The sequence below is a fragment of the Muscardinus avellanarius genome (assembly GCF_963383645.1).
Source record: "Muscardinus avellanarius genome assembly, chromosome: 2".
Classification (NCBI taxonomy): Eukaryota; Metazoa; Chordata; class Mammalia; order Rodentia; family Gliridae; genus Muscardinus; species Muscardinus avellanarius.
In genome coordinates, this window is record NC_137787.1 from 171,895,397 (window position 1) to 172,039,575 (window position 144,179).

General features: G+C 39.4%; 2 protein-coding genes across 5 annotated transcripts; one reads left to right on the top strand and one right to left on the bottom strand.

Moving 5' to 3' along the window:
• Nucleotides 1-1,329: 1,329 nt before the first annotated feature.
• SLAIN1 (SLAIN motif family member 1) lies at nucleotides 1,330-61,591 on the top strand (the record flags this gene model as incomplete). 4 transcript variants are annotated; one of them, XM_080690211.1, is made up of 8 exons in its annotated part: nucleotides 1,330-1,913; nucleotides 22,013-22,173; nucleotides 44,987-45,169; nucleotides 46,389-46,538; nucleotides 48,588-48,929; nucleotides 55,331-55,486; nucleotides 59,571-59,853; nucleotides 61,516-61,591. In XM_080690211.1, the coding sequence occupies 8 exons, from the start codon at nucleotides 1,330-1,332 to the stop codon at nucleotides 61,589-61,591; spliced, it is 1,935 nt and encodes a 644-aa protein (XP_080546337.1). The 4 variants fall into 4 exon arrangements, with proteins under 4 accessions (XP_080546337.1, XP_080546338.1, XP_080546339.1 ...); XM_080690212.1 differs by having other exon boundaries at nucleotides 22,013-22,152; nucleotides 45,020-45,169; XM_080690213.1 differs by lacking the exon at nucleotides 44,987-45,169 and having other exon boundaries at nucleotides 22,013-22,152.
• A 70,401-nt stretch (nucleotides 61,592-131,992) lies between these two features.
• On the bottom strand, nucleotides 131,993-135,961 carry ERCC6L (ERCC excision repair 6 like, spindle assembly checkpoint helicase; the record flags this gene model as incomplete). Its single annotated transcript, XM_080689490.1, is given in 13 exon segments — nucleotides 131,993-132,029; nucleotides 132,031-132,214; nucleotides 132,217-132,404; nucleotides 132,406-132,907; nucleotides 132,910-133,057; nucleotides 133,059-133,490; nucleotides 133,494-133,742; nucleotides 133,745-134,095; nucleotides 134,325-134,891; nucleotides 134,893-135,177; nucleotides 135,179-135,590; nucleotides 135,592-135,706; nucleotides 135,709-135,961. Coding segments are annotated over 13 exon segments (3,723 nt in total).
• Between the last annotated feature and the right edge of the window lie 8,218 nt (nucleotides 135,962-144,179).

A 144,179-nucleotide genomic window follows, 5' to 3' on the forward strand; every position in this document is an offset into this window, starting at 1 on the left:
AAAGTCAACACTATTCCACTGCTTGAAAGCCTTTTGTCAAAAACAACAACAAAACAAATTTGTCCATAATTTCCAAAAGATTAGAAATAGGTGTGGGGGTGAGACTAGAGTGGGATTCTGAGGATTGTCCGCCGCCCCTAACAAGCCTGACTTTAATAATTGTAAATTATTTAACAGATGGAGCACTGCACAATTTTGCGCCTATTTCTTTCTCTAACGATGTTAGCCTGTTTTGTTCACCGCTTGGGTGGCCGGCTCTTAGAATGGTGTCTTGCACACAGTAGCTGCTTAAAGATGTTTGGTCTAATGCTTGTAGGAAAAAAGGAGCTCTCGCTTTATGGTGACAAACGGTGGCATTAGTTCAAAACTTGCCTCTGTTGGAATAAACTGAACATCTGACTCTTTGTGTGTGTGTGGTGGGGGTGGAACCTAGGGGCTTTCTACCTCCAGGCTACACTCCCAGACCTATTTTCTATTTTATTTGGAAACAGGGTCTCACTAAGTTGCTGAGAGCCTCACTAAGTAGCTGTGGCTGGCTTCGAACCTGTGCGATCCTCCTGTCTCAGTCTCCCAATCGCGGGGATTACAAGCCTGAGCCAGGTCTTCTCCCTTGGAGGTTTCTTTTTCTCCCTGGCCTGCTCTCGCCCACTCTTTTGTGTTTTACCAAACCCTGCATTACTAGCATCCTCTCAAATCTTTTGGCTCCAGGTGTCTGCTTTTTGGTCCTGGGTCTGTTTCCCACCTTTTCTGGTTTTCTATAGGTTTCATTAATTAGTGGATAATCAATACTGTTGTGGGAAGGGCGGAAAACCTGAGGCCCCGCCAGGGCTACTTTCCTGTAGGTCAGGTCCCAGCAGTGGCTTTTGGGAGCCCGCCCCTGAGATCTGCAGGGGGAGCTTTCTCTGCAGCTGCGGAAGTGTCCGTGGCGGGAAAGTTCCGGCCAAGTCCAATCAGGCACCTGCGGTCAGGTGGGCGGCGGGGTGGGGGCTCCGGGCGGGGGTCCCCCTGCAGGCCCCGCCCCTCGGGAGGCCCCAGGCCCCCGCCCGTCCTCCGCCGGCCCCGCCCCGCCCGGGGGCCGCGGCTAAAACCCGGAGCCCGCGCGCCCAGGGGAGCGGAGGGGCGCACTGAGCATGTGCGGCTCGGCTCGGCGGCGGCGGCCGCGGCCCGGGGCTGGGCCCGGGTGCTGATGCGAGCGGCGGGCTCGGCCTCAGAGCCGGCGTGCGGGGCTCCCGGGGCGGGGGCCGCGGCAGGGGACCCGTAGCATCCTCGCAGCCTCCGGAGCCCGGGCGGCGCCTCGCCTCCCCGGCGCCCATCCCGGGGCCCACCAGGATGATGGCGGAGCAGGTGAAATGCGCCTCGGCGGGCGGCGGCTCGGCGGCGGGCGCGGGGCCGGTGGTGAACGCCGAGCTGGAGGTGAAGAAGCTGCAGGAGCTGGTGCGCAAGCTGGAGAAGCAGAACGAGCAGCTGCGCAGCCGAGCGGCCAGCGCGGCCGCCGCCCCGCACCTGCTGCTGCTGCCGCCGCCGCCGCCGTCCGCGCCGCCCCCCGCCGGGGCCTGCAGCCCCCTGGGGCCGCGCAGCCCCCCGGCCGCCGCCCCCGCCTCGGGGGGCCTGGGGCTCGGGCTGGCGCTGGGTGGCGCCCCGGGCCCCGCATTCCCGGGCCCCTACTGCCTGCCCAGCCCCGCGCCCTCCCTGCTCTGCAGCCTGGCGCAGCCCCCCGAGGCGCCCTTCGTCTACTTCAAGCCCGCCACGGGCTTCTTCGGCCCTGGCAGCGGCGGGTCGGAGTCTGGGGGCGCAGGGACCCCGCCGGGGGATGCCACCGCGCCGCCCTCGCCGCCCCCCACGCTGTTGGACGAGGTGGAGCCCTTGGATCTGGACAGCTTGGCCGCCTGGCGGGACGAGGACGACTACACCTGGTACTGAGGCGCTCCGCTCCCCCAAACCTGGGCCCCCGGCCCCGAAACCCAGCGGGAGGGGGAGTGGGAAGTGGGAGGAAGGGCGACCTCGCGGGGCGGGCACCCCGCCCGCAGCCCCCGGACCTGGAGGCCTAGCAGGTGCCCAGCCGGGCCGTGAGGAGGAGGGGGCTTGCCACGAGGGCAGAGACCTGTGTTCTGATAGCTCAGATCGGTCCCCAGAGGGATGGGGCTGGTCCCCTCCATCTGCCTGCCTTCAGCTATTTGCTAATTATTAGGTCTCAGGCTCCTTGTTAGGATTAACTGCAAAAAAAAAAAAAAGTCATCTTGTCCATCCCCATATCTCGTGTGTGTGTGTGTGTGTGTGTGTGTGTGTGTGTGAGAGAGAGAGAGAGAGAGAGAGAGAAGAGAGAAGAGAGAAGAGAGAAGAGAGAAGAGAGAAGAGAGAAGAGAGAGAGAGATAGAGATAGATAGATATGGGGAGTGGGCAGGGGTTGGCTGTGTCTGCTACTGTTGTAATTTTTTCCTTCTGAACCCACACTGGACGGGATCTGCGGGCTGTCCCGCCTCTCCTGGCACCCGGAGCCACCTAGTGATGGGTCTCTTCTTGGAGATTCCTTCTTGCAGATAAGTTCTGCAGCCCTCTTCCGTTGTGTTTTCATTGATGATCATTTCAGAGACCGACTTGTTTTAAATATTCTGACCTTATTGGCTTTTGCATCAGAAATGTGTTAAAAAAAAAAAGCTTTCTAGGGAATGGAGCGAGCGGCGAGCGAGCAGGTTGAAGGCATTTTTCTTTTTCTTAACGAAGGAACTTTCTTTTAAAAGTCAAACTGTACATTGAAAAATACTTTTCTGATTTATTTTTGAAACGTTTGCATTGGTTCTCAGAAGCCTTGAGGGCTACCAACTTTTATTCAGTTAGCCTGGTCAGCTGTGTCTACTTTGCATGAATGAGTAGTTTTGGAGGCAGGTATCTACATACTTTTACGTTTTTTTTTTTGTTTTTCTCTTGCTGCTTGCTTACAGAGTAGTAGTTATTCAGTGACTTGACTTCTGGTTCGTTTTCTATGGTTTTTTTGGGGTGGGTCAGTAGACATAAGTAGACCATAGAATATGGCCAGAGAAGGTGGAATTAGCACACAACATTCCACTCTCCAAGGCAGTAGCATGAAGAATAATTGTAGTCCTTTTATCTTGGTTTCTTCTATTTAGTTCCTCTTATCTAGAATCTTTCCTATTTTTCCAAACTGGATTTTCCTCACTTCACCTTCCTGTTGCATGATTGCGCAGGAGGAAAATTAGAGGTGGAGAACCTTACTGGTTTCCAGTTAGGAACTGATGTGTGACAACTAACTGTAAAATACATTAATTGGTTTGATTCAAAAACTAAAATACAGAGAGCTATAATAAGCCTTTCAGAGGGAGATTCGTCCTCCGCCTTAGCACTTTGCTTTTGGCAGCTGTGTGGATAGGCTCAACTTGTAAGAAGCAAACAGCTCAACACTTTCTGGGACTTTGCGTCATTCAGATTTTTTTTTTTTTTAACCCCAGACTTTATTGTAAGGAGCGAGGGAAGGAGAAATGATGGTTCTTAGGTTTTTACTAATAAATCCTTAGGACACTTTCAAATGATTTCAGAGTGGGTGGGTTAGTCCTTGCTTGGCCTTTTTTTGAAGATGTACATAAATAGTGGAAGGGAACTTGTGTTTTTGACAGAACAATCTCATACTTAAAAATCTTAGCTTGTTTTTGCCGGGCGTGGTGGCGCACGCTTGTAATCCCCTCGCTTGGGAGGCCAAGACAGGAGGATCTCGCAGGTTCGAAGCCAGCCGCGCTGGCTTAGGAGACCCTGTTTCCAAATAAAAAGTATAAAATAGGTCTGCGAGGTAGAAGGGCTTCCAGGAACCCCAGTACCACGAAAAATAAATAAATAAATAAATAAAATATATAAATCAATAAATATAAAATCTTAGCATGTTTTAAAAAACTTAAGGATATTTGGTTAGTAATAATGTATATGTAACTAATATAATTTTAATATTTTCTTCCTTTTGAATGGATTTATACCATATTTAGTAATCTATTACCAACACATTGGTATTTAGCCTTTTGTTATTTTTGTCCAAATAGCATTAAAGTAACTATTTTAAAAACTGAGGGAGATTAGTGTAGTCATCCTTCAGATGGTTTAAAACAAATTTAAGTTAAAACCGGTTCTATTAATTTTATTTAAGTATGTAGGTGAAGCCAGACATGGTGGTGCACACCTGTAATCAAAATACTTGGAAGGCTGAGACAGGAGGATTGCAGGTTTGAGGTCTGTATCTTCAACATAGTGGGATCCTGTTTCAAAACAAACAGGAAAAAAAGAAAAAAAAAGGTGGGGGGAGGGTAGTATGTAACTTGGAGATAGAATGCCCCTGGGCTCAGTCCCCAGTAACACCACACAAAGTGTATGGGTGAATAGAAAAAATTAATGGCCTGATGGTTTTCAAACGTTTCTGTAGACAACATGGCACACTATTTATAGAGCAGCTTCCTTAAGCAGGAATAGAGCCCAGGTGGAGAAACAGGAGGGATAATTTATCTTAGTGGGATGGACTTAAAATATTAAGGTCTTCTGACTTAAATAATTTTTTTGTATTATAACATTTTATATATTGTTTTGCATTGCATCATTTTGACATATTGGTGGAAATGTACTCACAGTTCAAGCCACTTGTTAATGTCTGCAGAGCACTCCAAAGTTCCTTTATTACGGTAAACTATACTCATTCGTATCTTGAGGTTTCATAATAGAGTGTTTTTCATTTGGATTCCTTGGTATGTTTACAGAATTGCAACTTAGCTTTACTTTCTGTGCAATTATGAAACAACTGGAGTGGGCATATAATACCTATTTTAAAAATATTTACAGCCAGGCGTGGTGGCACACACTTGTAATCCCAGCATATAGGAGGCTATGACAGGATCACAGATTGTGGACAGCCTCAATTACTTAGGCCTTCTGCAATTTAGTGAGACCTCATTTCAAAATAAAGAATAAAAAAAAAATAGGGCTGGGGATATAGCTCAGAAGTAGAATGCCAAAAAAAAAAAAAAAAGTAGAATGCCCCTGGTTTTCATCTCCAGTATGCCAACACACACACACACACACACACACACACACACACACCCCAAAACAATGGGAAGGAGATATAGTCACAAGTAAAAGTCCATTTACTTATCCCCGATCTATTCCCCTGACTCAGGATTATTCTAGTTTACACTCTGTAGATCCTTCAAGATAAACATAATTGTACAAATTAGTATACAGATCTATGCATGCCATATACTTTTCGGTGAACGTGTCTTGTCCGTGTTTGTAAACGCAGCTCTGCCTTAACAGTTGCATCATTGTTACAGTAACAGTATTAGGGAATATGTTTCTGCTAGCTGCATCACCTAATTTTCATGCCCTTATAAAGTCACGTAAATGAGTGAAATAAATTGGTATTTGATTATTTAGAACAATTACCTAAAAATACCACGTCTCAGGAAAGTTTACAAATGTAGATTATTCACTGAATATTTTGAACCTTTCACTTAAGTGTATCTTCTCTATCAAAATCTTATAATAGGCCGGGCGTGGTGGCGCACGCTTGTAATCCCCGCGCTTGGGAGGCAGAGACAGGAGGATCGCGCAGGTTCGAAGCCAGCCGCGTGCGCTGGCTTAGGAGACCCTGTTTCCAAATAAAAATGTAAAAAATAGGTCTGGGAGTGTAGCCCGGAGGTAGAAGGGCTTCCAGGAACCAAAAAAAAAAAAAAAAAAAAAAAAATCTTATAATAAAACTATTCTTTTATTGACAATTTGAACAAAATTCAGCTTTAGAATTATATGTACAAGGAAAATCGTAACAGAACCTTTATTTATGTAATGATAGTTCATCAGCTAACAAATGAGCAACCAGGTCTTGTAGGTCCTTTTTATACTTTAAAAAATGTATAAGAATGGTATGCTGTGCTTCATTTTAAAAGCATTAAAACAAAAATTTCCTTATGTTTTTTAATTGAGCTTGTATTTAACTTAGTCTTGATACAACCTGGTCACCTTAGAATGATACTGCTAGAATGAAGTGTCTCTGAAAAAGTTTACAAGAGTTCTAGAACCTTAATTTCCAAGTCCAATTCCTGTGTCCCTGTAGTATAAGTTCATATCTTTCTGCACTGGTTCCCTAAATGGCTTACCACTAATTTAACAGCTTATGTCTTCAGAAGACAGTAGGCTCGAAAGTAAAAGGGGGAAATTCTGAGAATCAGAAGCAAATAATTTTTTCTCAAGGACTAAAATTTGGTTGTGTAAATGGCACATGGTATGACTGGATGACGTTCTAGTGCTCATGGACTATTCAAGATCTGTATCTCTGCCCCAGTTTCACCAGGCTGAGACGTACTAGGATGTAAGCAAAGAAAGTGGGATTGGTATATAGGGTGGCAGGGGGAGCCCCTAACTGCTTTCCAGACCTTCCTGGGCCACTTTCACCTCCCTTACTTCATGGTTGAAGGACAGAAGCTGTGAGTTAAAGTGACTTAGGTCAGCCCTTCCAGTTGGTTGCTGGGAGAATCCAGACTGAAGTTCAGGCTATGGACATAGATTCACAAGTCTTTTCCCCATTGGTAGGTTTTTTACAAAGCAAGGTTATGAGCTACTAGTGGGTTATAAGGTTGATTTAGTGCATTTACCAGCATTTTTTAGGTGGAACTCAGTAGAATGAGAAGCTTATCACATCTTATACGATACTTGTCTTGATTAAACTTGTTTTTTATATGTGTGTGTCTTGATGAAATTTAAGTGCATATATGTGTTATGGTCAACGTTGGTGTACGTAGTCATGTTTCTATTTGAAAGCACAGTGGATTTGGAGAAATGGCTAGAAAAACACAGTTATCTGAAGGTAGCACCTGGGTGTAATGCCCATCTCGCACACCTCAGTCAAGACAGACATTTTCCTATGTAAGAAAATGCCAGGATAAAAATATGCTAACCAACAAAAAATACAGCCTTATAAGGGGGCTTTGTTTTAGTGGAGTGACAGTTAAGCAGTATATTGAAAATATCATGTAAAGTGGATGTGGCAGGAATACTGAAATTTGGCCATCTGAAAGGGACAGAGAAAAGTTAATTATACAAGGCAAAATGGTGATATATACAAATTAAGGGAAATTTAATGAATGAGATATTCATTTTCTGTGTGTAATACCAAGACCCCAAACAGCTGGCTAAAATCACTGCCAATTCTTCATCAAAGTCGTTGAACACCTTGTACTATACATATGGCACAGCAAAATTAGCTCACCTAAAGTCTTTCTTGCATAATTGATTTTCAGTGAAGAGACCAGAGGGTGCTTCACTTTCTGATGATGCTAATTGAAAATGTGCAGTGTCTTCTAGGAGCAGACTGAGCTGATGGAAGTAGACGGTGTATTTTAAAAGAGCAACTTTGAGGCTGGGTGTGGCGGTGCTCCCAGCATTCGGGAGGCGGAGACCAGAGGATAGCGGTTTGCGGACAGCCTCAGCTAATTAGCGAGGCTCTTCGCAACTTAGTGAGACCCTGTTTCAAAAAATTAAAAAAGAGCCGGGTGTGGTGGCACACTCTTGTAATCCCCGCGCTTGGGAGGAGACAGAAGGATCGTGCAGGTTCAAAGCCAGCTGTGCTGGCTTTAAGAGACCCTGTTTCCAAATATAATATAAAATAGGTCTGGGAGTGTAGCCCTAAGGTAGAAGGGCTTCCAGGAACCCCAGTACCACAAAAAATAAATAAATAAATAAATAAAAATAAAATAAAATAAAAATAATAATAAAAAAATAAAAAGACTAAAAAATAGGGGGTGTAGCTCAGAGGTACAGTGCTCCTGGGTTCCATCCCCAGTATGGCAAAAAAAAAAAAAAAAAAAAGTAACTTTGAAACACTGTGTGAAACACTGTAAAAGTTGTTTAGGTCCCTCTGGGTGGGGTAGGATGGGGATGGAGGGAAAGCTTACTATACTATAGTTCAGTAATTAACATTTGGATATCATATATCCTTTTAATAACAGTGTTAAGTTTTGCAGTGCCTGCTCAGTTTTATCCCAGCAGGAGTTAGGGAGCCAAATACTAGTGAAAGGAGGACTGATTGAGGTGGACTGTGCTTATCAGTGCTGGTGTCTTGGCTCTTCTTAAAATAAAACTTGGGGTGGTTGAAGGCACCTAAAACTTCTTGTCTGAAAATTACCACAGAATAAAAAAGAATAAAAAAGATCTATAGATTTTTTTTTTCCCCCTCTGTACTATTGGTATTTGCAAAAAGATGGCTTTGGAGCCAAACCTTTTTAGGAGTAACTAAAGTTTTGCTGTTGCTTTTGTAGACAGTTTTATTATTTCATTTGGAGACATTCAGGGTTACTAGACTAGGCTTCCTATTAGTTTGGATTTCCCTGTGTTAACATATGTATCAAGTTAGGCAGTCTGGAATGGGAAAACTGTGTAAAAGTTTTTTGAGCAGGATAATTTCTAGTTATATGCTTTTGAAGCTTTTGAAGGAAAGTTTAAGAACATTAGCCTGTGATATTTTAAGTAGTAGTTTTTGTATTATGTGAAGAATCCTGAAGTGTTAGGTTAAGGCTTTTCAAATAGTCGTGTCAGATTTCAGGCCAACATAAGGGACCTGTTGATGTTGAAGAAGTAGTTTGTAAGTTGCTAGGAGGTATGTTGCTCTAGTGATGGCAAAATATGGTATCTTAAAAGTTAATACTAGAGCCGGATGTGGTGGCACACGCTTGTAATACCAGCGCTTGTGAGGTCAAGACAGGAGGATCACACAGGTTCGAAGCCAGCCTCAGCTACTTAGTGAGGCTCTTGGCAACTTAGACCCTGTTTCCAAAAGACTATTAAAAAATAGCCTGGAGGTGGAAAAGCCCCTGAGTTCCACCCCAGTGCCACACACAAAAAAAGTTAATACTAGCTCTGTAATGGCAATGAATAAAGTGATTTTTATGATTTTTAAGAAGATTAGTATCACTTAGGAGAAATACGGGTTTGGCTTTTGATTTGCGTCTCTAATCTTATCTATATCTAATCTATACTATCTATATAGAAAGTTCCTTAAGTAGAATATATAATCTCTTAAAGTAGCTGCATTTTTGTGTTTGGTGGTGCACACCTATAATCACAGTATTTGAGAAGCCAAGACAGGGGGATTGCTGCTTTGAGAAAAACCTCAGCAAGGAGTAAGACTCAGCGACTCAACAAAGACCTCGTTTCAAAACAAAAAATAAGTAGGGCTGGTCTGTAGCTTGGAGGTAGAATGCCCCTGGGTTCAATTCCCAGTAAAACACACAAGCCATCCTGGATATGTTAGGAGACTGACTCTGAAAATAATTTATTCAAGTAATAAATAATATATAAGTTAAAAAACCCTCATCTTTAGCAAAGTTTATTTCAGAGGCCAGCAGTCTTGTATTTCTTCTTTTAAGGCATCTTAAAAGCTAGAAAATGAAGACTTTAGTTTTTTTCCCTTCACTCCCCAACACCATTACTATTTTTGCTTTTTTCATAATGTTTTTTTTTTTTTTTTTTTTTTTTTTTTTTTGGTGGTACTGGGGTTCCTGGAAGCCCTTCTACCTCCGGGCTACACTCCCAGACCTATTTTATATATTTTTGAAACAGGGTCTCTTACACCAGCGGGGCTGGCTTCGAACCTGCACGATCCTCCTGTCTCCACCTCCCAAGCGCAGGGATTACAAGCGTGTGCCACCATGCCAGGCTATAATTTTTGTTTTTTTTATAGTTTTAAGTCATGTAATGTCTGCATTATAACTGATATTAGCCGTGTCCGGTTAATTGTATGTTACATTTGTTTTCTCACATTCTTTTGTTCCTCTCCTTCCATTTACTTTTTAAAATTTCTTATCACAAATAATTTCCCTAAACATGCTAATGGAATAAAAAAATTTCATTAATAAAGTCATGTACATTTGGTAATCTAAAATCTGTTTTCAAAATTTATTTAATAGTATCCCTTCTGGAACTCTTCACCCTTGCTCCAGTCTTTATTGTTTGCATCTCAGGACCAAAGTGCTCTTGTCATAGACTTTCTTTAGTTTTTTTCCATTGTTGGGTTCCCTACTTTTTAACTCTTGTATCTTCATGTGTCATCTGTTTCAGATGGGACCTGGACTTCAGTAGTTTTCTGAGAAGATATACATGGCTGGTATACTTTGAGGCTCCATGAATTTGAAAGTATCTTTATCCTCAAAGAAGTTTCATAGTTGGGCTGGGTGTAAAAGTCTAGTCAGCCATTTTCCTTCAACTTTTCTATTTTGTAGTAGCTTTTATTATAGTTTAGCTGTTGAAGTACACTGTAATTTGAGTATCTAGTCCTTTAACTTTTTCTTCAGCTTTATCTCTGGTGCCTAATATATCATGTTATACCTTAGTATAGGGGTTTCTGTGCATTTGTTATGCTGGCTATTTGTCCATGCATTCACTTTGTAATTCCATGGCTTGCCTTTAACTCAGCTTTCTTTTTTCTTTTTCTTTTTGTTTCTGAAGTACTGGGGATGGAGCCCAGGGGCTTTCTATTTCTGAGCTATACCCCCACCCCTATTTTTCATTCTTTATTTTGAAACAGGATTTGACTGAGTTGCAAAGGGCCTCACTAAGTAGCCGCGGCTGTCCAAGAACTGCGATCCTCCTGTCTCAGCCTCCCAAATGCTGGGACTACAGGCATGCATTTAACTCAGTTTAAAAAAATTGTTTTAATTTCTTTTTAAGAACTTTTAACCATCTGATACAGAGCTTATTTATCTTGTATAGTTTGATTTTATTGTTTGTTGTCTTTTATTGCTAATCCATGTATTTTGCTTCTGGGAGCTTTCTTCAGCTTGATATTCCAAACTCATTGACACCTTTTGTTTCTGCTATAGTAGCTTTCTAGAATGCAGAAACTGCTTCTTTTAAAATACCTGTGCAAATGCAACATTTTATCTTAGATGATGTCAATTATAGTTATCTTGTATTTTCGTCAGTCCCCTGCATTATTTTTCTGTGTTCTTTTTTTCTTTGCGTTCAGTCTGAGCTTATGTAAGAGGAATATTTCCTATATTAGGTGTTATTGGTTGTCTATTTATAATCAGATGTATTGATGCTGGTCTGAAGCTCTATGTGGGTGGAACTATATGGTACAGTGTGTGGATTATTGGGTAGCTGTTCCCAAGTTTTATTACCTTTAGGTCTTCTCTTATGTTCATCTCTTTCTCCAGATACAAATGTCCTGTTCTCCTGGGAAATATAGGCAAGGAATTAAGTTTTAGGAATGCAAATGGAAGAATGAAATCAGTGTTCTAATTAGTCTATGGGCTTTTTAGTCTCTGATGCAGTAAGGTGCCTCATCCTGCGTCCAGGTGAGTTTGGTGTTCCTCAAGTCAGGGCTTCTCCGGATCAGCCTATTCAAAGACTGTCTGAAAGGGTGGTGGGGACATGGGACAGAGGAGGGAATCTGGGAGTCCATTTGTTTTTATGCAGTTTGTGAACTGAATTATCTACTCTCAGTGCCCTGATCATACCCACGTTCTGTGATGTGTAGGTTGGAGTGGAGACACAGCAGCACCAGGTGGCAGGAGTGGATGACAGAGAACGGACTAGTGAAGTCCCCTTAAGTGGATGGGGCATAGTAGGTCTCTCGGCAGCCCAGCTCTTGACGATGCTGTGTGTCTGTGTTGTTCAACCAAGGGACTGGCTGTATTACTTAATAGGCCCAAAGAGATCATGGACATCTTCATGTGGTAGACTACTATAGACTAGAAACAGACTATCAGACAAGTTGGTGGAAGTATCTGAAAATCAAAGGCAAGGTGGCTGGCAGGAGCTTCTTAACAGCAGAAGATACTGATGTTTATCTGGTAGGATGCTGGAGGTCACGGGTAGAGCAGTGCCTCAGACAGTAGCTTCAGGTCCCAGCAGAAAGGAATTTGAGAATAAGCAACAGCATGCATTTGTGTGGGTAACAGTGAGGAAAAGTGATTAGGTCTGGAGATGAGGAAGTCCCACAGTGGACTGACGGAGCCCTGTTTCTGTTAGGACCGTGGCCTCTCTACTCTTCACACTCTTTTCCCATGCCCCCCTTTTTATATATATCTCATTCTCTTAAGAGTTTTCAAAACGCAGAGTTACTATTTTTATGAAGTCTAACAAAACTTTTTCACTTATGGATCATGGTTTTAGCCTTTTAGCCTTAGAAATTGTACCTAAGATGCCGGGCGTGGTGGCGCACGCTTGTAATCCCCGCGCTTGGGAGGCAGAGACAGGAGGATCGCGCAGGTTCGAAGCCAGCCGCACGCGCTGGCTTACGAGACCCTGTTTCCAAATATAAAAAATGTAAAAAGAGGTCTGGGAGTGTAGTCCGGAGGTAGAGGGCTTCCAGGAACCCCAGTACCACCAAAAAAAAAAAAAAAAAAAAAAGAAGAAGAAAAAAAAAAAGAAATTGTACCTAAGAAATATTTGCTCACCCAAGGTTAACAAAACCCACAACAGGTGTTTTGCCTACCACAGTTTCCCACAAAGCCTTTTTATAGTTTCAGATATTACATTTTTGTTCTGTTTTGAGTTAACTTTGGATACTGTATGAAGTAGGGATTAAAGTTCACTTTTTTCCCCCTTTATGTGGATATCCATTTGATTTCAGTACCATTTACTCAAAAGATGATCCCTTCTTCGAATTCTCTTTGTACTGTATTAATAACATTAAGTTTCTAATTTATGGTTCTACTTCTGGATACATTTTATTCATTGTTCTCTTTATACCATACTAAGCTGTCTTAATTACTATAGCTTTGTCATATGTCTTACTGATAGCTTTCCAACTTTGTTTTTAAATCATTTGACTATTTTAGGAATTTTGCTTTTCCATATAAATTTTAGGATTATCTTTTAATTAAAATACAAATTGCAAAATTTGTATCTTGTATTAAATTTTACAATTCAAAGAGAATCAATGCCGTAATAGTATTTAGTCTCTGACCCTTAAGCCCAGCATCTCTCTCCATTTGTTTAGGCCTCCTTTAACTTATGTTAGAATGTTTTGTAGTTTTCAGTATATAGGACCTACATATCTTTGGTCAGACTTATCTTTAGCTGTCATATGTTTTTATGCTGTTGTAAATGGAAAGTGAAATTTAATAAGTATCATTTTTTGCTAATCTACATATGAGTATACCACAAACCTTTCTACACCAATCTGATACCTCCAATATTGCTGCTAAACTCACTGGTTTTAATGTCTTTTTTTTGTAAATTCTTCAGGTTTTTTGTGTAGATGATCGTGTCATCTATGAAAGAAGATAGGTTTATCTTCTTTCCATTGTTTGATTTCACTGTTTGGAACCTCTGTATAGCGTTGAAGAGATGTGACGAGAGCCTCTATCCTTTTTTGTTCAGTGTTAGGCATACCTTTCAGCGTGCTGTCTTGTAACATCTTTAGTGAATCTTTAAGTCGTTAGGTCACTACTTTTCAATTCTGAAAATATTCTAATGAAATCGACAGTTATATTAAAACAGGTTGCAGATCACATTATTATCATTAAGAATGAAAATATAAATTGTTCCATAAATAGACACTGGGATAATACATATCTTTGTCTAATACCCTAAGGACATTAGGCAAATAAGATATTTTTTCATACATAGTTTTCAAAGAAGTGACTTTCATGACTTATTCACCAATTATTTTTGGTGGGAAGGAGCAAAACACTTGAAACAAAGCGTCTCATTCTGCCTTGGACAGTGTGCCTTGGGTTTCGCACAGCACTGCTTGTTGTAACATCATTATTCTTGCCATGTGAGGAGAATACGGCTTCTTTGTGAAGCCTGATGTCATCTTGGACAGGAGTAAAATGTCTTTTTCCTCCTCATGGTTTCTCATGGCATCGTTTTAAGTATTTCAAGCAGATGTCTCTTTTCAAAATCCAACAAATTTATGGGATCGTTCTTTGTTCAGAGTTGTGAATAATCCATGCATTTGACACATAGCAATTGAGTGGACAGAGCCAGTACCTTCTTTTTTTTTTTTTTTTTTTTTACCCTGTAATAGAAATAGAATATTTTGAAACCAGCCAACTGTGTTTATCCACACCGCCATTGAATTATTACAGGTACCAAATACCTTTGGTGGAGGCACACTGGCTCTATTCTGTTTCTTTTTTCCATTACTGAATGCGAGCGACCCTCTTGCTTGTTTTTCATCAATGTCAGTTTCAGAGACCACTTGTTTAATCTTTTTTCCCTTATGGTGTCTATAGCTTGGAATCCAGTATTTCCAAGGCGTGCCAATAAGTTATAACCAGTGACTAGATTGTCAAAGCAGTAACAACCAAAAATACCCCCCAAACGGTGTGATTGTGGATTATCTGCCACTTCAAGCATTTACCTTACTCTCACGCAAAAGATCATTATTGTGTCTTTCTTGATCATTTTCCCCATAATACAAGTCAGTTATAACAGTATTCTGCTACAACAAATAGTGCCCAGAATTTATGTCCAAACCAATGGATTTTTCTCCTATAAGCAACATAAGAAGTGAAAAATTTGTTTAGAAAATCACAGGTCAGCTAGGCATGGTGGCGCATGCTTGTAATCCCAGCATTTGCGTGGTTGAGACAGGAGGATCACAGTTCGCAGACAGCCTCCGCAACTTAGTGAAACCCTGTTTCAAAATAAAGAATAAAAAATAGGGCAGGTGGTGTAGCTTGGAGGTAGAATGCCTCTGGGTTCCATTCCCAGACCCGCCAACAAACAAACAAACAAACAAACAAACAGGAATACAGGTCACAACTTGTCAACAAATAACCCCAAGCTAGCAACATGTGAGTGTTTCAGGCCATAATTCAGTGCCCTGAATACCATGCTGTTTATGTTCTCCCAGAGCCCTTTTATAGGATAGCTGTTTTACACCATTTATAATTTAAAATATAGTGCATTCCTTGAAAAAATTGACAACTTAGTTCTAGAAAACACTTCCATGAATGTATATAATCTTTCTCAGTTGAGCATTTAGTAGAAGCAACTTTTGCAGAAAACCTTATACTATTTTTTTACAGTGAATTTAAAAATATTTTGAAATGCTCTAATAAATTGCATATTACATTTTCAAGAGTAGACCTCTAAAAACAATAATTTCAATCATAACTAGAATATAATATTGCCCAATATAGGTTTTTATAGGTGCTTCACATCCTGGATGATGAGGCAAAATGAATTGGATTGAGGATGTTTCTTTTTGTGCCCAGTTAGGTTACTGGGAAATTTTATTAGGAATGGATGTCAAATGCTGTTTTCTTTGTTGAGATTATGGTTTTCTCCATTTTACTTTATATGGTAAGTTACATGGATGTTTAAGTGTTAAATCACCTTTTCATTTCTGGAGTAAATCTCACTTGGTAATGATGAAGTATCCCTCTCATTTCATTAGACAAAACTTGCTAAAATATTTAGACTTTTTGAGAAAAGCGGGGCTTAAGAGTCCCGCTAACAACCAATCTCCATTACCACAAAAAGAGCGCCTTTCATAGCCAGAAAACACCATCACCAGAAAAACAAAAAAACCACCAGGCTCCAGAGAGAAAGCGGACTGAGAACAGAGCTCAGGGCCACAGAGGAGACACACGCGCCCGAGGACGCGGCAGCAGCGCCATACTGCCGGCGGCAGCGGCGAACTCAGTGGACGGCTACAGCAAGCCGAGGTGAGCCGATGCGGAACAGCCAGGCGGGATCTTTCGGCGCAGACAGCATTTAAAGCTCCCAGTGGCTGAGCTCAGCACACGCTGCAGGGATTCAGAGTGGAAATCAAAACCAGAGAAGAAAAAATACGCCAGCCTCATGGCCGAGGGCGTGGCAGAGGCGCCATATTGCCACCGGCGGCGGCAGCAGCAGTGAATTCACCGAGTCCAGTACAGCTACATCTACGTACTCAAGAACAGTGAGTCAAATTGCGGGCCACAGAGGAGAAATCCCAGTATTGTGCCTCCTGGGACTTGACCCAGTGAGGGAGTGGTGGTGGCAGAGATATCACACCATAGGAGAACGTGCAACCTGGCACCCCCCATAGTTTAAAGCAGCCTCTATCGACTCCCTGGGTCGGAGACTCTGTGATACAACCCAGTAAAGGAGTAGTAGGGTCTGAGATAATACAGACTCGAGATCCAGAGCACCTTAAGTGAAGCCATAGTGACCCAAGGGAAGAACCCAGAGAAGGCACAAACCTCCGAAATCATGGGAAAGAGGAATAACACTGAAGTAATGAATGTGCACAACCCCACAACATCAGAACCTGATAAAACAGAAAATCAGAGATTTCTAGAAGATCAAATCAGGAAAATAACTGTAGAAATAATAGAGGTGCTTCGAAAAGAACTCAGAGAGAGCCAAAAAGAGATAAAGGATGCAATTAATGAAGTAAAGGCCTCAATTCAAAGCACAAACAACCGATTAGACCACATGGAGAACAGAATCTCACTCTTAGAAGATGAGCAATCCAAAAATGAATGCATAGTTTCTAATCTAGAAAAAGATATCCAACAGCAGGAATCTGACATTGAAGAAATATGGGCCCATCTTAAGAGAGCTAACCTAAGAATAATTGGAATAGAGGAGGGAAAAGAAAGTGATACCAAAGGGATCAACAATCTCTTCAAGGAAGTAATAGCAGAAAATTTTCCAAACATAGAGCAAGAGGTTGATACACAGATCCAGGAAACTTATAGAACTCCCTTTAGACAGGATCCGAGAAGAGGATCCCCACGCCATATAATTGTCAAAATGACCAATGTGGAAGCCAAGCAGAGAATCTTAAAGGCAACAAAAACAAAGGGCCAAGTGACATTCAGAGGCAAACCAATTAGAATCACTCCAGACTTCCCAAACCAAGTCATGAGAGCCAGAAGGGCTTGGAGTAACATATTCCAAACTCTGAAAGAAAACAACTTCCAGCCAAAAATTTCCTATCCAGCAAAACTTTCTATCAAATTAGATGGAGAAATAAGAAGCTTCCATGACAAACAGAAACTGAAGGAATTTATGTCTTCAAAACCAGCGCTAGAGAAAATACTCAAAGAGATTAACTACAAAGAAGAAATAGGTAACACTCACCAGAACCAGAGAAACAAGAGTTTCCATCCAACAGACAACTAAGATTGGTTATCTGTGGAGATTCATTATTTATGTTAGTCTTTTACCTATCTCTAAATTGTATTGTTTGCCTTTATTGTTGTTAATTTTTAGGATTTCTAGTTGGAATATTAATATACCTTCAGATATAGCATTTGGAAATATTTTATCCAATTCTATTAGTAACTTTTAACTCTGTTTACATTGTCTTTGGATATACAATATTTTCTTTTATTTTTTAGGGAGTTTGTATATTCTTCTGTTGCCTGTGCCATTGAAATCATATCCAAGAAATCACTGTCAATTTCAATGTTGTGAGGTTTTATGACCCAGATTTTCTCCTAAAAGTTTATAGTCTTAAGATTTGTATTTAGGTCTATTATCTATTTTGAGTTAATATTTGTATATGGGATTAGGTAAGGGTCCAATTTTATTCTTTTCCATGTAATTATTATTTTTTAACAATATTTAGTTAAAAGATTATCATTTCCACCACCAAATGTTCGTGGAAACCTTGTCAAAAATAACTTGACAATATAGGGAAGAATTTAGCTCTAGGCTTTTATTTAACTCCAATGGTTTATATATCTGCCTTTAGAATAGTACTACACTGTTTCAATTATTGTAGCTTTATATGGTTTGAAATCAGAAAATATATATCTTCTAGCTTTGTTCTTTTTCAAGATCGTTTTGGGTACCTAGACTCCATATTCCATATTAGGATAGATTTTTTTCTGAAAAATAAATATATAAATATATGATAGTTTCACCTAAAAAACAGAAAAAAATATTCTCTGGTAAGAAAGAAAGCAAAAAGAAATATTGAAATGTTATCTTTAAGTCATCAAAAGCTTGGTATCAGACAAATGAAACTGTTATGTGAGATTATCATTTTTAATTTTAGATAAATTGCCATAATACTAGATGTCAACTACTAAGCCAAACATTGGTGGGAGGTATAGGGAGAGAATGGGGTGGGTTGGGTGGGGGCTGACTGGGAAAAGTGTGCATGTATGTCTACAAAAGTATGTATCCTACTATGATGTATGAATACAGTGCACCAATAAAAAAAAAAGGAAAAAAAATATTTAGACTTTTTACATCAGTTCATGAGTGATACTAGTCTTTAGTGTTTGGTGTGTTTTTCTTCCTTGTAATGTATGTGTCTGGCTATGATTTCAAGGTAATAGTGGTTTCAGAATTTGTTAGATTGTATTCCCTTCACTTCTGTTTTTTTTTGGGGGGGGGAGGAAGAGTTTGTGAAGAATTGATATTTTCTTTAAATTTTTATTAGAATTCAATGGTGGGACTTCCAAGCTTGGGCTTTTCTTTGTAGTTTTCTTTTTTCCAATCCTTTTTAAAATTTTTTTCTACATTTAAAATGTATTTTCTGGCCAGGCGTGGTGGCGCATGGTTGTAATCCCCGCGCTTGGGAGACTGAGACAGGAGGATCGCACGGGTTCAAAGCCAGCCTCAGCACTTAGTGAGGCTCTCAGCAACCTAGTGAGACCCTGTTTCTAAGTAAAATATAAAAAAGGTCTGGGAGTATAGCCTGGAGGTAGAAAGCCTCTGGGTTCCACCCCCAGCACCACCAAAAAAAAAAAAAAAAGTATTTTCTGTAAGCAGCATTTAATTGGGTCTTTTGTAACAAACATGAGAAAAACTTGTTCCTAGGCCCATTAGATGATTTCTTTTGAGTTTTTATCCACTTGGAATGTATTCAGGGCTTACGAAAAGGGAAAGAATGGAATTAGCATAATTGGCTTTACCCAGAGCATCTCAAGGTGTGGTCTCCAGACTGGTAATATCAATGTCACCTGGGAACTTGTTAGATAATTCAGGTTCTTTAGCTGGGCTTGGTGGCACACACTGGCAATCCCAGCATTCGGGAGGCTGAGACAGGAGGATGGCAGTTCACGGACAGCCTCAGCTATTACTTAGTGAGACATTCCGTAACTTAGTGAGGACCTTTTTTCAAAATAATGAATACAAAATACGGCAGGGGGTGTAGCTCAGAGGTCACATGCCCCTGGGTTCCATCCCCAGACCTGAAAAAAAAAAAAAAAAAAGAAGAAGAAGAAAAAAAAAAAAAGAAATTCAGGTTCCTTGATTCTATCCCAGAACTCCGGAATCAGAAACCCAGGGCAGGGCATGGTCTAGTAATATATATTGGAAGCTTCAAAGTTTGAAAATTACCCTAGAGTGACCTGTACTTGGACCCAGGAGAGGCAACTCAGTACTAGACAGATCAGGAGTTTGTTAGCAAGGAAAGGTGGCAGGGATTATGACCTACATGTGTCCTAGTAGGGGTGAGGGGGCCCAGGAATATGAATTTATAACGATTACACTTAGTGGTGACAGGACTGTGGCTCATACTCTTAAGAATGATATATTGCAATTACTATTTAATCATGTCTTAAGAGAGCTATCTTTTACAAATTCATCCGTAACAAGAGTCAACAAATTCTGTCCCCAGAGCAAATCAGTTATTTTGCCCTGTTTTGCATGCCTGGAAAGATGGGAGTTTTACATTTTAAATGATGGGGGATGTGCCTATAATCCCAGTATTTGGGGAGCTGAAACAAGAGAATCACAGGTTCAAGACCAGCCTTAGGGACTTAGCAAGGCCGTCAGCAACTTAGACCCTCTTTCAAAATAAAAAATAGGGCTGGGATTGTGGTTCAGTGATAGACGACCTTGGGTTCAACCGCAAGCACTATATACACACACAAATCATCTAAAAATGATGGGAAATAAGTAAGACTTACAGAAACATAGCTATTATTTAATTTACATATTGTTTTGATGGTTTGGGGGTCAAACAGTAGAGATGAGTAGTTGAAAGAGGGATTGTGGCCACAAATATGAAAATACTTAGTTGTTGGTCTTTTATAGGAAGTTCTGATCTGTAAGAATAAATTACTGTAGAATAATTCACTTCCCATCTATGTGCAATTGATGAGTTACTCTAATAAGTAGAAGTCCTTCCTAGAATAGTAAAAAAGTATAAATAATGAAGTATTTTATTTCAAGAATATGTGCTCATTAGAATTATAGTTACTTTTGAAAGAAATATTACTTTAATGAGGCGTATAAGTAGAATAAGCTTAGATATAACATGGTTGGTTACTTAGAGCTAGCGATTGTGGGGAGGTAATTCTCCTGCCATTCTTGTTAACTGCTTGGTATCCGTCAAACCTTTTTATGTAACCTAATCATTGGAAAATATTGTTTTCCACTTACCATTGCATAGTTATACAAGTGAGAGAAAACCCTCATTGTATTTATATTTTTTATTTTTGTGGTACTGGGAATTGAAATCAAGAGTGCTTTTTCAGTGAGTTGCACCCTGAGCCCTATGTATGTATGTATGTTTGTTTATTTATTTATTTATTTATTTATTTATTTATTTATTTTTTGGTGGTACTGGGGATGGAACCCTTCTACCTCTGGGCTACACTCCCAGACCTATTTTATATTTTATTTTGAAACAGGGTCTCATAAGTCAGGGAGGCTGGCTTCGAACCTGTGTGATCCTTCTGTCTCTACAGCCTCCCAAGCGCGGGGATTACAAGAGTGCTTATTTTTTATTTTGAAACAGGGTTTTGCTAAGTTACCATGTGTGGACATTGATATCCTCCTGCCTCAGCCTCCCTTTGATTATTACTTATTACTAGGTAATGAAATAACATCCTTTTTTAAAATTTATTTTGGTTGTTGAACAACCAGAGGCATTCTACCTCTGAGCTACACTTCCAGCCCTTTTTTTATTTTTTTATTTTGAAATAGAGTCTTGTTAGGTTGCTGAAAGTCTCACTAAATTGTTGAGGCTAGCTTTGAGCCTGCGGTCCTCCCGTCTCACCCACCCAAGTACTAGGTGTGCACCATCATGTCTTAGTCTAAAATATATCTTTAAAATCTATTCCTTTGGTTTTAATGAAAAATCACATACTACCTTTAGCATGGATTTGTGATGGTAGAATATTAAGAGTTCAGAGAATTGACAAGCAATTGACTATGTGTAAGCTTATTCTTAAAAAGTAGACATCAGATGTACCTTGTTGGTGGGGTCCTGTTTGCCTCCATTAGCCCACCCCCATACACGGTTCTGGTGCAGATGTTTATTTTTAGACATATAAAAGTGAGATCATAAGATCCTCACGTTGCCTGCTCATTAACAAAAGCCCTTTTATTAAACCCCGATTCTCTGAAACAGTTAAGAAGGAAATGGTTAGACATGTTTTTAAAGTAGTTCTCACTTGAAAAACTTCGGAAAGAGTCACATTTCTATTTGTGGATATGTGCCTTTTTTTTTTTTTTGGGTGGTACTGGGGTTCCTGGAAGCCCTTCTACCTCCGGGCTACACTCCCAGACCTATTTTATATTTTTGAAACAGGGTCTCTTATGCCAGCGCGGCTGGCTTCGAACTTGCATGATCCTCCTGTCTCCGCCTCCCAAGCGTGGGGATTACAAGTGTGCGCCACCACGCCCGGCCTTGGATATGTGCCTTTAAAAAATGAATTTGAGCTGGACATGGTGGCGCACGCTTGTAATCCCCGCACTTGGGAAGCTGATACAGGAGGATCGCAAAGGTTCGAAGCCAGCCTCAGCTACTTAGTGAGACTTTCAGCAACTTAGTGAGACCCTGTTTCCAAATAAAATATAAAAAAGGTCTGGGAGTATAGCCCAGAGGTAGAAAGCCTCTGGGTTCCACCCCCAGTACCACCAAAAAAAAAAAAAAAAAAAAATAATAATAATAAGTAAAAATAAAAATAAATAAATAAAAATGAATTTGAGTACTTTGAAGTATTCAAAAGTTAGTACTATTTCTATAGACACTGTTAACTACCTGTCATTTTCCCCAGAAGGGAGGTACTCTCTCCGTACCTTTATCATACCTATAATGTAGATTTCTTTTTTTAAGGTTATACGTTGGCTCTTCAAAGACATTCACGTCATCAGAGAAATCCCTGAATCCTTTGCAGTGGTGTAGACACGTCCTAGATAACCCGACTCCTGAGATGGAAGCTGCCAGACGTTCCCTGTGCTTTAGACTGGAGCAAGGTATTGTGACCGCGCACCTTTGTGTTCTCCTCTGGCCACTCGAAGCTCTGCTTCTCTTGCTGGTTTTGGACCGGACACCCTCTGAGACCTAACCTGAGGTGTCCGTGCTGCATGCAACACCCTCCACATGTGCTGCTCATCAGGGCTTCTTAGTATAGGCTGTATGCAGTTTGGTGCTTGATGTTAGATTTTTAGCCTGCTTCAGTTTGTATTGTAATGTGGGAACACATCTTTTTTTTTTTTTTTTTTTCTGTTTGCAAACATGCTCATAAGTGAAATGGATTAGTCTTTAATTGATAAGATTGTGTAGGTGAATTATAAAGTAGAAAACATCCATTGGGAGCCAAGTACTGACCTTACTAAACTTCTTTGATATTTAATTGGATATATAACTGAAAGTCCTAATCCTTACAAACTCAGAAATCATCTTTGGGCTGTGTTACAGTAGTTAACTTATGGAGCCTAATAGAAGTTTTAAGGAAAAGAAGAGAAAGGGAAGGAAAAGACAGGTAAAATTGTAGAAGTTGTCGAAAATCAGCACTGGAGTGAATAGTACTCATCTTACTGTTTGGATACTTAAAGCTGTGCTTACTCAGGCCTTGGATTCTCTTAACTTTTCTTATCTGTTTCATTACCTAGGAGCACTGTTTCTAGTTCATGGACCACCTGCATTCAAATCATACATGAGCTTGAAAAGTCTAGGTTTCTGCCCCCTCCAGACTGAAGAATCGGAGCATCTGAGGGTTGGGGCCAAGACACTCCATGTTTAGTTCACCAGTGTGATCCTACGCACACTGAAGCTTGAGGATACTGCCCCTGCAGTTGAAGGATAACGAGTGGTTCTGGAATATTTGTGCATGGCATACAAATATTTGTAGAGAAAATTACTTGAGCTCTCAGTTCGGTGACGCTGGGTACTTTGAGTTCTTGGCAGTCCTTCCTCTTACCCGGGCTAACCACATTCACCTGTAGTAGTACTGCTCTCTGTAGAGCGAGGGGAGTCAAGTTTAGACAGCCAGGATTGCGAGGCCTGAGTGGCCCACGGGGACAGAGTTAGAGCTGGGGTTTCCTGACATCAGGGACCCTGTCCTTAGTCAGGGTCCCTGATGTCCTCTGTACTGCTGTATTGGCATAGTAGTAAGTAAACCTTAATGGCACTCTCATAAATATTTGGGGGAGGTTGAAACTATAGAGCTGAAGAGTGGTGTAGGAACACAGTTGTGCTAGGGTTCAAACTTTGGCTGAGATTCTTACCTAACAGGGCAGCATCTCATATAGAAGACTCTAGCATTGGTTCCGTTTGCCCCAGTGACCCGAAACAAACCATTATATCCCTCTGGACTTTTCTGAGAGTTGTATAGATCACCCCTAAGGTCAAACTCAAGCAGTCCTCGATTCATGGACTTACTATATTGACACTTTTGTTTTGGTACTAGGGATTGATCCCAGAGACATTCTATCTATGATCTACATCCTCAGCCTTTTTTTTTTTTTTTTAAACAAGGACTTGCTAAGTTGCTGAGGTTGGCTTTGAACCTGTGATCCTCCTGTTCCAGCCTCCCAAGTACTGGAATTACAGGCATACGCCAGTGTGACTGGCTTATATTCACATTTTTACGTGTGAATTGGGTTTAATAATTTGAAGTGTAAGTCAAATGAAATTCAGAATTATGGCCCTTTAGCTCAAGGATCAGTAATTATTTTTTTAAAGGGCAAAGATAGTGTTATGGATTTAGAGAGATTGTGGTTTGAGGAAACTATTACCCGGGGACCCCTGATAGGGTCCCGGACACAATTTCCCCCAACCCATAACAAAACCCAAAACGACCAAAAACAGAAAATTGCCTCGGGTTCTTGTCCTAAGCTAAGAATAAATATTCATAGCTTGGACAGTTGCTGAAGATTTAAAGAAGTTTATTAGAAAGATAGAAATACAGAAAATAGAAATACAGCCCCATGCCAAAATGGCATGGGGGGGGTGACTCAAAATGAATACACCATAGGGCTTACACGTGGACTCGGCCTTTTATACCCATGACCTCCATCTTGTTTGCGTGACTCTGACATAGTGAACGTTCCTGTAAGGTACCTCCCCTAGCAAGGTGTGGTGAGGTGTCTTCTTTCATGAAGGGCAAGGTCAAACCCTGCTCCATCCTCCCTAGATCATCATGTAGATCTGTCTTTAGATAAAAGCCTAGTTCTCCTCTCTTAAGATCTGTCTTTAGAGAAAGGCCTAGTTCTCCTCTCCTATTGACTGGTTAATTACTTTGAGCTAGGTTAATTTACATTGGAATAGCTGCCTGTTTTAGGCAGAAATCAAGTCCTTTCTTTACCCATGTCTGCCACCATTTTGACACAACTACTTTGAAGTATACCAATTATTTTCTTTTGAAATATATTAATAATCAGAGCTTTCCCAAATCTTCCTAGGCCATTTCAATACTGGTACAGATAGTCTTTATCTTAGGTTTTTGTAGGTACACAAAAAGTTTTGATTATTTAACTTAATCACCCCAGAAAGCAGCCATATATGCAAGAATTAATAATATTTTATTTGGAAACAGGGTCTCACTACTAAGTTGCTGAGAGCCTCACTAAGTAGCCAAGGCTGGCTTCGAACCTGTGCGATCTTCCTTGTCTCTGCCTCCCGAGCCTGGGGATTACAAGTGTGCGCCACTGTGCCTGGCTAGCAAGTAGGTATTCTAATAAACCTTAGTTTAGACAGAGATTTGATTTTTCTGTGATCTTTCACAGACCATGAAGTATATACACACGCACACACATGTACATATATATATTACCCCTACTACCACTGAATGTAAATATCATACTCTGCTGTAGACATTACAAGAATAGCAGACTGGATGTATACTACTTTAAATCATAGTTTGGTAACATCTGCATTCGCTTATTTGCACAAATAATTGACTTTGAAAAAGTAGAAGTTTTTGTTTAATGTAAATAATTCTAAACCACAGTTGCTTTTGATATTTGAGATTTAAAGTGGCTGATTATATAATTTTCCTTTTATTGACAAGGGCTAAAGCAGAACTGTGAGGTCATGAGGACATGAATTGACATGTACAATCTTATTCATACTTGGATATTTAAATTTCATATAAAAGTTTAGGTAGAAAGCCTGGTGCACAGGCGCAGGCTTTTATTCTCAGTACTTGGGAGATTGAGACGGGAGGATCGCACAGGTTCGAAGCCAGCCTCAGCTACTTAGTGAGGCCCTCTGCAACTTAGTGAGACCCTGTTACAAAACAAAGAATAAGAAATAGGTCTGAGGGTGTAGCTTGGAGGTAGAATGCCCCTGGGTTCAGTTTCCCAGTACCACAAAACAAGAGTTTAGGTAGAGAACTAGTTTTTCAAAACCAAAATTAGTCCTTCACTAAATCTGTATGTAAATCTAAAATTTCTTTTGTTCTGAGACCAAATGTTTTTTCTTAAAAGTAACTGATTAGACTGTTTATAGATGAAAATTATTTTTTTAAATTAAACTTGGGTTTTATAAGCTGGGTATGGTGATAACACGCCTATAATCCTCTTGTGAGGCTGAGACAAGAGGATTTTGTTCAAGGAGAGCCTCAGTAGGTAGTGAGACTCTCTTGTGTGGAGGCTGAGACAAGAGGATCTTGATTCTTGGACAGCCTCAGCTACTTAGGCCCTCCGCAATTTAGTGAGACTCTGTTTCAAAAATAAAGAATAAAAAATAGAGCAGGGGGTGTAGCTCAGAGGTCAAATGCCCCTGGGTTCCATTCCCAGACACACAGCCCCCCCCCCAAAAAAAAACCCAAACTAAAAAAGGACATTCTATAGAGCAAATAAGGCAACCTAACTGAGGGGATGGGAGGGAGGAAGAAGAAAACTCTCTAAAGCACATGCCGTACTTAAACATAGATGTCAGCCACGAAGCCAAGCATGGGAAGGAGGGTTGGGGAGGGAAAGGGGTGGGAATTGGGTAGGGGCTGACTGGGCAATGTATGCATGTATGTCTACACAAGTTGATTTTTTTTTTATCCCATTATGATGTATGAATACAACGCAACAAGAAATTTTTTAAAATATATTTGGTATGAATAGTCATTAAAAAAAAAATAGGGCTGGTGGTGTACTTTGGAGGTAGAATGCCCTAGGTTCAATCCCCAATACCACAAGCAGACAAACAAAAATTTCTGTTTTATAAAATAATGTTTACAGTCTAAAAATAATAATTTTATAAGTACTTTAAGAAGTATAGCAGACTTTCCCCCCCTATCCTCCTATGTCTATTTTATTTCCCACATTGTATTACTTAACAAAAGCTATTTGGGTGTTCTGTTTACCTTTTTTTAAGTTTTTTTTTTTGTGTGTGTGGTGCTTGGGATTGAACCTAGGAACCTTCTACCTTTGAGCTACACCACCAGCCCTATTTTTTATTCTTTATTTTGAAACAGGGTCTCACTGAGTTGCGAAGGGTCTCACTAAATAGCTGAGACTGTGCGCGAACCTTCAGTTCTCCTGTCTCAGCCTCCCAAATGCTGGGATTACAAGCGTGCACCACCATGCCCCGCTTCAAGTTGTTTTTCGATGGCAGTTGGCTTCAGTTCTCAATTTTAGACATTAGCTCTTGACTTTTAACTTTGAATCCTAAGGTTCAGTCTTTTTTAACCCCCTCCTTATACTTTATCTCTGTATATGATCTTCCTTATGTAGCTGTTTACCATTTTTAAGACACGCAAATATTATGATAGAAGTAATCATCTATCAGGCTTGCAATATTTGATCATTTCTTTTTTCCCTTTAATCATAAAATGACACTTAATTGCCTTTTTTGGTCATTGTTATTCAAGTGTCACCAGACCCTCCAGCTGGGGCCTCCTTAGTACAGTGAGCCATGTAAATGCTAGGGTTTGGTTAGTTCCTGTGTCCTCTAGCAGTGGTTCTCTGTATCCTCCCACTGCTGTGATGGTGGGATCTCCGTCAGCCCTATGCTGAGGATTCCCTTGGCCTCTCTTCAGTTTGTACCTCTCCATCTAGATGCGCAGATTTCCTTTTCCTTACATTCCCTTCTTTTCGTGGAGTGCATTCTCTACTGCTACTTAGGGGATGTAGGAAGGGAAGGAGAAGATGTAGGAGGTGAACACTGAGCCCGAGCAGGCCTGGAAGTGCCTTATTGTACCTTCACCTTTGTACTTGCTTGTTTGGGCTTGGCATAGAGTTCTCCATCAGAGACCTTTTCCCCCGAGATTCAGAGGGCAGTATCCCCTTCTGTCTTAGCTTTAGGATTGCTGTTGGTGTCTGTCCAGTACTGTTCTTGTTTCTGATTAATGTGTAATCACTGTACCTAAAATAATGTGGGTATTTTAGAATCTTGTCTTTTATTCCTGAATTTTGAAATTTTTGCAAGTTAGGTATTTAGTGTCACTATAGCCCTTAAATATGTATAATTATTTGCTAGTTTAAACATTTTTATCTTTTTTTTCTCTTAAATGTGAACTTAGGGCTTCAATGTTTAATTTCCATTTGGAGGCATTCATATGCGCCTTTCCCTAGTGGATTAAGACTCTGTGGATAAAGGCCTATATACCTTAATTTTCTTGTGAGTTACCAAATGCTTCATGCATTTTCTTTCCTAAAACCCAGCCATTTATTATTTATTTATTTATTTACTATGGTACTGAGGATGAAACTCAGGGGCTTTCTACCTCCGGGCTACTCTCCCAGACCTTTTTTTTTTTTTTTTTAAAGAAAATTCACATTGAGACGAAATAAACTATGCAAAATTGATAACCTTCACCAAAAAGAACAGCAATATCTTCTAGATAAACCACAAAACATTTATTTTGTATATTTTCCACATTTTGCTTATAAATCAAGATGAGGCTTTACACATAGTCATGGAAAGGGTCAGAAGAAAACAGTTCAGTCAGTTGCCCATATTGATGGCCTATGATTCTGTCTTGACCATGAAGCAGAACTGTGCCATATTTACCTGCTAAAAAGCATATGAATTAGTGAGGCCCTCTACAAGTCATTGAGAACCCGGTTTCAAAATAAAGAATAAAAAATAGGGCAGGAGGTGTAGCTTGGAGGTCGAATGCCCCTGGGTTCCAGAACCAAGAAAAAAAAGAAAAAAAAAGCATATGAAGATGTAGGCTCAGTAAAGGGGTGTTAACAGCAACAACCACATGCAGAACGTAGCATGGCTCTTCCACTGAAACGAACTATAACATGTTCCTTTAAATTCATTTGATAAAGATAAAATCTATACTGACATGTGGGATGAGCTCATAAATTTCTTCAGTCATTTCATAAAATGTCTATTACAGATTTTTTTTTTTTTTTTTTTTTTTGCGGTACTGGGAATGGAACCCAGGGGCATTGTATAGCCAAGCTATACTCCCAGCACTATTTTTTAGTCTTTTCTTTCTTTTTCTTCTTATTCTTCTTCTTTTTTTTTTTTTTTTTTTTTTTTTTTTTTTTTTTTTTTTTTTTTTTGGTGGTACTGGGGTTCCTGGAAGCCCTTCTACCTCCGGGCTACACTCCCAGACCTATTTTTACATTTTTATTTGGAAACAGGGTCTCCTAAGCCAGCGTGATCCTCCGGTCTCAGCCTCCCAAGTGCGGGATTTACAAGCGTGTGCCACCACGTCCAGCCTAGTCTTTTTAATTTTGAAACAGGGTCTGAGTTATGAAGGGCCTCACTAAGTAGCTGAGGCTGTCCACAAACCACGATCCTCGGGTCTGTCTCAGGTGCTGGAATTACAAGTGTGCGCCACTACGCCCAGCTCTATTACAGACTTTTAACAACACATCTAAAACTTCTACTAATCAAACGTGGCCTTCATTGTAATATTTTAAAATGATAAATTCCTTTCTCCCATATCACCTCAAAATTTCTTTGAGAACTGATAACTCAATAACTGACAACTGGTTCCACAGTGATAAAAAAATGTTCCATCTAAAATGACTTAGGTCACATAGAATTGAGGTGTGGCACTTCCTATCTTCTGGAAGAATAGACAGGTCCTTGAAGCAGGAGAGTTCAGAGAGGAGCCATTTAAATAGGCAAATTACCAATGGCTAATGTGCACTCTCCCAGACGTACTTTATATTTTATTTGAAAACAGGATCTCACTAAGTTGCTGAGAGCCTCACTAAGAACTGACACTTCGCTTGAACCCACGTGTTCTTCCTGTCTCAGACTCCCAAGTACTGGGATTATAAGCATGTGCTACCACGCCCAGCTGGATTTCCCATCAGGCCCTTTTGCTTCGGGTACTGTCATTTGGATCCCTTTCCCTGAGGTCCCCGTGGGGGTGAGTCATCCTCTGAATCTGACGAATCTTCCCAGTCTTTCAGCTGAGGAGTAGGCAGCTTGGTACCAGGATTTGAGGGTCAAGTTGTGAAGATCCTTTACTAGTGTTTCTGAGAACACTGGCTGGGAGTCCCTTGACTCACTCAGAAATTTTCTTCTTCCTCCGACATCACAAAAACCCACCAGGTCGAGTAGAAATCTTGTGAAGACTCCATTGTGAGTTGTTGCAGGTGGGCAGACCCTCAAAAACCTGTGAAAGATTCTAAAGTCCAAAAAGAGCTGACACCCAACACTCCAAACAATAGTGGTGAAAGGAGCTATCGCTTCATACATTTTGTAAACATGTTTTTAAGTGAATGTTGTTTGTAATCGACTAACTTGAGTACATTTAAATTTCCTAGCTGTCCAAATCAATTTTTATTGAATATTTGGTATTATAAATGGCATACTATCATCAAGCAAGCCAAAAAAAAAGTCATATGCTAACATTGAAATGTCAGCTCTGAGGGTGGGCATTTGAGTCTGTTTACTGCTGTAGCCCTCTCAGTGGCTAAAGTAGTTTTAGTGACATTGTAGGTGTCGAAAGCTAATCTCTGAAATCAGTGTGGTACCAGGAGCTTTAATCTCATAGTTTGACTTAACGCCTCTTCGTGACTGGGCCCTACTTAACTCTGTGATGGAGAGCATGCCCCTTGTTTTCAACGCCTTACCCACCGAGGAGAAATTTTGTGAGTTGCATAAAACAATTAGATTTCAGGAACGAATGAACATGAAATTACTTTGGAAAAATATGAAGGGCTGTACAAATATATGGAGACATATCTCCTATGCAATTCTTCTTTATCAGAAATTGAACCCACACATACCTTTTTGTTTGCCTTATACTTCATAGAAAATGAATGGCATTTTTCATTTTTTTTTTCCAGGGGGGTCCTGTTAACATTCTTATAGATAAAAATGCTTGATAGAAATAGAGATAGTAGAAAATTCAAACAACTTGCTTAGTCTGCTCCTTTTCTTCTCATTCTTCTTAGATCTGTATGCACCAGTTGGGCATCCCTACTCTGAAAATTTGAATAACAAATGTTACCAAATCTGAAACTGAGTGCCAAACATGAAACCACTAGTGGAAAATTCCATACTGTGCAATTTTGTTCCATGCACAAAATTAAAGTATAAAGATACTTTAAGCCAGATGTGTAAGGTAGATATAAAGCTAATCATTTTTGTGTTTAGATTGGATCGAATCCATCAAATATCTCATTATGCATATGCAACTATTCTAAAATTTGAAAAAAAAAATCCAAAAACTGAGTCACTTCAGATAAAGGCTATTCAACCTGTGCTTCATTTCTGATATGCCCATCTATAACTTTCCGTACTGTCCTTCACTCTTCTCAAATAAAAATAACAAAACCCATCAAACTGTCATGGATAGGATTAACTCACATGATATCCTAAATGGGCATAAGACTAATCTAGAGTTTTTGGTAAATCCATGTCATGAGGCTGGAATGTTAACCAAATAATGGTGATAAAGCTTATCTAAAGTAATCTGAAACACCCAATATGTGGCTCAGCTAATTTGGGCCAGTTAATAAAAGCTTATCTCGACTTCAGATACTCGAATGTGCATAAGTGTTGAATCAGGACAGGTCACATTTGCAGAGCGCTGGTGTAGTTTTCACAAATAGCGTAGTCCTACACAGTGAGGATCTTGGATCAAGTTTCACTGTGACCATCTCTCATTTCCTCTAGGATTATGTGCTAAAGAAATGTGAACAGATAACCAGCCTTTCATTGAGGTTTTCTTTCATCTTCCTATCATCCTTGTTCCTATTCTTGTTTCAGTTGTTATGATGGAATGTTAATTTCTAAATTTCTTAACGGGAAGGAAAGTGTAGACTGACCCAGTGTTCTGATGGTGGCCTGTTCATCTGTAAAAGCCACACAGATTGAACTAAGACATTAAGAAGCTTATCTAATGTTTCTCTCCTGGAACCTGTCCAGTCTCTCCTTACATGGCCCAAGATGCTATCCTTACCAGCTCATATTTCCAGTTTTGAGGTACTCTCTCAGTTTTGAAACACAAAATTAAAAGAGCCTACAGAGTTCATTTTAGGTTAACTTTGCAAAGATTCTGTTTTTCTTTGGAAAAATAACTTGGGATTATGCTAATTTTTTTTTTTTTTTTTATGCAGGGTATGGTGGCACATGCTTATAATCTAAATACTTGGGAGGCTGAAGCAGGAGGATCACAGGTTCCCGGCCAGGTTCAGCTACTTAGTGAGGCCCTGTGCAACTTAGTGAGACCCTGTTTCAAAATAAAGAATAAAAAATAGGGCTAGAGATGTAGCTTAGAGGTAGAATGCCCCCGGGTTCAATCCCTAGTACCCCCCATAAATAAATAAATAAATAAATAAATAAATAAGTAAATAAATAAATTGCAGAGACAGGGTCTCTTGACATTGTGCTTATTCCTGTGTGCTGAAAATTAAAGACACATTGTTACAGCCATGGGCTCCATCACTCTTTGCTTCACTGCTGTTTTCTGAGTAGCCTCAATTCATTAGCTTCAATGCAGTGCATTGGCAATGGTTTGGTACAGTAAGTTAGAAATAATTAGGGGTGTGCTTCTTGGACGTTTGCTGTTTCCCTCCATTATACCCAGCTGCCTGCATATGTGTTCACCATGTATCTTCAAACAACTCTTTTTTTTTTTATCATTTTGCCACTTGTGCATGTGTTTCTGTGTGGTTTATTGGTTTGCTTTGCATTTCTATTATGATTAGAAGTTGTTTATTAAGCCAAGCACAGGGGTATGTGCCTATAATTCCAGTACTTGGGAGACTGAGATAGAAGGGTAGCAGGTTCAAGGCCAGCCTCAGGAACTTAGCCAGACCCTGTTTCAGAAAAAAAAAAAAAGAAAAGAAAATTCAAAGAGCTAGTGGTATTGCTTGGAGATAGAATGCCCTTGTGTTCAATTGCTAATACCAAGAAAAAATGTTATTAAAATTACCAGTGACTAGCTGGGTGTGGTGGTACATGCTTGTAATCCCAGTTTGGGAGGCTGAGACAGGAGGATCACAGTTTGTGGACAGCCTCGGCTACTTAGGCCCTTTGCAACTCAGATCCTGTTTCAGAATAAAAAATAAAGAATAAAAAATAGTGCTGGGGTGTAGCTCAGAGGTAGAATACCCCTGGGTTCTATCCCCAGTACTGCAAAGAGAAAAGAAAAGGAAAGAAATTACCAGTGACTTGTTAGAGTGTATAATGATGGTTGCAAATAATTAATGGACATATGTTTTACTTTTTTGTACCCTATCAAGGGAAAAAAAGATTTTGCAAGGAACTTTTTTTGAGGGGGGGTGGATGTTTGGGATTGAACCCAGGACCACAGGCAAGTAGTTGTTTTTTTTTTTTTTTTTTTTTTTGCTGCTTTTATACTACCATGAGAGTTGATTAAATTTTATTACTCTATGGGAAATTAAATTAGTTTCATTTTGGTAGGTGTTCATACCTATTCTTTGGAACCTCTAAAAAGTGTAGTTATATTTTAAGCAAGGCTGTCTAGACTTCTTTTCTGAAACACTGGGGCTTGGTCAGAGATGATAAGGAAGCTAAGTTATGAATCAAGTACTTAGCTGCAGGCATGGTGCTAAGGGCTAAGGGTTCAGGCCAGCAAGACTAGCTCAGCTGGCCTGTGGAGCGGACGGTCTTTTTTTGGTGGTCCTGGGGGTAGAACCCAGAGGCTTTCTACCTCCCGGCTATACTCCCAGACCTATTTATATTTTATTCGGAAACTGGGTCTCACTAAGTTGCTGAGAGCCTCACTAAGTAGCTGAGGCTGGCTCCCAACTTGTGCAATCCTCCTGTGTCTGCCTCCCAAGCACGAGGATTACACGCATGCAGCACCTCGCTCAGCTAGGAGCGGACAGTCTAATGCAAGGAACAGATGACAAAGGCAGCAGCCTTATTCACTTTCTTCCTCTGCCTTGAAACCAGCATGATGATGCTAACAGGAGACCAGAGGCTGAGAGGTGTGGTCGGGAAGTAAACTCCTGAGGATGACCCGTGTCAACGGAAGAAGAGAGCCCTTCACTTGGGATGTGGGTCAAGGTGGAAGAGTGTCTTAGCCACAGGAACAGAGTGTGGGAAGCTTGCAGGGCGAGAAGACGAGTGAGTGAGGGACTGGCAAGCTACTACGGTGGGGGTTTAATGGCGAGATCCTGAGCTGGGGGATACTGCAGGGAGCTAGAGATGTAGGCGGGGTTTTCTGAGAAGTTTAGGATTCTGGATATTATCCTGAGGGTTGGGAGGCCTTTAATAGCTAAAGAAAGGAGCGACATAATCCTAGACAGGAAAGCTACACTGTGTTGTCTTCGAAGACAAGGTCTTTTTTTTGAAACTGACAAGATATGTTGAATAAAATAGTGATTTTAGAAATTCTTTGTAATTTTTTTTTTTTTTTTTTTGTGGTACTGGGGGTGGAACCCAGAGGCTTTCTATCTCCGGGCTATACTTCCAGACCTATTTTTATATTTTATTTGGAAACAGGGTCTCACTAAGTTGCTAAGAGCTTCACTAAGTAGCTGAGGCTGGCTTTGAACCTGTGTGATCCTCCTGTCTCAGCCTTCCAAGCGCGGGATTACAAGTGTGCGCCACCACGCCCGGCTTTCTTTGTAATGTTTAAAGGGGATTCTTTGAGTCAGATAAACTTGGATCTTTTCTTCTGCTTTCCTCCCTAGAGCCCTGAGTTTTTTGTTTGACTTCATATGAGAAGTAGTTGTTGAAAACATGGTCAGGCTCTTCACAACATTTAATTTACTTTGGAAAGATGAGGCTTTGGTTTAGGAACTTTAAAATGGAATGTAGTAATGTTTTGCATCTTTGAGATTTGATGCTTTTATCAATTTGCGAGTTTATTTTTTTTCTTCTGTCATAGTTGTAAAATTGCATTTCAAGGAGTGATGGTGTGTAAAAGTGCCAGTCTTGAAATCTGTGTGCATGCACACTCAGTTTGATCTTTTGTAGTGTTTTCATTTGAGTGAAGTTGAATCAGGAAAAGGATATTGCAGCAGCTAGAATTTCTCAGATGTGAGTAGTGAGTGCTAAAGAGGTGACTACCAGTCAGCAGGGAAGAAACAGACACCTGCTCTTAGGTAGAGAGATCCAAGTGTTGTAGGATTCCTAACTCTGATTAAGAGCGGAAGGTAACATCAGATGTTACTATTAGACTGAACAGAAGGTGGGAGGAGTGTTAGAGGAAATTCTAAAGCATTCCGCCTCCTTGTGCATTGGTGGTGTTTCAGCCACCCTGATTCTGTGCGTCCAGGTGTCTATGAGAAACCTGCTCGTGGAGTAATTCCCCTATTGATGTAATACCTGTTATTGATTTTCTCTTTCGGGTTAGAGGCAATACCTGTACCATTGAAGAAACTTACACTAGTTGCCTGTCCAGCTTAACTTCTTCTTTATTCATAAGTTTAAACCAATAACAAAGTTTTATTTGATTTGAGAAAAAGCTAATAGCATGAACAGAATTTTTAAAAAATCAATTAGCTTTGTAGGGAACTGTATCCGAGGGAATACTTAGTGTGTTTAGGTTTAAGAGAATAATGCACATTTAATCAAGGATAAACTGCTTATAAAAAGGGGGGAGAAGTAAGCAGTCAAATCATTGCTTTTTAGTAACTTTTAATTTCTTGGGAGTTATGTAATGAAAGGAATTAGAGAAAGCAAGAAAGAATGAATGAATATGAATGAAAGAATACATTTGGAGTTAGGGGAATAGAAGGTAGATCCAGAGCCTTTAGTGTTTAGTAGAAGTTCTAGAAGGAAGAGTAGACATTTGAGAAGGGGGGCAATGTCAGTGAACAATACAAGAACATTTTTCTGGAGCTAAAGAAAGACATCTTCAGGATGTATGACAGATGAAAAACCTACACATGATTTTCAGATTTTTCAAATTAATGATTGTAGAAATGTTTAAAGCAAGGAGGTTATCTGCAGTGTAATAGAATTTAGATATTTTATAAGTAGTGCTGGATGTTAGATAAAAAATGGATATTGTCTTTATAGGTTTGGGTGAAAGTTATTTTCAACTTATCTTTCTATATCCAAGAAAATTAAGTATAGAGGGAGAGAAGGAAGAGACTCTTGGTTTTGCAAAGATTTAGAAAGTTTTACTACCTTATGCACCCTACTTTAATGATGAAGAAAGAATAAACATAAAGATCGTCTGAGATCTAGAAAATAGTGCTGGGGAAATGACCTTAGTGAGAAGCTAAGAAAGGTGAAATAAGAGTGTGCTGACTCCCACGTCTGGTGACCTCTCGCATCTCGTGACCTGGTTAGGGTCTAGTGTCAGGCAGTTTTGTTCCTTGGCCCCATCACAACTAATGATTATCTTATAACTCTCTTAATTACAACTATAAAACAGAATGAAAATATAGTAAGCCTCAGCAGTGTAAAGACACAACTATCCTTGCCGGGAGTGGTGGTGCACGCTTGTAATCCCAGCATTTGGGAGGCTGAGACCTGGAGGATCGTGGTTCACAGCCAGCCTCAGCTACTTAGGCCCTCTGCAACTCAGTGAGACCATGTTTCAAAATAAAGAATAAAAAATTGGGCAGGGGGTGTAGCTTGCACGTCAAATGTCTCTGGGTTCCATCCCCAGACCTGGAAAAAAAAAAAAAAGACACAACTATCCAATCTGAACAAGGTAGGTGAAGGTCAGGAAGGGTGTGTGTGCACTAAGTGTCCAGCATGTTAGAACTAGGAGTCAGATCCCAACAAGCTGATATTGGTTTGCTTACTTATATACTAGTTGTCTTTGCCAAAAACATACTCTGAGTGTGTTGCAGGTGCCTGTAACTCCAGTTCTTGGGAGACTGAGACAGTGGTTTGAGGCCAGCATGCAGTAACTTAGTGAGACCTTGTTTTAAAATAAAGAGGTTAAGGTGGAGCTCAGTGGTAGACCCTCCCTTGTCTCCCCCAGGAGCACCTGGCTCAAGGTCGCAGGGCTGCCTAGACCCCACATGCTTCTTCTATCAGGTCCTGGAGCGCTGTGGAGAAATTAATACTACTCAAGTTTACCCAGTAAAAAAGAGTAAGATCAGATAAGCTGCAAACCATATGCTCCTACTCCAGGGGGTCTCTTGGGTTGCAATCAAGTCAGCAGTGTTTACACACCAGGGCCAACTTTTACCTCGGTCTAGGCAGTTTATAAGAGGGATACGTTTAAATACCACCTTCACCTTGGCCTTTAAGTTTTTCTGTTAAAAAATTTTCAGGCATCTGACTATATCCATGCACCAAGCATTTCAGTAAGCTCCAGGTAGGTAAAGATGGAACATGATCACCTGGGAAATTTATGCTTGAAAGTATGGCTCATGGAAATGTAGATCTTCCTGTGCCGGTGGTTTGTGGCTTAAATTGGGGGTGCTGTGGTCCTGAAAGAACTTCCTGCCAATGCACGAGAGAATTAAAAACATTAAAAAGGGGCTGTCTGTTTTACCTTCACTGATGTTAGACCACTCTGTAACTGGTATTAATGAAGGCCCAGGTAATTGAATTCCTCTGTGTGGCTTGGAATTCAGGCCTGCCTGATGCTTAAAGAAAGAAAAAAATAGGACAAAGTCTGGTGACCTGACCTGCCTTCCTGTTCCCTTCTTTTTCAGGACTCTGAGGTAATGAACATTTTAGAGTCAAGATCAGTTGGGCCTTAGCACCTTGTAGTTTGTTTTTCATTTTATTTTTCTTTTTGTGGTGCTGGAAATTGAACCAGGGACAATCTAACTCTGAGCTACACCACTAGCCTTACTTATTTTGAAACAGGATCTGGCTAGGTTGATAGTTTAACTACTTGTAGAGACTGCGATCCTACTGTCTCAGCCTCCCAAGTACTGGGATTACAGGCATACCACCACACCTGGATTAGAATCACGTGGTTTAAAAGAAATGGTATTTCTTAAAAATGTGGCATCCAGGACATTTATTTTGTCTGAGGTGATCTTTGGACAAATTAGATAACTATTGAGTATGCTGATCAAGTCGTTGAAGGTTCACAGTTCACTAATTTTAGTTGGTGACATTTGAGGAACCACAAAGTCTATGAGGTTATCTATATAAGATAGACTGTGCCCATAATTTTGAGAATTCTAGGTTGAGTGCCCTAAACATTAGGAAAACTAGGAAATTCTGTTAGATCTTCTTTCTCTTACCTACATTCTAGAACATTTCTTTTCTCTTCAGACTGTAGACTAAGTTTTTGCTATAACTTGCTAGAACTTTCCATTTAAATAATGCTTTATAGTTGGTGAATGCAGGCAGCAGACTTTGATCTTGTGCTCACCACAGAATATTCATCACAGTCCTCCCACAAACCGCTTGTTTTATTCAAATGAGAACACTGCAACATTAAGGTGTTACGTGGTTTTCTCTAACTATCAAAACTAACTTATGAAAGGACAGAAACTGGAACTCAGGTATCTGGATTCTTATACTGTTGTTTTAGACTTTTGTTGGCCTTTGTTAAAACATGTATGGAAAATAGCAGTAAAGAGTTATTCTTTCAGCTATCACTGTCTAAACACCTGCTGTACTGTGATAGAATTCTAGCCTTGTGTATTTTTCCAAGTGGATATTAAGCTGGTGTGTATGTTAGCTCAGGGTGTGGCAGACTCTGGTCATATCTGGCTTTTTTGCCTATCATCATATGGCCCATCAGCTAAGAAAACCTTTCATGTTTCTAACTGAAAAAAGAATAAAAATCTCATGACCCATGAAAATTATGTTAACTTCAACTCTGAGTGTATAGAATATTTTATTGACACATGGCTATATTCATTCTTGTGTTGTCAGTGGCTTCATGCTGTGATGTTAGAATTCAGTAGTTGTGACTGAGCCACCATGACCAGAAAAGCCCTAAATATCTGTTAGCTCTTTACAGGAGAGCTTTACTGACAATTGGGCCGCCTGTTGCTGTCATCTCTGACATTGAATAAAGTCTTCTGGACCCCTTTTAATTCATTCCCAAAATCTTACCCATCATCCCTAAAACTCACAGTGACAGGTTACCATTAAGCAGGGTTTGTTGTTTTGATTCATATAATAACAGTGAATTTAGTCTTTGACATCACTACGAGCAGTATGCCCACCACACATCAATCATCTAACCATGAACCCATAAAGACAAACACACCCTTTACAGAATCATAGCACAGACACTTGGTGATGTTTTCAGATGTTTCACTGAGACTTGAATGGTTGAGATTAGCCTCATCCTAGGGGTGTGCACTTGTATGGTGTGGTATAGTAGTGTCATATTCTCCAGTTTACTTGCTTCTCCTCTGCACTAGCTGCAGGAATTAGAGTGGGAAGAAAGGGAGAGCAATCGCTCTATTTTACTCATCTCAGTATCTATAGCATCTGGTACTTTATAGCCATGACAGTGCATGCCTACTCAAGAGAGAACCGAAGTTTGTGAAGCATGTGGGAGCATAGGGGCCTGCAGACTTTCCAGAAGGACTATGTCAGGGAGATGCAATGTATGTGTCTTGTATTTCTATGAAAGACATTTATGTAGCCACTAGAGATTGACTTGAGTGGTTTTTGGTATCTTCTATTATTAGATATCGAATGGCTCTGGATGTTGTTTGTAAATATCGGGTGTCTGAATCATTCTGTAGTATTTTCTCCTACTCTGGGTTACACATAGTCTTTGGTTATAGATTTAACTGATAACATCTTAAGGCAAAACCTGCATTAGGGAATGATAGAGAATATACATTTAGCTAGCCGAGAAGCAAGGTGTGAGTAAGGAGATACAAAATCATGACTTTATTAGAAAAGAATCTATAAAGATCAGTAAAACAGATCTAAAATTTGCCGTTGAGTTTTTATAATCAGAATTCTTAAAACCTGGAGAATGAAAACTTTTTTTTTTTTTTTTTTTTTTTTTTTTTCGAGTCTGGGGATGGAACACAGGGGCATTTGGCCTCTGAGCTACACCCCCTGCCCAATTTTTAGTCTTTATTTTGAAACAGCTGAGGCTATCTGCGAAACGTGATCCTCTGGTCTTGGCTTCCCAAATGCTGGGATTACAAGTGTGCGGCACCACGCCCGGCCAATGAAAACTCTTAGAGGCTGCTTTAGAAACTGATTTCTTCACACTGCCAAGACCATACCCTCTTCTGGAGTGATGGTGATTCAAGATCATCTGCTTTGATCGAAGGATATGTAAACAGAATGTGCCAAATCAGAGTTTAGCCTTTTAGGATCTTATTCTTTGTTAAGAAAGCAGAAAAAGAAGAGAAATAGATGAGGCCTGCAGAAAAAAAAAATAGAAATAGAAGATCAGGCCTGCTTTTCTAGAATAACTTCACTGATTAGAAATGTGGGCCTAGCCAGCCGGGGATGGTGGCACTTGCTTGTAATCCTAGCATTTGGGAGGCTGAGACAGGAGGATCACAGTTTGCAGACAGCCTCAGCTACTTAGTGAGGCCCTTCACAACTCAGACCCTATTTCAAAATTAAAAAGACTAGGCTGGACGTGGTGGCACACACTTGTAATCCCCGCGCTTGGGAGGCTGAGACAGGAGGATCGCGCAGGTTCGGAGCCAGCCTCGCTGGCTTAAGAGACTCTATTTGCAAATAAAAATATAAAAAAATAGGTCTGGGAGTGTAGCCCGGAGGTAGAAGGGTTTCCGGGCACCCCAGTACCACCAAAATAAACAAATAAATAAATAAATAAATAAATACATAGACTAAAAAAATAGAGCTGGGGGTATATCTTGGCGGTACAGTGCTCCTGGGTTTCATCTTCAGTACTGAAAAAAAGAAAAAAAGAAAGAAAGAAAGAAAGAAAGAAAGAAAGAAAGAAAGAAAGGTGGGCTTACTGTGAGAAGCCAGTAGAGAAACTTGGAGTACTGCCCTCCAGGACTTCCTCACTGATTCATACAACTCAGATGCTGAGTCATTGACCATGGAGTATGTAGTAGAAATTTTGCTAAACATAACTGCAGTTGTGAGCTATTTTATTTTTTTAAAATGGCAGCATCTCGGGATGTCACGGAAGCTTTGTTGCCCACTTGCTTGCTCAGCTGCCACCTGGCTTGCTTGGCACAGCCTTCATTTTATTTTCAGTATAGCATCGTGGGAGCCAGCATATCCTAGACAGTGACTCCTTTCTACTTTTGATGGCTTGGTTACCCCAGTCACAGGTCCTAGCTATTTGTAGTATAAAGTCATTTAGCTGTAAGCCACAAGATTGACATTGAGAAAGTCCAATAATTAAGTAATTATTAGGAAGTATTAATGAGGAATTCCTATGGTTTGTTTCTTCACCAAGCCTCTAATCTGGTTTGAAGTGTCTAATTAGAGTAACCATTGTTTTCAGAGTTGGTGTACTAGATTGTAGTTAACCTTATATTTAAACAATTTGTCAAAATAATTTAGATGTTCAAGGATGGTCTGAAGTAAGGTCTGAAGTAAGGAAGGATGGTCTCAAGTAAGGAAATAATAGTGAACTTACCAAAATTTGGAGCACATTTAGCATTATTAAGTACACACTGTGCCAAGGTGTATTAGAAACTAAACTATCTCTAATGAAAAAGTGTGAGAATGTTTATAGAATATACTATAGTGTTGCATTATTTCTGAACTCTTAATGTGGTATTGATGATCTAGGATTATTACTAAGATTTTAATTACAGCAGTTAACTTTTTATATGAATTAAGTATTATATAGCTTCTTAAATTTAATAATGTGCTGCAACACATTCAACAAAATTTGGGCATTTCCTTTATTTACTATTAGTCTACATAGAGATGATCAAGGAATTGTAGGAATGTCTTTGTTTCTGGGAACTTTGTTATTGTCAATAGAATAACTTCTGGTGGGAGAATTAAGGAACTTCAGTTTTTTTCTTAAATCTGTCCCATCACTTGTCTTTTTGTGGCTTCTTGATACTATCATCACTGGAGTATTGATTATTTCTTGTGAGATTTTTTAAAATCATAGTTTAGTGATACACCATGTTAAAAAAAATACACAGATAAGTTGTGATTATTTTTAAGTCAGGCAACTTTGAAAATGCACAAAAAATAATGAGTAGACCACTAAGCACTTTGAATATATTTTTTAATTTTTGGAAGAAAGATGTGGTATCAGTATGCAACTAGTACCATATTACATTCATCTCAATGGGGGAAGGCTTATTAGACAATGAGACAAAGTAGAAAGCTTAACCAGTAAGTGTATTTTTATTTTGTGGTGCTGAGGTTTGAACCCAGGGTCTTGTGTGTTAGGTAAATGGTTTAACAGTGAGCCACACCCCAGCCTAAGAGTGTATTCTTATCAAGGTGGTTTAAGAAACACTCTAGAGGCAGGCATGAGGTACACAGCAGTGGAAAAGGGTGATGATAGATGACACAAGTACTCTCAGGTTGATTCATATCTCCCCCCCCCTCTCTCACTCTCTCCCTTTCCCCCTTCTTCCCTTTCTCCCTCCCTTTCACCCTCCCTCCCTCCCTTTCTCTTTTTTTTTGTACTGGGTATTGAACCTAGGAGCATTCTACCTCTGAGTTACACCCCCACCCCTTTTTATTTTTGGTTTGGAGACATGGTCTCCTTAAGTTCCTGAAAGTCTAGCTAAGTTGTTGAGGATGGTCTCGAACCTGTGATCTTCCTGTCCCAGCCTTCCAAGTACTGGATTGTGGGTGTGTGCCACCATGCCCCGCTGCCCGCAAGATCTTATTCTGATGAAAAGCCACTGGGTATTTCAGTGGCGGAAAGCAGCAGCTACCGTAGGGACTGGCAGAGCCCTGCTCATGGTGCCAGAACTGCCTGCCAAGGGCCTTGTTGGTGACTGTGGGTGCAGTTTAAGAGCAGGTTGTGATAATGTGGAGAGAGGGGCGACAGAGGTCTTGTCCTAGAGCTCCAACAAGGCTGCCATCAGAAGCATTCTGGGAGTCAGTTTAAGCCATTTGGGAAAGACCCTTGCCAAGTATGATATATGTAATCAGTGCATCTGTTTTTTGGGCCCAACTGTGCTATTAGAGGAACTGGAGTTAAATGGGGAAAAAATACATAATCTATGCCATCTCTATTTTTTTCTCATAGATAGAACTTTGGAGGAATGTAGGAAAATTTCACACTGTTGTCTTTCAGAAGTTTATCACTCATTTTCTCCTTTGCAAAAATTCTACTTTGTAGGGTCATTTTGGTCACCTTTCGGTCTTTCAAATAATTTAACATCATTATATGGGAAAATTAAGTTAATTGAATGTAAAAGATAAAACTTGCCTTTTAAAAATTCTTTTCACTTATGCTTTATGAAATGATTTCTGGTCCAATTCCTTGACTACATAGTGAAGGAGGATATGATTGCTTCCGCTCCCCTCTCCTCTCCTCCTCCACGACAGCCTTGCGCACTAATAGAGCATCATTGTTTTGTGAGCTGCCTCTACAATAATTCTCCTCCCTCTTCTTAAAAGCCTCAATGCCGTAGAACAATGTAGAACATTCTCTCTCTCAATAGACGCTAATTGTGTTCTTAGTTGGGATCTTTCTGTCACAGCCACAATAACTGTGTCATTGTGCAGGGAGGCCAGGTCACAGTAGTTATTGTGCAGAATAATGAATGCTGTTTACTTGTGATGTGTCGTCCCCTGCATCTGTGGGTGAGAACACACAGTTACTGTAATTTGCCTGGCGCTCTATCAGACTGGTATAAAATAACATCATCTGTTAAGCAAGTTAGCAGCCACAAAGAACTATTGACCTTTCTTTTTAAGTAGAGAATTTTTAATGAGAGACTTCAAATAATAGAGATTGAGGAGGGGAGGACAGCCACCCAGTATGTCTTGCATGTTAACCCTTATATTGCAGTGTACTTCGGGATCAAGTTGACTGCAGAAGCAAGGAATTGGGGTGCATGTCTGCTCTGGCTCTGAGTGGGAGGAGTTGCTTAGGCATAGTAAATGACAGGTTGGGTAAATGATATACTGTACCAGTGTCAGTGGGAACTGGGCTGCATGGCTTTGTCTACTCTGTGAAACCTGTGGGTTTGGGAAGCATTATTGTGAATGTAGTTTCTCTGCCTTTTATTCCACCTACATAAGGAAAGTGCGTATTTATTTTTAAATGTAATTGTAATGAGATGGTACTTGAGAACTTTTGCTGAAGTAAGAGGAAATGTCTTTTAAGCAACTTTGATGGGGTTTTGCAAGGTCTAGAGAATCCCAGTTTTGGAGCCAGTTTTTTTTTATTGACTCTCCACATCCCATTGTCTCCCCATCCCACTGCCCATTTTTAAGTACTTTTCAGCTGTCTATTCATTAGCATTGCTTATTAGAGGGTATCTGTGGCATTTCAGAGCAGTCCATTTTACAGTTGTTTGTTCAAGTTTTGTCAAATTTTCCAATATAAAAACCAAGTTATTGCTTAAAGTGAAGTTTAACCTAATTCACACACACACACACTCACACACACACACACACACACACACACACACACTTTACTATAATTCTCTGGAATCCTACTTATGACTTAGTACGTGTCCACTTGTCTAAATGATTACTTTCCAGAAAAGATTTGTAAAGAGAGACAGTAAATGATGGTTGGTATGATTTTCTCAAAATTTTATGATTTGGGCTTTTTCATTATCCAATAATTTAAAGCTAACATGGTTATTTTGGAAGAATAACTAAACTAATTAGAACAGATGATGTAATTTAATAATTAGATCATCTGCTCATTGTAAGTACAATTCCTTTTTTGCTTATTTTAATTCCATATCAAAATAATATTAAAGTAATAATATGGGTAATTCTACCTTTAAAATTGTATACATAATATGTTCACTATAGATAACTTGAATAATGTATATATTTTTATATCTAAAAGGTCATTAATCGCCTTTACACTTGCCACCTAAAATAGCTGTCTTTATATTTTTGTGTAAATACCCTTCTGCTAGATTATAGACTATTTCCCATGAACCTTGCTTTGGGACTCGAGGCCATTTGGAAACATAAGAGTCATTTTAAGTTTCTTCCATAATCCAAGTAGAATCTTCCATAAAATATATTTTCATCAACATTTTCCAATATTAGCAACATTGAGAACTGACATAAAAACACAAGAGTCTATATAGATAATATTAACATTTTCCACAGTTTGTAAGGGCTGTGAGGTTTAATTTCTTCCTTTTTTTTTACACTAACCTTTTTATATCATTACAGAACACTTAAATGTATTCAGAAGTAGAAAATGTTTCTAATGTAGAAATTAAAAATAAGACAAAAAATAAGACATGTTGGATTCAATCAATGTGATACTGGTTCTTTTCTTTATTAGGATGTATAAATTGGGCCTTAATTTACAATTAGCTCATTTTTACATATTTGTCCCTTGGATAAATGGAAGTCAGTTAAGATACTCTTATGAAAAGTTGCTTTGTTTTTCTTTATCTTAAAGTCTCTTGCCTTTCTCCTTCTGACAAATCACCATCTGCTTCCCTCTAGCTAACTGCTGCTATTTTTCTGCTTCCGTGACAGCTAGCCGATGGCGGAGTCTCTTCTCTTCAACGACCTCCCTGGCTTTTCCTTACAGTCCTGTTGCAAGACTGAGCCCTTATAGCAATGGCATTAATACTCCCAGCTTCTCTAAAACCTCAAATAAAGCAATACTAACACCTGAAAGAACAGGTAACACTTCAACTTCCTTACCAGCTGCTTGCTTTGCAGTTTAGTCACTAAACACAACTCAGATGTCCAGCTTTCACTGGAAAGCTCAAGGGCAGTCTTATTATAATGAACAGCTTGCGCTGCACATGGATTTTGGGTGCAGAAAGACTAGAATTAGTGTGCATTCTAACACCACTGACCTCAGTCGTGAACAGTAGTGTTTCTTCATTTTTTAGCAAAAGGACACACACGTGTTTCTAAACGCCTAATGTACTTGACAATTAAATGTCAAACACACGTTAGGTTATTTTTATAATAATTCAGGATTGCAAGCCTTTATATCTTGTTTTATTTTTTATTTTTAAGGTGGGGCTATGTAGAAGGAAGCCATAGTGGCTTTTTTATGGGATGAGGGTTTCACCATTTTCTTATTTGTCTCATCTGTTTTGTCTTCTAATCTTACAACTTTCTCCTGTTAAGGTCCTTTCTTCAGTTATTTTTATCTTTTTTTTTTTTTTTTTTTTTTTTTTTTTTTTTTTTTGTGGTACTGGGCGCACGCTTGTAATCCCAGCATTCGGGAGGCTGAGACAGGAGGAGGATCGCGGTTTGAGTTCTTTTTATCTTAAGGCCATTGTTTTTTGTTTGTTTTATACTTTTGTGGGTAGATGCAAGTCTCCTGTGACTATTCACTAAATTATAATGGTTTTACATATGTTTTTATTATGTGTGATATTATCCATTTTACATCACTTTTGTATATACCTATTAGAGAATGGGCCAGATTAAATTTTATTTTAAAAAATATATCATTAGTTACTGCTAGAGAGAAGTATGTCTTATTAATTAAAAATATGCATAAGTACAAAATCTCATATAATACCTTAAAATATTAGAATCACTGAATTTTGTGTGTATGTAATAAAAAACTTGGCAACAGGTCTGGTCGTGTCTCAGTGATAGAGCACTACCCAACACCACAGGGAACAAAAAGCACATAACATCAAGTCTGCCCTCTTAAGTTCTTTAGGCAGTGCAGTGATTTTTTTTTGTTGAAACTTGAATATGAAAAAATAGTACATAAATGGTTTTATTACATATGAATTACAAACAGGCAATGTGCTTGTCTGACCATCAAATGATTATGTGTTGGTCATTTTTGGCTACGCTATGTATATGAATTGTGAAGCATATATAGATACTGGTTCTTTAAAATAATAAACACATTTGCTTTGTGTTTTAGGTTACACTTCCAGGGGCTCCCCGCTCAGTCCCCAGTCATCGATCGACAGTGAGCTGAGTACTTCGGAACTGGAGGATGATTCTATCTCCATGGGATATAAATTACAGGACCTCACTGATGTGCAGATCATGGCTCGTCTGCAAGAAGAAAGTATGTTCTTTTAAACTAAGAAAGTAAGGCTTCCACTTGAAATATAGGTGGCCGGGGAGGTGAAGCAGTTATGTGCATCTCATATTCTCAAGAGTACCGTAAGTGCTAGGTGTACTGTGATCAGAATACACTGCTAGGTGAACATTGCTGGTATGGCCACTGTGGAAACAGCTTGGCAGTTACCTAAGAAACAAAACATTGCTGACTGCACTCCTGAGCATTTAGCCCAGAGCACAAAAACCTGTACATGAATGTTCATAGCAGCCTTATTTGCAGTGGCCTAAACTGGAATTCACTTAAGTGTCCTTTAGTGGATGAATGGCTAAACAAATTTTGATAGATCGATACCGTGAAGTACTATTCAGTAATAAAAAGGAGCAAACTTCATTGTGGATGGGGCTTCAGGGAATAATACTAAGTGAAAAAAGATAATTGTAAGAGATTAAATACTGTATAATTCTCTTTATATAGCATTTTAAAATGGCAGGATTTAGAAATGGAAGAGAGACTAGCAGTTTGGGGGTTAGAAACAGGATCTTGGAATAAAGGAGGAGGTACATGTGGTTATAAAAGCAATACAAGGGATTTTTGTAGTATTGGAACTGTTCAGTAGTTTGATTAATGGGGGTATTCAGACCTATTGGTAATAAAAGTATAAAGAACCTAATACTAGCACACACATACATACATGAATAAACTGGGAAAATCTGAATAAGAGGGGTGGATTATCTCACTGCTGATATGCTGGTTTTTTTGTTCAGTAATTTTGCAAAATGTTATCACTGGGGGAACTGGGTGAAGTGCAGTTATTATATAGTTATTTTAAGAAACATCCAATTAAAAATGCATTGATATACCTCAGAGTAAACAGAGTAGATTATTGGAAATGGGACAGGTTATCACTGGTTCTGCAACACAGTTATAACATAGTCTGGGTGTGAATTGTTTCTGAGACACTGATAATATCAAAGGGCAGAAGAAGGTTGAGATCACAGTCCTGGCTAGGCTTAGCCCAGAATTCTGCTTTCAGAATTAGTCAAGGCTCTTAGGAGAAACATGGCGGTATTAAAGCAGGATTTAAATAAGCTCCCTTTTGAGAGAAAAGGTGACTTTTTTTCTATCATTTACTAAGTTTATTTAGGTATTGCTGAAAACATATGTGACTGAAACATTGAATGTCAGTTTCAGAAGTTAGTCAGGAATAAACTATTTTTTAAAATGTGGTCTTGGCAGAGTTAAGTAACGAACAACTTGCAGTTTGGCCAGTTTTAGATGGTTGCCATTTACGATGACCTGAAACTATTGAAGTGTTGAAGCATCATTGTGCTTTGAAAGGGATAATATTAGTAACAGAAAGACGAAAAGAGACATGAGCTTGTTAGGAAGTTTGTGTTTGTACCTCAGGCTTTAAACTTCCCCTCTGACTTTGAAAGTTTCAGGTAGGAGCAAACCGACTTCTTTCTTGGGCAGAGATTTGACTATCTTAATTCTTTTATAGTAAGCTGTAATGATGATGAGCAGTATTTCTTTCTGAATTTTATTTCCTAAATATCTCCAGAGTTGAAAAGGGATTGTTAGACACTGATTAGTGGAGATTATGTTTAATCTTCACTGGAATTGGGGCAATCTTTTTTTTTTCTTTAGTGTTAGAGATTGAACCCAGGGGTATTCTACCTTTGAGCTTTACTCCAAGCCCTTTTTATTTTTTTCTTTTGAAATAGGGCTCACTGTAGGTTGTTGTGAGTTCCCTAAGTTGCTGAGGCTAGTCTCCAACTTGCTGTCCTCCTGTCTCTGCCTCTCAAATTCTGGGATAACAGGTGTGTACCACCACACCTGGCTGGGGCAGTCTTCTTAAAAACGGAACTGTCTAAATTAGATACCTGTTTAGTAGGTAAATATGTTTGTTTTGGGGGCAGATTCAATGAACTAAGAGCAAGAGAGTGTATTTGAAGAAATTTTGGCACAAGTTCACCATATATTTGATTTGTTCATTTATTGTTAGCTAAGTTGAAATGGTCTCGTAAGACAATACTATTTGCTGTGTCATAGGTCTCAGGCAAGATTATGCTTCTACTTCCGCATCTGTGTCAAGAAACAGTTCCAGCGTGTCGCTGAGTTCAGGAAAAAAAGGGACATCTAGCGATCAAGAATATGATCGCTACAGTCTGGAGGATGAGGAAGAATTTGACCATTTGCCACCACCCCAGCCTCGTCTTCCAAGGTGTTCACCTTTCCAAAGAGGAATTCCCCACTCACAGACTTTCTCCAGTATCCGGGATTGTAGGAGAAGCCCCAGTTCCCAGTATTTTCCTTCCAATAGTTACCAGCAGCAACAGTATTACTCACCTCAAGCCCAAACTCCAGATCAGCAACCAAATAGGACCAATGGAGGTAGGTCGTCTTTTATGGTCAATATAAATAACTGGTAAATGTTTCCCAGATTTTAAGTTCATCCTTAAAAACCTTATCACTTAGCTCTAAAATTACATCTAAAACGGACCAGCTTCTGGTTATATATCCTGAATTGATAGGGTTATAGCTTTAAGAAAATGTCCATGTAGCTGGCTCTGAATGAGTTATAAACGTGGAATGTCTTTATGTCCCTGGTCCACAGCTGCAGGACGGGCAGGGTTGTGCCTCTGGGGAGTGCATGGTCCAGCCATGTGCAGCCAGAAGCCTTGGGTTAATCGCTCTCACCTTTCACGCAGCCCTCCATGTCTTACTGCCTGCCACAGAGTGATGGGAAGTGTGGGTGGCGATGCTTGGAGAGGTTGCTGCTTATGCATCCACATTTAGGGAAGTTTGGGATGTGTCTGTCTAATTTCCTGACATCTATGATTAAGATCTCGATAGCAGTAGGACTGTGGAGGCTGATGTTTGGCCTGGTAATGGGAAGTCGATCTATCCTAATGTGAACAAGGTGGGTTGGAGTATGTCGTCGTCTTTCTATTTTTTTCTTCATCATTGATTTTCTCCCATTCTCCGGAGTTATATTTCTTGACTTCCAAGAACTCTAGGGTGATAAGTCATGTGATACTCTAATCCTGGCATGTTTTTATACTAATGGTCAACCAGACCCTCACGTGCAAATTCCATATAATACCGAGAAACAGACCACTTGAAGATGTTTGTATTTATGTGACTCTAGGCTTTCATTAATTACATTGTACTTCTCAAAGTTAGGCTTAGAAGTCATCAAATGCTGATTTGATCAAATGATTTAAAAATACTGGCAGGGCAAATGTTAATTTTATTAGTGATGAACTGCCACCACAGTTTCAGTCTTTACTATTTTTCCTCTATATTAGTATCATTTCTGCTAATCAAGAGATCATTGAAAGTATTTAGCAGTTTTTATTCAGAATTTCTGTTAGTATATTCAGACTTCAAATTTAGAAGCATGTCAACTAAGCATTGTCATAGTGACTAAGATATTAAAACTCATAATTCTGAAAGATATACCTACCAGATGTCATGGCCCCACATTAGAATTGGGAGACGTGCGCCTGTGGCTGTTTCTCTGAGGTGTTTTCAGTCAGGTGTTTTAGAGCATGTGGTTATCGGACAGATGCTAGCTGTGCGTCTTGATTAGTGGTGTGAGTCAATGGGATCATCTTCCTGTATGCCACTGTTTGTTGCACCTTATAAAAGTGATATCCACTTTCACCAAACACCATTTTGAAAAGGATTAGGTTTCCTTGAAATACTCTTCTTGTAGGAAATTGGAGACATACTACAGTTCAAGCTCTGTTTGTGGTGTTTATTTTTCTTATGTGGTCTGGTTTCTGTATACAAAGGAAAATAGACTACAAAGGCAATTATTTTCTGGACACAGCTTGCAACTAATTAGCTTAATGGTTGAGAGCACAGGTCCTGAAGTGCAGTAGACCCTGGGTTCAGTCCTGCCTGCCTCTTAGCCCTTCTACACCCAGCTTTCTCAAGTCTCTGAGCTTTGGTTTCTTTAGCCATAAAAAGTGGACAAGATAATATCTCTCTTGGAAAACATAGCTGTAATTTCACATCAAACCATGTGGTTTGTGTTCTCCCAACCTAAATATGTTATAAGGAATAAATTAAATAATGAATGTTACATCGCCTGGAGTGTATGTGCTGAATTAAATTTGCCTCCCACTCCACCTACCCTTTTTAAACTTTTTAAAGCATATGGCTCAGATATCTAAGTCTTCATTTGTTATAACAGAATATTATTTTTACCAAATCATGAAATAAGAAGGATAACTTTGAAACTGATCCATCCAACATTTTTCTAAAATATTAAAATATGAATAGGAGAAAACGTTACTAGATCTTCAATAAATTGGAAGGAAGGTAGGAATATATATTTATGGTTTCTGTTTTCATTAGCATACACACGGCCTAGATTGAAAAAAGATAGCACAGAACAGTTCTTAGCATGTTTCTGGAGTCATAAAATTAAGAAGAACATATTTAGAATGGTTGTCAGATATCAAAAACAACTAAAATTTACAAGTTCTTTACCAACTTTCCTGTACTTTCTAGAGTCTAACAGGGTTGTCAGTGGCATGATACAGTCATTGGCAGTTCAGCGACCTCCCCTGGGCCCTGTATTGGCTGGAATGGTAGGGCGGGTTACTGTTGGGTGGGTAACTAAGTTTCTCCTTTATTCACTATAAAGATTCCTGAATCTTTGTTCCATGGACCCATGGAAGGTGAGTCTTGCTGCCTCTGGGCTGTGAACAAGCAAACTCATTTGATTTCTTTCCTTTGTCTGTTCTTTAAGTTTCCTGCTCCATCTCAGTCCTTGAAGATTAAGTTGATAATTTTTTTAGGAAGATAAAACAATTAGAGCATTGCTTTTGGTTTCTTGAACTCTAAAGTGTGTGTGCTTATTAATATGTTCCAAATTGTTTGACAAGGAAGTGAACCTCATTTCCAGATGGTCTGACAACTTAGATCACAGCTTGGATCCCGGAGGCATAGTGTCCTAAATATTTATATTTGGAAGGTTTTATTTTTAAGGGCATATTTCAAGATTAATAAGATTCTGAAATTAACTTCATGCTTATATTGTGAAATTGACTTGGTATTTAAATATGAAAAATTGTTTTTAAGACTGGTCTAAGATTTTGTCCTTTTTAAATTTCTCACTTTTACCATGTATCTTCTACCTAAACATGTATGCATTTTTATAATTGTCAAATGTATTAAATGCCTGTTGTATGGGGCTAGATACTTTAATAGGAATATGAGATCAAAGGCATTCATTTGATGATTAAAGATAGACCTCCAGGAGGGTTGGGATATATCTCAGTGGTAGAACGTTGTCTAGCATACGTGAGGTCCTAGATTTGATCTCCAGCACCACAAAAATAAAATAAAACCTCAAGAGGTGTATAATAAAGCTTCCCTGTATATGAGGTTTGGCTTTCTGGTTTGGTTACTCACAGTCAACCGAGGTCAGAAAATATTAAGTGGAAACTTAAGCAGTTCATAAGTTTAAAAAAATTTTTTTTTTTTTTTCAGGTGTGGGGATGGAACCCAGGGGCATTCAACCTCCGAGCTACACCCTTGGCCTATTTTTTTATTCTTTATTTTGAAACCGGGTCTCACTGAGTTGCAGAGGGCCTCACTAAGTAGCTGAGGCTGTCCGCGAACCGCGATCCTCTAGTCTCAGCCTCCCGAATGCTGGGATTACAAGCGTGCACCACCACGCCTAGCAGTTCATAAGGTTTAAATAATTTTTATTATAGTATATTTTATAAGGTAGTGCTAATTCTTACTGCACACAATTTATGAATTAAACTTTATTGTGGGCATGCATCTGCCAGGAAAAAACTTGGTATATATAGGTTTTGGTACTATCCACAGTTTAAGACATCTTCTGGAGTCTTGGGAAAGCTGCTCAGAGAATAAGAATAATCTACTAATTTCAGCATTTGGGAGGATGAGACAGAAGGATCGTGGTTCTGGACAGCCTCAGCTACTTAGTGAGGCCCATTGCAACTCAGTGAAACCCTGTTTCAAAATGAAGACTAAAAAATAGGATAGGGGGTGTAGGTCAGAGGTAGAATGGCCCTGGGTTCCATCTTCAGTACAAAAAAAAAAAAAACTATAATGAGAATAACCAGGAACCTGTCAGTGACAGAGCATTTGAGTGTTATTACTCTAATGATATTAACAGAAAATTAGGAAATGGGTGAGTGATATGTATCTCAGCCAGGAGGTATATAGAGAAGCTTCTCTAAGGAAGAAATAATTGTGCTAGTTTTTAAAGTATTGATAAGAGCTAACAAAGTTGATAAAATACTCTTCTGATTTCCTATCATAGCATTCTCCCAACTTTCTTATTGTACTTTCTTATTATGCTTTACTGTTTAAGTATGCTTATTATATTTCCTATACCACCCCAGGGGGTGAAAGTTGCTGGACAGAGGTATACTTACTGGGTATACATTATGTAGAGGGAGCAGTGTGTGAAGGGAGAAAAAGGTAAGTTTGGTTGTCCTTGGATGCATTTTAGTTTAGTGTTCAGGTGTTACATTTGTTTCCTGATTAAGCTGGGAAGAAAATTACTATATGCTAGAATTTTCTAATATGTGTATGTTAGTGTTTTGCAGTATATATTAATAAAGATCTTGTAGAGTTGAAGTAAAAACAAACAAACTTAGGTATTACAGTGCTTTGTGATTCTCCAAAAAGGAGAAACTAAGTTTAATCTTAAATTTAACTTTTAGTTTTTTTTCTTAGGATAGGTAATAGAAAAGAAACTGAGAAAAATTGGTCATTCAAAGAACTGGGAACTGTGCCTATTCCATATGTTGTGGTATCCCTAACATCTTTATAGCATGTCTTATATTATGTAGATACACAATAAGTGTTTCCTTCTTTATTTCTTCCTTCCACAGAGTGGGTGAGGGTGTGGAGTATAGGATCCATCACACTCACAGTTCCAGAGAACACTCCCGAGGGAGTCTGGAGCAGGCTGAGTTGTGGGGATGAGGTGACAAGGCTGGTGATGTAGACAGAGCCCAAACCTTGAAAGCCTTGTCTAGGCTGTGCTCGGGAGCCAGGGCTTTCAGATGGAGGTGGAAGAGGGGAATTAGAGGTGAGGAAGTGAAGCTAGGGGTCATCAGAATGAGTCTTGTACTCTGGGAAGAGTGGTTTGGGTAACAGGATAGTGCATGGAAGCCAGTTAAGAGATTCTGTGAGAATGCGGTTGATAAATAATGAGGTCTGAACGAGGTGGCCATGAAGACTCACTGATTTAGGCGGAATGGACAGGACTTGAGTCTGGGTCAGAAAGGGAAGGACCGTTTTGATAAACTCACGGCTCTTAGTAATGTAGAAAAAAACTAGGTGAAGGAGAGAAGAAAATGAATCCAGTTTTGTGCTTGAATGGATGTTGGCATAGAATTGTTTCTGAGATTGAGTGCCCTGATCTTGGCACTTTAATTTGGTAGAATTGTGTAAATTAATCAAGAAGCTGTCCTATGGAGTTGCTCTTACTGCTGATTTCAAATTTCAGCCATTTTGACATGCAAATATGACTCTCTGCTGCCTCTTGGTGGCAGAGATAGACTTAGCAAGGAGAAGGAAATGGAAGCATTCTCTAGGCCTTTTCCAGGTATGCAAACATGTGTTGGCATACTGAGAGCTAATAGTTTCGAGAAGTTAATGTGGTCTTGCTGATTTGATGCATGAATTATTTTTTTTTTTTTTTTTTTTTTTTTTTTTTGCGGGTCTGTGGATGGAACCCAGGGGCATCTCCAAGCTACACTCCCTGCCCTATTTTTTATTCTTTATTTTGAAACCGGGTCTCACGGAGTTGCAGAGGGCTTCACTAAGTCCATGAACTGCGATCCTCCAGTCTCAGCCTCCCGATTGCTGGGATTATAAGCGTGCGCCACCACACCCGGCTGCATGAATATCTTAAGACCTCTCATTTTGGAATTTTATTAATTTGTTTTATTTTGATTCATTAGCAGAAGAGTCAGTAAATGTTGGTTTGGGTTCCTAATAAATGATAGGTTTTTGTTTTGTTTTGTTTTGGTGGTACTGGGGTTCCTGGAAACCCTTCTACCTCTGGGCTACACTCCCAGACCTATTTTATATATTTTTTAAATTTGCAAACAGGGTCTCTTAAGCCAGCGAGGCTGGCTTCAAACCTGCATGATCCGCCTATCTCTGCCTCCCAAGTGCGGGGATTACATGCGTGCGCCACCATGCCCGGCTAAATGATAGGTTTTTTAAATAAATTTTCGCCAGGCGTGGTGGCGCACGCTTGTAATCCCCGCGCTTGGGAGGCGGAGACAGGAGGATCGCGCAGGTTCGAAGCCAGCCGCGGGTGCTGGCTTAGGAGACCCTGTTTCCAAATAAAAATGTAAAAATAGGTCTGGGAGTGTAGCCCGGAGGTAGAAGGGCTTTCAGGAACCCCAGTACCACCAAAAAAAATAAAAAAATAAAAAAAAATAAATAAATTTTCAACTTGATTTGTAGTGTCTTCTTAATGCTATAAGGTTAATTAACCCTTACTTGATAGTCTTACCTACTTGGTAAGTAGGAAAAACAGCTAATTGTTCAGCTGGATGCTATCTCGTTTTATAGGACACTTATTCCTTTTAACAAGTCTACTGGGTAGAATCCTTCAGGTTGCAGACTTTTTCTACACAGAGGTTAATTCTCTGTTAGCTTATTCATACTGTACATAATTTTGTTATTGAGCAAAGTATTTGTATTTACTTTTGAAAGCAGGTATTTCAGTTGCCGTAAGATTGTGATTTTTAAAGTAGTAAAATTCCTTTCCCTTCCAGATAAGCTCCGAAGAAGTATGCCCAATCTAGCCCGGATGCCAAGCACTACTGCTGTTAGTAGCAGTGTTAGCTCCCCAGTCACCGTGCGAAACAGTCAGAGTTTTGACTCAAGTTTGCATGGAGCTGGAAATGGAATTTCAAGAATACAATCTTGTAGTAAGTATCACAATTTGTGATTTGTTGTAACCTCATTAGGGGAAATAGCCTGCTGTTTTAAGAAAATTTTTCTTCATGTTAAATCGTTTTCTTTATTTCACCACGACACACAACAGTTGAGTTTTATTTTTATCAGTGCCTATCTTACTAACTAGGCATTGATAAAATGATAATGGTAAATTATATACAGGCTTTTATATCCCAGGATAGCAGGCAGACTAAATGGTCATTAGCTTACCCACTCATCATACAAAAATTACCTTTTTTTTTTTTTTTTTTTTGCAGATTCCTCTTTCTAGCTTTCAATCTGACCTTTGCTCAGAGGAAGCACACTGAGTTTTGTTTCACTGTTACTATTCTTGTTTTTCACCATTCTCTAGTATTTCCAGCCTTGCCCCATGAAGTTATGTTTTAATGTGTTGAAAACAGTTTTAATGCACTCCCGTTCCCCTTTCTGCTGTCTTCCCTGTCAGTGAGCAGTGTGGGAAGCTATACGTAGTGCTTGGGTGTTTATAGTGTGAGTGGGGATGTGGTGGTTTCAGATTCATTTTCCCCATTCCTCCACATGCACCCTGTCTGGATTACTGGGGCTAAGTCTTACACTGACTTTGGGTGTCATAGTCTCAGTATTTACACACCCAAACTTGGGAGGCCTAAGTTTTGCTCGGAATGTACTGGTCAGGCAACATCAACTAGATGTCTATTCTGCACCCAAGGTAGCATTGAACCCTCTCTTCCTCAAACCTGCCCCCCCCTCCCAGTACTGGGAATGGAAGGAACCCAGTGTATTCTACCTCTGAGCTAGACCCCCAGCCCTATTTTTTTATTTTTTATTTTGAATTGGGGTCTCACTAAGTTGTGAAGGGAGTCACTAAGTAGCTGTGGCTGGCCATGAACTCATGATCCTCCTGTCTTAGCTTCTCAAGTACTGGGATTACAAGTGTACACCACCATGCCCGGCTTCAAACCCAGTTTTGAGTCCCAAGTATTTCCCCAACATATGATGGTCTTCCCTTTTTTCTGTCTTAATTCCTAACATCAGAAGGACAGCATTTATTCTATACAAAGAACTATGCTAACTGGTTTATATTTATTATCTTATTTAGTTCTATCAATGACTCTGTGAGATAGTTTCTCTTACCACCTTTTCTGGATGAGGAAACAGCTTTAGGTAGGTTAAATGACAGCTTGCCCAAGGATGCACAGGGGGAAGAGCAAAGATTTCAAACCCAGGTCTAGTTAGCCACAGAGCTTTTGCTTTTGCTCACTGAGTTCTGACTGCACATGGTGTTCTTCTCTGCCTGACATTCTTCTCTTCCCTTCTTCATCCAGTTTACGTCTATTTACCTTCATAATGCAGCCCCAATACCACACCCTTTGAAAGTCTTCATTGTTTTGTTGACAACCCCAGCATACTCTACCCCTCAAACAAGTATAGAATATATTAGATTTTTGGTGTTTACTTCTGTTACTGAGTTTACAGGCTGAGTATCCCTAATCCCCAAATCCTCAACTCAGGGCAGTTGGAAGCAGGGAGGCGGGAAACCAGGGACAGATAGTCTTTAAGGCTATTCTCCCAGTGTCCCTTCTCCTCTGGGCCATGCCTCTCCTCTGAACCTTGCTCCACTGGCGACTTGGCTTGCAACACATCAGCTTTTGGGGGGACATTCTGGATCCAAATCATAACAATAATTTTTTGAACCCATACTTCAATATTGGGAGAATCTTAACAATAGTAAATGTTCTTTTATGTGCATGTATGAATATATAGCAGCAGATTCTACTATTATATATAATCATAATGCTCCAGTAAAAAACCTTTTTAAAAATTTTAAAGTTAAAAAATATTAACTGTTCTCTATTAACATGGGATAATCAGTCCTTTATTAATTTAGGTCTTCTTTATTGGGTCTCAGCAATGTTTTATAGCTTTCTTTATATGTAAATTTTTAAGTATTTCAATTATAAATGTTTTATGAATGACATTTGTTCAAATTTTACTTTACCCCAGTTTTCTGGTATTTAAATACAATTTTTTGTATGTTTTGGTATTGTGTCCAACAAATTTGATAACTAAGCTCATTTATCCTAATAGTTATTATGTTGGGATTATCTAAGATAATATGTGTGTGATCACTAAAACATGTTCAAGGATGTTTATAAAATGCCAAGATTAAATGTGACATGCATCCCTGCTCTACCGTGCTGTGGAGCAGCATATGAAACTCTGAGACATAATGTTGAGTCAAAGACACCAGATACGAGAGGAAACATATAATTCCATTTTTCATGTGTGAAGTTCAAAATAGGTGTTGCTGTGCTCTTGGGGTGGGAGTGGCTACATAATTGTGCTCACTCTGAAAATACATTGAGCCATATGTACCTTAAGTATATTATGCTTCAAAATAAATCACGCCAAATTCGTATGAACTTCTTAAATTTTATTTATTTTTGCATACAGGCAAAATTGTAAATGTAAGTTTCTGATTGTTTCCCTTTGGAGAAAAGGATGACAAAATTTAAACATTTTTTTTTGGTGTGTGTGTACATGGCATTTTACCTCTGAGCTACACCCCCAGCCCTATTTTATTTTTAAAAAAGGGTTGCACTAAATTGTGGAAGGCCTTACCAAGTCACTGAAGCTGGCCCTGAAACTGAGATCCTTCTGTTTCAGCCTCCCAAGTACTGGGATTACAAGTGTACACCACCATACCTGACTAAAATTTAAACATTTATGCCTAATAGTTTATTACTTTTTGACGTGAAACAATATACAATGTTGGTCCAGTAAATTGACAAAGTCTTTTAAGGTTTGTTGCCCAGAGAGCTCCCTTCATTTTATAGATTTTACTGCTTTTATAAAGGTAGTAATAGCTAGTATTTGTTGAATTGTGCAGTTACTGAGTGACAGGAACCATTCTAAGTTTTTAAGTAAATTAATTTATATAATTTTCAAAACAACCTTATGAGATAGATTAAATGTCATAATGAATATTCTTTAAGGAATATATATGTAATAAGCTGTTAGTACCTACAGATATCAATTCTTCCTTTCTATAATTACAACTATTAAATTGTATACTTGTTTTATTTTCATAAAACCATCCCCAGAGCTACGATCAGGAAATCCTAATGTTTTCTAAGCAAGCGAGGGAGAATATGTCTCATAAGAACTCAGAGATTATTAAATTTGCCAAAGGAAAGAAGGCTGTGCTTAGAACTGGCTTCTAAATAATACAACTGACCTTCATACAACACCAGTCTGAACTGTATGGGCCCATTAATCCATAAAATGAGCCTTATAGCCTAGAAATATAAAAAAAAAGAAAGGTATTTCAGCAATGCCTAAAGTTCATACTAAATGCAGATAATAGTCCATTTAAATAATTTACTATCATAAATAGACACAAATCTATTTTAAATTCAAATTTCTCAAAATATACATTTACAAACACAGACCAATATAATCCCATTTGCAGTAGAGAGAAATGTAGACAAATGTCAAGACAGAGCATTAAATTATAACTGTATTACATGGCCTAGAGTGTACACTCCACTGCTGTGATCCTTTTGTGACCTCTGCTGTTGCGGTAAGGTCAAGTTTTATGAGTGTGCATTCAACGTGCCCTGTGTTGCCAATCTCTATCTGCACGCTTCCTCTCGCCAGTAAAAAGTAACCTCTCATGGCTTTTGAGTCTCCTTCACCATGTGTATAGTACACATAACATACAGAGCAGATATTAATTGGGTGTTTATGTTATCGGTAAGGTTTTGAGGTTAACAGCAGCCTACTAGTTAAGTTTTGGAGAAGTCAAAGTTGTCCTTGGATTTTCAATGGCCTGGGAAATTGCTTGGTCCTAATGCTACACTGTCCAGAAGGTCAGCTGTGGTTGGGCTCCACAACTCTGGGTGATTGGAGACTCTGTTGTCAAGGCTTAGAATTTTCTGTTACTAAATCATATCGAGAACCTGTATCTCATTTAATCTCCTTTTAGACAATAGAGGCTCCTCTGAATACAGTATGTATGTACTGAGGTGCGTGGCAGTAGAGGTTTCCTTATGCCAATATCATTTTCTCTTATAGTTCCATCTCCAGGACAGATCCAACACAGAGTCCACAGCGTGGGACATTTCCCAGTGTCTGTCCGACAGCCTCTTAAAGCCACAGCGTATGTGAGTCCAACCGTTCAAGGCAGCAGTAACATGCCTCTATCCAACGGCTTACAGTTGTATTCCAACACGGGAATCCCCACCCCAAACAAAGCTGCGGCTTCTGGAATCATGGGCCGCAGTGCACTTCCAAGACCTTCGTTGGCAATAAATGGGAGTAACCTGCCAAGGAGCAAAATCGCACAACCTGTTAGAAGGTAGGCATCTTTGTTGTTTACGTGACTTTATTTGTAGTTTGCAATTCAAGAGTTGCTTCAGGAACCACCCTGGTTTTTCCTCTGGCTCAGTTATCTTTAGTAGTAGGCCACAGCCCATATGGCCTGTTTTGTGTCCTCCTTTCTTTGGAAAGTGGCGATTGGCTCTGTGTGGTCAGGTTCCTGTGTCTCTGATCTCATCTTCCATCACTCCCTCACAGTAAGAGGATCACAAGTTCAAGGCTGGCCAGGGAGCAAGACCCTATCTCAAAATAAGATGTGACAAAAGGGCTGGGGGTGTATCTCAGTGGTAGAACCCCCCCTAGGTTCAGTCCCCAGTATAGAAGGAGAGGAGCGAGGAAGGGACGGAGAGAGGGAACCATGGTAAAATTTGAAAGGGATATGAGACCAGTAAATGTCTGCCTTCCTGCCTGCTCCTGCCTGCCTGCCTGTCTTCCTTCCTTCCTTCCTTCCTTCCTTCCTTCCTTCCTTTTTTTTTTTTTTTTTCGGTACTAGGGATGGAATCCAGGGACATTCTACTTCTTTCCAGCCCTATTTTTTATTCTTTATTTTGAAACAGGGTCTCACTGAATTTCAAAGAGCCTCATTAAGTGGCTGAGGCTTTCTACGAACCACAATCCTCCTGTCCCAAATGCTGGGATTACAAGCATGTGCCTCCACGCCCGGCTTATGGTTTTTCTTTATGTATTTATGTATATATAGTTTTGGTTTTAATTTTCTGATTAGAAGTAATAATTTCTCAGATCAAAAATGAATTCAGAAACTATTGAGAAATGGAAAGTCAATAAATACTGACCTATAATCCTACTACCCAGATAGGAATCATTTGGTCATAGGTTTGTTCAGTGAATTCTGGTGTATTCTCCTAAGTAATGCAGATATGTGTCATGTTTATGGCTGGATAGAATTCCATAATTTAATGTATTTGGACCATCAATTCATCTTTGGACAGGTTTTTCAAACTGAACCCCTAGAAAGGCCATTGCTGCCAGACCATATGAGAGTCTTTACCCCGAAATCTGAACACTGTATATTTATTAGTCTTTTAAAATTCTTTGCAAATATAATAGGCAAATCTTTAATTAGGTAGAAAGTTTCTCTGTGTTCATTTTGTTATTTGCATTCAGTGAAGTCATCATCTGTGTTTTGGAGCCATTTTTCTATTGAGTTTGTCTTTTTCTTTCTGATTTCAAGATAGTTTTTTTGTTGTGTGTGTGGTACTGGGGTTCCTGGAAGCCCTTCTACCTCTGAGCTACACTCTCAGACCTATTTTATACTTTTTTTTTTAAAACAGGGTCTCTTAAGCCAGCTTGGCTGGCTTCAAACCTGCGCGATCCTCCTGTCTCCGCCTCCCAAGCGCGGGGATTACAAGCGTGCGCCACCACGCCCGGCTTCAAGATAGTTTTAATACCATATGCTGCAGAGTTACTTGCACACATCAGCACACCTGGCACTGTGCTCATGTGCTCTGGCAGATGAACTTCTGGGGTGAAGACTCAGAAATGTGACAAGACACTCAGCTTGCACTTGGGACAGATAGCTCGCCATTTCTGAGTAGAAGAGCATCAGTGGGAGGGGAGATGAAAGCAAGTGGCGTGACTCCGGATTATTAACAGTCTGTTTCCTCTTTTCATCCCTCTCCAGTTTCCTGCAGCCTCCAAAGCCCCTGTCATCACTCAGCACACTGAGGGATGGGAACTGGAGAGATGGTTGCTACTGATGCAGCTTTATGTCCCTGTGAAGAATGGGAAAGAAGTGGAAATGAGGGTCGCGTTACCTAGCTGGCTGGGTAACAGTGGATGTTGGGATATTCTTTCCCTCCTGCATTTTAACACATTTACTGCATTGTTTTTTCAGTGGACCAATCACCAGAGACTAATTATTGCACTTAAATATTTGCCTGAGGTACTGCGACATTCTCAAATCGGTGGTTGCAGTATTGTGACACTTAGATCTAGGAAGTTTTTGTAGAACTGCTCTGTACCTGAATACTTTTTGAGAGAACTGAGATGTATCAATAATGCTTTGCCATATGAGTTTTTTTTTTAAAGTAAATTGTTCAGTTTACTTATGTGTTCTAAACATCCTTCCATTCCATGTTCTGTATTTTAATACACTGCATATTTACAACTAGGTTCTATAACATATGCTTTGAATTTTACTTTTTATAGTTTACAGGAATTTTATTTTTTGTGCCTATTTCTTTTTACACCTATGTGAACCACTATGGAACAACTTAAATTTTGTGCCATAAAAATATTTTTGTGGTAAGGTACTATTTTTTTAGCTCTAGGGATATATCAGCAAAAATACACCATACAATTTGAAACATAATTTTATGTTGAATGAGCACAACATAATCGGGAGCATTGCAAAGAGATAGCCAGACAGCAGAGTTAAAACCGTCTTGTCTTTTTCATTGTTAATTTATTGTTGTACATGGACTTCATATTTATAATGGCATCCAGCTCATTGCTCTTAATACCTGCAATGTTTGCTACTATACCACAATTGATTTTCAATACTTTATTACAAAAGATGAAACTGTAATGTTTTATTAACAATGCTTCTGGAAATGAATGCATTTTAAAGCAAATAAATCTTTTTGATAGACCTTTTACAAAATCCATTTGCACTAATGAATGCTTTCTTATGGTATATGACTTAAGATTTGTTACTGTGTACACTGCTGTTTTGAATGTTCAGAAATAAAGACTCTATTTCAGCAATACCAGGCCATGCATGAATGTGCAGCATCAAGCAGTAAGAATACCACGTGTGTCTTTCACTGCAGTTGTGGAAATGGCTGTCATGGCCAAGTTCCTGGACCCAGGGCATTTGTATTTTAAGCAGGTAGACTTAGAATGCCCACATTTGTTAAAAAAAAAATATATATATATAGAGAGAGAGAGAGAGAATGAATTTCTCCCTAGATATATATATAAATATAGAATATATCTATAAATATAGAATATTTCTCTAAAATACTTCTGATAAGAAATGTGAGGTTTTAGTTTCACAACAGGGTTTGGGGGCCTCATTTAGAAAGGCTACTAAGAACTCAAGTAACCTCTTGCCCAAAAACATGCTCATGAATGAACAATGTTGGTGGAGATTTTAAGATTTTTAAAGGAGTAAATTTTGAAATACTTCATAAAATAACAAAGTTACTATCATTTTTCTAGAATATATTTTATGTGTTTTGGAAAATTTCATATGAAGAAGCCATGGAATGTTTTGTCAAAGATTCCTATTAGATTTTAAGATGGAGTTCCATCCACAATCATTAGAGGCTTGCTTGCTTATTTACCTATTTACTTATTTATTTTTGTACTGGGGATTAGTTTCAGAGGCATTCTACCTCTGAGACACACTGCCAGGCCATTGTATTTTTATGTTGCAACAGTCTCGCTAAATTGCTTCATGTCTCAGCCTCCTAAATACTGGAATTATGGGAAATAAAGAGGAACATTTACAAAACGTTAACCTGCACTTGGAATATATGTGAGAGGAGGTGAGATATGAAAGTAGAAGTAATCCTAATCAAACATTTCCTTAGTGGCAAGAGGTAGGTATACATTTACCTGTTGTAATTTTAACAGTCACCCACTGTGTTCATCTCAAAGAGGTGACATCAGCCTCTGGGAAACATTTAGATGGTGAAGAGCAAAGTTGACTTTGGAAACCAGGGTCTTCTGACTCAGAAGTCTGTTTTTCTTTACTACTAAACTTGTCTTGTGATCATATGTAGTTAAGTTTTGTTTTTGTGGTGTTGATAATTGAACCCAGGGTGTTGCAGGCACAAGGCAGGAGGTCTACCACTGAGCTGTACACCAAACAGTAGGCTCTTCTGAGAAAAATAATTCACTTTCAACTCAAATGAGACTGACCTTAAAGCTATGATTCTCCTGTCTCAGCCTCCTAAGTACTGGGGTTACATGTACTACCATGCCTGGCTGATTTCTATCTTTTAAAATTTTTCTTACCTCTTGGGATAAGAAAACAAAGATCCCTTCATCCTGGATTTTATATTCTTGTTGAGAAGAAAGTGGAGCCCAAAATGGGTAAGTCATAACATGTTCAGTCAAGAGTATTATGGGGGGGGGTCAATAGGAAGAGAGCTGTGGGCAAATTGGCGTGGAGATCACACTGTAAAGGATCACCTGGTAGGTACCATTAGGAACTGATGGAGAGCTAAGACTTGAAGTTGGAGAATGAGTCTTGAAGATATTTCACAACCCTTTTGTGCTTTTTATTGTTGCATTATATTCTCATATCATAATGTGAATCATATTGATAGTGACATACATGCACACAGCACTTGGTGCCTCTCTGCCCCTTGCCCCTCCCCATTTCCCTCCCTCTCAATAAAGAAATACCCAGCTTGACATTGTGTATACATGTTAATATATACCAAGGTCTATGGTAGTATTTTCATTTGCAAGAAAATGGGAGGATCTGGAGAATATTATGTTAAGTGAGATTAGCCAATCACAGAGTGAAGGGTCACATGTTTCCTTTAATATGTGCAGGATAGATAATAATTGGATATGAGACAGACTCCAGATAATAGAATAGAAACCTCATTGGAGCCAGGGAGGTGATAAAAGGGTAGGAAAATATTATCACAACCATTTTTACCTGGAGTCCTGCCAAACACAAAATGGTGATTTTCACAGTTCTCTGTAGGATGGTACATCATCATTATATTATTATAGATATACAGGAGAGAATTGAATGCATCATGCACATGTATATAGTATGGCAATGGGTATTAAATTGTAGCCCATGCCAGCAGCCATAGCATCTTTTGGGGACTTGTTGGAGCTCCATATTCTTAAGCCCTACCCCAGACCTATTGAAGCAGCCCTCCCTTTGAAAAAGGCTGCGGGGAGGAAGGCTGTTCTTTTGAGGAAGAGCAAGGGGCCATCTCGACTGCAGACAGAACGAGGAGGACTGTGGTAGAGATGAGGTCACAGGTGACGGGCAGGGCCGGGTAGGGCAGAGTGCCCCACGGCAGTGACTTTGATTTTATTCTGAAATGGGAAGCTCTTGTACGATTTGGGCCCTGTTAACATTCCTCTGGCATTTGAGGAGAATGGACTGTATGGAGAGCACATGTGGATGCCGGCCTTTTAAACTTCATCTTGGAAGTGACAGTGCGCCATTTTTGCAACATCTGTTCATTATAAGCAAGTGACTGAGTCCAACCCTCATTCAGGGGAGAAAATTACATGACAGTGTGAATGCAAGAAGGCCAGGATCTAGAGACCATCTCAGAAGCTGCTTATGGAATATTTTCATTAACTTTATTAGATGTGTGCCAGTATAATTTCCAAAATGGTCATACAGTTTCTCATTTTTCTAACTATAAAAATGCCTGCTGTTGCATATCTTTGGTATTGTTAGTGTTAACTTTTTAAAATGTGTGTTGGCAGGGTCTCATTGTAGTTTTAATTTGCAATTCCTTAGTTGCTATTGTATACCATTTATTCATGTATTTTTGTGCAGTCAGAACTCGGGCATTTTGTCTTCCAACCCTTTTTAATTTTTTTTTTTTTTTCATTTTGAAACAGGGTCTGGCTAGGTTGCCGAGAGTCTTGCTTGCAGTACTGAGCCTGTCCTCAAATTTGCGATCTTCCCGTCTCAGCCTCCAAAGTACTAGGATTACAGGTGTGTACCGCCATGCCCAACTTCAATTATTGAACATGTGTGTATCATTTATAGATTCCTATTTAGATGCCTTACATATATTTTATTGGAGTTTTATTTTTTTGCTCATTTGTAGCAGTACTTATATTCTGCCAGAGTGCCATTTTACATATGTATGTCCCTGTTTCGGGGCTGTCTACTCTTGGACCAGAATAAGTAAGTCAAATTTATAAAAGCATCTTGTTAGAATTTTGATTGGGAGTGCATTAAATGTGGAAAAAATTGAAGCCTTAACAATTTTAAGACCCCTATTCAATGAATATGGTCTGCCTCTTATTGATTCTCTATACATTTGTTCATCTTTTGCCAGATTAATTTCTAGGTATTTGATAATTTTATGTGAATAATATTTACAAAATTTTACTTCCTGGGTCTTGCTTTGAGTGTTTTATTCAACAACCTTAAATATATATTTTATTAACTTATCTTTAGAATCTTTCATGCAGTCAGATACATGAATGTTAGATTTATTTCTTCCTTTCCCATCTTTGTGTTTTCTTTCTTGCCTGTGGCTTACAATGCAATATTAAATAAATTTAAAAAGTATCTTTATCTCTTTGCTAATTTCAAAAGGAGATCTATTTATGATTAGGTTTAAAGTAACTTGCTAATAGTATATTTTTCTAAAAGTATGAATTTTAACAAACTTTCTGCATCTATTAAAGTGATATTCTGTGAATGTACTGACTTTAAAGTGAATTTTTCTGATGTTGAATCTACCTTAAATATTTGAGATAAATTCAATCCAGTTATGATGGGTTACTGTTTTTAAGAGGTGGATTTGATTTACTATTATTTTCAGATTTTAATCAATTTTTTGAAGTTACAGTATTACACAAACTTCTATAGGTAAGAAAAAGACAATATTACCAACTGAGAGATTAACATGATCTGAAAGAATCTGTGTTGAATTGGAGTTATTTCTCCCACAAATATGTGTAAATCTTAGCAGTGTGGAGCTTAGAGTCCAGGTCAAACAGTACTTTTAAAATAATGACATTATGTGTACTTTATTTATTTTTTTTCTTTTTTTTTTTTTGGTGGTACTGGGGTTCCTGGAAGCCCTTCTACCTCCGGGCTACACTCCCAGACCTATTTTTATATTTTTATTTGGAAACGGTTTTTTTTTTTTTTTGTGGTACTGGGGTTCCTGGAAGCCCTTCTACCTCCGGGCTACACTCCCAGACCTCTTTTTACATTTTTATTTGGAAACAGGGTCTCCTAAGCCAGCGGCGCGCGGCTGGCTTCGAACCTGCGCGATCCTCCTGTCTCTGCCTCCCAAGCGTGGGGATTACAAGCGTGCGCCACCACGCCCGGCATGTGTACTTTATTTCTAAAAAAGCATTGTGATGAAACTTCCCTCCACAATGGTGTATATTTTTAACTACTTTTTTTTTTTTTTTTGGCAGTACTGGGGTTGGAATCCAGGGGCATTCTATCTCCCAGCTATGCCCCAGCCCTATTTTTTATTCTTTTTTTTTGAAACAGGGTCTCACTGAGTTGCAAAGGGCCTCACTAAGTAGCTGAGGGTGTCTGCAAACCCTGTTCCTCCTGTGTCAGCCTCCCAAGTACTAGACTTACAAGCGTGCGCCACCATGCCCGGCTAATAACTTCTCCTTATGGTCATGTCTAATTTGTGTTTTCTGAAGACATATGGTTTGGGTGTATACATACTTAACATGTTTAATATTTTTGACAGTAAACTTGTCATCAGTGGAACTACTTTTAATTAGATTTCTTTCTTTCTTTCTTTCTTTCTTTCTTTCTTTCTTTCTTTCTTTCTTTCCTTCCTTCCTTCCTTCCTTCCTTCCTTCCTTCTTTCTCCCTCTCTTTCCTTCTTTCTTTCTCTTTCTCTTTCTTTTCCTTCCTTTCTTTCTTCCTTCCTTTCTCTTTCTTTCTTTCTTTCTTTCTTTCTTTCTTTCTTTCTTTCTTTCTTTCTTTCTTTCTTTCTTTCTTTCGTACTAGGGATGGAACCCAGGGGCATTCTACCTTCCAGCCACATACCTAGCTGTATTTTTTATTCTTTATTTTGAAACAGGGTCTCACTGAGTTGCAACAGACCTCTTTAAGTACCTGAGGCTGTCCACAAACCTCAGTTCTCCTGTCTCAGCCTCCCAAATGCTGGGATTATAAGTGTGCACCACAATGCTCAGCTTTTTCTTAATTTTAGAATCTATCTTATATTAGGTAACTATATCAGATATCTTATAACTGTTGTATATTGAATACTTTTAAAACTCAAACTTTTTAACATTGTTATGTAAACAATATATAGTTCAGTTTTTGTTTCATGAAAAAAAAATTAGTATGAAAATCTTTGTCCTCAATGTGAGAATTTAAGCCACTGGTATATAATATAAAATATAAATATAAAATAAATATAATATAAATAATAATATAAAATTACTGATGCATTTGTTTTATTTTTCTTTTTTGGTACAGGTGATTGAACCCAGGGGCATTCTTCTGAGTTACAGCCCTAGCCTATTTTATTTTTTATTTTGAAACAGAGTCTCACTAGGTTGAGTAGGGCCTTTCTAAATTGCTGAGGCTGACTTTGAACCTGCAATCCTCCTGTCTCAGCCTCCCAAGTACTGAGATTACAGGTGTGTGCTACCAGACCCAGCTCCAGTCCATTTAGATTTAAATCTTCTACAAACTATTACTTCAGCTGATCCCTCTGTTTTTGTATTTATCTTCTTTTGGGTAGTTTAATCTTCCTGTTCTTTTCTGTTAGTTTGAAAATTATACTTTCTCCTTTGATATTCTTAAAGCAGTTACCCAAAAAAAAAATTATTTGCAACCATATTTAAAGAATAACCTTAATCCTTACCAGACCAAAAGCCTGACCAGCCTTGTGGGCTCAGCAGGTTTTCCAGTTAGCCTAAGTGCAGTTGTTTTATCTTAAATGAAGCCCTGACTTTGTTCACTTAACTATTTTTTGAGAATCCCCTATTCATTGGGTTTCGGGCTAGATGCCAAGGAAGTAGCAACAGTCATATGGCCCTTACCTGCATGGGATTTATATTCTTGATTTTTGTGAGAAAGATTCAAACCAAGTAAATAAACATTATTTCCTTCCAGGAAGGAACAAGCAGGGAGCTGAGCTGTAGAAAGGCTGGATGGCCGGGGTTTGTGAAGGGAAGGAGACAGGAGGATTTATACCTTGTGTCTTCTAGGAAGACCTTTCTGATTAAGCACAGGAGCTAAGAGAAGGGGAGTGATCATTTCAGGCAGATATGGGGAAGAATTTGGGTTTTTGTAGGACCAAAAGAAACAGTAACGGCTGGGCTTTTGTGCGCAAGTGGTAAGACTGGCTATGTAATCTGTAGGGCCCAGTATAAAATGAAAATGCGGTGCCCTTGCTGACAGCATATTGACAACTCGAAGGTCTCAGTATAGCATTAAATGAATCATGATGGCCCTCTGAGCACAGGGCCTTGTGCTGCTGTACCTGTGGACCCAGCTGGCCCTGAGAAGCAGGAATGTGGTCAGAGCTGCTTTTCAGGAAGAGGTAGGGCAAGGCCGGTTGAGCCGCAAGTCTATGTCAAGCACTTTTGGTTTTATTTCAGGTTCAACAGGAAACTAATGATACTAACTCATAATATCCTTCCTGTGTGTCAGATGCTCTGCTTGGTTCTTTAGAGACTTATTAATAATGTAATCCTCACATGGCTTTGCAAAGTTAAAATACTATTACTGTCCACATCTTTATTTTTCAGTATTGCGGATGGAACCCGGGTACCTTCTACCTCTGAGCTACGCTCCCAGCCCTATTTTTTATTCTTTATTTGGAAACAGGGTCTCTTCGAGTTGCAAAGGGCCTCACTAAGTAGCTGAGGCTGTCCATGAGCCATGATCCTCCTGTCTCAATCTCCCAAATGCTGGGATTACAAGTGTGTGCCATCACTTTTGGTTACTGTCCACATTTTAAAGATAAGGAAACTCAGGTACAGTTAAGTTACAGAGCTTGTCTTAGGTCACAGAGCTACTAAGTGGCAGAGCCTGGATTCAAAGCCAGCCCTTTAATAAAAAATGAAGTAATCTGAGCCAATGTGAACTTAAAACCCATTGTACCTATACAAGAAAGGATTAAAGAGAGCTCGGCGTGGGAGCTGGTGTAAGCTAGATGGACATTCCTTTTTGTGGGATTAGTGTATACAAGAGAATAGTTAAGTGCAAATGGCAGGTGTCCAACTGCAAGGCGAATTGGGTTAATTTAGCTGCATTTTAGGGCACAAAGAAGTGTTGTGAGAGACTAAGCCAAAGGGATGGGCTGACACTCATTTTGGGAGGACTTGCCCATCCAAGGTAGGAATAGGGACTGGTTCTCCCAAAGTGAAGATGGGAGGGCAAACCTAGGGTATAGTTGCTGAGTATGGTGGCACACGCCTGTAATCCCAGTACTTGGGAGCCCGAATCAGGGATCACAGGTTTGGGGCTTTGGAAATTTAGCAAGTTCTTCAGTAACTTAGACCTTGTTTCAAAACATATAAAATTAGGAGTGTACCTCAGAGGTAAATTGCCCCAGGCTCAATCCCTAATACTATTCTCATACACACAGTAGGATCTAGGACTGTTATGCTGTTATTCTTCAACACAGGTAGCAGAGACTATTTTTTTTTTTTTTTTTTTTGGTTGTACTGGGGTTTCTGGAAAGCCTTCTACCTCCAGGCTACACTCCCAGACCTATTTTTATATTTTCATTTGGAAACAGGGTCTCTTAAGCCAGTGCGGCTTGCTTCGAACCAGCGTGATCCTCCTGTCTCCGCCTTCCAAGCACGGGGATTACAAGCGTGCGCCACCACGCCCGGCAGAGACTGGCTATTTTTAAGAAAAACTTTTCCCCCCATCATAACATATATTTATCATATCAAATATTTATTGCTTCTTTGTGATGTAACATTTCTCATCTCTTCAAGCTACTTTGAAATATACATTCTTAGTAACTCTAGTCATCGTGCTGTGTGGTTTAACAGGAGTGCTGGTTCTTCCTGTGTGACTGTGACTTTGTACCTTCAGACCAACATCTCCCTTTTCCCCTCCCTGCCCCACCTCTGGTAATGACATTTCACTCTCCACTTCCAGGAGTTTGACTTTTGGGATTCTACATAAAAATGAGGTCACTAGGTGTTTCTCTGTGAGGCTACAATCCTCTACTTAGCTATATACCCCAAGGGATTGCAATCAGCCTGCTGAAATGTCTGTGTGTCTATGTTTCCTACAACATTACAACAGCCAAGGCAGGGAAACAACCTAAATGTCTATGGACATTTGAAAGGATGTACAAAATGTGGTATCTATAAACACAGTGGGATGCTATTCTTCTTTAAGAAACAGGATATTGTCCTTTGCAACATGGATGAACCCAGAGGATATTATGTTCAGTAAATAAACCAGAATTTGATAGAGGAAGTTAGGGCCTCCAAGGTCAGTGGAAAGGCCTGTGTTCTAGGTTATGCAGGACTCTGAGAATGGTCACTTACACAGTGTTGCAGACCTGGCCTGCCAGGGTCAAGAAGTGGGGAATCCAGAGCCATCATCTCTGCCACATGCCACCCTTTCTCTGCTCCAAGAACCTGCCAGCAGCACCGCAGCTATATAACTGCCAGTCAGATACGCACCAACCCAAGATGGATAGGCACTATCCACCTGTCCTACTCACAAAGGTCATCACCAGGTGTAGGACCTCTGCCAGTGCCATCACAGAATAAAGCTGGTGCCTCCAGGGCCAGCTTGCCTTGGGAAACATCACAAGTTGCAGGACTGTCGCCTTTACTTCATGCCCCAGGCATGTTGGGAATCCTCAAATCAAGAAAGTCTGATGGGCATGCACTTTGGCTTCCACACCCAGGGGGCACCATTCCACCACTGGGTGACTGTATTTGCCCACAGACATGAGAGGGAAAGGTAGGAGAGTCAGGGACACAGAAACATAGACAGAGCTTCATGGAAGACTTGGGTTTCCAGGGCTACTAGTTTGTTCTTGGCAGGTTCTTTTCAGTGAGCACCCTGTCAGGGATTAGCGGTGAGTGAGGGGCTCAGCCTGCTCCCCTACCATCTTGCAGGCTGAGATGTTGTCATGGTTTTACCGAATGTCTTACCATAGCATAACATGGTCTACCCTTTCTCTAGTGTGGATACCATTTTATTTTATCTATTTTATTTTATTATTTTATTATGGTACTGGGAATTGAGCCTGGAGACATTCTGTCTCTGAGCTATACCCTCAGCCCTATTTTATCTTTATTTTGAACAGGGCTCACTATGTAGCTGAGGCTATCCTCCTGTGTCAGCCTCCCAAGTACTGGGATTACAAGTGTGCATCACCATGCCTGGCTTCTGGTGCCATTTTCCTAACCTCACCCTGCCCAGCTGCTAAACCAGTGTCATAGAAGCACTGTGTTGCCTGCACCAGGTATGTTACCAAGGGCTGACATGACAGCTTCTTCCCAGAGCAAATCTGTAGCTGGGGTAAGTACTTTAATTGGGAGGTACAGGTAAGTTAGGGGGTTGAGAAAGGACTGGGAAGGCAGTAAAAGGGCTTAATGCAAGTTACTACCATGGGCAACTACAGTTTGAGCCCACAAGGAAGTTTTTGTTTTTTCTTTTCTTTTTTGCTGTATTGGGGATGGAACCCAGGGGCATTCTACCTCCAAGCAACACCCTCAGCCTCATTTTTTATTCTTTATTTTGAACAGGGTCTCACCGAGTTGCAAAGGGCCTCAGTAAGTAGCTGAGGCTGTCTGTGAACTCAGATTCTCCTGTCTCAGCCTCCCAAATGCTGGGATTATAAGCGTGCACCACCATGCCCGGCTTCACAAGGAATTTGTGATAAATGTGTATGCACCTCAGGGCTACCCCACATGGGAGCCATGGTGTTTTTACACCAGCTCCCATCAGTCAGTTGCTGTGGATGCTCTGAGAGGTATTAGCTCCCCAGACCTCCTGTGTTGGAAGGCACAACTGGCAGACACTGAACCGTCCACCACTGTCTAGATCTGGGTTAGCAAACCAAGGTCCATAGGTCAAACCCCACCCAGAGCTGGCTTATAAACAGCTTACAGAGGCTGGGCATGGTGGGGCACGCTTGTAATCCTTGCATTGGGAGGCGGAGACAGAAGGATCGTGCAGGTTCGAAGCCAGCTTCCCTGGCTTAAGAGACCCTGTTTCCAAATAAAAATATAAAATAGGTCTGGGAGTGTAGCCCAGAGGTAGAAGGGTTCCATCCCCAGTACCAACAAAAAACAAACAAACAAACAAAAAGTTTACAGGCTGAAAGTGATTTTTATTTTTATAGTTGTCAAAAGAAAAAAGTGACATTGTATGTGGCCTATGAAGGCTAAGACACTTGCTTATGTGGCCTTTTACAGAAAGCTTGCTAATCCCTGGTATAAGTGATCTTGCCTCCAGCCCCCAAATCTCAGGTGAAAAACAACCAATCATTTGTCGTGTGTCCTCTATAATAGAAGAGGGTGTTGCTCTATGTAGATGTGTGACATGAACTCAATAGAGGGCTGTAGAGTTCATGGTAGCTGGGAGAGAAAACAAACTAGGAGCACAGGTCATCCCTCACTGCCTATTCACCAGAGCCTGTCACACAGTGGCAAGTTGCCACTGCAAGAGGAGCAGGAAGCATGACGTGTCCAGGAGAGAAACACCTGGAAATCCTGGAGAACACTGCCTATGCCTACCATGGCAATTTTCTATCCTTCCACTTTTCTGGTAAGATTCAACAAGTTTTTAATCCAAACAATATCCATCGACTTCATGTATGGTATGGCATATAGCATGTAAACATCTATATCTATATATATATTTCTATATATTAAGGAGTTAACTCTTTTAAAAAGTGTCATAGATTTTTTATGATGTGTTTCTATTAGTGCATTATAGTCTCACGTCATAATGTAAATCAAGTTGACAGTGACACACACACGCACACAGCACTTGGTGAGGCCACCTGCATGCCTCCACTTTCCCCCGCCTTCCCAACACAAAGTACTGAGATTGATGTTAGTATATTCACATATGTACACAGAGTCTGTGGTAGTATTTCCATTAATGAACTTCAGTTTTCCCCCTCCCCTTTCCTTAGATCACCTCCCTGGCTCCATTAAGGGTTCTCCCTCATTCTCTCGAGTCCCTCTGGTATCTCAGTGTACATATTAGAGAAAACATATGGCCCTTCTCTTTCTGTGACTGGCTCATCTCAAAGTGTCTTAGATTTTTTTTTTCTTGCACCTGCAGTTGTCTTCTACATTCTACACAGCTCTGTGAAACACTTTTTTCCCATAGTCAAACCAGATAATTTCTCAGTCCCATGTTAATTGGAAGCTTTCTAATAGTTGAAGAATGGCTAATAAATAGTTACAATAACTTCATTGTTTTTCTCTTATAATATCCAAGGGAATTAAGTCAACATTTTGTGTTTTCAGGTGTCATTAATTTTTAAGTGTAGAATTTTACAGTTTCAGGAATAGTCTTAGTCATCACTCAGGTCTACCATTTTCATTGCACTGTCAACCAAACATATTAGATAATAGAAAATCTTGTATTTTTTTCTTTTTACAATGAGCCTTAAATGAAGTCAGTCTGATTAGATTCAAAATTTTTTTTAATACACTCTTTGCATTTTTAAATCCAGGAGTTGAAATTGATCATGCCTTTGTATTGTGCATGCCATTCTAGAGTCAGTTCAAAGGGTAATGGAGCTTTTATAAAGAGGAAGTAAAAGTGATAATCAATAATCACCCTGAAGTGATACTGAAAGTCTATGACCCAAACTAGCAAAAGGTCTCAACACTTTGTAGGGAGAAGATAAAGTTATGCTGCATTTTGCTTTACAATAAATAGTAAAATGCAAAAGTAATGTGTAGGACATCAACTGCTTTGGTTTTTTTCGTCCCTGCAAAACAAATTTAGAACAAGTTAAAAGTTCACAGATTCAAATGGCCAATAAATACATGAAAAAGTCAACAACAATAGCAATTAGGAAGATGCAAACTAAAACTACACTGAGATTCCATCTAAGCCCAATCAGAATGGCAATCATTAGGAAGTCAGACAGTAAATGCTGGCAAGGATGTTGGGAAATAGGAGGTCTTCTATACTGTTGATGGAATTGCAGGTATAGTTCAGTGTGGAGATTCCTCAGAAAACTAGGAATGGATCCACCATATGATCTAGGTATACCACTCCTGAGTATCTTTCTAGAGGGACTGGGATTAAAGAACCACAGTAATACATGTATATTCATGTTCATAGCAGCACAATACACGATAGCAAAATTATGGAACCAAACTATGGGTCCATCAACAGAAGAATGGATTACAAAATTGTGGGCTATACACAATAGAATTCTATTCAGCAATAAAGAACAAAATTATGTCATTTGCAGGGAATTGAATGGACCTGGAGAATATTATGTTAAATGAGATTAGCCAGTGACAGAGAAGGGTTGTATGTTTTATCTCATATGTGGAAGCTAGGGAGTAATGGGGGGACCAGAGAGATTTTCAGATAATGAAGGAAAAACCTCAATGGAGCCAGGAAGGTGGTCTAAGAGAAGGGAAGGAGAGGAAGGGAGGGTCAAGGAAGAAATCACTTCTATTGCCATTACATAATACACAAACGTACCATTGTTGATCTCAATACCCCAAATGGGGAGGAGGGGAGTGGGGGGGGGAGCCAGGGGAAAGCCCAAGTGCTGTATGCATGGATGTCACCATCTCTACGAATGAACTACATTATGATGTAAGACCATAGTGCACCAATAAAAGTATATAAAAAAATCTAGGCTGAATGAACTGGATTCTCTACTCAACTTTTCTAGACTAAAAGAAGGTATACCAGCAGGGATGCCTTCCTTTTTAAAGCTGGCTCTTCCAAGTTCACTTATGATGTTGGCAGAGTTCTATTCACTTAGCTTTTTAGCTGCTTGCTATCAGCCTGTCTCACCACCCACCACCGCATACACGCTTACCCCAGTGCAGTCTCAGTTACCAGCAATACCTTGTCCTGTGACCCTCTCCTTATACCCTTTTATGCTTCAAAACTGTCTCTCTGAAGAGACCCGGGCCTTTTTAATATTTGACTTGTTTAGATTTTACCCATCTGAATAATCCCCCTTTCACTAAAAGGTCAACAGGTTAGTAGGTTGATCCCAACAGTGATGGATTCCTTTGCACAGACTGGGCCTGCACTTAGGAGGAGGGAATTACACAGAGTGTGCACTAGGGGGCAGCACTCTTGTGATCTGGCCTTAGAATTCTGCCCACCACTCTCCTCCACTGTATTGGTGTTCAAATTAACTCTCACGGGTGGGCAAGCCAAGTGAGATACTAGTGAAGGAAGCATAGATGGCGTTCCGGGCTGAGACATGCATTAACATTATCCCATCCGTCGAGTATCATGCCACTTGGAGTTCAGAATGATAATTTCTTGATGCACACGGGCCTTGCTAAGGATGCTGGCAATACCTTCTAATCTTTTCTACTTAGCGGTTTTTGTTCTACTTTGTATCATTTCTTGGAAAAGGTGGCCATGAGTCATGAAATGGATTTCATGATCCATGATTTGAAAAGCATAATGGTAATGGACACATTTTGTTTTAATAGTTTGAAAACATTTTTCTTTATAGAAAAATACCAAAATATATTTGTACAAAGTAACTGTGAATAAATTAATACCAACTAAACTACAGGTACAAACGAGTAAACCAACTGTGTCATCTTCATAGGTTTATTTTAAAATACAAGAAAATCAGTAATACCACTACAGTCCATAGGAGGGCAGCATCTGTCCTAAGTATATTTGAGGCTTGTGAGTGGAAATTCTAGTAAATGAACAACTTGATAGTGTATTAGTATGAGCAAAAATTGGCTTATGCTTGGCAATCAAAAATCAGTTCTATCAAAATGTCTGTTCCTAATAAATGGTTGAATTATTTTATTTGCAGCTTTTTCTTCACTTTTACCTTTTTCTTGTCTCTCCATCTTGCCCAGCTGGTCCAGGTAAGGCCCAATAACCATGGGCCTTGTAGATGTAGTAATCACTACTTTATGCTGAGTCTGGTTCATTGTAAATTCTCCCCGAATTTCCACACTGACCTAGACTTCCAGCAGAACTCACGGCACACGCTAACCAGTCGCCCTAGCAGTACACTTCTGTGAGTGGCCAGAACCCTTAGCCAGTGTCCCTGCTCTGCAGAGGAATCAGCATATCCTCTTACCCTCAAACCACAAGGTGCTGGGGAGAGCCTTTTCCTAACTCTCAAACACCAGAAAATCAAGCTGTCCTATTCAAATATTGCCATATTGTTAGGTCTTTTTAGGCTTAAATCTAATTGTGACTATAAGAATGAAATGGTAAAGTGTGTGTGTGTGGTACTGGGGATGGAACCCAGGGACATAGGGTCTAAGTTGTTGAGGGCCTTAAAAATTGCTGAGGCTGGCCGTGAACCTTCGATCCTCTTGTCTCAAGTCTCCCAAGCACAGGGTTTACAAGCCTGTACCACCATGCCCAGCTGAAATACAAGATTTTGAATCCCTTCTTGTCCCTAGTCAGAATCCACCACAGTCTCATCCTAAAGTTGTGGTCTGAGTAGTTATGTCTTTGTGGCCCGAACAGGAAATGGGCAGCAGGGCCTATATAGTCTAGTTAAATATGGAGCAAATCTCCTGACCTTCGTTTTACTTAGGCCTCTGTGACAATGACAGGTTATAACACTGTCATGGGGAAACACGGCAATTCTGTAGAGAGTCCTGAGGAGTTCCCAGGTTTGGGGTGGGAACTCCTCAGGGTCCTTGGCTTCTATGGTGAAAAGAATTTCAGCATGTGCCAATCAGAGACAAAGACAGAGGTTGTATTTAGGACCAGCGGGGGTACATGTTCAAGAGAGAATACAGGCCACCTTGAGAGTGTGAGAGAGGCCCATGGGGCCTTTGCAATCCTTTCTTGTAGAGGACCAGAGGAGGTGGCTAAGGGAACATGGCAGGAATGGGGTAACAGGGGATGGCCGGTTTCCTTTCTTTGAATTTTGAGATTCTTGCCATTTTCATTGGTGGGTGGCTGGGTTTGACAAAAAGGTAAGACTTCCTTTGGGATTTTTGTTTGTCGAGCCCTCTGGAGTTTGGGTGTGAAGATAGGTCATTATGGTTTAAAAATGTAGGCCAGGCCTATTGAGAACAGGCCATATGGGCTGTTATGATTAAAAGCGTGGCCTATTACGGGCTTTTGTCTAAGGAAGAGCAGACTCTAAGGTAAAGTTAAGTATTATGAAGTTTCTAGATCTTAAAACTATATTTTCCCCTTTACTTCTAAGTTGTCTCCTTTTTACCTAATATTTAATTTTTTCTATCCTACCTCAGCATTGGCCCTAAGTGTGCATTCATTTCAAGTAATTTTATTTGAGTTCTATTTGAGAAGTGTTGAATTGACCCATCACATTTTTGTAATTTTAAAGGACCTAAACTGAGCCGGGTGTGGTGGCACATGCTTGTAATCCCAGCGCTTGGGAAACTGAGACAGGAGGATCGCGCAGGTTCAAAGCCAGCCTCACCTGGTTTAAGAGACCCTGTTTCCAAATAAAATATAACATAGGTCTGGGAGTGTAGCCCGGAGGTAGAAGTTCCCTGGGTTCCATCCCCAGTACCACAATAAATAAATAAATAAATAAATAAATAAATAAATAAATAAAGGACCTAAACTGTGTTGAATACAACTACCTAAGGGAATTTTGTACTTTTTCTTTCTTTTTTTTTAAATCCATATGCAACCTAGAGAGTTTTAACATTTAAACTGTTTTCTTTTGCCTTGATTTTCTGCCTTTGTTGCTTACTCTGCTCAAATGCCATCCCCACAGCCCTTGACCTCTTTCCCTTCTTGAGGGGTCACCAAGACTGCAGCAAAGTCCTGTTGGCAGCTGCAGGGTGTTCTAGCACCTCCTCTTGTAGATGCCTGCCGTCTGTCTTCCTCCACAAACTATACCCCTTTCAGACCAGGACTCCATCCTCTACTCAGAACCTGTAATGGTGGCTAGTATCTTGTAGACATAACCCAAAACCTTTTGCATGAGCTAAATCGTAAATAAGTGCTAATGTTATTCTTGACCTTGAATTGGTAGACAAGGTTGTTGGTACATAAGCTGCTGGCCGTCAAGGTCTTACAGCTAGTAAGAGTCCAGTGGGGTGGTGGGTGGTGAAATGTATTTGGGTGAGGAATGTGTCCAGTGTCAGGTGATGTGAGGTCAAGAGACAGGGGAAATGGGAAACGTAAACCGGTGGTGGTCTAGACTCTGAGGAAGTCTTCAGAGGAGTGTGTTACAAGTGTAACACAGTGCTTTGGCTCTGGTAGGTGTTACAGTTGTAATGGCACTGTGGGCCATTCAACAAAAATTTACTGAATAGAGAAATTAAAACTAACAGACAGCTTAGTGCAGCCTCAGCAAGTCTTTATTACAAAAAAGAAGGAAATAGAAGAGAAGAAAAAGCAGCCTGCAGGCACACTGGAGACCCCCAAAATGGAACTCTCCTCCCTTTGAGACCCAAGCCTTACTGTCTTCTTATGGGTATATCCTTAGCAGCGTTACCAAGGCAATGGGCTAATAACTCCTTTCTTAGCCAGGTGGTGCCTCTTTGTCTCTGGACAGAGCACTTAGTAAGTGCAGGGGTTAATAATCTACCAGACTTCCACTCTATTGTATTAGGACTATTGGTTGCTGATCAACTATGGGTGCTTTGAAGTAACACAGAGTGTGCATTTCTGGGTCCCAAAGAATAGGAGGGAGACAGTGGTGCTGATAGAGCCAGTATAGCTGTGTGTATTTTCTAAGAGCAATGGTTACGGCTTTTGTTATCTTTATGACTCTGAAATGCAACAGGCAGAGTTGCTGTGATCTTAGGGCTTTCAATGGCCTCTACATATTTTTAGGACTAAAGGCTTTACCATGGGTAAACATTAGGACAATGGGCAGAGAGAAAGAGGGGAACTCTGCAGTGTAACAGCTGTTGGCCCTCACTGCCTGAGTGCCTGTGCAGAACGCAGGCTCTGATTACTCTTACATTTTGGAAATTAATACTGGAGCAATTTTCTAATTTTCCAGGGATAGGTGGCAGGCTATGGGCTTGGCCTCTTTTGTTCTAGAGGTCAGGACCCCCCAGGGAGGCACCATCAGCCTGTGGTGCTTGGGTGTGGGAGGGGGTGTGGACTCTAGAAGACTCTGGGAGGGCAGAGAGGATACACTGTTCTGTGGGCTGGGCTGGACTCCCTCAAGCGGAGTGAGGAGGAGCAGCAAAACCCCAAAGTACACATACCTACATTAAAGGTAGGCACTCCTGCTTCCTGATGGATTCCAAAATACATGCTTCTTTCCTTCCTAAACTGTGTGTGTGTGTGTGTGTATCTTCAAATGAGGAATTTGGAGTTTTTATATAAATACATAGAAATATATATTTACACAGTTATAGTTCTTTTTTTTTTTTTTTGGTGGTACTGGGGTTCCTGGAAGCCCTTCTACCTCCGGGCTACACTCCCAGACTTATTTTTACATTTTTATTTGGAAACAGGGTCTCCTAAGCCAGCGCACGCGGCTGGCTTCTAACCTGCGCAATCCTCCTGTCTCTGCCTCCCAAGCGCGAGGATTACAAGCGTGCGCCACCACGCCCGGCTATAGTTATATATTTCTATATAAATATATATTTCTATCACAAACTCCAAATCCCTCATTTGAAACAATTATGATAACTGATCAGCATCACAACTCTCCCTTTACCTAAAGCTTCTAGATCCCTTCACTTTAAAAGACAATCCCAGCCGTCTCCCGCAGCTGTGTGGAGACTGGCTTCCAGGACAACAGCTGGACCCATGTGCACGGCCACCTCTTTGCTAGAAGTGACTCACACCAGCAGAGTTGCTGTGACCTGGAGTGTCTGAGCAACCTCAAACACCAGACTTTAAGAAAAGAGTCCTAGGTTTAGAGGGAAACATCTGAGGACCTCCCAGGCTATCAACAGCCAGTGGCATATGATTTAACACTTAAGGTCCCAGTATCAACCCTTTTTAACCATAGTTTAAAGACCATTTGGAAAAACCTCTCATTTCTAAAACCCAGATCTGAGCCACATTCTGAAACCTGGCTCATATTCCCACCTTGAATGTGACTATTCTCCTTCCGGTCACAGAATGGCAAACCCTTGGAAGATAACAACCTTCAGAAGGTGAACCAGTGTCATCTGGCTTCCTTCACTGTGGTCATGGAGGATGCTACAGTTGCTGAATGCACAGAGTTTTTCCTAATTTGGAGCAAGTGCTTGGGAAGGCACAGCTGGTTGTTCATTGTGAATGCTTGCTTGAGTGCTGGGATGAGGAGTTCGCTGAACATTTCTCTCTTAGCTTTTTTATTGTGTTTTTCATAACTTCATCTAAAAGGAAAAGATTGATAAAATAAATATCTAACAGGCAAAGTACTAAGTACAAGGACATGCACGGAGGCATATTTTATAATGGTAAAAACCAGGAAATAATCCCATGGAGCTTCCAGTCGGAATATGGGTACAGTACCACAGTGCAAATTGGGAAGACCATATGATAGCTAAACAGAATGAGCTAAATCATGTGGAGCAACCTGGAAAAGTCTTGAAAACTTTTTTTTTTTTGGTGTTGGAGATTGAACCTAGGGCCTCATACATGCTAAGCAAGTGCTTTACCACTGAGCCACATCCCCAGTCAAAAAATTAATTTTAAATGAGCAAAGTATGTCCAAAAGGAAAACATTTTGGTAATTGTTAATATTAAACAATTATAAATTATATAATTATATGCAATCATAATAAAACTTGAAAATACAAGAAGGTTAAATCTCAAACTCAGGATATTGATTTTCTAGGGGATGAGAGGGGCTGGAAGTGGAGAACGAGATTATAAGTAAAACTCTAGTGTCATTATTTAAAAAAATAAGATTCTAAAGACAACATGGAAAATGCTAATATTTAGTTTTTTTCTTCAAAATATATATGGACGTATATTACATTCTTTTCCTTTTGGTGCTTTTAAAGTATAGAAATAAAATTAAGGAGAGATCGGAATATTAGTGTCTAAGAATTACATTCCAGGTAAGAATGGTTGTTGATGGGCATGATGCCACAGAGTCCTAATTCCAGTCATGAAGGAGGCCGAGGCAGGCGGATAAAAAATTTGAAGCCAACCTGAACAATTTAGTGAGACCCTGTCCCAAAATAAAAATTCTTTTTTTTTTAATTTTTATTTTTATTTTTTATTGGTGCACTGTATTCATACATCATAGTGGGATACAAACTTTTGTAGACATACATGCACACATTGCCCAGTCAGCCCCCACCCGATCCCCGCCCCATTCTCTCCCCATCCCTCCTTCCCATGCTTGGCTTAATGGTTGACATCTAGTATTATAGCAATTTATCCAAAATTAAAAATGATAATTTCACATAATAGTTTCATTTGTCTGATACCAAGCTTTTGATGACTTAAAGATAACATTTCAATATTTCTTTTTACTTTCTTTCTTACCAGAGAATATTTTTTTTTCTATTTTTTTAGGTGAAACTATCATATATTTATATATTTATTTTTCAGGAAAAAAAATCTATCCTAATATGGAATATGGACTCTAGGTACCCAAAACGGTCTTGAAAAAGAACAAAGCTAGAAGATATATATTTTCTGATTTCAAACCATATAAAGCTACAATAATTGAAACAGTGTAGTACTATTCTAAAGGCAGATATATAAACCATTGGAGTTAAATAAAAGCCTAGAGCTAAATTCTTCCCTATATTGTCAAGTTATTTTTGACAAGGTTTCCACGAACATTTGGTGGTAGAAATAATAATATTTTAACTAAATATTGTTGAAACATAATAATTACATGGAAAAGAATAAAGTTGGACCCTTACCTAATCCCATATACAAATATTAACTCAAAATAGATAAAAGACCTAAATATATATCTTAAGACTATAAACTTTTAGGAGAAAATCTGGGTCATAAAACCTCATAACATTGAAATTGGCAGTGATTTCTTGGATATGATTTCAATGGCACAGGCAACAGAAGAGTATACAAACTCCCTAAAAAATTAAAAAGATATTGTATATCCAAAGATAATGTAAACAGAGTTAACAGTTACTAATATAATGGAATAAAATATTTCCAAATGCTATATCTGAAGTTATATTAATATTCCAACTAGAAATCCTAAAAATTAACAACAATAAAGGCAAACAATACCATTTAGAGATAGGTAAAAGACTAACATAAGTAATGAATCTCCACAGATAACCAATCTTAATTGTCTGTTGGATGGAAACTCTTGTTTCTCTGGTTCTGGTGTGTGTTACCTATTTCTTCTTTGTAGTTAATCTCTTTGAGTATTTTCTCTAGTGCTGGTTTTGAAGTCATAAATTCCTTCAGTTTCTGTTTGTCATGGAAGCTTCTTATTTCTCCATCTAATTTGATAGAAAGTTTTGCTGGGTAGGAAATTTTTGGCTGGAAGTTGTTTTCTTTCAGAGTTTGGAATATGTTACTCCAAGCCCTTCTGGCTCTCATGACTTGGTTTGGGAAGTCTGGAGTGATTCTAATTGGTTTGCCTCTGAATGTCACTTGGCCCTTTGCTTTTGTTGCCTTTAAGATTCTCTGCTTGGCTTCCACATTGGTCATTTTGACAATTATGTGGCGTGGGGATCCTCTTCTCCGATCCTGTCTAAAGGGAGTTCTATAAGTTTCCTGGATCTGTGTATCAACCTCTTGCTCTATGTTTGGAAAATTTTCTGCTATTACTTCCTTGAAGAGATTGTTGATCCTTTGGTTTTACTTTCTTTTCCCTCCTCTATTCCAATTATTCTTAGGTTAGCTCTCTTAAAATGGGCCCATATTTCTTCAATATCAGATTCCTGCTGTCGGATATTTTTTCCTAGATTAGAAACTATGCGTTCATTTTTGGAATGATCATCTTCTAAGAGCGAGATTCTGTTCTCCATGTGGTCTAATATGTTGTTTGTGCTTTGAATTGAGGCCTTTACTTCATGAATTGCATCTTTTATCTCTTTTTGGCTCTCTCTGAGTTCTTTTCGAAGCACCTCTATTATTTCTACAGTTATTTTCCTGATTTGATCTTCTAGAAATCTCTGATTTTCTGTTTTATCGGGTTCTGATGTTGTGGGGTTGTGGGCATTCATTGCTCCAGTATTATTCCTCTTTCCCATGATTTCAGAAGTTTGTGCCTTCTCTGGGTTCTTCCCTTGGGTCACTATGACTTCACTTAAGGTGTTCTGGATCTCGAGTCTGTAGTATCTCAGACCCCACTACTCCTTTATTGGGTTTTATCACAGAGTCTCTGACCCAGAGAGTCGATAGAGGCTGCTTTAGACTGTGGGGGGTGCCAGGTTGCACGTTGTCCTATGGTGTGATATCTCTGCCACCGCCCCTCCCCCACTGGGTCAAGTCCCAGGGAGTAGAGTACTGGGATTTCTCCTCTGTGGCCCGCAATTTGACTCACTGTTCTTGAGTATGCAGATGTAGCTGTACTGGATTCGGTGAATTCTCTGCTGCTGCCGCCAGTGGCAATATGGCGCCGCTGCTACGCCCTCAGCCGTGAGGCTGGCGTATTTCTTCTTGGTTTTGATTTCCACTCTGAATCCCTGCAGCGTGTGCTGAGCTCAGCCACTGGGAGCTTTATATTTTGCCTGCGGCGAGAAATCCTGCCTGGCTGTTCCGCAGCGGCTCACCTCGGCTTGCTGTTGCCGTCCGGTGAAGTCGCAGCTGCCGCCGGCAGTATGGCGCGTCTGCCGCGTCCTCGGGCATGAGGCCTGTGTATCTCCTCTTTGGCTCTGAGCTCTGTTCTCAGTCCGCTTTCTCTCTGGAGCCTGGTGATTTTTTTGTTTCTCTGGTGATGGTGTTTTCTGGCTATGAAAGGCGCTGATTTTGTGGTAATGGAGATTGGTTGTTAGCGGGGCTCTTAAGCCCCGCTTTTCTCGGTCGCCATCTTCCCGGAAGTCCCAAAATAAAAATTCTTAAAAGGCTGGGGAGGTGCCTTGGTGATAGAATGCTTGCCTAGCATGTACAAGGCCCTAAATTCAATTCCCAGTACTGATATTAAAATAAATAGTCAAAAAGAAATCGTCTAAAATAGGTCATCAGTTTTTAGCCTTTTCAAACAGAAATCCTAATTTTCTTAAATTTGTGCCTACCCAGTGCAGTACTCTTGTGAAAATCATTGGAGGAAAGGAAAGAAGAAGAAGAAAAAGAAACAAGTACAAGTCTGGCTATGTGGAGATTTTAATTTTCTCCCAAACTGGGGCTCTTTGAAGGAAAGGAGAGTCTTTGATTTTTTTCTATAATTCTAGTGCATCCAGCATAGAATTAGGATCATAAAGGCAGCTAAAAGATACTAATAACAAAACTCAGTTGTTCTGAACAGTCCAAGCAGGTTCACATGGATTCTCACGTTGCCTCGCCGGGTCCTGAGAATCCCATTCAGGTCACATTACCAACACCACTGTCCCATCATGGCAGTCTTGTCCTTTTCAGTCTGGAACTGGAAGGGCTTTGTTCTGTGAAAAATGACCTGGGGAATCCTGCAGAGATAGGTTAGTACGGATTGCATTTGCTTCATTACTAGATTAGTAAACACAGAGAACAATAATGGTTTTTTTGTCTGTTGGATTTTATTGAAAGAAACTTGGTTCAATACTTCTGGCTGTGATAAAGACTCAGCATATTTTATCTGAGTGCTTGTCATAATATCTTTCAATGTTCCCATGGCTTCTTTCCACAAAGCAGACTTTTGTGGATTCTCTGTGTGAAAGATACAGTGAGAGTTTTGTCAAGATGATGCAGGGAAACTACAAGTTTGTCTTTCATTCTTCTATATTTGTGCTCATGGGTCCAAGTTGGTCATTTTCTCCAGGCAAAAGAAGATTTGTATGTATGTGCAGCACTATTCCATCAGGGCTTGCTCTTATATCACTGCTTAGCTTGTGAACAGAGAGGCAGAAAGCATCAGCACACACTGATTTTATTAAATCGGCACAGGTCTGTCTGACATTAACATCTTAGTTTCTGATCATTTTCTTTCGATTCACAACAAATGGTTTGATTGTTTCCAAAGAATGAAGAAAAAGCTCTAGATATGGTAATGCAGTTCTCATAGCTCCCTGTGCCTGGTATGTGGTATCAGGTGGATATGGGTTTCACTCTAGGTCTTGCTACCCCCACCAAGAACACAGTTCTAAATGCAGGCTCAGATCCATCCTCAGAAATTTAGTGAGACCCTCAGCAACTTAGTAAGACCCTATTTTACAATAAAAACTAGAAAAAGGATGTAGCTTGGAGGTAGAATGCCCCTGGATTCAATAGCCAGTACCAAGAAAGGAAAAAATGCAAAGAAATTAAAGATATCACCTTGTTGACTATATAAAAATTCCGGCCCATCCTCTGATTTTGTACATAAAACTTTAATGCAACAGAGCCTTGCTTATTTATTTGCATATTGTTTATAGCTGAGTTGAGTAGTTACAACAGAGACCACATAGCCTGCAGAACCTAAAATGATTATCATTTGACCTTTCACAGAATAAAGCTTGCCAGGTTCTCTGATCTAGATCATGAAGTGCAAGTTGACAATGTAAGTTTTGAAACTAAATCTATGGCTTTAAACAAAAATTGATATTTAATTGTTCTGGTTAGAAGCTAAATAAAGCCCAACGGAAGTGGCTAGAGCCCAAAGTCTCATCTCAACAATCATCAGTCAACTTTAAAATCAAGATACTTCCTGTCTCATTATCTAACTTTTTCTACATAAAGTAGATAATGAGAAGCAGGTGAAAGGTTAGTACAAAAAAACTAAGGGAAATATGCGATAACAAACCAAAAAGAATAGTATACAAAAAACTAGTATCTATCTACCTGCCCGAGATGTGGCTCCTGGGCATGCCTCTTCTTTTTTTACCAGCCTTAGGAACTGAAGAACTTCCTCCATTAGTCTAAGTCTTGTTCAGCTCCTTAGTCAATCCTGACCAACTTGGCCTCCATTCCCATCCACAAGTGGTTGGTTTCTTGTGATTCTAGAATTTGGTTGACTGGGAGTCCAGGTATTTTCTCCATTTCCCCTATGGGAATAAAGCTTTAACCACAATCCACAAGGCTAGGATTGTGACCACCTTTTTAACTCCTCCCTGCTCTGATGCCTGCTAATACCCTCTTTGAATATACACTTTATCTCCCTTCTAAAATCAAAGCTTACTGGGACTATGATTGTATCTAGTGGGCAACACAAAGAGCTCAGACTTCTTAGCATTACTAGTATTTACATTTCTGCTTGTCCTCAGACAAACCCACTCACCAATCCCTCTGAACATTTCAAACAGCTCATTTCTGCTTGCTCTCAGACATTGTGTTTCGGACTGCTGGTCAACCCCACAAGACCCAGCCTGGCAGCTAGGTCTTGATCACATTCTCTGTAGATCACTCTCACTCACTGCTCTCTGAGAGGCCATTTGTGAAGCCTCAGTGTACCTAGAAAGTAACAACAAAAGGGGTTGGAATGTAGTTTTTCAAAGTGGCAAAATAGGAACTTCAAACATTTGAAATGAACATTGTAGCAGAAGCATTCTGTTGTGAAAAAAATCAGCCACACCTAAGATCGTTATCTGGTTAAGCATTTTCCTGAGAACTCAGTTTCTCTTGTGAGTTCCTGATGGCATTCTTAAATGTCTTCAGGACTGAGTTGGTAAGAGGTCAAAACTCTCTGACATCTCTGAGTGATCTAAGGTGAGTAATCCTCTCCAGCAATGACTCCTGAACCCGCTGAAGACTGGCTTTGCTATGCCACTGTAGGTCCCACAAGGTCTCACCAGGCTCCATGGTCACCAAGCAGGTGAAAGCTCACTTACCCCTACTGGTCAGCTCATTGAAAGACTGCATGACTCCATATTGTTACTCCCACAGCCATGATTTGACACATGCACCAAGATTGTTACCTTGCTTTTTGTTTGGATAACTCCAAGAGAAAACTGACCATTCCCTTACTCTTCTGGTATCTAGTCCTTTATTATTCTTGTAAAGACTCACCACACTGTGGAGGATGCTTTCAAGAAGATAGCTGGCTTTCAAGAAGATAGCTATCTTCTTCTCTTGGCGCTCGGTTAACCAGGCTGATACTTCAATACCTAAGTCAGACTGTAGTTATTCCCTGATTAAAATATCTCAGGTCCATGTTTTAAAGGCTTGTTTTCAAGGATGGTGGTATTGGGTGGTACTGTGAATCTTAAAAGAGGTGAGACCTGATGAGAGGCTGTTAGGTCATTGGGATATGCTTCTGAAGGGGGTTGTAGGACCCTGGTCTTCTCCTTTTCTTTGTTTCTTGGCTGATGAGACAAGTGGTTTTTCTCTGCCATGTGTTCTTACCACAATGCACTGCCTCCTCAGAGGCCCAAATAAGATCATGGCTTGGAGCCTCCAAAACCATTAGCTAAATAGACTTTTCCTCTTGTAAGTGAATGTTATCTGAGATAATGGGATCATGGATTGAAGCCTCTGAAACAGTGAGCTCAATAGACCTTTTTCTCTTGTAAGTCAATTACCTAAAGTATTTTGCTATACCAACAGGAAGGTGACTAATGCACACAGCAGTTATTAGGGTTCATAGGACCTGCACAATCTGGCCCATGCCTGCCTATGCATACTCTCCACCCCGTCATTTATGTATTAGCCACATTGAAGCGCCAAGGAGGACTCATTTCCTTTGCACTCAGGACCTTTGCGCTCTGGCTGGAATGCTTTTCTTCAAGATCTTTGTGTAGCTAGTTGAACCTTAGCAGCCATTTCTTAGCACAAATGTCACCTCCTCAGAGAAGTTTTCCTGACCACTGTGTCTAAAATAGACACAGCCAAGTCTCACTTAACATCTATACCATTACCCTGTTTTTTTGTCTTCACAGCCCTCTGTCCCTTTGGATTTATATTTATACTGTTTCATAGCATTTGTTAATTCATTCATCCATTCATTTATTCATTTATGTTCACTTCACATGGATGCCAAACTTCATTTGCCTTGTTCACAGCTTTATGTTCATAGAATGGTAGAATGCACTCAATAAATATTTTTGGACAAAAGATTGACTAGTTTTCTTCACTACCTCTTATTCATATGCCAGGAAGTATTTCATCTCCATTAGATCTTTAGGCACATCCTCTCAGCTCGGGCCAACATTTCATATAAGCCTTCTTCAAAATCCTTAAATTGACTTTGAAGTCAAGGATCTGCCAGTTGCGCATAAATGGGAAACTCAGCAGAACAGCCCTACTATTTCTTACAAAGTCCTGGCAAAATAGTTCCTCTAATACTATTACGCTTGTCTGCAATTATTAAGGAGAGACGACTCCCTCCCTGCCAAACTTATTCTGCTAAATGCTTATGTATTCTTACAAACTGACCCAACTAAATAATGGAGGTGAGCAGGCTCTGAGGGATTTATAATATCACCCAAATTACGATTAGAGGTGCATTTAAAAGACATTAATTTTAGAGAAATATGTTATCTTCACGTGTACTTAGACCCAAAATGGTAGCCAATAATCTTCAAGTATGTCTAAAGCATATATTTTTAATTGATTTCAGTGTAATTGGTCATGCAAATGTGTCAGCAAAGGTCCAGTCAGCAGAGCAGAACCACACTTACTGATAAGGTGTCTTTGCTATAGGAATTCAAATTTATGCAATTATGTGTTCCAGACTCCCTCAGCTGCAACTGGTCCTTGGAATTTCCATCTTCTGAAATGTTACTGACATGTGTTGTTTTCTCTCATTTCATCTACAATTCCTTAAAAAATTTTTTTTGTTCTTATTGATTATATCAATCTTATCCTTGATCCTAAATTTTGGGGTTTAAGGGATACTGGAGATAAGTGGATTTGTTTAATCCAGGCCTATTAGCTGGTAATCCCTGCTAGAGTGTGACAGCTCAGATCATTGTATCCTCATTTTCATAGCTCATTCAGATGTCTTACATGGGTCTATAATTCTTCCTTTCTTCCTCCCCTATTAATTGGTTGTTAATCTCAGACCAAGCCTGCCTGGACTTGCAGGATCTGTCAGGCCTTCTGCTGAGCCAGATTCCTGCTTATAGAATCTTTTGATCAGCCCTCTCTCTCATGACATGGTAATGCTTCATTGGATAGAATTATTATTCTAGCTTAACCAAAGCATTTGGAGCGATTTTTACCATTAAAAAAATATCCAGACATGCTGTGGGAGAATGCACTTACCCATGTTTGGAAGCAAAACCTTGACTAATTCTACCTCCTGAAAGGATAGGATGCCAAATCCTCTTTAAGTAATACAGACAGTGTTGATTTGCAGGCCCAGTGAGAGGGGATTTTCTTTTTGTTACTGGGGTCAGAAGTTCTTCTGGTCACTTCCTACCTAGTGTGGAAAGCACGTTTGGCGGAGAAAAAGGCTTCCAGAGGTGAACGCAAACTCTCCTCTGCCCATCTCACAGAGCTTCAAGAAGGCCAAAGAAAGCAGGCCGGGCATTGGTAGGGACCTTGGGGAGTTTTGGGGACCCAGCTGACTGTGTCTCTGGCTCTTATCTTTACAAACATCTGGGAGCTCTGACCACAATCTGAATTGTGTTGAGATCCAGCAGGAGAGATGACCCTGTGCCAATTTTCAAAACTGTGCTTGAGATGTGTACATTAAAACCCCTGCTTTGATTTAGACAGCTGTCTTAATTATAGAGTGGTTTACACTTAGGAATTATGGCCAAATATTTGAGTAAAGAAAACTCCCAAATTTTGTGGGTATCTGTTTTTGCCTGTGTACTTAGTGTTTCTCTGTGTCTGCCTGCTCTCTGCTCCTCCGCAACTACTAGGAACTAACATTCAGTGACTTTGTGGCATTAGAATCTTTTTTTTATATAATGTGGTAAGTGATAGTTTCTGTCTTCAAGGCCCTGACTGTCAATTCAATTTCTTTTAACATGGAGATCATTGTTCAGTTAAGAAGAAGGGGAACTATTTCGAAAAACAACTAGATTTTTATTTTCTTTTTCCTTTAAAATCACATTCTCTATTCTCTGCTCTACTTTAAGCAGAAATTCACCATCATAAAATTCATCTTTTTTTTTAATAACTCACATGCCACTCACATTTGCTCAATTTCCCTGTTTTATTTTCTCACAGAGGCATGTGTCATCTTTGGAATGGGTGTGTTAGACCTTAATTAAGAAATCTGCCTCAAATCCACCCATTCTTTCTCTCAAAGTACAACTGACAGCAAATAAGCTCATCTGTTTTGTATTTTCATGTGCACGACTCATGGTTTCTTCCGCTATCTTAATTGAATCCATCCTCCACATGTAAACATTTTTAAAGGAAATGTCAAGTGTGTCGGCTTAGGCAAGGACCTTGAGTTCGAGGCCCCTTTTTAATCTTAATTGGCTGCCTCTCTCACGACATTCAGCATCTTTTTGCCTCTGTTTCCCAATGGTGGGAATTGTCTCCCTTGGTTCTGTTTATTTCACATATGTTGTAGATAAGAAAAGGGAAAAGAAATACTGACACGAAATGCCATCGTTGTTGCATAAGATATTTTAATTTCACTTTATGATTGTGGGATTTTTACAAACCATGGCTCCCCATTGCTGCAAACCTGAGCAAGAACATGTAATGTTTTATATTTCATCAGTGTGGTTCAATGTCTGTTTTAGATTTATTAATCAGTTACACGTCTTCATTCTTACTCTGGAAAGGGGGAAGCTGTATGGTTCTGGTGAGATAAAATAAGCTTTTAAAATAGATCCAGCTTGGGACGGTGACTTCACTTGGCTTACAATTCCTTTTCTTGGCCTCTTCAGTTTGTGACTTGCTCTTATATCTATATATTATTTTCTACCTGCTTAAGGTGAATGTCACTTTAAAAGTCTGAAAGTGAGTTAAGTTTTTCTACTAGTGCAAGCAACCATAAAAAAAATCTAGGTTCATAAGTTTACAGGGGATAACAAGAAATGACTTTTCTTCTATATTAAAATGTTTTTATTTTAAATCTACCTCATAGCTGGAATTCCACCTGCTATTAGCTATTATTTGACCTTAAGAGGTCAAAAGAAAGTCTTTGCCAATAAAATAGACAGCAGTTCCGTTGCCCAGGGATTCTTTATTTTACTTTGTGGTACTTGGGATTTAACCTAGGAGTGTTCTATCTTTGAACTGCACCCCCTGCCTTATTTTGTTTTATTTTTATTTTTATTTTGAAACAGCATCTCTAAGTTATAGAGGGCCTTGCTAAGTTGCTGAGGCTGGCTGTGAACCTGTGATCTTCCTGTCTTAGCCTTCCAGGTACTAGGATTGAAAGTGTATGCCACCATACCTGGCTGGATTTTTCATTTAATTTTAGTTATTTATTTGTTTTGTGGTACTAGAAATGAAACCTGGGGGTATTCTACCTCAGAGCTACACCTCTACCCCTATTTTTGTGTGTGTGTGTGTGTGTGTGTGTGTGTGTGTGTGTGTGTGTGTGAAACTGGGGGTGGAAGTCAGGGGCATTCTACCTCTGAGCTACATCCCCAGCCCAACTTGTGTGTGTGTGTGTGTGTGTGTGTGTGTGTGTGTGTGTGTTACTGGGAGTGGAACCCAGGGGCTTTTCTACCTCCGGGCTATACTCCCAGACCTATTTTATACTTTATTTGGAAACAGGCTGGCTTTGAACCTGTGAAATCCTCCTGTCTCAGCCTCCCAAGCACTGGGATTACAAGCATGTGTCACCAAGCCCAGCCCAGCCCTATTTTTTATCCTTTATTTTGAAACAGGGCCTCATTAAGTTGCAGAAGGCCTCACTAAGTAGCTGACACTGGCCACAAACCTGTGTGATCCTCCTGTCTCAGCTTCTCAAGTGCTGGGATTACAAACATGCACTACCACACCCCACCCTATTTTTGCTTTTATTTTTATTTTGAAACATGGTCTCACTAGGTTGATGAGAGCCTTACTACTTGCCTACTACTGTCCTCCAATCTGTAATCCTCCTGTCTCGGCCTCACAAGTCCTAAGATTATAAGCATGCACCACCATGTCTGGCTGGTTTTTACTTTATAACATTGAGAATCAATATAGTGCCTTAAATATTATTTGATTTATCATCTCGTTTGTACAGAAGGTTTTAAGAAATTACCTGAAACCATACGTATCATCCCCACAAAGCAGGTGGTCCTCTTTTAAAACAGGAATCATGTGATGTCTTATCTCCCCTTAAGATCCCACTCAGGCATCTTCTTGTGTTTAGAACAGAATCCTAACCACTCCCCATGACCTGAAATACCCAGTGTCATTTGCCTTGCTCAGCTCAGCAATGTTCTCTCTTACCACTTTCATTTTTCTAAATACATTTTCCTATACCAGTTTATGAATTCATCTGTTCTCTTGACAAGTAGTTTTTGGAGAGATCTAGTATGTATTAAGTAGTGTTCCAGAAAACAGCACTATAAATACCATTGAGATCAAAGGCAGCGACATCCTTGCCCAGGTAGAGCTTATATCCTAGGAGGGATAAGTAATCAACAAAAGCTGTACACATTAGTGATGGATCCAGTGGCACCAAATGCATTATGGAGTGCAGAAAGAGATGGAGAGAAATGACTTTGAAAAATGTGAGTGAAATGTGAGATGAATTATGAGATTGGTGGAAGAGCAGTCTAGAGTAGAAAAACTCGCAGGTGAAAAGGCCCTGAGGGTAGAAATGAGTTTGTAAGATTGAGAGACAGGAAGAAAGAAATGAGGGCAGAAAAGGAGGGGAGTATCATGGGATTTTAGAGGTAGCAGGGCAAAGTCCTGTGGGAGCTTGTAGTGCTTGGGAAGGGGTCGGGTTTAATTCTTAGCATGTTGGGAGTAGACTCTCAAAGTGGGAGAAAGGAAGCTGGGGATGAGGATGCAGGTTGTCACATTTGTATGTGTGAGAAGCAATGGTGTCTGAGATTAAGAAAATGGTTGTCAAGCCTGGAGAAATATTTAAGATTCTAGAAGTATTTTTTAAGGTTGAGCCAAATGTATTACAATTGGATTCAATATGAAACAAACCAAAGCTGTGAGCTGACTCCTGAATAATTTTTAGCTGGAGGATTTGGGAAAATGGTAGCTGGAAAGATTGAGGGAGGATTGTGATTTGAAGGGAGAGCCAGAGTTCTGTTCGGGTGTGTGGAGTCGGAGCTGTCTGTTGGATGTCCATTGGAAGGTGAGAGGGATGTTTAACATGTTTCTCTGGAGCTTGCAAGAGGGCATAAGAATGGGCTGGAGAGATGGTATTTGAAGTTGGGAGAGTGGCAAATTCATTTAGGCAGGTGACATGGATAGAGAAGAAGGCAGCAGGCTGAGAGCTGGGGCATTACTGTACTTACAGTTTAGAAAGAGAAGGAATTTCTTACACAGGAGATGGTAGGAGATCATTAGCCGAGGCAGGAGAAAATCCTGCCTGTGTAGTATTCCAGAAGCAAGTGAATAAAGATTTTTTAAATGGTCGAATTAGCCCAAAGGACAGTGCTGTCCACTGTGGAGAAGAGAACTAACTGCCTGGCCACTGAATTTGCTACACTGGACACCTGACTGTGTGGATAGGATTGACTGATACGTTAGAGGGGGTGTTGAACTGAGCAAAGGACATTCATGAGTAATTTAGCAGCACACTGAATATAACCCCCCACCCTCGTATTCTTCTTGTGCTTAACAGTATACTTATATTCAGATCAGAATAGAAGTTTCTGTTAGGCTGCATAGAACTTTTGAGTTCATAAAATAAAGGAAAGGATAAGAGATAGTAGATAATACGTAGGGCTACATGGTCTGAGTTAAAATCCTTGCCTTTCTGGCTGTGCTGTGTTTGCTAAATCAACCTTTTGAATATAGACTTACAGTAAATAAAGTAGCAGTATTAATGGCTATGCTGCTAGAATTTTCTATGCAAAGTATATGCGAAGGGACTAGTAAGTCGCATAGTCACTTAGCTTTCTTCCCTAGGGTGTTCTAAAAATATTATGTGACTGCTCTATCAAAATCATTAGACATTGATGCCCATATCAAAGAGAAAGACTTCTATCTCTTCATATTTGTTTTACCCTGGAGAAATAAACAATAGTTCTATTTTAAAACAGTGAGTGTATTAGTTAGCTTTCCATTACTATGACAAATACCTGAGGTAGCAAACTTATAAAGAAAAAAGGTTTATTTGGTTCATAGTTTTAGAGGTTTCAGCTCAGGATTGGTTCAATCTATTGCTTTTGAAGCTGAGGTGAAGGAGTGTGTCATAGTGGGGAGTAAAAAGCTACTCTCCAGATGCAAAAGAGAAGAGAAAGGAAGAGACAAGAACCTCTAATAATTCTCTTGAAGACACACATTCATTGACCTGAAACCTTCACTAGATATTATCTCTTAAAGGTTCCACCATTTCCCAGTAGTGCCACAGGCTGGGGACATATGGTACTTTGGTGGCCACTCCAGGTCAAACTATAGTAGTCAGCTTCCATTTGATCCCAGTGGAAAGATGATAATCACTGTGCTCAGAACTCTTTCCCCAGAAAAAGCTATTCGAGGTGTGTGTGTGTGTGTGTGTGTGTGTGTGTGTGTGTGTGTGTTACTGAGGGTGAAACCCAGGTATATTGTACCTCCAAGCTACACCCACTGTTCTAATTTTTATTCTTTATTTTTAAACAGGGTCTCACTGAGTTGCAAAGGGCCTTACTAAGTAGCTGAGGCTGTCCACAAACCACAATCCTCCTGTCTCAGCCTCCCACACGCTGGGATTACAAGCATGAACCACCATACCCAGCTTCGTAGGTTCTTTTTAAAGAGAAGATCTCTCTCCAGGCATGATGGTGCACACCTGCAATTCCAGTACTTAGGAGACAGAGACAGGAGAATCTCAGGTTCAAGGCCAGCCTCCTTGACCTAGTAGGCTGTCAGTAATTTAGTATGATTCTGTTTCAAATAAAAAAGTAAAATAGGGCCAAGGGAGTTGCTCAGAGGCAAAACACCCCTGGGTTCTATTCTCAATGCTGAAGACAGGGACAGAGACAGAGGGAAAGAGCTAGAAAAAAGGAGAGAGAGAAAGAGAAAGAAAGGGAGGATCTTTCTTTCTCTCTCTCTTTCTCTCCCGCTGTCTCTTTCTGTCCTTTTCTCTTATTCCTCTTGTCTCCTGTTTTTATTTTTATTACTTTTACAAAAATAATTTGCTAATTTTATGGAGAAAGGACACACTAAATTGCAGAGGGCTTCGCTAAATTGCTGAGGCTGACTGCAATCCTTCTGTCTCAGCCTCCCAAGTATGGGATTACAGGCCTGCACCACCACACCCAGCTCAAAGAGGTTTAAAGCAATGATGGCAGTGGTAGGTAATTTTTCACTGTGAATTTCTTTCCAGGTTACTTCCTGGCTCCCCTCTGGCTCCTCAAGCTTCCTTCTTGTTGAAAGCAGGGAAAATTCATTCCTGTCTCTTTTAGCAGACAGTAGACAAACAAAAGACTCTGTGGAAACTTGTGTTCATCTTAACTTTTTGATCTCTTTTGAACTACTGTGACATCCTCCCCGTTTCCTAGCCACTCTTTTATTTCTACATTGGCATCTTTTTAGCTGGGGAATTTGAGTCCTCAAGGACTTTCTTCTTGAATGGCTGAGCTGTTGCGGTTTTGCCCGACTTACCAGGTGTGCTTTAGCCCTGATATTCCCGCATCCCTGGCTCCGCGATGCTTCCTAGCAGCCAGCCTAGTTGTATAGCGTTATTCTTCCATAGTCACTACTCAGGAGGCAGGAGAGTTCTGTGCACAGTGACAAATGATGGCATTTCAGGAAGCTGTTTCCTGGAGCCCTTGTGGAAGCAATTACTATCTTAGAGGAGTTGAGGGTAGGGCTTTCTCTTTTGTTTATTGTTTCATGGAGGCACATGAATCTGTATAGGCGAAATGTGCTCCAAGGTGTTCCTTGAATGAGGTTACAACCCCTGGTTTTGCATCCATTTATGTGTCCCACTCTGCTGCTGCTCTGCGAAGAGGATGGAGGCAGGATTTGCTTAGAGCTGGCTGGTTGGGCCAGAAGGAAGTAGGTCCACACTCAGACCAGAGCTGGGTCCTCCTCCTGCTCTGGGAACCAGGCAGGTCTTCTGTGCATGTGTTTCTGAGGAACCTTCAACTGCTTACATGAACTCGGCAGACACCTGTGGTTTGTTTTGACGGCTGTCCAAGTTTGCACAGCAAACTTTGGGTTTCGTTTAGTCTGGTGGAGTGGATTTTGAGCTTACTATGAGCAGTCTGCAGAAAAATCAAGTGATATAAGTTGGTGTGCAACTGCTTTGCATTGTTTTTAAATGAAAGAAGTATGATGTTCTAGGAACACCTACTCAGAGCCAGTCTTGATGTTCTTGGCTAGAGAGCAGAGTAGAAAGGAGAAACCTGTGAGATCTGAAAAGTCTTGTATTCCAACCTTTCATTTTTTTCAACTGTATTTTGAAAAAGAGTGTCTGTCATATAAACCATTCAGGTTTACTAAATTCTGGAGCTCATTGATCAGGCTGCAAGGGGGAAATCCTAGTGGCAAATGCTGGGTCTGGATTTCAAATGATTAGAAAATCTCAAGCCCAGCTGGGCGTGGTAGCACGCTTGTAATCCCAGCATTCGGGAGGCTGAGACTGGAGGAACGCGGTTCACGGGCAGCCTCAGCTACTTAGTGAGGCCCTCTGCAACTCAGTGAGACCCGGTTTCAAAATAACGAATAAAAAAATGGGAGAGGGACTATAGCTCGGAGGTCGAATGCCCTTGGGTTCCATCCTCAGACCCGCAAAAAAAAAAAAAAAAAAAGAAAATCTCAAGCCAGGTGTGGTGGCACATGCTTGTAACTACAGTACTTGGGAGGCTGAGACAGGAGATCACAGGTTCGTGGCCAGCCTCAGCTACTTAGTGAGACCTTCCACAACATAGTGAGACCATGTTTCAAAATAAAGAATAAAAAATAGGGCTAGGGATATAGCTTAGAGATAAAATGCCCCTGGGTTCAATCTCCAGTACTGAAAAAAAGAAAAAGAAAAAGAAAATCCAATGTTTATAAACTATATTATGTTTGAAAAATAACTTTTTTTCATTCCTACAACAAATTATAACTAAAGGAAATATTTTGAACTTAAAGTTGCAGCAGCCTTTTACAAACATGAACCAAATGAACATAGCCTCTCATCATTTTTTAATGATTTTATCTCTTTTTTTTTTTTTGGTGGTACTGGGGTTCCTGGAAGCCCTTCTACCTCCGGGCTACACTCCCAGACCTATTTTTATATTTTTATTTGGAAACAGGGTCTCCTAAGCCAGCGCGCGCGGCTGGCTTCGAACCTGCGCGATCCTCCTGTCTCTGCCTCCCAAGCGCGGGGATTACAAGCGTGCGCCACCACGCCCGGCTTGATTTTATCTCTTTTAAAGATGTATGCATGTTCTAGATAAATCATTGGATCACATTAAGTTCTTTTTTTGGTAGTATCAATAACTTTAAATAGCCAAAGCAATTAAATTAACAAGTAAATAACCAATAATAAAGTAAATAATGGTAGAATTTTTGTTTTGACAACTCTGTGATAAATCAGGTTTATGTCTTCCATATAAAGTTCAAAGGTTTTGGAGGAGACTGTTTAAATCAGGGTACCAAGGGCTACCGTAACTGCTATTTTTCTACATAAAATAAACAACAATAACAACAATGAGAAACAAGACCAAAATCCCAACCCAACTGTCCAACAACTACCAGATGGTTCTTATCTCATAAAAACTTATGTAGATATCAAGTCATATCAGCACAAAGCCCTCCTGGTATTTGTTATTTCTCTTGTCTCTATTTTTTGCTATCTTTTTAATAATTTTCCCCTAGAGTGGAAAATAAATAAGATCTTTTCTTCCACATTTTGAATCTATTTTAGGAAATGAGGGAATACTGCCATCTTTTCTCACAAGATAACAAAATATAATTGTTGGTAAAAAGAACACAGTTTGCTGGGTGTGGTGCAAGCTTGTAATCCCAGTGCTTGGGAGGCTGAGACAGGAGAGTCGTGCAGGTTCTAAGCCAGCCTCGGCTACTTAGTGAGGCTCTCAGCAACTTGGTGAGACCCTGTTTCCAAATAAAATATAAAATAGGGCTGGGAGTATAGCCTGGAGGTAGAAAGCCCCTGGGTTCCACCCCCAGTACCACCAAAAACAAAAAAACAAACAAAAAAAACCACAGTTTCACCCATTGCTCAGGTCTCAGCTCAATGTCATCTTCTAAATAAGACTCACTGCAATATTCTATACTGCAACTTCCATATCACAGTATTAATAATAATAACTTCTATATCACAATATTAATATTTACTACTATCTGAAAATTGACTTATTTTTTATTTCCCCCATGAGAATTCACACTTCTAAAGGGTATGGACTTTTTCTGCATTGCTTTTTGCTCTATCTCCAACATGTAGAGCAAGTTGTAGAGTCACTACTCTACTGGCTAAATAAATGAATTGTCTCATCTAATATGCAAAAGAAATGTATGCGATATGCTATGGTTTGGCTTTAGAATGTCCCCCTAGACCTCATGTAGACAAGATAGACACATTGGAGGTGGGTCTTGATTGCTGAGAGAAGGTTTCTGGGACTGTGGTCTTGGGGATTATATATGGTCCCTCCTTCACTTGTTCTCTGATTCTGGCTTCCATCATGTGAAAGCAGAGCCCTTGCATCCTTCTCTCTACTTCTGGTATCATCCCCTGAGCTCTGTAGATTTTACCCAGCTTAACCTGGTCTGAAACCCTTAAATCTCCAGAACTGTGAGCATATAAATCTTTCTTCCTCTAAGTTGTTGTCATCAGGTTTTTTGGGTCACAGCAATGAGAATCCTGACTGAAGCAAAGACGTTACCTTTGCCATTTAGAAAGCATGGGAATGGAGACTCGGGGAAAGAAAGTAAATTCCTTGGTATTGTAGAGAAGCAAGTGGAAGAATTTTGTACGACACTGACTTGTCAGATCTTCAGGGTTGCCAAAATCTGTATCCTCGTCCTTATCTGTATCCTTGTGATACTACTGCAAAAAGCACCTTAGAGTGTGAATCAGGAGTGAGCTTAACCCTAGAATACTTAATCACTCATTTATTTATCCCCTGACATGTTTTAGGAAAATTTCAGGTGGCTCAAAACTACACACCATGAAGCTAGATATTATTCTTCATCAAATAAGAGACAGAGGAAAAGCATCCCAAGAGTAGATGAGATTAAAAATGTATGATGAAGCCAGGAAGGAGACAAATACACAGAAAGCTAAATCAAAAGATGCACTCATATTTTGGGGGGATGAGCTGAAAGTTTGATTTTGCATTATCTGGATAAAACAACCAATTGTATTTTTCACAGTTTTGACAATACAAAATATAACCAGTGATTCAAGAGCAGAACAATTTTTGAGATTCCAGAAAAGCATCCTGGGATTATTTTCACAAGGGCCATACTGTGTGATGTGAGAAACGGTACTCTCTACAGCATCCATTGGTAAGTGGAGTCATGTTTTCATAGAGTCATGTAAATAGAGTTAGTAGAGTTATAGTTTTCTTGTTTTCTCTTATAATATGATAGTGTTCCAATGACCATGTGAATAAAACAAGTCAATAGGGATTCCAAAAATAACTCTACAGAAATTCTCAAAAACAACATTATGGGAGCCTCAAAATGATGCTGCTTTGTTAATAATTGATACAGGGGTGCCATAACCCAAAGGATACATTTTCAATCGTTTTGGAAGCATCACATGTATATTGTATCATAAATACTGTTTTCTTTAGCCAGGCCGGTCAGAATTTCAGTCTTTTAAAAGACTGAAAAAGACTGTATAAAGCAGATAATACACAAAGACACCCCTTCTCTCCCCATTCCACATACTTGTAACCTCAAAAAACTACCTGGAGTGCAGAGTCTGATACATTTTAGATGCATAGCCATAGCTCTGAACAGTTAGAAAAATTCAGGAGACCTGGCATAAATGGTTGGATCTGGGATAGGAAGTCTTAGGAATTGTACTTGAATTTCAATGTCTATTAATGTTAATGTATTATTAACCTGTACAATGGGGAGTATTTTAGATAATATAATTTTTATCATTTTTTTTCAACTACTCCCTTGCATGATATTTTGGGGCCTTCTTCTTGGCATACTACTTATAAATGGCTGCTTATTCCTGCTATAGTTTACAGAAAGTGAAACATTTAATTGTGAGCCTACAGTGACACTTTGTCCAATCTTATATGAGCAATGATTTAATTTTGTCTAAATTTATTGAATCACCTGGATGGCTCAAGGTATTAAATAGCTATAATAATATTTCCATGAACCAGCAAATCATTTTCAACAGTGGATTGATTAGACAAGATGGAAAACCTTTGGCGTGTCAAGCATAAGTACGGTTGCTGGGAAATAAGTCAACGAAACACTAATCAGTTCATTTAGGAACTAATAACATCAGCCCCAAGGCTACCAGAGCCATTCAGAGGAGGCTTCCTCTGTGAGGGGCACATGGTCTCTCTGAACTGGTAGTAAAGTGGATTTCATCAGATAAGCTGTCAAATGCTTCATAGAACATGCCTTAGAGAATTAAGCTTCTACTGTTCATACAATTTTATCAGACACTAGCAAAGTAGATTTTCCAGTAAAACAGGAAATTGCCCTAAGGCCATGCTTTTGAACATTTATTCAAGATGTACTTTAAATGCTGTTTCAGCTGTCACTTTTTGCTATCGGCAAAAATGTTTTTGCTTTTGTTGCAGATGAACAGTTTTCTTTAATCACCAAAATCAACTAAAGTGCAGAGAAAACAAGAGCTATAAAATGAGAGTCGTTTGCAAGAAGGGGAGAGGATAGGTAGGTTTTGACGCAAAAGCAAATTGAGCTGATTTGGAACCATGATTGATACTTGAATTCTCAAAAAAGAAACTCATGTGTTTCTGAATGAGGTTACGATTACAGAACTATATTATCTAAGGAGGCCTTATGTATAAGTGTTTAAAACAAAGACTTTGGAATCAGACTAACTGGTTTCAAATGCCAGGTCCAAATACATTAAAACAAAACAACAACAATCACCTCAAATACCAGGGCCACCAATTTTAATTTTGTGGCCTTGGACAAATCTCTTAACTACATTTCTGTTTGTTTCCTCAATAATAATTATGTAACACATAGGGAAGAGAAGGATATTGGGAACAATAGGTATAACACTTAGCATTATATAATTGTTCCCTATTATTACTATAGCATATAAAAATAAAATATTGACATTAATAGTTTAAGTGTCAGAGTCAGTTTCTGAAAGGCACAAGATATGACTATAAAATTTTCTACTTTCTTTAGGAAGTATAGAATGTATAACTCAGAAGTAGGGAATGAATGGCCACAGAACAAGTGAAATATTGGATGTTGTGTAATGAAATCTAATGAAACATACAGGACCATGTTTAGTAGAAAATGACCTGCTAGTTCATGGTAGACACATAAAAATATTTTGTTATACAAATATTCTTATCAAAGCAAATGAGTGACAAAAATGCTGCTATTTCCCTTTAATTTTTTTTAAATTTGTGAATCCAAACCAGAGTCTCAGGAAATGACTGGTTGATCTCATGTGGTATTCATGTGGTTCTCTACTTTCTTCTGTCTGAGAATAGAAGAGCCATTAACGTCTTTTGCCTCAAGTCATTTTTGAGGAGCATCAGTTCATTTCCTCAGTAAAGTAAAAGAAAATGAAGTTGGCTTCTTGACACTTGTCTTCCAAGGCAAACAATATTAAATTATGGTTCAAATCTATACTTTTTCTTTATTACTGAAGAAGCAAACTACCTCAGGGCATTCCTTGGCCACTGTCACTAACACAAGCAGTGCTGATTTTTAAATGACCATGCTATTGGCATGAAATAATTGGTGTTATGAGCTACATTAATGCAATTAATGGAGGTAACTATTAATGCAGCACAATTATAATTTAAAAAAATTAAATACTTTTATGTCTTACTAAGTTGTAATGATTTTAGAACTTATTGCCAATTTTCATGAAATTATACCAGGACTAAGGAGGGAACTAATGAATAACCTTTTTTTTTTTTTTTGGTGGTACTGGGGGTGGAACCCAGAGGCTTTCTACCTCCGGGCTATAGTCCCAAACCTATTTTATATTTTATTTGGAAACAGGGTCTCACTAAGTTGCTGAGAGCCTCATTAAGTAGCTGAGGCTGGCTTCAAACCTGCGTGATCCTCCTGTCTCAGCCTCCCAAGCGCGGGGACTACAAGTGAATAACCAATTTTTATTAAGCTTGAATTTTGGTCATTTTAATCTTAGGGAACTTCACACAATTTTCTTTATAAAATGAGGACTCAGGAAATCATTCTGATAATTTTATAGTATTTGGGGTCCAGTCAAAAAAATATGCATGACAGAGGGTTAGATATTTCCAAACCTCATTCATTCCCTCTTCCTAGGTCCTCAGAAAGATCACCTTGTTTTGTAGTCAGATAGGGCCATGTGACTGTTATGATCACATGGTGACCACATGTCATGTGGGTCTTTTCAGGAACCTCTGCATAATCTTCCATGTTCTCCTTTCCTCCTCTTGTGATTGGAGACTATGTGTTGAAAATATAAGAATTTTCAGTCATAGCCTGCCATGCATTAGGCTGCATATAAACTCCTGAAGATTTTAAAGTCTGTTACTGCAGTAATCCCAAACATTGTACCAGAATAACCTGATAGATATTCAAGGCAAATATTTTCAATGATAGTGTCCAGGATCAGGATCTTCCAATGTGCTGTGAGAAAATTCCAAAGGAAGGTGAAAGAGTAGCCCTGGAACTTGCTGAGACTCCCGTTTTTGAGGAAGTATTTTACAAAGCACTGTACTGTAACTCATCAAGTAGGTTAGAATGTGATATTTATTTTAGAATCACAGACCATTTGATCAGTAGGACCTTAGAAATTATCTGTCAGTACAAGAATCTCACTCTTACATATCTTCTGCTAATTGCTCTGTAATTGAAATTATTTTGATAATTTCTACTTAGGAAAATTTGAATGGTTTCAAATTTCTTCTTTTTTATTTTATATTTCCTCCAATAAAGACATGCCTAATAGTAAAGAAATTTTTTTCTTAATTTAAAAAATTTTAATTTTTTATTGGTGCATTGTAGTCATACATCTTTTTTTTTGTGTGTGTGTGGCACTGGGGATGGAACCCTCCTACCTCCGGGCTACACTCCCAGACCTATTTTATATTTTCATTTGGAAACAGGGTCTCTTAAGCCAGCGAGGCTGGCTTCGAACCTGCGTGATCCTCCTGCCTCCGCCTCCCAAGCGTAGGAATTACAAGCGTGTGAAACCATGCCTGGCATAGTCATACATCTTAATAGAGTGCAAGAAAGCAGAGGCATCCATGTATACATCACCCAATTAGCCCTTCCCTAATTCCCACCCCATTTCCTCCCTCCTTCCTTCTCATGTTTGGCTTAGTGGTTGACACAGATATGTTTGTATATGCACATTATGTACATTAGGGAATTTCCCTGTTCTTCCTTTTATTCCCCCTAAGTTAGGTCACCTTATTTGCTCACCTATAATTTCTCCTTCTTCATCTAGAGTTCCTCTTATGACCCATTTCCCCCGTAGCTCCTGCATATTAGGAGAGCATCCAATTTTGTACTTTTTGTGACTGAATAATCTCACTTAGCATATTGTTCTCTAGTTCCATCCATTTCCTTATAAATGCCATAATTTTGTTCTTCTTAATGGCTGAGTAAAATTCCATCATGTACATATTCCATAGTTTTATAATCCATTCATCTGTTGATGAACATCTTGCCTGGTTCCATAGTTTGGCAATTGTATATTGTGAAGCTTTGAACATAGATCTGCCTGAATTAGTTTGGTTGTTTGGTTTCCATTCTTTTGGGTAGATACACAGGAGTGGTATTGCTGGATCATATAGTAGGTTTATTCCCATTCTACTGAGAAACCTCCATACTGTTTTCCAAAGTGGTTGCACTAATTTGCAATTCATCATGAAAATGTATTAGAGTTCCCACTTCTCCACATCCTCACCAGCATTTGTTATTGTTTGTGTTTTTAATGATTGCCATTCTAGTTGGAGTTAGGTGAAATCTCAGGGTAGTTTTGATTTGCATCTTTTTGATTGCCGATGATGTTGAGCATTTTTTCATAAGTTTATTGACCATTTGATTTTCTTCTTTTTTGAAGTGTCTATTTATTTCACTTTCCCTTTTTTGATTAAAATCAAAGAAGACCTTAGAAGATGGAAAGATCTGCCATGTTCTTGGATAGACAGAATAAATATCATAAAAATGGCCATACTTCCAAAAATGATCTACAGATTCAATGCAATACTCATTAAATTACCAAGGAATACCACAGAAATAGAAAAATCAGTCCTTAAATTCACTTGGAACAACAACAATAACAACAACAACAACAACAACAACAACAACAACAACAAAAATCCCAGAATAGCCAAAGTAGTTTTCAGCAACAAAAATCACAATACCTGATTTTAAACTATACTACAAAGCCATAGTAATAAAAACAGCAAGATACTGACACAAAACAGATACATAGACCATTGGAGCTGAATAGAAGACTCAGAAACAAATCTGCACACTTAGAGCCAATTGATTTTTGACAACGGGGGTCATAAACATACACTAGAAAAAAAGATAGCCTCTTCAACAAACCATCTTGGCAACACTGGTTAACCATATGGAGAAAATGGAAATAAACCCCATTTTCTCACCCTACACAAGAGTCAATTCAAGATGAATAAAAACTTGGAAATTAGACTAGAGACCTTGACCCTTCTTAAAGAGGGCATAGGTCAAACACTGCAACACATAGACACAGGTAAAAACTTTCTCAACAAGACCCCCAAAGGCACAAGAATCCAAAAGTTGGATCAATATGTGGGATTGCATTAAACTGAAGAACTCTGTAAAGCAAAGAAAACTATTGAGAACCTCAACAGAGAGCCAACAGAATAGGAGAAAATTTTTGCCAACTATTTTTCTGATAGAAGACTAATATCTAGAATAAACAGAGAACTCAAGAAACTCAGCACTAAAAAACCAAAGAAAAGTTTTTAATAAAATATCCAATATGAGCCGGGTGTGGTGGCGCACGCTTGTAATCCCCGCGCTTGGGAGGCAGAGACAGGAGGATCACGCAGGTTCGAAGCCAGCCACGCGCGCTGGCTTAGGAGACCCTGTTTCCAAATAAAAATGTAAAAATAGGTCTGGGAGTGTAGCCCGGAGGTAGAAGGGCTTCCAGGAACCCCAGTACCACCAAAAAAATAAATAAATAAAAAATAAAAAAAATATCCAATATGATAAGAGCCAAGATAAACTTATGAGGTACATAGTTCTGCCTGGGCACCAGAAATGGGTACATGTGTGGGTTTAAGTGAGAGACTGTTTCCTGGAGAAGACAAGCTCTATTGAAGCCTTGAAAGATTAAAAAAAAAAAAAGAGGTAGCCTGACAAAAGGGGCAGAGAATGTTCCAGACCAATGGATCAACATGGGGGAGGTCAGGAGACTTAGAAAGGGTCTAGTTAATTTAGGATCTTCAAGAAGTTCAGTCTGGCTGAACTGTTGGTTGCATGTAGGGGACGGCACAACTGAATGGCACTGGGAAGTAAATAATGATGGAACATTTGTACTTACACAGTATCAGGAAGAGATGGGGAAGGAGCTGAGACGTGAGGGTGTCATACTGTGCATCTGACTTAATATATGGATCCATGAGGGAGTCACGTGAGGTGACTTTTTGATTCTGGTTTGGAAATTGCAATGAGTGGTTGGCTGTAAGAATCCCCGAGAGAGGAGATTTAGAAGCAGGATCAGATATGCAGGAGTCTGTGTGTGTACATCTCAGGATGTGCGTGGGGAAAAGTGTCCATAAGTGAAGAGAAGGGCAAGTGGAGTTGCGGCCAAGTTGGATTTGGGATGCTCGTGAAAGGTCTGTGTGGAGGCGTGCGAGGCACTTGTAAACAAAGATAGGGAATTGAGGAAGGATTTGGAAACAGATTTGAATTTGGAAATTATTAGATTGGCTAAATGATTTTTTTTTTCTTTGGTGGTGGTACTGGGGTTCCTGGAAACCGTTCTACCTCCAGGCTACACTCCAAGATCAATATTTTTATATTTTTATTTGGAAACAGGGTCTCCTAAGCCAGCGAGCCTGGCTACGAACCTGCGTGACCCTCCTGTCTCTCCCTCCCAAGTGTGGGGATTACAAGGGTGCGCCACCACGCCCGGCAAATGAGTTATTCTAACTAAAGCAAGAAGATATAAAGGTGGAATTCATACCCTAGGACAGCACACACATTTAAGAAAGAGAAGAGGGCTGGGCATGGTGGCTTATGCTTATAATCCCAGCACTAGGGAGTCAGAGACCGGAGGATAATGGTTCGCCGACAGCCTCAGCTACTTAGCAAGGCAACTTTGTGAGACCCTGTTTTGCAACTTTGGAAAATCCTGTTTCAAAAAAATAAAAATACTAAAAAAACAAAATAGGAGTGGGGGTGTAGCTCAGAGGTACAATGCCCCTGGGTTCTGTCCTCAGTACAGAAAGAGAGAGAGAGAGAGAGAGAGAGAGAGAGAGAGAGAGAGAGAGAGAGAAAAGAAAAGAAAAGACCATGGAGAATTCTCAACACTGTCACAGAGCCAGGAAGAAAGTCAGGTGTGATCTCACAGAAAGAAGGAAGGTTTTAAGAACAGGGTGATCAATTATATATTATGCTTTGAACATACGGATTACAGAAGGCTTTGGAAATGTGGGACTGCTTGGCGAACATGGCAAAGCTCTTTCAATGGAGTGATGAGAATGAAAAGCAAGTGGTAGGTGGATGAGAAAGAAACATGGGCAAGAAAGTGGTAGTAAGAAGCACAGTACATGAGTAAGGCTCAGTGACAGAGCCCTTGCCAAGCATGCATGAAGCCCAAGGGTCAATCCTCGGTGCTCGGTGATACAAAAAAAAAAAAAAAAAAAGAAGAAGAAGAAGAAGAAGAAGAAGAAGAAGAAGAAGAAGAAGAAGAAGAAGAAGAAGAAGAAGTAGTAGTAGTATATAAAATGTTTAAAAGAAAGCCAGGCATGGTGGCACATGCTTGTAATCCCAGCATTCGGGAGGCTGAGACCTGGAGAATCATGGTTCGCGAACAGCCTCAGCTAACTTAGTGAGGCCCTCTGCAACTCAGTGAGACCTGGTTTCAAAATAAATAATAAAAAAATAGGGCAGGGGGTGTAGCTCGGAGGTCAAATGCCCCTGGGTTCCATCCCCAGACCCGTAAATAAATAAATAAATAAATAAATAAACAAATAAATAAATAAAATGTTTAAAAGATTATAGATTTTGAGGATATAGCAAAGTACAGATGGATCTTGGGGGAGACTGTGGTTAGGGGAATAAAAAGGAGAGTATATTTGTAGGAAAAAGAAGAACAACAATCAGAAGGAGGGGCTGAAAGTACAAGGATATAGAAGATGATTAATAAATGGAGATTTCTAATGTGTCAGAGAGGATTGAGATTCTCTGAACATCTTATGAAAGAAAATATAACATACACTGTAAAGTAGAAGAGAAAAGAAACTCTAATACAGATACAGGAACAGTATTGAGCATTGGAAGAGAACAAAAAAATCAAGGGATATTTTTTCTCCTAGTGCTGGAGATGAAATCCAATGTCTCATGCATGGTAGACAAGTGCTCTACCATTAAGCTACATTCCCAGTCCAAGGGAATTTTTAAAAATGAACTAGCCACACATAGATTCCAGAACAATATTTAGATTTCAGTTGAAAATAAGACATTACTATATAACCATGAACCTATGATGCTGTGTCCTTTTTCTCCAGAAGGAGCAATGAAATTGACTCTCTCAAGGTCTAAAGTTTCATTGAATGGATAAACAAAAGAAGTAAAAAAAAAAAAAAGAGCCTCTGAATTAGATGAAATAAGAAGAGTGAGTGATTCTGAATAAATAAGAAAGACTCAAGAAAGGAAATAATGTAGAATGAGCAAATAGAATGTGTTAATTACAGAGGCAGGAATCCTAGAAAGCTTACAGGATGGGAGATGATGTTCAGGAACTAGAATACTGGAGTTTGTGATGTTCAGTTTATAATTTGAAAAGAGACTCCCACATCGTGTCCCTGAAACCTGTAAGTGCTATCTTCTTTTTAAAAAAAGCGTCTTTACATATGTGATTAAGAATCTTGAGATGAAGGGATGATCCTGGATTATCTGGGTGATTCTAAATGTAATCTCAAGTTCCCTTATAAGAGGAAGGGAGGAGGGGAGGGAGAGAGGGAGGGAGGGAGGGAGAGAGAAAGAGAAGAGAGAGAGAGAGAGAGAGAGAGAGAGAGAGAGAGAGAGAGAGAGAGAGAGAGAGAGAGAGAGAGAGAGGAATTGACAGAAATAGAAGAGAGAGATGAGGTGGTGATCTTAACAGAGAAACATCTGAAGATACTATATTATGAGGTTATGAGGCTTGGAAATGGAGGAAGGGTCTATAAAGGAAGGAAAATAGGCTTATCTAAGCCTTATTTAGGGTCTCTCTCTCTCTTACACACACACACGATTAAAAGCAGCAGAAACTCAAGACAAGGAAATTTGTTACATAAATATCAGCTGACAGATATAGGATCATATCTACAAACAAAGATAATTTTATTTTTTCTTTTCCTATTTAAATTTCTTTGATATCATTCTCTTATTGGTGTGGGAAGAGTCTCAAGGACTAAAGTGAAAAGGAGTGGTGATTATGGGCATCCTTGTCTTGTTCCTAATTTTAGAGGGAATTCTTGCAGTTTTTCTCCATTTGATATGATGTTGGCTTTGGGTTTATTGTATATTAACAAGTGGGATGACATCAAAATAAAAAGTTTTTGCTCATCAAAGGAAACTATCAACAATCTAAAAAGAAAGCCTATAGAATGGGAGAAGATCTTTATCAGCTGATAACTCTGATAGAAAGCTAATATCCAGAATATACAAAGAGCTCAAAAGACTCTACACTAGAAAAACAAATAACCCAATTAAGAAATGGGCAAATGAATTGAATAGACACTTCACAAAAGAAGAGGTACAAATGGCCAGTAGATTAATTTAAAAATGTTAAACATCATTAGCCATTAGGGAGATGCAAATCAAAACTACACTAAAATTCCATCTAACCCCAATCAGAGTGGCAAGCATAAAGAAGTCAAATAACAACAAATGATGGTGAGGATGTGGAGTGAGAGGAACTCTTTTACACCACTGGTGAGAGTGCAAACTAGTTCAGCCACTATGGAGATCAGTGTGGAGATTTCTTAGAAAACTGGGAATGGATCCACCATATGATCTGGCTATACCACTCCTGGGTATCGTTCCAAAGGGGTTGAAATCAGAGAACTAATAGTAACATACGCATACCCATTTTCATAGCAGCACAATTCACAATAGCAAAGTATGGAACAAACCTAGGTCTCCATCAACAGATAAATGGATTAAAAAATTATGAGAAATACACACAATGGAATTATACTCAGAAATAAAGAACAAAATCATGTCATTTGCAAGAAGATGGAAAGACGTGGAGAACATTATGTTAAGTGAGATTAGCCAAGCACTGGAAGACAAGGGACATATGTTTTCTCTGATATGCTCAAGGTAGGGAGTATTAGGGATTACTGGAGGAATTCCAAATAGTAGAGGGGAAACCTCGGCAAGCCAGAAGGGAAGGGTAGGGGAAGAAGAACACTGAGGTTAATTAATGGAAAAGCTAAATTCGAATATGTGTAGAGATGTGAATATAACATTATTAACCTGGACCTCAGTATGGGGGGGGGAGGAAAAGGGGGAAGCAGGTGGGGGGGAAGGACACCTAGTACTGTGTGAATATATGCCATTGTCAACATTATGATGTGAGACTATAGTGCACCAATAAAAACAAACAACAAACAAAAATATTAGCTTAGATAGGCCACTAGAGGCTGAAAAAGGCAAGTGACACTTATTTGAGACTTCTGCCCTTCAGAACTGTAAGATACACAGGTTTTGCTGTTTTAAGTCACCAGGCCAGTTTGTGGTCATATTCTGTAGCAGCCACAGGAAATTGATAAAGTTTGATCTTGTATAAATGGTTTAGTTCTGGGTTTAGGAACTGAGGGTGGAAATTCATTGCGTTTCATTAAAATCAAGAAGTTGGGTCTCTGAGGCAATGGCGTAACTGGATTGTCTACCCGCATGCTAAAATTCCCTTGGAAAAACTGAAAACTAGGGGGATATTTTGGGTCTAGGCACCAAAGTCTTGAATTCAATGTGGATTTAGTGTCAAGAGGGTAGTTTAAAAGGGGATGAGGAGAGGAAGCGAATGCTGCCCCAAATTTCATGAGCCTCTAGGGGTGGGGAGATGGAATACCACTCCAGTGGGAAGGAGAGTTGCCTCTTTGACATCTGGGGCCTGCAGTGGGGGGGCACCATGGACTGGGGGAGGCATGAAATTTCAGGGACTGAGACTGGTATCTTCAGAGGAGCAGATGGAGAGCAGAGGTTCTACCTGGTGCACATTTCAGATCACTTGCTTATTAGCTTCCCAGATATGAATTTCTTAGGCTTTAGAGTTTATGTCTCATCTCACATCACCTTCATAATCTCCTCCTTAAAACACCTTTGTTGTGTCTATTTTTCTGCCAAGCGTGTTAATTTTTAATATCCTTTAATGCGTGAAGTTAAAAGCAGTAGAAACTCAAGACATAACATATTTCCAACAATAGTCAATGCCACTTTCTTTCTTGTTGGTTTTATGAGAGCCACAGGGGCAAGTTGGGGATTGTTTCACATGAACAGCTGCCCATTGCTGGACATGAACAAATGAACCAGAAGTGATTTGTCTGCAAACAATGCACTATTCGACCTGCATACTCTACAGAAATGTTGACTTTCACTCAACCAGTAAGATTTTTACAGACACATTACAAACAGATATGTTGACATAGCTCAGTCTTTGATATGCAAAGGATAGAACTTCATTATGAAGTTTATAAAAGCACATTCTGTAGAGCTTATCAGATGACTTTCATCTTTGATAGTCTATGGACTATTATCCAGTCTTCACACTGCACCTGTCTGGTACGGAGATAGCATGTTATCCCAATTTTAGGGACTATAAAAGATAAATGGAATAAGCCTTATGGATTTGCCCACATTAATTACATCTTAAAAGGAGATCATAGCCCTTATTTTTGGCTTGTAACCTCATGTTCTCACTTTACTTTAGCTTTATTTGGAAGCATTAAAAGATGTGTTTTGATGCAGACTTCTACCTGTTTTCAAATCTAAATCAAGAGTATTTTATGCTGTTTATGTAGTATGGTAAGTTAGCTCTGCTACAACACTTACTTTGAAAATTTGTTCCACTACAACCTATAGAGAATAATTTGAACCTAATATGAAGTTTACACCTCAAAAACACTAGGTAAATGTGAAATGGTATACCCAGTTGGCTCTAGAAGCATAGGAACACAAAAAAATCACCCCAAACACCTCACCTGTCTACCAACTCTCAGATCACTGGTTATCATGAGCCACTCCCATCCACACCTGTATTACAACTGTCCCTCCTATATCAGAGAAACCTTCTGCCTCTTCACAGTGACTCTCTACAGGCAAACTTCACTGACTTCTACAGGCAAACTTCAGGACTTTTCTAGTAAAGTATCATATTATAAATATTATCATTATTATCATCAATATTATTATTATTTTTGGTACCGGGGAACTGGGGCATTCTACCTCTAAGCTACATCTTTTTATTTTTTAAACAGGGCCTCACTAAATTGCTGAGGGTCTCACTACTTGCTGATGCTGTCCTCAAATCTGTGACTCTCCTGTCCTTGCCTCCCAAGTACTGAAATTACAGGGCTACACCACCATACCCGGCTAAAGTACCACACTTACTGAAGTGTTTTTTAATTCTTAACCACCTCATATGTGCAAGATGGTTGTACAGTTTTTTATAGGTTCCTATTTAGTTTTTATGTGCCACTGATGAATGTTTTATACCCAACCCTACATTTTGCTCTATTCCCTGGGGCTTATTTTGCAAGGAGTGCACACAAGGTGACTTTTAAGAATACATATGAGCCGGGTGTGGTGGCACACGCTTGTAATCCCCGCGCTTGGGAGGCGGAGACAGGAGGATCGCGCAGGTTCGAAGCCAGCCGCGCGCGCTGGCTTAGGAGACCCTGTTTCTAAATAAAAATATAAAAATAGGTCTGGGAGTGTAGCCCAGAGGTAGAAGGGCTTCCAGGAACCCCAGTACCACCAAAAAAAAAAAAAAAAAAAGAATACATATGAGCCGGGGGTGGTGGTGCACGCTTGTAATCCCAGCATTCGGGAGGCTGAGACCTGAAGGATCTCAGTTCGCGGACAGCCTCAGCTACTTAGTGAGGCCCTCTGCAATTCAGTGAGACCCGGTTTCAAAATAAATAATAAAAAAAATAGGGCACGGGCTGTAGCTCGAGGGTCAAATGCCCTTGGGTTCCATCCCTAGACTCACACACACAAAAAAGAATGCATAGGATACACTGTACATAAATGCATGTGGAATATAGTTCATCACACTCTTAAACTGCACAAGTTATGTAGCACTGATGTGTCAGGCACCATTTCACATGTGGTAGGGGACACAAAGATGAACAATTATTTTGTCCCTGCTTTCTAGGATCATGTCTGCCTGAAAAAGTCACATACATAAATATATCTAATGGTAAGGCATATCATAAATGAAGAGTTACAGTCTTAGAGAGTAAAGGGTTCTATGTTTTCTCTCATACATGGAATCTAGAAAGAAATTGGGAGACTTCAGATAAAAGAGGAGACTCCAGTGGAACAACATTGGGGGTCTACTGGAGGAGGGAATCTTGAGGAAGGGCACTATTGATGAAATAACACCGTGCAGGTACACAGGATTATCAATGCTAATCTCACTAACAGGTATGGGGAGGGAAGGACAGTGAGGTGGGATCTGGAGGAAAACACACCAAGTGTTGTATGTGTGTATATTCTTATCATTCTGGACCTCATTATTAGGGGAAATCTGAATTGCCAATAGAAATAAACGCTTAAGAGCCACTCAGCAAGGCAAAACTTTTTTACTTCTGCAGGAGGATGTAACCCACAAACCGTTGGGTAGGGAAGCACATACGGCAGGAAATATGCTGGGGTTTATCCCTGACTTGATCCTGTCCTGTGCCCTTATTGGTGAGGGCTTGGTGTCACAACTCTGTGTGATTGGCCAGTTTATGGCACAATCCTGCATGATTGGCTAGTTTAAAGATAGGTGGGAAGTTGGACTTCTGCAGTTTGACATAAAAAAAAACTGAAGAGTCCAAAAAACCACAAATTATAAAATCTTTAATGGCCACCATCTGACCAACCTGCTTGATAAAAAAGACTTTTCTATTTCTCACATTAGGATGTATAATTAAAATGTACTAATAAAAGTACATTATTAAAAATAAAAAATGAAGAGTTACAATGGTGATATGGGGCCGAGGCTGGATGGGTGGGTTCTCATGCTTTCCATAAGAAGAATCAGACAGAGGCACAACTGTGAAGGGAGCAAGACTCTATACTGGGCTTTCTGTGGAGGCACGGCACTGACCAAGTCAATTTTGTATACACATAGGCAATAGGTAGGCTTGGCTTCAGGGGAGGGATGATTTCTAAATACTCTGGAATTCATAATCCTTTATTGGTCATGTAGGTATTGTTAGCTGCAAAACGAGCAAGAGTAAGATAGGGAACATGAAGAACCTGTTTATCTGTATTAGTCAGACTTGCTTCATTATTGTATGGTGTTTGATATGCTCAAATGGTGTATGGGATTTGGCTGACATTGGAGACCACATGCACAAAGAATTCACTGTAGTCCATAGTAGATCAAGCTCTTAGAACACAGACCAAGCAATCAACTGCTCAGGTTGAGGAGGCCAAGGTCTGAACTATCCCAACCAAGCTACTGTCCTTCTAGCCTGGAAAATGAATAGGGAAAAGGGACAGAGTTAGTAAATACAAAAGACTTCTCCGTTTTCTTTATTAAACAAGTTTTTTTTTTTTTTTTGCAGTACTGGTGATGGTACACAAGGGCATTCTTTGAGCTACACCCCTAGCCTACATTTTTATTCTTTATTTTGAAACAGGGTGTCACTGAGTTGCAAAGAGCCTCACTTAGTAGCTGAGGCTCTTCTCAAGCTGTGATCTTCCTGTCTCAGCCTCCCAAATGCTGGGATTACAAGCATGCGCCACCACGCTTGGCTCTTAAACAAATATTTTAGGTCCCTCAGGTAGTGTGTTGTTCATGCAGGAGAGACATTTTTTGTTGACTCTTCAGGACACTTCTTTATTCTCATCTGATGAACCCAAGATTTCACTCCAGCAAGTTTCAGGAATGTATGACTAGTTAGAAGTATATCATAGGGTCCTTTCCTCTTCTCTCTCTTTCTATTTTGTGTGTGTGTGTGTGTGTGTGTGTGTGTGTGTGTGTGGTGCTTGGGATAAAATCCAAAGGCCTTCTACCTCCGGGCTACACTCCCAGACCTATTTTATATTTTATTTGGAAACAAGGTCACAGTAAGTTGCTGAGAGCCTCACTAAGCACCTGGGGCTGGCTTTGAACCTGTGCGATCCTCCTGTCTCAGCCTCCCAAGTGCTGGGATTACAAGTGTGCGCCACCACACCCGGCTCTACTCTTCTCTTTTAATTGCTGTTCAGGTCTCTCTTTTCTTCCATGTTTGAGTAGGAACTTGTTCACTGGCCAAAAGAAATGGAAAGGTGATTCCAACCTTGGCAAGGACCTGGAAGAACATACTCATGTACAACAGTTGCTATTGACTAATTTGTTGTACACACACTTTTAATTTAGTTTCCTTTGCTACTGCTAGGTTATTACCCCTTCCCTAGGATACCAGGAAGAATCTTCAATGTACTATTTTATAAGAACTCAATTTAAGTCCACTTCTGGTGTCACTAGTATTTAAGGAAGGGCAATAGGAAACACTTTATCCCAACATAGATGAGTTTCTTGGCATAGTTTATTCACTGTTTTCTTTAAAGTGTGATTTATGCTTTCTGTTTTCCCAGTAGATTGGGGTCTCTGGGATGTATGCAATCTCCATTTGTTGGCCAATGCCTTGCTCACGTTGGGTCACTACTGTAATAAAGGATGGTCCATTTCTACTCTACACAGAAGAAGGGAGCCCATATCTTGGAATTAGTTCTCTCAAGAGAACTTTATTTCTGAAGCTCTTTCTGTTGTGGTGGGATAAGCCTCCACCCACGCTGAGAAGGTATCTACCAATACAAGCAGGTACCTGGATTTTTCTACAGTATGGTTCATCTGGGTAAAATCTACTTGTCAATCATCAAAGGCTATGTTTTCCAGTCATGATGGCACACACTAGTAATCCCAGTACTTGGGAGGCTAAGATAGGAGGATCACAGGTTTGAAGCCAGCCTCAACAACTTAATGAGGCCCTCTCAATGTAATGAGACCCTGTTTCTAAACAAAAACAATAAAATAGAGTTTAATGTATATCTCAGAGGTAGAATGCCCCTGGGTTTCATCCCCAGTACCACACAAAAATAAAAAAAAATAAAAGGCTATGCTCCCAGATCCTGAGTTCCTTTCACAGTGGGAGGACTGTCAGTTTTGAGAGTGTTGCAAGTGCACAAAAGGCAATTGTGAGTTACTTATTGGATAGTTTGCTGAGGACATGACCTTGACAAGTGGGGCTTAATGAAATTCATCAGGGTGTCTCTCTCATAGTGAGAACTCTCATGTAGGTGTTTGACTAAAGGCCAAACCAGTATTTCAAACGGGAGGATAAGCTCATAGTAATTCTGTCTCCACGGAGTGAAGTCAAAGCCCCATTCTTGGGCCTTTCTTGTATCCTCCTTAGTATAAAGAGGATTGTATTGGTGTAATTCAAGCTGGGCATCAGTGCTCCAGTAAAAGATTTTTCCTTTGCAGCTTTTGTGGCTCGATCAGCAGCCTGATTTCCTCTGGCTTCCTAAGTGTCAATTTCCTGGTGGATGGAACAGTGCATGATTGCCACCAGTTTTGTCTTTACTCCTGTATTAAAGCCAGGATATCAAGGAAATGTTTGATGTATTTGTTTTCAGTAATGAGGAGCCTCTTCTTTTTCCAAATAACTCTGTGTGCATATATTATCATGGAAGCATATTTTTAATCAGTATAAGTATTTACCTTCTTGAACAGTTTGAGAGCTCTCTTCAGAACAAACATACATTGGCTAGATTGTATTGCAAGAACATACCATCCTTTATCTGGTCATAGGCTTCTGGCTATAAGTATACCATTTTGGCCAAAATTGATTTCAAGGCACTATCCATGGGGACCCATGAAGTATCATCTATTTCTTACAGGTAAAATAGATAACAAACAACCATGTGCACACATGCATAAATAGACTATCAGACTAGCCCACAGACAGATGGAGAATCTTCACATAGCAGAGAACTCACTGATGGGAAAAATTGTCCCAGATAGATTCCCTAGTTCCCACTCAACCACGATTCTAGCATGAGAGGCACCACAGAAGTTTGCACCAAGGGAACCAACAGAATGCCCACCACCCAAAGGGAGAAACAGATGTGAGGAATCAAAGAGCCATGGGGTGTACTCCATGGGAACTTACCCAGATGGCCAGGATGTCCAACTTACTGAATTCAGTTTCCTTCCTCCGAAGTCAATCTGAATGTCAGACAGAGCTGTGTCTGCTCAGGGAGAGGAAAGACAGGATTTCCTAAGATGAGAAAGAACCTTGGCAGCTGCTGGGAAGTCTTCAGTCTCTCCTGTCTCTCATGGGAGAGTACGCCTATCTGGATGGTTCTTGTAACAGTGTGAGATAGAGCTGCGGGTTCTTGTTCTTAGCTATTTTAGAAAAGAATAGCCAGAACTACACTGCTGTAAGCTTAAGCAATTTTTATTATTACAAAGCTATAAAGAAGGGACAGAATATTAAAGCACTACATCAGAGAAATGTAATGGAGTGCCTTGAAAATAAGACACTGAGGTTTTGGATATAGAACAGTTTTTATAAAGATTTATTATCTTCCATCTTGCCTAACCAGTAGTCTTCCTGACGGGATATAGGTGTGGATCCACCCATTAACTCTAGTACAAGGCTTTTGATATGATTATGAGGAGTCACTATCTTCCATCCTGTTTAGTCTTTCCATTTGCTCCTGACCTAATGCAGATATAGGCCCACTCCTGTCTCAGGTGCAAACCCAAATCTTTGTTAAGACCAAAATGTGTTACTTGATTAAAAAGTCAGGGATCCCATGGTATCTGCCCTCTTTAAAGGAGGCCTGTACCATCCTCCCAGTCCTTGGGGAGTTTTAGCCTATCTGCTAGAAGTTATTTATTATGTAAACTTGTCTTTAAAATATGAAGACCCTAGGCTACAACTCCTTTGTGTTCTTACTAATCACTTTTGGTGCAGGGAACTCTGCAGGGTAACAGCTGCCTCCCTTCCCTGCCTGAGTGCCTGTGCAGCTACCAAGCTCTGACTACTTTTCACATTTTAGATTAATACCAAAGCAATTTTCCAATACATTTTAAAATTAGTACTAAAGCCATTTCCCAATTCCAGCACACTTCTTATCTGAGGCAGTCTTCTCTGTCTGCCAAATCTGGAGTGGCCAGCTCACTACAAATATTCCCACCTTAACCCCTCTACATAGGAAGAGGGTAGAGGGAGAGTCCCTCAGAGTGCCTGGCCTGCAGAAAGTTGGGAGAACTCAGGGCCTTGTGTCTACTAGGCAAGTGTCCTACCACGGAGCTATGTCATCAGCTTTTTCTGCCTGACTCTCTGTCCTAGGAGGTTGATCCCTAAAATCTCCTTTTCTGTATTCTAAATGGGTTGAGCCAAGGAAAAACTGGCAGGAGATCAAAGGGCAGGAGGACAAACAATCAGGGGTTTCATCTCTGCTCCCTCTCTGCTTTGCTACCACATGTTGGCAGTAGCTGAAATACAACCCTTGCCTGGAAGATCCTCCTTAGCAGCTCTAGTTTTTATTGTATCCTGATAACACTATTTCCTCCCTTTTCTTCTTCAACCAAAGTAATAGTAATTGCTTCCTTCTGATGCTAATCAGTGCACTGTTGTTTCCTGTAACCTGCCCTTAGCTCTGTAATTATTCCCATTATTAAAGTTTCTTTATCTGAACTATCTGGGAGGAGGGATGATAACTTCTCTTTGTTGTAGGGACCCTGATTCTTCTTCAAGTTGTCCTGAGAATGAATATTGGTCTCAGTATTCCCTTAGATTTAAGTTGGATCTTATAACCTATAAGAGTCCTAGTTTTGAAACTAAGGCCATTCCCTGCAAATAGGGGTTTTAAAATTTGAGAATTTACATAATTAAGCATACCCATATCTATTATTATATTTCTTACTTGAAGGCTAAGAGAATCTGAGTGTCCTTTGTGTTCCAAAAGAAATGTTAATTGCTACTTATAGTTAAAATAGGGTGTGGTTTAATAGATAATATAGCTATTCCATATATATCAGATAGTATATTGAAAGATCTTTTCAATGACATAAATAATGATTAATGTATTTACTTTTAATGACATGCTAGCATATTGTTTGAACTAAAGTTTTAGGTTTCCAGCCAAACATAGGCTTACTCATTATTTTTCCATAATGGTTATTGGAAATGTGGTATTTTTCTTATTTTATCTAAAGAAAGGATAGTGTCTCCCATCACACAGTTACAGACAGGAGCTCAGTTGATTAATATATAATAGTGTAGAGGTAGGCAACTTATTCTTGGATTTTACCAAAACATGATATAGTTCAATGAGCCAATCAATCAAGAATTATAATTATGGTACACAAAGGCTGGTACTTTATTTTTAATACTATAAAAAGGTATTGTTCTGCATTTAGAATTGTAGGAAAAAATTTATAAGTTTACACAAAATACATAAAATTTTATAAAATATTAGAGAAACTTTCTGGAATGAATCCTTAAATGAATGAGAAAAGTGTTAAATGACAGTAGAAGATTGAAGGATCAGTTAATAAATAATGTATGGTATGACAGGTTGTATTTATTTATTCCCATTGGGGAAATAACATGAGGTTAAAAAAATGTTTGCTATTTTGGCTCCTGTCTGATTCCCTGGCTGGAATTTCTCCTATCCAAAGTGTCTTTATTCTGTGTCTGAACAACTCTTTGGGGCTAGGATGCCCGCAGGATGGAGCAGGGCTTATCCTGAGGGACAAACAAGACAGATGATCCAATATAAACATCAGTCCATAGGAACTGGCAGCAAAGCTGAATCTAGCCATCTAACCACAGATTATTATTATGCAGTGGTGAAGCTAGCAAGTTCTTTTTACAACCTGTAATATCTAACTTCCTGTTGGCTCTGCCTATGTTATTCCATGGTATAGTTCTTGAGGTTAGGAATTCCATCTTAATTTAATTTCTTAAGCACCTCATAGAAATTTTGATGCTTATGTAATAATTGACATAATTAAGTCAAGGTTAAACCGAAGACACCAATGCTGACATAAGTAAACAAAATGCCTTTTTTTAATTGTTTGAGCATTAGTCATCTCTCATTTTATGTGATCAAAGAAGACTGTACTTTCTTTGGACTGAAGTTCAAATTAGATAATTCATTAAGATCTTTTCTGGTTCTAGGATTTGATAATTGAGTGTGAATTAATGAAGCCCTACAATGCTGTTTGCCAAAAGAAGTGATGCCTTTGATTTATGGTAGGCATATCTATGGACTAGACTGTACATTGCCTATTGGACCTGTACATTGGCTATTGATACATTCTTTTTCCAGAAGTATCCTGAGTCATTTACATATGGATTGGGTGAGATTGGGCTTTCTAATGGGCACAAGAGGTATAAAGTCTTTCCTCCCAGTATTCATGTAATTGTTACTGATCTTCAGGCTCATAGCAATGAGCAAGCTGGAGAGTTGATGAGGGGGCTGGTTGAAAGCCCTATTAGAGGTAAACAGGGTTCTCTCCCTCTTTCTCATTTGCACTGCTGGTAGAGTTAATGTTTTGAGTCTGAAGGACACTATGACTGTTATCAGTTTTATTGGACAAGTGACTATAAAGGTAATTAAAGAGACCATGCCTAATAACCCAACTCTTACAATTTAAAAGTAAGAAAGAGGCCTGATAGGGTACCAGGGATATACCTATCATCCTAATTAAGTGCTAACAAGACAGTTGTCCTCAGTTTGGTAACTTTAGTGTATTCCCTGTGTTAACTGTCTCTAGCCAGTGGACTCATCTGCAATTCTTAATTCTTCTCTACAGTGGCCCTTCTTCATTCTCCACATGAGCAATGTTTCTGTTGGTCTCAGTGTTTAGCAGGTGGTGTCCCCAAAGCACTCACCCCAAATTGTTCATTCATCTACCTTCTCGCACCTTCCCCCTGCAGTTTGGATTTGGTCAAATTGCCACACAGTTTGAACTTGTCATTTCTCCTAGCATTTCTACTTTATTAAGCAAGCTCACCTCATAAATGAAAACAGGAGGAGATATGTGGCGCGGCTTTTCTCTTTTAACTTAAGTTAAAAAATCACCTAGCCAACTTGGATTGCTTCAGGGAAGTGGGTAGAGATAAATCAAATATTTAAATGAATCAAATGAGGTTAGACAAATGAACATGCATAATCAAGTGGCAATTTTCTAAATCAGAAAAGCCTTTGGCCCTAACTATATTCCAGTACCTCAATATTGTATGCTAAAAGGTTGAAAAATGTTTTTAGAAACAATAGTTTTTGATGTACAAGTCAAAGAAAAATGATGCTGCTTATAATTGCCTGAAACTTCCACATTTTATTTGAGAATTTGTATGGCTTTTTTGTCTTTTTAAGTATTTGAATTCTAGGATGGATGTGTGTTAACACTTTCTGTGAGGTAGATTCAAAGGGTGAAACCCAGAAAGCCCAATAAGCCAGTATTTGCTGAATGTTAAATTTAAGGAAAAAAAAAAAAAGACTAGCCATTTCTATTTAGCCATGAACCTAGGTATAATTTAATGGACAGGATATTACCCTAAATAGAAGATTCAGTGGTAAAAGTATGGCACTTTGATTATACTTCTAATTTGAAAAGAATACTTTCCTTTAGGTATAATAAACAATTACTGTGTGCAACAATATGGAGATGTTTTAAACACAAAAATGATTATTTTCTACCCAAATAAATCTCACCAAAGCTGCTCTTTTATTTTCATTGTCTGCAATATTTCCTGTGACTTCTATATCTTAATATTCTTTGTAAGATTTTTTTCCAATCAATCTGTAATTCTCTGACTTTCAATATGTATGTGTAGAAATTTGTTCTTAAACCCTTTCTATTATTTTACTTAGATTTTTATTTTTTATTTATTTTTATTTATTTATTTTTGGTGGTACTGGGGGTGAAACCCAGAGGCTTTCTACCTCCGGGCTATACTCCCAGACCTATTTTTTATATTTTATTTGGAAACAGGGTCTCACTAAGTTGCTGAGAGCCTCACTAAGTAGCTGAGGCTGGCTTTGAACCTGTGCAATCCTCCTGTTTCAGCCTCCCAAGCGCGGGGATTACAAGTGTGCGCCACCACGCCCGGCTATTACTTAAAATTTTAAAAAGACAATATCTGAATAGGTCCAATATATTTCTTGAAAAACTTGCATCAAAGAGATGTCTTTGATTCCATATGTCATTGTTGATTATGGATACAAAATTCAGTCAAAGTCAGCCTGACACCTGATGAATGACATGGTTGGAATCACAGAAAGTTATAGCCTTGGAATTGTTAAAGATGACCATGGGGTTTTAAGATTAAGAAATGATATTTTTGGATTAATCTTTGTATACCATGTAATATAGAGACAGGGAACTTTTTTATACTTATAATTAAACATGCAAAAAAGGCACATCAATGGTGCTTCTCTAAAAAAGTTGAAATAGACAATTCAGGATTCTCACGAGAGAGACCAGTGATTTCAGATAAATTTATTTTTGTTTTGAAAACACCTGGTAAAACTGGAATAGATAGCTATATCCTTAAGATATTAAAACATGCTTTAAATAAAATGTCAGCATGTTACTTAGTGAGAAAATATTAAAGAATTTTCTACCAAAGTTGAAAATAGAACAAAGTTGTCCGCTATTTCTTAACATTGTATGGGTGTGATAAGTCAATAAAATTAGAAAAGTGAAAGCTATTAGAAGTTAAAAGAAAAGGCAAAACCACTTCTATTGGTAGGTGATATGGCATAGGGGAAAAAGTGCTGTAGACTATAATAGCCATCAAAGATAAAAACAAAAATTTAAGTATTCAGTAGGCTCTCATTGGCCAATGTGAGGGTAATTTGAATACCAGTAAAATATTCAAATCTGAAACAAAATGCTTAAATTCACCTGAAACAAAATTTGAAACAAAATATGCTTAAGTTAATAAACTCATAGTAATGACAAAATTTAAAATTCAAATCACCATTGAAGGATACTGGAGGATCAATTTATTATTAGTGCACTATCAAATAAGGAAAGTATCATTTTTTATATGAATTATAGCTGAGTAGAATATAAGAGGAACTATCTCATTTTAGATGTATTTCACTAAAGAACTAATAAATGTGGGCATTGATTATCAATACCTGTTAATTCAAAAAATAAGAAAAGCAGAAACTATAATCTTTCTGTTATAAAAATACAATTCCACCTTTAGAGCAGCTTAGCCATTAAAAAATTAAGCATGGAAATCATTAATCTTCAAAGCATCCATTGTAGAAATTGAAGAAGGTAGAGGGATATATTAAACTACACCATAGGGTTCAATCAATAAAATCCAGGCTTTGAGAAATTCTATGTGATAAAGTTTTTTCAGCTAAAATTACAAGGAAATAAAAAGAAATGGATTAAATGAGATTTATAATATATATCAATCAACTGAAATGGCTGTTCTGCATTTAGATTTATTTATTTATTTTTTTTTTTTGCAGTACTAGGGGCAGAACCCATTCTACCTCCAAGCTACACGACTGGCCCTATTTTTTAGTCTTTATTTTTTTTAAACAAGATCTCACTAAGTTGTGGAGGGCTTCACTAAGTAGATGAGCCTGGCTGTGAATCTGTGATCTTCCTGTCTCAGCCTCTCAAGTACTGAGATTACAAGTGTGTGCCACCATGCCCAGCTAGATTCATTTATTTATTTATTTATTTATTTATTTATTTATTTATTTATTTATCTTGGTACTAGGGATGGAACCCAGGGGCTTTTCTACCTCCAGGCTATACTCCCAGACCTATTTTATACTTTATTTGGAAATAGGGTCTCACTAAGTTGCTAAGAGCCTCACTAAGTAGCTGAGGCTGGCTTCAAACCTGTGTGATCCTCCTGTCTCAGCCTCCCAAGCGCTGAGATTACAAGAGTGCACCACCATGCCTTGTTAGATTTTATTTTAAAAAAGAAAATAAGCAATGGTCCTACAAAATACTTATAAATTAAATTACAAACTAGATATTTGATTATGTTAAGACATTACTTTTTTAAAGGTGCACTAATAGTACTGTGCTTATGCCAATTATGCCTCTCCCGTTAGAGATATATTCCAAAGTGTTTATGTATGATATAAAGGATATTGTGGGAGAATGGATAGAAATATAAGCAGGGCAAGACTGGTCATGAGTTGATATTTAGCAATTGACAGGCATATGAACATTATACTCTGTGTAACTATTTATATTTAAAAATCCTTATAATAAGATGCTAAAGAAGAAAGCAGCTGTCAGGCTTTCTGAGTCAAAGTCATTAATTGCAGGCAATGGACTCATCTCAGTTGATATAACTGGATCAAAATTTATTAAAGGGCATTAGGAAGTTCATAGACTTTTCAGAAAGACAAAATCTTAGAGACTACGTGGACAAAGGCATCTTTTGGGTGCTTCCTTCAATACTCACCCACCACTGGGTAAAGCTCACATGTGATACTTCATCCTGGTACTAGATGCTGGACAGATTATAGCATCTCTACTTTACAGTGCTCTTTCCCGAATCTCTGTCTTGACAGGGCCAAGGTTCATGTGCTTGGACCTCAGCTTTAGGAAGGCAAGGAAAGTGAGTATCTGACTATTACCTTGGGGAGGAAGGATTCATAATGTGGGAAATTCTCTAACATAGTGAGGCATTCAATATACTGAAAAATCACAAAGTGTGACACACGTCCATTTCCAGGAGCCCTTATTTTAACAGAAGTGCATTAGAAATGCATGATTACTAAAAATATCATGGCTTTGGGTCTGATGTTAGTTTGATGGAGTTGGATTTGTGTCCACCATCCAGAGCTCTGGATAAATTTAGGCAACTGAAATGAATCAAAGGTAAGTGAATGAAGTACCAGTTCTAACTTATGTGCAATTTCTTTAAATCTTGATCCATGTTGAAAAAAGATTTCTCTTTGCAGTACTAGGAATTGGACTTAGGGACAGCCTACATCCAAGCTATACCCCATCCGTATTTTTTATTCTTTGTTTTGAAACAAGGTCTCCCTATATGGCAGAGGGCCTCCTTAAGTTACTGAGCCTGGCTTAGAACTTGTGATCTTCCCATCTCAACTTCCCAAGTCCTGGAATTACAAGTGCATCATTATGCCCAGCCATATTGAAATATTTTTAAACATAGTAAATAGTTATATTTTTAATTGTCTCGACAAGTTTTAGATCTACTTAAGTATGAGTTTTTATTTTTGTCAAAATAAAGCATATTAGTTATTAGTATTAAGAGACTTACTACACAAAAGTGCTGTATGTTCAACTTTTAGCAATTTATTCAAGTGTTTAGGTCTATTTTCAGACTTATGGACATGTTCTTATTTTGTTCTTCTAGACATGAGCAACCTTTTGACCCTAATTATGCTTAAATAGGATTTTAGTCTTCCAGTCTCTTTTTCTCAATCTTGATCTCATTCTTAAAATATGATTATATTACAGTCTTTGGCTATTTTTTAGACTTTTATTGGTACACTGTCTCATAGGGCGAGTGGAAGGGATATGGTTATATCTCAACACATCACTTGGTGACTTCCCTCCACATCCCACTCTGTCCCCCTCTTCTTCCTCCCAGTACACAGTAGAGAGACTAGTGGTGATTAACTTTTTCTTTAGTGGTTTTAAAAAATGCAGTCATGTTAATTTCTAAGCCATATAAAAAAGTACAATTATGTTTTCTTCATTTTACATCGTTTTACTTTTCCTGGAATTTAGATTTTCTTTTTAATTTTTTATTTAATCTTTTTACTATAAACCTAAGACTTCCAGACTTCAACAGCTCTGTAAAATGCCTCTCAATTCAATACTGTCCGTGGTCAAAACTATCAAGTAGCCTGTTTGCTCCTCTTCTGAATCTCCTCTGTGAGACCCTAAAAGTGGCTGGGCTGGTTTCTTTGCAGCCTGCTGTACAGCTCTCACCCCAGTCCTATCTCATACTTGTTCATAATAAATCAAAATGTTAATCCCATGTACCAATTAAGTACTTGACACACAATACTTCACTCTGCCCTCAGAAGTTTCAATCATTCGATTTATATTTGTTAGCATTTACTAAGTACCCCATGCCAATTTAATGGCCAGACATATGCAATTGAGTAACACAGACGTATTCCATGTAACATATGGTGCAGGAGGGAAGCAGCCTACCATCACATACATGCAGGAAGTGATAAACACATGAAGAACATGGATTACAGGGGGCAGGGAAAAAGTTCTTAGAGAAACTAACACTCAAGTTGGTATCTGAAGGATTTGTTGAAATCGGTGAGGCAAAGTGAATGAAAGGAGGGAAAGTGAAAGAGAATCTTCCAGAGATAATGAGTACCCAAGCACAGGCCCTCTGGCTGGCTACAGAGCTCCACATTTGGAGGCTTGGAGGTATAAGGGACAGAGAAGGGTAGGATGCAACAGGACAGGCAGGGAATCATTCAAGGACTTGGGTACTATGTTAAAGACACCTACTATGTTTGATACCTACTTCTGGTTCCTGCAAATTAATAACTTCTCTGGACATTGGTTCTCCTCCCTTTTTTCTTGCTTTGGGATTTGCTTTCTCTACTTTTTGTACACCCGGTGTTGTTCTTGGGAAAGTAACTTCCTACTTTAATCTTTATTTTAAGGAACTGACCAATTGACTGCCAGGCCATGCAACCAGATGTCTGTGGTAAGGATTCTTAGAAGCAGGATTGAACATCTGAGATGTAGACACAGTTCTATTCTGGTGTTCTTGACACATGAAGTTTTTGTTGTGCTGTTGGGGTCGCAAAAGCATATTTTTGGGACACATCGCACAGTATATGATCATTCCTCCAGTAACTGCTCTCTGGGGAGGACCAGGGAAATGTACCAGAGGCCCAAAGACCTGTGATACTGAGCAGCTAAGCTAATCCAAGTGACAGCCATTTATCTTTTCCCCAGGGATGAATTCAGTGACATGTAGCCTGGGCCAGTGACACCTTCACAACCAGAATACTTGGTGAACAAATTGTGAAAGAGAAAAATATCAAGCAGATGTAACCTGTTGATGGCATAGGAAGTAGACATGAAGAGACCTTGAATTGTTTCCATTCATAACAAAAGCACCTGAATACCAAAAATTCTTGGTAAAGCAGTATCTAAATCACAGTGCTATTTTATAAGGCTTGGATCCTACAAGAATCTCTCTACTCTTTTTTTATCAAAGCCATCTGTGACTATTCATCTTACAGAGAGAATGTATGAAAAAAAGGGGTGCTTGATAAATATTTTAACAGTATGAGTAGCGGAATCATGTTAAACAATCACTTTCACTTTGGGATTAAGTTCTTTTGTATAAGTAGCTGGAGTTCCGATGGTTGAGAGCTGTTTGCAGGTGAGGTCTTTTTTCTTCCCATTCTTGCCAGTGATGGACACCTGGCTCCTGCCAGCCGGGCTGCAAACAAAGTATGCTGTTTGTGGCTTCAATCAAAATGTATGTTGTTTTAACCTGGATGATATTTGGTAAAGTTCTTTAGTTCAAAGAAAAATATTCTGTGCTCTGTCACACTTAATAATAACTCCCATATGCCCGAGTCACGTTGATCACATTCAAGGATTTGCAGGAGAACTTGTTTTTCTCTGTCTGTCATCAGTTACAAGATACAGGAAGACAGCGAGACTCAGCCCGCATTCTGCTATAGGAAGAGAAAATAAGATTCTCATGGGGGAGGAGGAATATTCTGTCTGAATTCAACCATGTTGTATCCTGGCCCCTTGCATCTTGGCTGTCTTTCACAGTTTCCGTGCCTTTTAGGGTGTCTACATTGACTATGTCAAAGAATAACTGTTAGTAAGTAGAGATTTCATTGATGTCATTCTTTGTATGGACCCCAAAACAATGAGCCACTGATTAAAGCTTGTAGATCTGGTGTTCAGAATTTTCAATCTGGAGCTGCTATTTGAAGAGCTTATGGCTGTTTGAGCAGAGCACCCAGAGGTAGTGTATTGACTGGAACATGAAACACTAAACCAAAATTTCCCTGAAATCAGAGGTTTTTTTTTTCTTTTTTCTTCTTTTTGCGGTACTGGGGTTGGTACCCAGGACCTTTCTACCTTCAAGCTACACCCCCAGCCCTAATTTTTACTTTTTATTTTGAAACAGGACCTCATGAATTACAAATGGCCTCACTAAGTAGTAGTTGAGGCTGTCCTCGAACCACAATCCTTCTATCTCAGCCTCCAAACAGAGGTGAGTTTGATGAATTTACCCCAACTAATTTAATCTGACACTTCTGTATAAGTTAGACTATCAACTTAATAATGGAAAAACATAAATTTCCTTTCCCCCCTCCCTTCCTTTATTTCTAAATCATTTAGTGAATTCTTCATATTTGTTTAGGACTTTATAAGTTTCTCTAATTTATGAACTCCTCCATCTATTGATGAAGATATTAAAGTCCAAAATGGTTGCATGAACTATCTTGATTTACACAGCTCATATACAGCAGAGCCTAGATTTGAATTAGGTTTGTCCAGCTTCAAAACCATTGCTGTTTTATTCATTTATTTTTGCTACATTTGAATAGGAGAAGTTTCATGGAGAGTTGTATTTTAACTGGAAGTGAGGAAAGGAGCCCTTAAGGACTCTTTGAGTATTCCAAATTGGTATTGCTTATCTCCAAAGGACTCATTAAGGAAAAAAAAAAATATATATATATATATATATATATATATATATATATATATATATATATATGGCGTATGCCAATATTTGTTGAGTTTTCTGACTAGTGACTAAAAAGCTTTCCTGAGCATTGGATTTTGTGAGAGTGTGGATGACCCTGTTTAAGTACAATGATGAAATCACATGTGTGATGCTTTGGCATCATTTCTCCTCTCCCTTGGCCTATATAATCAGGTTTCAGCTGAAAAGAGAGAAGTTCCAGTAGTAGAGCTTGTTCCAGTGTCTGAAAATGCTTTTAGATAAGAGGTATGCCTGTCTGAGAAGAATATGCCACTTCATGAGGAAGTGGCTTCCCATTCCTAGATATCCACATAGAACCTGAAAGACTGTCTGCCCTGGGCGCTGCTGAGAGCAGGTATTGTGCTGGCTGAAGTTTTGAGAAAACCAGCTCCTGTCTTGATGGTTATGATTGTCTGTCTTGATGCCTTTAAATGCCAGTGGCCTCTTCATCATGTGGAGGCCTCATTGGAAAGAGTCTGGGCAAAGGACTCAAGGCCAGGTTCTGCTTCTGCCTCTACCTGGCTTTGTGACCTTGACAAAGTAGTTTCCCCAAGTCTCTAATTTCTCTTCTAAAAAAAATTAGGAACATTTTCATATTTTTAGAAAAACACCCCCTTTTCCTTCTTTTCTTTATTGACTCATTACATGGGGCTCATTTCATGTAGACCCGTAAAGGCAAAGATGGTGTGGTCCTCCAGAGACCCGGCAGGTTGTACCCTCTGGCTTCTTTCAACCTCTAACCTACTAGCTCCCAGGAAGCTGAGGAGTTTATAGAATGTAACTTGAAAACCTTCCTTTTAAACATTACCAAGTTCTTTCTAATTCAAACTTTTGATGATGATTCTACTGTACAGGGAGCATGGAATAATAGCAGGAAGAAGAACATAGACTTCAACTTATCATGAGGAGACATACTGACCCGTTGCTTTCCACCGTCCATTGTTGAGTTAATAATGACTGAAGTCATTGTACTCACTGGCCCATGAAAGTAAAGAAGTTGTATCAAAGAACCATTAAATACATGGAGTCGAATTTTTCAGCGTTATGCAAATTTGAATATGTGGCTGCTTTAGATGCAAGTTTTCAGACCGGTCTTCCAAACTGCCAATCTCTCTTTACAAATGCTTGAACACAAAAGTGTTTGCTCACTTCTCACATAATGAAGCTTTTTAAACTTACTACAAATGATACTATTCTTACACTGGGACAAAACAACCGGCTCACATCTCTTCTTTTGTTGACCTAGCGCTTGCCCTCCTCCTGAATGTGTGCCTTGAAATAAATATGTAAAGGAAAAGTAGGAATTTCATTCCTAAAGAGATTTCTTTATGCTTGTTTTATACCAGTTTCTTACTCTGCCTGCAAGTTAAAGCCATAAAATGCATAGATGTGGCCTTTATTACGCTTTGAAGATCTGGCATGCTTCTATGTGAATATCATTTCATCTGCAGCATTTGAATTGGGAAAGTCCTTTGTGTGATTTCAACAACCTTTTGTCCGGAGAGTTAAATGCACTGACAGAGCTTTTTGACAGAGTCATAGAAAATTCTCTGCTGAATACTTAATCAGTTCCTAAGCTGGCTTGTTTCCATTTTTCCTTTCTTTAAGACTATGTTGCTAGACTACTAGAGTCTTTTATTTTTAACTTGTGACAGACAGTTTAAGAATAAATAACTTTAGGCATATTCTATACTATATTATTTTCATTTCACATAGTCAATATTTTATATACATACATTGGGATTTGTTGATATTCTATGGTTATACCTTGGAAAAATTAGTTTATGTTTTTACTAATGCATTTCCTTAAATTTATTTATTTATTTACTTATTTATGACACTGGGGACTGAACTCAGGGTCATTCTACCTCTGAACTACATTCTAAGCCCTATTTCATTTAGTTATTTTTTTGAAACAGGGTCACACTAAGGTGCTAGGGGTGTCCTCAAAGTTGGGATCCTCCTTTCTCCGCCTCCCAAATACTGGCATTGCTGTGCCTGGCTTCATACTTTCCATTAAGTGCAATAGCTTGGTATTTAATTAAATAGTAAAATTATCATGATATCTTTAAATGTTAACACAGAAATCTAAATCAGATGAGATTCTATTTCTAGGGATCAAATACAAGAAGACATTTGGGCGATGAGTTAGTAGAGAATTACTATCATACTGAAAGAAGCAGGGTGGAGGACAGCCAGCGACATTCAGATTTTTCTCTCTTTCTAGTGCTTCACAGCAGGACCTCTTCCTGACAGATTTTGTAAATAGAGAAAGGCAATGCTCTTATGGGGTGAATCCTCACTTGTTGAGGTTCTGGAGTAAATAAAGTAGAAGTGGAGTGTTTGCCTGATTTCTGCTCTTCCACCTTCTATGGTCAACAAAACATAAGGAAAAAAAATAAATGTTTTCTCATTGTGTTCTATATAGAAACAGACTTCCCTGGTCCTTTGAGGAAGGGTCAAATTTTTTTTTTCCTGAGAAAAGTAACTTTAATTTTCTTATCCAAACTGCGATATACAGAGGCGATCCTTTTCAGAATAACTAGGATAATGCTACAAAAACTTTTCTAGAAAGTTTCAGTTTAAAATATAAAACTAAAAAGAAGCTACCACAAATAGTTGTTACAGATTGTGCCTAAATAAAAATATTCAAGTGAGGAAAATATTAACCTTATGCTTAGAAACCAATTCTTATCTTTCTTGTATTAAGCATGACCACCTTGTGCTCTCACAGAACCCAAAGCTGGAAACAAAAATTCTCTCATTCAGTTTCACTTTAAAATACAGTGAGCCGGGCATGGTGGCCCACGCTTGTAATCCCCGTGCTTGGGAGGCGGAGACAGGAGGATCGCGCATGTTCGAAGCCAGCCACGCTGGCTTAAGAGACCCTCTTTTAAAAATTAGGTCTGGGAGTGTAGCCTGGAGGTAGAAGGGTTTCCAGGAACCCCAGTACCACAATAAAATAAAATAAAATAAAATAAAAGTTTACAGCATTTTCAAGTGTTACTAAGTTGCTTATACAAATTCAATGTTGAGTATGACTTCAGGATCTGCACTTTTTATGTCAAGTGCTTTAATTAAACAGTTTAGGGCCTCCTGTAGTTTTCCACACTCTTTCAGTTCCTTTCCACGAGTCACAAGAGTCTCATAGTCATCCACAGCCTCCACTGTCTCTTCCTGGGGAGAATCAACCAAGGACTCAGCAGGGGCCAAGAGGAGTCAAGAGAGCTCTGTAGGGGAGCGTCGAGTGGCTTGGACATAGTTAGCCCACTGGATTCTTTTTCTGAAGGCAGCATCTCTCCAGAAAGATGTTCTTCTGTGTGCGCCAAGGCTTCGTCACTGCTTTCTTCTGCTCCTTCTTCCAGACTTTCTTCAGTATCCTCTGCTTCGCTGCTGTTGTCAAATCTTTTCCACATGGTCTAAAACCAAATTGATCAGTGACCTCCTAGAAGCCAGAGATCTCCTAGAGTTTCCAGTCTTATTTACGTTATCAGGTACTGTAGGTGAAAAGAACCTTCCCAACAGACTGGTGTCATTTATGGGAACTGAAACATCAAATTGTTTGACAGATGCGAATTTAAAGGGAGATGTGCTGAGTGGAATCGTGCTTGACGTACCTTTAGGAGCATCATCCTCATCCTCATCATCTGACATAATCCTTCTATCTTTGCTTCTGGCTTTAACATTAACTATTACCTCTTCTGGCTCATCATTTCTCTTAGAAAAATCCAAACTGAGAGATGCTTTGCCAGGTACAGACTCTGCTCTGGAATCAGCTGCAGAGCCACACAAGCTAGTTTCTTTCTCAACATGCTCCAAAGATTGACTGAAGAGATTCTGTCTATTGTCTGCAAGTTCTTCTAGGAAAAGACTGAAATCACATGCATACTGTGAAGATGCTGAAGGTTCCCTTCCGACTTGGCCTCATTTACTTGGGCATCCTGCAGCGGATGATTGGTTGCCGACAACTCATTACATACTTCAATAACAGATGCATTTGATTCTATGTTTTGCATTTCATTTGTTATGGGATCAGTGGACCAGAGATGGCAGTCTTGTAAAAATCTCATCATCTTGTAAACCTAGATTTGACCTGAGATCAGCTCTGATTGGTTGGCTAAAAGAACCTTCCAGAGGGTTCTCTTGCAGTGCCTCTTGCTTGGGCCCCTCTTGTAATGTCTCTTTTTGCAGAGCCTCATTTTCAGTTGCAGAGCTTTCTGGTGTTCCCAATGAAGCATCAGTGCAAATCACTTTGTCACTTTCAGACTCTATGGAGAAAGTAACTACAGAGTCCACCTCACCTGCATTCTCATGTGGGTGCCTACCATCTGGCAAAGTGGGGACATTCTTCTTTGTGCTGGAAACAGCTTGGGACTCACTCTCATTGGAGTGATCATCAATACTAATATTTGCCATTTGAAAACTGACATCTTCCTCGAGAGGGTAAGAACTTATAAGAGGCGAATGCCGTGGCTGTGGTTTGTGCAATTCATATCATTTCTTTATCTGAGAAGGAAATACAGGTGCTCTGAGGCAGCCCCCCTCATTTCCAGTTTTTTGTTTTTCCATCGTATTTTGAGACTCAAATTCAACAAGGAATTGTGCTTTCTGAACTCCTTGTTCAATATAATGAGAGTCTTCTATCACATCAAGCTCTTCTTTAGCAGACAGATCATGTGTGTATATCAAATCATGATCTGATATTCCAGCTATCTTTAGAGAGTGCAGGTAGGCAATATGTTCGTCTAGCTTCTTATCAGATCTCCGGCAATATGTTCGTCTAGCTTCTTATCAGATCTCCTCTGAGAGGCATGCAGAGATTGAAGTTGCATATGGGTTGCCGAGTTCTGAAGCTCCTCAGTTGTAAAGAGTTCTCTTAATTCTTGCTTGCTGAAATAGCGGAATGGGTTCTTCTTATCACCAGTAGTTTGTCTGAGTAATGTGTCCTTGGAAACCTGTCGTCTGTATATTTTTTCCTCTACAGTCCCACAAGTGATTAACCTATAAGCCACAACATTCTCTTTTTGTCCAGTTCGGTGAACTCTATGCACAGTTGGAGCATCAGTTGCTGGGTTCCAGCTGGGGTCAAAAATGACCACTCTAAAGCTGGGCGTGGTGGCACACGCTTGTAATCCCAGCATTTGGGAGGCTGAGACCTGGAGGATCGTGGTTCGCAGACAGCCTCAGCTACTTAGTGAGGTCCTCCACAACTCAGTGAGACCCGGTTTCAAAATAAAGAATAAAAAATAGGGCAGGGGGTGTAGCTCAGAAGTAGAAGGCTCCTGGGTTTCATCCCTGAACCCACCAAAAAAAAAAAAAAAAGACCACTCTAGATGCTGCAGTTAATGTTAAACCAACACCACCTACTTGAGTGGTAAGCAGAAAAACAGAGTAGTCTTTATTTTGTTGGAATAAGTTAATTCTCTTTTCTCGTTTCAAAAGATGAGTAATTGTGCCATCAATTCGTAGTATCTTAAAGTGTTTATTCTTTAAGAGGTGTTCAATGATGTTTAGAATTTGTCTCAACTGGTAAAAAACCAGAGTTTGATGCCCTTCATCTTGTAGTCTCCTTAGAAGATCTATTAAGAATATCATTTTTCCAGATTCGCCCATGAATGTATCATCAGTTATGTGATCAATGTGGTCCATCTCTGAGGAGTCTTCCTCCTCATCTCTATCTTCAGCAGAGAATTTGACAGTCTCTAGATTTAGCAAATGACAAGCCCGTGCTGACAGCAGCCTAGGATGATCACACAGCTTCTTTAGGACACCTAGCTTAGCCAAAGGTGAGCGTGTCTCTGTTAACAACTCCTTGATGTGATCTAAAGAGACACATTTCCTGTATATTTCTTCTTGTAAAGGTACAAGACATATCCAAATGATTAAATCATTTTTTTTTCCTGGAAAGGGAAGGCATTTCACAGATGACAGCATCACCTGGATTCTTTTCACCAAGCCTGACCTCTGGGTTGCTTAACTTTTTCTTCTGTACTTCTTTGGTCCTCCTGAGAAAATAGGGTTTTATGATTGTCATTAAGTTTTCTGATATCTCAAATCCCAGGGCTTTTTCTCCTGGGGTAGCATCCTTTTCTCTTGCTCTAATAATAAGATTTTCATACTCCATTTTAAAAGTTTTTAATGTTCCTAGCAGGGACCCTTGGCAAGCAAAATCAAATTGGGACCCATAGTTCTTGTAAATTATTCTGGATTGGGGTTCCTGTGAGAAGGCGATTGCGTGCAGGGACAGCACGATCGCATATTGCTGACTTCGTAGGTGAGCTTTTTATTTTATGGATGACATAGTCCCATACAAACTCTTGGCCACTGAAGCTTGAAAGTTGCTGCCAATTATTGATCAACATTTGGTACGTAGTGATAATGACACCGTCCCTTTGCTGAATCCGATTGAGGCTTCTGGTGCGTCCATCCATGCTAGGGCCATGAAAAGTTTTGACTCTCATTCCTGGAGTCCACTTGGCAAATTCCTTTGCCCATGTGCTAATGAGATGGGTTGGCATGATCAAGAGCACGTGACCTACAGAAGAGGCATCAAACACACCAGAAAGAAAAGCAATAATCTGAATAGTCTTCCCTACCCATATCATCTGCTAAGATACCCCCTTTCCTTCCATCCCTATAGAGGCTGTGGAGGAAGGTTATGCCTTCCTTCTGGTACTCAAAGAGCTGGTTGTACAGTTCTCGATAAAGAGAAGGCCAGAGTTGCAGACATCTGCAAATTCATCGTCTCCATGTTCTGCCAACTCCTCTAATACTTCTTGTACTTTTTGGATTCTGCTCATCAACTTCTTATTGGGAAAAATGTCCTTTGCTAAATTGAAAAGTTTTAATGCTTCTTCCAGATCTCCCTTCTTAGTTGCTTCTTTGGCCTCTTTCACATGTCTCAGATAAAGGCTCGTCTGCTCTTGGCTCAAAGTCTGCACGTCCAGTTCTCCCGGGACCTCCATGGTCCTCCAGATGGATACGGGTATCCCTGCTGAAGCTTGAATTTCGCTGCTTCCACCCGCACCGGCTTGCAGCTTAACGCAGGGGGAAGACCAACCGTAGACTTCCAGGTCCGCCAATCCCGCGCTCTAGCTCCGCTGCCTAAGCCCCGCCCATGAGGGCGTGGGTCAAGTCTTGATAAAGCTATTTTCTTACAGACATGGGCAATGATGGTGGCCATTATCACACTACACACTATTTATTTGGAACTTAATTTTCATATGGAGAGAGAAGGTCCTTTTTGTTTAAACAAGAACTGAATTTTGGAGAAATGTGGCTTTGAGAGACACAACATGCATTACAACATCGTGATGTGTTCAGCCAGATGTCTGCAAGACTGGAAGTCACCTGTCTAAGTAGGCCATATGCATGTTCTAAAAGGTGGAAAAAATAGAAGAGAAAAATTAAACGTGTCAGAGATTTCCTTTGAGTATCATATTATTCCAAGTCACATGGATACCTTGTGTTTGTAATTTGCCAACTACAAAGTTGCCCTCATGGGTATTAAAATCAGTGATCACTCTCATTTCAGTCTTGTATTACAGTCTTGCTCTATTGGCCTGTATCATAGTACAGTTAGAATGCAGCAACTAGGGCTCTCTTAGGGCAATTGTTACAGTATAGTGAGATTTTTTTTTGGCCACATGTGGCAAATGTAAATGAATGTGCATTTATTCTCTTGAGATCCTTACCCATATGTTTGAAAATTCTATGCAGTTGAAAATCCTGTGCAGCAGTGGAATCATTTGAATTAATTTATCTGTTTTTTTTAGAGTTTGCAATCACATGCTCAGTAGTCAATAAGTATTCATGAAGTCAGCAGAGTGTAGCTCTAATTTCTCAGTCATACAAGAATGGCTGAGTTTTTTCAGGAACATCTCTACTTGAAGACAAGGGATCACCGCACTTTTCAGATAAGGGAAGGACAATTCCAGGTGGGGAAAATGGTCATGGATTTACTGTCACTTACTCTATTTTTAACAACCCAGTCACTTCTCTGGTGGCTGCTGCCTTGCACAGCCTCTGGCAGATGGTAGGTACCTAGTGCATAATTGCTAAATAAAAGAATGAAATCAATCTCCAGGGCATGCACTTCATTTTCTCTGCAGCTACACCATCGGCATGGCAACAGCCCAGTCAGCAAGTTATTTTTATAATTTCTTCTTTTTTTTTATTTGCTGCTTTCCATAAGGCAGTGGTCTATATGCATTTTGGTCATGCACCTCATTAATTAGGATGTCTTGCATATGAATTTCCCAACTAGGTATTTATTTATTTATTTATTTATTTATTTATTTATTTATTTATTTTTGGTGGTACTGGGGTTCCTGGAAACCCTTCTACCTCCGGGTTACACTCCCAGACCTATTTTTATATTTTTATTTGAAAACAGGGTCTCTTAAGCCAGCACTGCTGGCTTTGAGCCTGCGAGATCCTCCTGTCTCCACCTCCCAAGTGCGGGGATTACAAGCGTGTGCCACCACGCCTGGTCCAACTAGGTATTTTATAAATAAGATAGTACATGTTTAATAAAACAGACTTAGTCGGGGGAAGAATGGGATTAAGTGAATAGAATTTCTGATATTTTATATGTGCATTGCCGTAAATTGTCTTGCTTATCTTCCTTGCTCACTCCATTTTGGAGACTCTTAGCTATAAGGGGCAAAAGAATTGAGGGGCTGAAACAGGAGAGTCGAAGGTTTGAGGCCAGCCTCAACAACTTAGCAAGACCCTGTTTCAGAATAAAAAGTAAGCCGGGCGTGGTGGCACACGCTTGTAATCCCTGCGCTTGGGAGGCAGAGACAGGAGGATCACGCAGGTTCGAAGCCAGCAGTGCTGGCTTAGGAGACCCTGTTTCCAAATAAAAATGTAAAAATAGGTCTGGGAGTATAGTCCGGAGATAGAAGGGCTTCCAGGAACCCCCAGTACCACCAAAAAAAAAAAAAAAGAATAAAAAGTAAAATAGTGTTGGGGGTGGCTTGGAGGTAGAATGCCTCTTGGTTCAATCTCCAGTAACACACACACACACACACACACACACACACACACACACACACACACACGTAAAAGAAGAATATAGCCCATGCTCTGGAGCATTTACATGTTACCTGGTAAATGGATGAACACAATGTAAGACAATGAAAAGTGTTTCATGCTTTGATATACTAGAAGAGAGAACCTATACATAAGTTTGCTACAAATACAGAATTTAAAACATTTCATGTCTACAACCTTGATTTGAAGTAAGATATTTATTATGTTGAATTGAGATCACATATACTCTGAGTTTTTCCATATGCTCTATTTTCTTGAAATTACACAGATTTAATATTAAGACCATTTTTTAACTTTCATCATTCCACCCCCTTTTTAAAATCTTTAAAACCTGTCTGCCTTAAGTTTGCCTTCAAATCCCTTGCCACAGTAAATTTTACGTGTGTGTGTGTGTGTGTGTGTGTGTGTGTGTGTGCATAGAATAGTGGAAATTGAATCCATAGGATCTCTACCATTGAGCTACAACCCCAGCCCTTTTTATTGTTTTATTTTGAAGCAGGTTCTCACTAAGTTTTCATGTGTTGCCCTTGAGTCTGATATCCTCCTCTCTCAGCCTCCCATGTACTGGGATTACAGGTGTGTGGAGCACCAGCATGCCTGGATAATTAATCTTATTAATGGTACACTTTTTCCCTGAATGTTTACTCTGAAGAAAGGATAGCATAAAGGTAGATCTTTAATAAGGGCATTCTAGAGATTCATTTATTTCAGGAACGCAGGATGACATGCCAATATGTTTATGGATCATAAACATAAGCACAATGATTCTGTAAATAATCTAATGACCTCAATATTTTTGGCCAGTAATCTAGATGCTAACCTCATAGTAAATATCTTTCTAAAAATTTCTCTTAATTTCTTCCTACCTACCTATTCTCTTCTTTTTCTTTCCCACTCCTTTTTTGTTATATGACTTTAGGCTATAGGTTTGTATTTTCAGCAAAGAAAGGTGGCCCCCATGATGGTAGAAAAGGTCAATTAGTTCCAGTAAAAGTAGTAAATATCAAACAAAACAGATTCATATGTCTGTTTGTGAAGGAATAAACCTTAAGAAATGGTTTGAAAATAAATTATTTCTGGATTTCTACTAAGTGAAGTAGGTATATTTGCAGGGAGATGATGGGGTAACAGTTATCTATTTATTTGTGCTGTAACTTGACTATTAAAAATACTTATGTTTCTGGGCATGGTGGCGAATGCTTATAATACCAGCACTCGGAAGGCTGAGACCAGAGGATCACAGTTTGTGGACAGCCTCAGCTATTTAGTGAGGCCCTCTGCAACTCAGTGAGACCCGGTTTCAAAATAAAGAATAAAAAAATAAGGGCCGGTGGTATAGCTCGGAGGTTGAATGCCCCTGGGTTCCATCCTCAGACCCGCAAAACAAACAAACAATCAATCAAACAAACAAACAACAACAAAAAAAACTTATGTTAACAGAAGAACTGCAATCTATAGAGAATCTAGGGAGAAAAGAGAACCTCAAAAACTGAAATTGGGCCAGGCGTGTTGGCACACGCTTGTAATCCCTGTGCTTGGGAGGCGGAGACAGGAGGATCCCACAGGTACGAAGCCAGCCCCGCTGGCTTAAGAGACCCTGTTTCTAAATAAAAATATAAAAAATAGGTCTGGGAGTGTAGCCTGGAGGTAGAAGGGCTTCCAGGAACCCCAGTACCACACACACATAAAAAAACTGAAATTGGTCAATATGTCTCTAGAAGTAGTTGTCCTAGATACTCCAGGCAGCTTGAATTAAGATTTATACATGCATCTCCTGTGAGTTCAGTTAATGGGAATTGGGTCATTTTGAGTAAATTCGGCTTTGCACCATAATGCAGAAACCAAACCTGTGTCATGATGAATCCACCAAGACACCACCCATAAGAACCTGTGTCTGAGGCCCCAGATGATTGCTTTGATAATGTTCTTTAGTTTTATTAGTAATTCTAATCCTCTATCCATTGAATTCTATAGTAAATATATTGTGTAATTAACTGGTTTTATATATATATATATATCAGTTTCTTTTTTTGATAATTATAAAATATCTACCATTAATTAGTTATGGTAATGCTAGCTATTATAACACACTAATCTCTGAATTTTAGTCATTTAACAGAATAAACTATTTCTTCTTGTTCATGTAATGCTCCAATGCAGATATTCCTGGGGTTGGGGTATGTGCTTAGCTCTGGGCAGTGTAGGGTTCACTTTGTTGGGGGTGGGAGGACTGCCATCTCTAATACGTGGTCTTCTAGGTCACTCTGAGTATGAACAGCCAACAGGAAAAGGGAGTGATTGTGGGTAGAAAAAGTGTACCAACTTCTTAACCACCCCTAGAGAGAAGCAACATATTCTTCCATTCCCTGTCTGTGCAAGTCTTGGAAAATTTCTCTGGTATTGATTTTCAATAAAAATTGTGAAAGTCAGTCAGAGTCTAGGTGCTACATAGGCACTCAGGCAGAGAGGGCCAGGAACTTTAATTTTTACTTCTTAAAGCTCCCTTTCTCCTCTGCCCTTTGTCCTCATGTTTACCCATAGTAAAGCCTTTGTCCTTAAAAATATGTAAAGAACGCCGGGCATGGTGGCGCACGCTTGTAATCCCCGAGCTTGGGAGGCGGAGACAGGAGGATCGCACAGGTTCGAAGCCAGCCGTGCTGGCGTAAGAGACCCTGTTTCAAAAATATAAAATAGGTCTGGGAGTGTAGCCCGGAGGAAGAAGGGCTTCCAGGAACCCCGGTACCACCAAAAAAAAAAATATGTAAAGAAAATTAAAACCTCTAAGATTACAGTGACTCTGCCTGGCAATATCAAGGGCCTTATACATTCCTCTTAGAGATAACACACAGTTACACTGGCTATAATTTGTTCTTCTCTCACTGTCTCTGTTCTTCTCTTATTCTTTAGAACCTGGCCTTGGCCTGAGAAATGTGTTGCTTCAAAGCACCCATAGTTGATGGGCAACCAATACAGCCCAAGACAACAGAGGTAAAAGCAAGGTAGGTCATTGACCCTTGCACTGAGTAAGTGCACTATCCAGAGACACGAAGGCACTACCTGCCTAAGAAATAAGTTACTAGCCTGTCGCCTTGGTAACACTGATAAGAACATACCAATAAGAAAACTTGTATTTAAGGGCTGGGGTAAAAAAAAAAAAAAAAAAGAGCAGAGTTCTATTTTGGGGCTCTTTAGCATGTCTGCTGGACATGCTACTTTTTTTCTCTTTCTTTTCTATTTCCCACTGACTTTTTAATAGAGATTTGTTGAAGCTGCAACTGAGCTTTTAGTTTTAATTAATTTCTCACTTCAATTTATCTTTTTTGAATTGAGGAAAAGAACCCATTGCACAGTAATAACTGCAACACTTTCCATTGGGACAAGTTAGTTATGTGTCTATTTGTAGATGAAAGAAGAACAGGATTAGGAAACAATTTGTGGAGGGATAGCCACTTCCCAGCAATAGCTCCTCAGTAAGGAAGAAAAATGGGAACCTTGAAGAACAGCTAAGCCCTCTCTGCCACAAAACATGGCATTATAAAATGTTTCTAAGGGCAGGAGAAATGTTACTATAATCATTAAGCATTACTCTCTTTGTGAAGTAAACCTGTAATGTAATGCATGCATCTTATAGTAACAGTGAAAATTCAAGTTACAAAGCACAATATTTAGATTTTTTCAGTATACAAAATGATGGTGAGATCTAACAATTACATACATAATTTCATCAGTAGAAATTGTGACTGGTTCAAATATACCTAATAGATTTTTAAATGAATTATCTAATTTTTTTATAGTCTTAAATAAGTAAAACAAAGTCTTCCCTTGTTTTATATGATGTAAGTATAACATGAGTGCATTCTTTTTTCCTCTTTCCCAAACTGTTTCTAATTAATTAGAGGAAAAATGTTTGAATTTTTTCTAGATGTGAAAGAGAGCAGAAGAATAACCAATATATTTTTACAGCTTTAAGATTTGTTCATGGAAACATACTACAGTGTGGAAAAAGAATCTATTTGTCTATATCAAGTTATAGAAAATATCACTCAAAGTTAAATTCCTTAGCACATTCCTTGAATTTGATATTCAGGGAGACAAATGGCCAACACAAAACTGGACAAAATATCTTAAAAATTCACTTTTGTTTACAATTGCCTTTTCCTGTCTTATCCTGTTTTACAATTTTTGTTCTTCTAGTAGACTGAATTGCCGTCAATATGATAAGCATCTTGATGGCTAAAACATGGAGCCAAAATTTGGTAACTTGCTCAGATAGAAAAATTCCAAGGAAAGACCTATACTTACTATTCAAAGAAATAGCGTGAGAGCTGGAGAGTTACGGTTTGAGGGATGATACATGAGTGAGGGAGAATCTCCTATAAGATTTCTCTTGATATTTAAACAATTTATAGTTGTCACAGGGGTACATAGGATAGTGAGCCTGGGTGTGTTAGAGTGATCAAAGAAGGTTCTAGGACTGCTATCTTCCTTCTCAAAGCTACATGTATTGAATAACTAGAATTCCTTAGGTAACACTGTGGGATCAGTTAGTTAGGATGGTGGTAGCAACCACGCCAACTAGGAAGTACCTACTGTGTGTGAGGCGCTGGGATAGATGCTTCAGATCACATTTCAGAATATTCCAGAAAGCAAGATTTTATTTTTCATTTTTTTGCATATATGACTCTGAAGTTTGAGGAGATTGAATGGCTTGTTCAAACCCACATGATTATTTACGGGATTTAGCCCAGCTGTGTCTGACCCACATGCCCCTTACCATAGGCGAATCCTCCTCTCTCCATGAGGCATCCCCGGCAAATTTTTGGATCTGTGAGCGAGTTAACCAGCACACGTTTGTAGACTTGGGTCTCCTCCTTGCTCTGACATTAGCGCCTGCCCCAGGCACCAGCATTTCACTGCACACCATAGCAATTATTTATGACTTGGAGATTCGCAGCCTGGGGCTGGTTTACCAGAACTGTTTTGAACAAAACAAAAGGAACTCTTTTCTTGGTTGCTCTAGGATTCTTTGATTGTTTGATCCAAAGGAACTCTTTCTTCTGGAGGAGACATAGAGGAGGAGTACACACAGAAGAAAGGCCTTTTCCAGGCCAGCGACCTTGCTTGTTCTGTACGAGTGTAACTTTCATAATAAACCTCATCAACTACAGAAATTTCCTTGTGGTCACTTCAAACTTCCTGTATGTATTGAAGAGGGATAGAGATAACCATGGGCTGTGTAGGGTGGCCTGCAGGCCTGGCCCCATGAGGTATTTACTACGTTTCAAATTAACATATGTTCTATCTTAACATTATAATTATATTATAAATCTTTGTGCCTGGAATGCAGAGAGAAATGAATGGTGGTCATGACAAGTCCTCCCTCTGCTGCTCCCTTACTTGTTTGTTTTTTGGTCTGACCCATTCTTTTAAGACTCAGCTAATGCCTCAACTCCAGGAAAATTTCTGTCCTTTAATGACAGGGCAAGGTGGCCAAAGTTCCTACTCCCATACTACTCTGTTATTGCATTTATTACATGAACATTATAATAGATGTTTATGTCTGATAATAATTTATAATGTAGGGCAGGGACTATTTTTTTTATTATTTTGTCCAAATAGACCCAGTATCTAACACCTTGAAACTTCTCAAAAAGTCTCTGAAAAGACATAAGTTTCACTTTTTATTTAATAAATATTTAGTGAATAGTGAGTATGTGGAGCTTCAAGAAAGAGAAAAATCATGTATTCTCAGACTTTTCTTTTTAGTCCTACTGCCTATCAGTTTCTACATACGACATTAAAATTTTGTGTTGGCATTTGACATCTGAACCCCACTTGGACATTACAGAACTGTTTTTTCTTTTCTTCCACTAAGCACAGCCCATTATAAAGGTTCCAAATGTGGACAATAGAGAAAGAAAATACCCAATAAAATAACATTCTTTTAATGAACAGTCAAAGGGAAATAATTCACCAGTTATCACTAATATCTATATACAAATTTTATATATGAATCACTATCGTAGATAAATAAATATAAAGACCAAGTAGTAGCAAGTACCTTCTTATGAAGCACAATTATTATCAATTTCTTCCCACTTATTTCCAAGTCTGTTTTTATCTCAC